General features: G+C 59.6%; 7 protein-coding genes across 13 annotated transcripts; 6 read left to right on the forward strand and 1 right to left on the reverse strand.

Moving 5' to 3' along the window:
• Positions 1-302: 302 nt before the first annotated feature.
• SCUBE3 (signal peptide, CUB domain and EGF like domain containing 3) lies at positions 303-35525 on the forward strand. The gene is made up of 23 exons (XM_075443006.1): positions 303-405; positions 9417-9539; positions 10535-10660; positions 13668-13802; positions 16979-17104; positions 18071-18187; positions 22083-22130; positions 25495-25611; positions 27066-27188; positions 29109-29225; positions 30374-30496; positions 31048-31182; positions 31509-31601; positions 31681-31797; positions 31877-32038; positions 32624-32827; positions 32928-33089; positions 33353-33520; positions 33614-33775; positions 34030-34227; positions 34679-34831; positions 35016-35095; positions 35280-35525. The coding sequence occupies exons 1-23, from the start codon at positions 303-305 to the stop codon at positions 35427-35429; spliced, it is 3042 nt and encodes a 1013-aa protein (XP_075299121.1). The 3' UTR covers positions 35430-35525.
• Positions 35526-39275: 3750 nt separating this feature from the next.
• Positions 39276-42720, reverse strand: RPL10A (ribosomal protein L10a). Its single transcript, XM_075443138.1, has 6 exons — positions 42581-42720; positions 42382-42456; positions 42225-42305; positions 41770-41918; positions 40747-40919; positions 39276-39482 (listed from the first exon to the last, which is right to left on the reverse strand). The coding sequence occupies exons 1-6, from the start codon at positions 42703-42705 to the stop codon at positions 39312-39314; spliced, it is 774 nt and encodes a 257-aa protein (XP_075299253.1). The 5' UTR covers positions 42706-42720; the 3' UTR covers positions 39276-39311.
• A 512-nt stretch (positions 42721-43232) lies between these two features.
• Positions 43233-53763, forward strand: ZNF76 (zinc finger protein 76). Of its 2 annotated transcripts, none has more exons than XM_075443074.1 (15): positions 43233-43334; positions 44506-44697; positions 46008-46088; positions 46814-46891; positions 47044-47246; positions 48015-48092; positions 48526-48642; positions 48878-48953; positions 49307-49432; positions 49777-49956; positions 50229-50462; positions 51302-51444; positions 52216-52362; positions 52472-52585; positions 52929-53763. In XM_075443074.1, exons 2-15 carry the CDS (start codon positions 44625-44627, stop codon positions 53031-53033), a joined length of 1755 nt encoding a protein of 584 aa, XP_075299189.1. In that variant the 5' UTR covers positions 43233-43334; positions 44506-44624; the 3' UTR covers positions 53034-53763. The 2 variants fall into 2 exon arrangements, with proteins under 2 accessions (XP_075299189.1, XP_075299191.1); XM_075443076.1 differs by lacking the exon at positions 43233-43334 and adding an exon at positions 44238-44306.
• Positions 53764-54656: 893 nt separating this feature from the next.
• Positions 54657-67613, forward strand: DEF6 (DEF6 guanine nucleotide exchange factor). The gene is made up of 11 exons (XM_075442868.1): positions 54657-54902; positions 59814-59954; positions 61630-61815; positions 63663-63890; positions 63973-64119; positions 64309-64417; positions 64499-64797; positions 65284-65450; positions 65638-65836; positions 66223-66313; positions 66539-67613. Exons 1-11 carry the CDS (start codon positions 54807-54809, stop codon positions 66748-66750), a joined length of 1875 nt encoding a protein of 624 aa, XP_075298983.1. The 5' UTR covers positions 54657-54806; the 3' UTR covers positions 66751-67613.
• A 3886-nt stretch (positions 67614-71499) lies between these two features.
• Positions 71500-94593, forward strand: PPARD (peroxisome proliferator activated receptor delta). Of its 5 annotated transcripts, none has more exons than XM_075442795.1 (8): positions 71500-71522; positions 76480-76568; positions 87961-88189; positions 88899-89050; positions 90390-90528; positions 91140-91342; positions 91897-92350; positions 92749-94593. In XM_075442795.1, exons 3-8 carry the CDS (start codon positions 88060-88062, stop codon positions 92994-92996), a joined length of 1326 nt encoding a protein of 441 aa, XP_075298910.1. In that variant the 5' UTR covers positions 71500-71522; positions 76480-76568; positions 87961-88059; the 3' UTR covers positions 92997-94593. The 5 variants fall into 5 exon arrangements, with proteins under 5 accessions (XP_075298910.1, XP_075298908.1, XP_075298909.1 ...); XM_075442793.1 differs by lacking the exon at positions 71500-71522 and adding an exon at positions 71579-71616; XM_075442794.1 differs by lacking the exon at positions 71500-71522 and adding an exon at positions 72512-72595.
• Positions 94594-96137: 1544 nt separating this feature from the next.
• On the forward strand, positions 96138-98708 carry LOC142364127 (putative E3 ubiquitin-protein ligase makorin-1). Its single transcript, XM_075442912.1, has 8 exons — positions 96138-96202; positions 96710-96829; positions 96926-97206; positions 97476-97567; positions 97682-97902; positions 98153-98263; positions 98339-98468; positions 98559-98708. The coding sequence occupies exons 1-8, from the start codon at positions 96138-96140 to the stop codon at positions 98706-98708; spliced, it is 1170 nt and encodes a 389-aa protein (XP_075299027.1).
• A 685-nt stretch (positions 98709-99393) lies between these two features.
• FANCE (FA complementation group E) lies at positions 99394-103894 on the forward strand. Of its 2 annotated transcripts, XM_075442967.1 has the most exons (12): positions 99394-99490; positions 99815-100191; positions 100598-101222; positions 101305-101349; positions 101665-101724; positions 101814-101957; positions 102035-102158; positions 102769-102844; positions 102974-103040; positions 103143-103268; positions 103366-103460; positions 103609-103894. In XM_075442967.1, exons 2-12 carry the CDS (start codon positions 99842-99844, stop codon positions 103610-103612), a joined length of 1716 nt encoding a protein of 571 aa, XP_075299082.1. In that variant the 5' UTR covers positions 99394-99490; positions 99815-99841; the 3' UTR covers positions 103613-103894. The 2 variants fall into 2 exon arrangements, with proteins under 2 accessions (XP_075299082.1, XP_075299083.1); XM_075442968.1 differs by lacking the exon at positions 103609-103894 and having other exon boundaries at positions 103366-103464.
• Positions 103895-110907: the final 7013 nt, after the last annotated feature.

A 110907-nucleotide genomic window follows, 5' to 3' on the forward strand; every position in this document is an offset into this window, starting at 1 on the left:
TTAAGGAAAAAAAAAAAAAAAGAAGGAGAAGGGATCAGAGCAGCCGCCAGAGAGAGGGCGATAGAGTCCACTTTCCTCCAACTGCCCTGGGTCTCCTTCCCTCACTCTCTCCTCTTTAGCAACACCAAGAGCCCCAAACTGAACCCAGAGCAGCTTTTTCCATCAGTTCAGTTCCCTTCCCTCCCTCTGTCTCACACACGGCAAGAAGAGAGCCCCTTCCTCCTCTTGATTTCCCTTCGCATGCTCAGCCTCTTGTTTCCTTTAAAGCACTGGAAATCCCCCCTTCTTGCCCCCACTCCTCCATGCAGACTGGGATTGCAATGGGAGCTTTGCAGATTGCTGGATTTTCCATCCTTTTCTTTCTCCTCTACTCTGGAAACACGCTGGCAAATAAAGCCAGTCAAGGTAAGAGAAAAATCTTCCCAGCTTGAAGGTTTGCTGTTTGATGTGTGGATTAGGCAGCTGGACCTCCTCTTCAGATCTGGGGTTTTATATGCAGGCTGGAGAAATTAGCAGCAATAACAACAAATAGTGGAGGGGATTTTAAATGTCGCTTGCAGATATTCTTGCCTGCTGCCTTTGATTGGGGTTGGGTTTTTTGTAAAGTCTTTAACGAGTTGCATTTCTTACACTTTATTTTTTTTGGTCCGGACTCTTTATCTCAAGGCAGGGGTTGCAGAGGCAGAAAATTAGGGGGTGCAAAGGTGTCTGCACCCATCTCAGGGAAAAAAATGCTGTTTGGAAGGGTTTAGGGGGCTTTTCTGATTTTGGGGTTCCAGTGTCTGTGAGATGGGGCTAAGTGGCACGGTGGTGCGGGCGAGGAGGGCTCGTTTTGGGCTGGGTGGGAGCGAAGGGACGGCGGAGCGGGTGTCTGTAGTGCATCTGTGTTTGTGTGTTTTACATCGGCGCGGGCTGAATCTCCGATGTTGTGCTATAGCGGTGTGGGCTGCAGAAAACTTCGGGTAGCTGAACACAGCAAAGCCTGCAAAACACGGGAGCGCTTTCCCTGTCTCTAGAAAAGAGAGGTATGTCCCATCGGTATCAACTGCAGGCTTTTCTGCTCCACCACTCCCATACTGAGCCAGAGTTTCTCCTTCACAAACGTACACATGTAGCTTTATGTATGGTCTATCTATACCTTAGGTTTTCTATAGCACCTCTATATTTAGCTCGGATTTTTCTCTATGTACACGCACAGGAGTGCGCGCGCACACACAAACACACACAGCCCTATGTGCATGGTCCTGTTGGCTGTCTCGGAGGGTTTTTTTTTCTCCTTAATTCACCACTATCTATACAATCTGATGGTTTTTCTTTTCTTTTTACATAGCACTTAACAGTATGTAAGATTTATCAAAACCAGATTTGGCTCTTGCTATTGTAGTAGCTGCATGTTTATGCGTACAGCGAGATTAAATAGAGTGTGAATGAAATATAGGAGTGCAGGATATAATTAAAGATCTCTTGTAGGCATTAGTAATAGGCATATTTCAGCCACGTGCGTGGTCACCCTGCGCCCTGTCACCGACAAAGTTAGAAGGAATTTCAAGGCTATTGTCTTATCTGGCTTAAAGAGTTCTTAAAACAATAGGCGACTTTTTGGGAGGGCAATCTGGGCAAGCATGGGGGAGATTTTCCAGGGCAAAGGTTTGGTGAGAAGTCGTCCAGCTTCACGTAAAGCTTTATGATTTAGGCTTAGAAAGGAATGCTTAGGTTTTTATCCCCCCTCAAATTATCTTGAGTGTATGCATTGCTTTCATTTCTTATCATAATATTTATTTATTAAGGCCTTTTGGTTTCCAGTTCCATTTAAGCCTGAGCCAGAATTGCATTAAAATAGCAAAGTAAAATTCCATCGTGCAGAGACTTGACAGATCCCTTCAGGGAAGGAGAGGGGTGGAGTGGGGGTGGAGAGAGGTGAGCTCAATCCTGTGCCGGGGTGGATTGCCCGCCGTACGCCCGGGACGGTGCTGGCTCCTCCTGGCCCCCGGCGAAGGCACCGAGAAGACCCAGGGGGTCCAGCTGCTCTGCAGCCGGGGGCTTTGCAGCGGAGAGTCAATCCCCAAAGCTGCTGCCGGGGGATTCTATGGGGCGGCGAGGGGGAGGTGGCCGTGGAGGGGTGGGGGTTGGTGCCCATGGGGATGCGAGGGCTCCGGGCAGGGCTGGACCTGGTCCTTTTTGGATGAGGCTGAACTCGTGGACCCGGCATTACTGACTGCAGATAATGCTTTTCCCAAGAACCCACTATCGCCTGGTTTCTCCATGCATAAGCGTCGTTGAGCTCTTCGAAGCCACCCCATGTGCCTGGGCCGTGTTTTAGTAGGATATTTCTGAAAAGCATCTAGTGTCCCCCCTGCATCTGTGGGGTGATGCCTGGAGGATGGGGTACACATCACACTCTGCCCTCACCAAAGCCTTTGCCCTTTCGGGGGACAGCCACCCTCTCCAGGTGACTGTCACAGGCTGGGGACGGCTCCTGACCCGTCTGATAGGTTTCTTTTGCCGTGATAACGTCACACTGTGCATAGGGCTTGCTGGCTCATTCCTTGTGCTGAATTACCCCAGAAAGTTTAGTCTGTAGGGAAGGAAGGATTTAGCAGAGCCATCCGCCGGGCCTGGAGGATGTCTGCCAGAGGACCCGGCTGTCTGCTGGCTTTAATGGGTCAGCTTAGGGCTAGGAAAGCTTTCAAGAGGAGAACTGATGATATACATCCAAATAACACTGGGGAGGCTCCCAGCACGCGCTCAGCTGGGCTGAAGTCTCCCTGCGGTCCCCAGGCCAAGCTGCCCGAATGGCCCAAGCTGCTGACGTACCCGTGGCTCCCCTGTTTTTTGGACAGGTAATGCCACCCCCCGTCCCCTCCCGTCGTCCGTCAGTCTGTCTCGCAGCCTGCCAGGCAGAAGAGCCTGTCCTGAGCTCCCACTCTCAACGGAGCAGTGCCCTCGCTGTCATCTGCCATCATCGGTCCCTCCCCGTGCCCAGGGGAGGATGAAGCCCAAGGGCTGGCAGATTGGCACCCTCCTCTCGTACCAGGGAGCGCCTGGACCCAGCCTTGCCGCACTGCCCTGGCAGCAGCCCCGTCACCCGAGACGCGTCGCAGGATTCACCACCTTATCCTGCAACCGAGTCGCACGTCCCCTCGGAGGGTGCTGGGGGAACGGGGCCGGGAGGGAGCTGCAGCCTCTCCCTCGGGGACCCCAGCACCCCAGCTTGCAGCCCCTGGCACTCCCGCAGCCCCCGCCACCCACCCACTGTGGGGTCCTGAGTGGGACCACGGCCCCAGCCAGCTCGATGGTCACCTGTGGGTAAACCCAGACCTTTTGGCCGGTGCCGTGCGGCCGCCCGGGGACGGAGCCACGATCCCGCGCGAGGGGCTGGGTTCGGTGTGGATGCACCTGCGGAGTCTGCGCCGCCAGAGATTATTTTTTTATAATTTTTTTCTAAGGAGTCTAAAATTTTCCAATTGCAGTGTGGAGATGCTGTTTGATTCTCCTCCCATCTCCGCCGAACCTCCTCCCCCTTGGCCTCCACTTTCCTCCCTCTCATGCATTCACAGTGTGCGACTGTTGTGCCTGTCCCCTCCACCCCTCTGAAATATGAAATGTAAAACTGTAAACATTTCAACATACAGCAGTTCAAAGGAGATCTTTGACTGAGGGCGTCTAACATGCCTGTACCGAGATTAAAAAGGGGAGGGGGGGTTAGGAAGGAGGGAAGAAGAGTTTTTTTGTAACTGCCAACAGGAGTATAAATATTCAGACACCTCGAGTCTTCCAGTGCGGAGATGTATTGCTGTCTCCAAACTGCTCAGGAGTTTTTATTTTTTTTTCTTTTATTTTTATATAGATTTTTCCTTTGCAGACGGTCGCACCGGAGTAATCCATTTAGGAAAAAAGTATGCATGAATAACCTTAACCTTCACTTTCAAAATTATAAGTCCCCCGAGAGGCTTTAGGAGAAGCCTGGGATGGCAAATAAAGTTTGCTCTGTCTCGCAGCGCTGGAGGAAGCCTGGCCAGCCGTGTTTCGGAGAGGCCGTCTTCCCCACTGGAGATCTTGCGATTGTTGCTCCCAAAGCCGAAAGCAAACAAACACATATTTTTAAGGCAAGGCTTGGTCAGCCTGATAAGCCAAAAGAACAACAGCAACAACAATTCCCGGGGGAGATGAACATGCTCTTGGCGTGGAGCATCAAACCCTCCTTGGAGAAAATGCGGCTGAATTGAGCCGAAGAGACCGGGGTCGGCATGAGGAGGTGGGATGGGGATGGCGGGAGCGTTTCCAGCCCAGAGGATGCTGGATCTGGTGGTGGAACTGGGATCCGTTGGGATGACCCAGGCTGGCGCAGGGGAGGGGGAGCTCAACCCAGCTCTGCCCTCATGGGATCGGGAAGCGTCAATGGGGGGGGGAAAAAACCCTGGGGTGAGGGGAATCAAAACCTGGGGTGAGGGGTGCAGAGCGGGGTCTGGGCATGGGGCGATGGGGTCACCAGGCTGGAACCCCCCCCAGGTCCTCGCTGTGACTTGCGATTGCTCGTCCTTTATCCGTGCTCCGTCATTCCGCAGGGCCAAGCGCTGTGCCTGTGTCTGCCGGGTCCTGCCTGCTTTCCGGAGAGCTGGGTGGGTGTGGGGGGCGTTGGGCTTCCGCAGAGGGGCTGGCGCAGGGTCTCCATTGCGCAGTGGGATGCAGACATCCCCTCCATCCTGACCCAAGCATGGGTACCCACACAGGGACTGCCGGCACGCATCCCCGGCACAGCACCCCCATTCCGGCATCAAGCCATCGCCGACCCCCCGAGTTAGGAGCTGGAGTTCAGATAACGCATCTTTGGCCAATTTGCAAAAAGCTGCCCCGCAGAGCATCCTCCTCCCCTCTCGCCAGCCCCCGGCCCCCATCCCCTCCCGGCGGGATGCCATCGGCAGCACCGGGGCTGCCATCGGCCATGCCCTGTGCCCATCCCACCGCGGCGCAGCACGAGTCGCCCTCACGAGTTCCCTGGGCGAACAAATGATTAATAAACTGCACCACAGTGTCTGAGGTGGTTATTAATACCCTGGTAAAAAGAGCTACTGAAGTTATAAAGCTTTAATTTGGCATTAAGGCCAAGTGGAAACTCCGTGCGTCTGCCAACAGCTACACACACATCCCTATACAGACAGGCTGTTAATATATATGCCTATATAAAAATAAAGAATAAAATTAATTTGAAAGAAAAAGCTGAAGCATTTGCAGAAGAGAGAAAAAGGATGGTGGTTTTGTTTGTTTAGGGGTTTCCTGGCAAGTTTTTGCTGCCCTATCTCGGCCCCGTTGTCTAATTTATTGGGACCTTCAGCCTATGGATAATCCCATCTTTTATTCTTTATTTTTTAAAAACAAAATAAGGAAGTGAGGAAAGAGCCTCAATCCAGGCTCTAAAAATATACGAGCTGTTGCTTTATCCCCCCACTCGCCGTCATGTATCGCGGGCAGTGTGACGCCGCAGGGCAGGGTGCAAGCGTGGGACCTGGGTGCCTGCGGGCTCTGCCACTGCCTCCCCCAATGGCCTCGGTCAAAGCCCTTCGCCTCCCCAGTGGGTGCGCGTACCGGTCCCGGGGGGTTGGCGGTCCCCCCGCTTTTGGCACGCTCGAAATGGCAGTGGCGTTGAAACTGTCTGCCTCCGCTGCCTTTGAAATGGAGAATAAAGCTGCAGCTGGAGCGGAACGGGGCCCAACAGCCAGCGCTGGAAAATCCCACCCACAACGGAATAAAAAACATCGCCCGAGGCGCGGGGCGAGCTCCGCAGCCTCCTGCCCTTCGCCGCAAACCCCCCGGCACGGTGTGACGGCGATGCCGAGGACGCTCTCGCCCTCTGATGAGCCCTAATTAGCCCCAAAGCGTGGTGGGATGGGGAGGTGGGGCTGGGTGGGGAGCGGGGACCGCCTGGTGTGGGCGAGACCGGGGGTCCCCGACGGGACTTGGCGTCTTCATCAAAATTAAATTCCCTGCCTGGTGCAAAATCCCCTGGTTCTGGGGATTTGGGGCACGATGTGCCCGTCTGTGCCGTCCGGTTTGGGCCCGTTTCAGGCAACTTTCGGTGAAAAAGAGCGTCTTTGATTATTGGTCCAAGAAGGGGAGTGAGAGGCTGTAGGGGTGGAGGTCTGCCGGGGGTCCTGGCTGGCAAACCCCCCGAAAAAACCCCACCTGGGTTTGGGACCTGGCCTTCAAAAGGTCCCCACGAGCAGGGGAATGAGCAGGGCACACCCCAGCGAGGAGTCTGCAAGAGCAGATAGGGATGGGAACAGCAATAGGATTCTTTTTTTAAAAAAATCTTCTCTTCGCTTGGCTTGGAAATGAAATCTCTCGCACCTTGGTGGTGGCGGGGAGCACCTGCAGCGTGGCCGCTGGAGGTTTCTTGGATGGAGGAAATTCTCCCGCAGGAAAAGCAGGCTGTCCCGACGGCAAACCTTCCCTTTCATGGGAAAACGCCGCTTGCGTTGACAAAAAATGCAAAAATTTAGTTTTTCAGAGGGCTGTTTTTAAATCTACTACATCATTTCTGAAGGATAATTCTTAGGAGCCAAAATTTTGGTATTCGAAATTAGGATCCTTGCCAATCTCGGGATGGCTCCTGGGATGCTGAGGAGGGTATTTATTCACTCTTCCCACACACACACTTTTTTTCCCCTTTTTTTTTCTAATCCTGTAACCTTTCAGAATGTCTCCAGCTTTGGAAAAATTACAGAGTGGCAAATTTATAATGTTTTCTTTTGTACTTTTGCTGCTGTGTAATCATTCCAAACTTAGAGAAGTTTTGAAATTACAGAATGGAAAAAAAGAGATAGAAAAAAAATAATACACATCTGCGAGCAGGAAAAGCACAGCATTGTATTCAGTGCTGTGGAGACGTTGTTCATTGTCTTGAGTTTGAGGGCACAGGAGGAAAAAGAAATACAAAATAAAACTAAAACAAAGGGGAGATTTTTGGAAAAAGGCTGGGAAAAGGTCAGTGATGTGATGACTGGTGGGTGCTTCGCGTTTTGGGTGTTTTTAGGGGAAGGAGATGGGGGTTGATGGATGGTCTGTACTGTTTGGGTGCTGGTTCCCAGCTGTACGTCAGGGTGGGTGCCCGGGGTGCTGGGACCTGGGAACTCTCACCTTGGGACAGTTGACTCGACGCATCGAGATGTGATTTATAGCTTGGGGGACAAGAGCCGAGGGAGGGCTCCGAACCACGCAGGGTTGGGACCAGGGTCTGCAAATTCAGTAGCTCTCTGGTTCAGCATCGGCTTCGTTGCGGTTGAGTCCCCACACCCATCGCTGCCCATGGAGCGGCAAGCGCTTGACGTCCGCCCCGCGTCCCCCTGCTCCGGTGCCACATCCCTCCCACCACCCACCCGCCAGCCCCAGCGAGGGATGCTGGAGCCAAAGGCGAAGTCGCTGCAGCCTGTGGTGGCAAACGGCGCTCGCTGGCCATGGAGACGCTTCCTCCTGTGCCAAAGGGCTCTTGAAGCTTGCAAATGTGGTTCGGAAGGAGTGAGCTCTGCAGTCCTGCGGCTTTTGCAGGTTTTTTTTCACCAGTGATTTTTTGTGCATGTTTTTAGGTTTGTAGGATGAGCCTTTTGCAGGTGGGTCAGGGATGCGGTGGGGTGGCAATGGGGTTTGTCCCCAGATGTGAAGTTTGTCTGGGGAGGAACCAAACCTGAGCTACTCTCAGCTCCCTGAAGGGACAACAGCCCTCCAGAGCCCCCGTGGGACCCCCAGTGCAGGGCGGGCTGCGAGCCTCTCCCCGGGGAAGCCGTTGGGTGCTGGGGTGGTCACAGTCCAGCGGCACCGTGGCCGATGCTGTGGGTGCCAGAGGCAGCGGTGCCGGCTGGGAGCGGGGTCCCGGTCCCCCGTGCAATCCCCACATCATCCCCGCGGCGGTGGGTCAGCCTCCAGCCGGTGATTAATGGCCCAAGGGAGGCCGTGGTGGCCGCGGGCCATGGCTAATGTCAAATAACAAATATGAATGCGGGCTGTAAATATTTATACAATGCGCAGGCACGTGCCGCCTCCCTGGTGCAAAGCTCTGCTCCCCCCGGGTGGGTGACTCACGTCTCCCGGCACAAAACTGCCGGGGTGGCCGGGAGAGGGCTCGGGCCGGTGCTCCCGCGGCCATGGCCCCCGTCCCGGCGGGGCTGCTGGAGCTGCTGCCTGCCCGCGGCTCGCAGGGATGTCTCATGTCCTTGAGGACGTCCTGGAGCAGTTCTGTGCTTGGGGCTACTGAAAAGCAGCTTTTTAAAGGCAGCTGAGAGCTTCATAGCCTGAAGGCTCCTCTTTGTGGGGTACAGGGAAGCTGGAGGGACCCTCAGATCCCCCGTCCCTGGTGGGACCCTCCCTGTCCCCATGGGAAGCGGCGGAGGCGAATTTCCCCGGGAGCAGAGCTGGTGCTCCCCACTTGCCCGTGGAGTCGGAGTGGGGAGCCCGGGGTGCTCTGGAGCCCTGCCCGTACCGAGGGAGCACAGGCGATGCTCAGCCCCCGTCCCCCCCCAGCTGCCTTACACCACTGCCAGGCATTGAGAGCCGGAGAGGGGCATGGGCCCGCTCCGGGGCACCCTGTCTCCCTTAATGCCTGCGGAGGGAAGGCAGAGAGCAGCCAGGTGAGCAGCCTCTTGCTTGTAATCCTCTGCCCCATGCGTTCGGGGCTCCTCTGTTTCCCAGATAACACTAAAACCTCCGCTCCCATGGCCTCCTGCCATGGCAAACCTTTGGGCATCACCGCTGGAGGCCATCACCGGCACGCGTTGTTCTGGCCGCGATGTCCCAGATACCGCAGTGCTGCATCCCAGAGAAGTGGGTTCAGGGGCAAAGGGGGATCAGTGGGATGTGAATTTTGGCTGTGTCCCCGAGGAAGCCTTGATGTTTTTCCCAGTTCTCCCTCCTGCTTCCCGCTCCCGGCTCCCAGGTTTATTTAATGCGGTCCCTGCTAATTCATGCACATTCCTCCGCGCCTAAGAATAGAAAGCGATGACGATTATTTGGGTGACTGGTCGGCTCAGGAAATGGCTAATTGGAGACAGAGACTTTCACCTCTGCCTGGGCTGGCTCCAGCCTGGGCTACGGGCGCCTGAGCGGTGTTTCCTATCATCAGACATGCCAAAGGGTCGGGAACTCGCAGGGTGGCTTGTACGAGTGCGGGGACACAGGCAGTGCTGGTTGGGAGCACGTGCCGCTCCAGCACCCACCCTGAGACCATCAACCACTGCGTCAGGGCTGGGTGCGGTGAAGCCACTAAGGAGCAGAGCAGCAGCATTGCTCCCTTGAGCCTTTGCCGTTCGTGGGCTGGTTGAGAAGCTGGAGGGCTGCTTGGTTTCCTCACCTCAGACGATGGCTCCAGTGGGGAGACGGGGAGAGCTCCCCCGGCTCCCCCCATCGCTCCCCCTGCCTCTCCCCTGCAGATGTCGACGAGTGCGTGGAGGGCACCGACAGCTGCCACATCGACGCCATCTGCCAGAACACCCCCAAGTCCTACAAGTGCATCTGCAAGTCCGGCTACACCGGCGATGGGAAGCACTGCAAAGGTAGGGACACACCACTGCCACCGCAGCCGCAGCCCTTCCGACCAGTGGCAGCCCCGGCAGGTCCGAAGCAGGCGCTGGCTCGTCAGCGATGTCCCCTGTCCTTGCTAAAAGGCTGCTTGTTTACCCCAGCCCGTTGCAAACCTTTTATTCCTCTTTTCTGCCCCAAACTCCTGGCCTGTTGACATTGCAATGCACAGGCATGGAGAGGAGTGTGACTGTCCCTGCCGGCAGCAGTGGCAGCCGTTGCACTCCCTCCCCTGCTCTGCCAAGAGCTGCATTTGCAAGGCTGGGACTGCCCGGGCCCAGGAGGGTCACCTGGGGCTTGTTTTGTACAAAGCTGGGCTTTTTTAACTGCGGGATTTCTGACCCAGAGGCTGCAGAACTGGGTTAGCAGCTAAAACATGAGAAGCTTAAAAAAAAGACATATAATTATAGATTATATAGATGTAGGTATAGAAGTAGATATAGATATAGACGTAGGTAGATATATAGGTATAGGTATAGGCAGCTGAGTGGGGCGTGGAAATAAAATGGGCTCCTTGGAGGAGCAGCAGCAGGAAAGCAAGAATAGAGCAGGGGAAAAATTCCCAGCTCTGCTGCGAGCGGGTCCAGGGCCGGGGTGGGCTGAGTACAAATAGCAGAGGCATTAAAGCGCGCTCCAGGCACAGCAGGGCTTTGCTGTGGAGATGGGCTGCTCTGCCCACCGCTGTCGGGAAGTCCCGTGTGATTCCCAGCACTGTAAGACAGCAGGTTAGCTGGAAGTCCAGGGTCTAGACTGGGGAGGCTGGGAGATGTTTTTGCAGAGTGTGGAGGGATGCTGTAGGTGATAATGGAGCTGGGGACCTGCTAGAATAAGCAGGGACATCAGAGACCCCAGGGCGCAATATCAGCCAGGTCGCAAACACACTGGAGGTGGGGCAGCAGCACCCGTGCAGCGAGTTGGCTGTCCTCAGCCAGCACAGCCCCGCAGCTCTCCTGCCCTCCTCTCTCCACAGACGTCGACGAGTGCGAGCGGGAAGACAACGCAGGCTGTGTCCACGAGTGTGTCAACATCCCTGGCAACTACCGCTGTACCTGCTACGACGGCTTCCGCCTGGCCCACGACGGCCACAACTGCTTAGGTGAGGGACGGACCCCTGGCACACACCGTGGTGGGATGCCGGCGTGTCGCAGCCGCTCGGCAGCTCAGCCACCTTGGGACCAGCCCACCAGCTTTTCTTGCCAGGCATCTCCTGAGCTCTGACCCCCCCAGACCCGTTGCAGAGCCAGGGGACCGTGGTGGCACTCCCAGGGCAGCAAGCCGGCTGCAGACATGTCCTGTGTCATGTTGGCTCACCGGGGACAGGTTTGCTCCCCATTGCATGGGAGTGCTGCCAGGGCAGGATGTCCCATGCTGGGAGGAAAACTTGCTCCATGGGTCCATCCGTGGACTGGGGGACACTGGGGTAAGGCAAGACTGGGTGGGCTGGGTTTGGGGATGCTGGGACTGAGTAGCAGCCTCCCCACAGCCGCGTGCTGGTGTGGCGAGCGGCCGCGCTGGCAGCTCTGCTCCGCTGCCGAAGGCAGGACCAGCCGGCGGGGCTCACCCGAGCCCTGCTGCTCGCTCTGCTCGTGCTTGAGGTCAGCCCTGCACCTGCCAAAATAGATGAGTTAATAGCAAATACGGTGGGGATGAGAACCAGCGAAGGGACTGGGTAAATAATCCCTGAGCCAAGACAAATGCGGCATCTGCCTACGGAGCGGCCGTGCATCCTCCCCAACACTTCCCACCGCCCCAAACTCCATCCGGCCGCGGCGAAGCCGAAGCTCCCAGCAGAGCCCCGAGGCTGGCCAGGCTGCCCGCGCCCCAGCACCCGCTTCCTCCCGCGGCACCCACGGGTGGGATCGCCAGGGCACGGGGCCGCCCGCCTTCCCCCCGCCTGGAGCTAATGCTATTTTCTAATTAGTGTCTGCAGAGGGGTCATTAATGAGCTCATCACTGGGAGGAGGAGGAGGGGGAAGGGATTATGGCCACATACGCTTTGCATTAACCACCATCACAGGGATCTTTGCAGCCTCCTCGGGGAGGGGGGAGATTTACACAGCTGGGAGGAGGCGCGGGCGGGCGGCTCTGCCTTCCTCTCCCGGGGGAGGATGAGCCCGAGGAGAAGAAAGGGAAGCCGGGCTCAGCGAGCTGCAGACGTCATGTGTTTACAGAGTCGGGTAGGAGGGGATGGAGGTGTCTGGGGAGCAGCCGGGTGAGGGGGGACCCCCAGCTCCCCCCTTGACGCTTTCCTCCGCTCATTCCAGCATCTTGGCTGCGTTGCTTTGCCATAGGGATGGTGCAGGTTTATTCCTTGGAGCCCAATTTACAGATGAGGACATCAAGACCCTCCGCACTCCGGCTGGGTTTGCTCAGCAGCCACTCTTGGGGGACAGCAGGGAAGAACCCCAGTGGGTTTTTCCAATCCTTCTTCCTCCCCATCCTGACTGTGTTTTGCCTAGGCTGCAATCATCCCCTCTTTGCCAAAAGAAGGAGAAGCAGAGCAAAGCAGAAGGTCATCCTCAGGCTTTGCAGGCGCCGAGCTGGAGGTGGGTCAGGGTGCATGCCCACCAGAGCTCACCGGCCCCCCATTGCCCACCCTGGGCGACCTTTTGAACCAGGACAGGAATTCGAGCCCCGGTCCTGACATGGGCCCTGCTGGCTTCTGCCCATCTCTGTTGCATTTAATAAAACAGGTATTAGAGTGGTGGAGTCTCGTTTCAGCCATCGGGTTTGAACGGCTGCCTCCTCATTTTTGTGCGGAGCTTGAAGGAGAAGTCGCAAGACATTAAGCCCTTGTTATAAGCAGGGGGATTTGAGGAGAGTTATTGGCATCTGCAGGACATAGCTGGGCTGGGAAGAGCCTCGGAGGACGCTGCAAGCCTCCTGCCATCACAGAAGCCGCCGCTTTTGTGCTTGGCTGCAGCCTGGCTGTCAGCCCTGGCCTGCCCTGGGTGGGAGATGATGTTTTCAGCACCTCCGTTCCAAGGGAGCAGGTTTGTGGGGTGCTCCTGGGCTCTGCTCCTGTGACAGTTTCCAGCTGGAGCTGCAGCCCTTGCTTTGATTTCTGAGCATCCCCCGGGGTTGCAGCATCCCCCCGGGTCTGCAAGGCACCCGCGCTGCTCAGGCATCCATCCCTTTGCCCAGAATCAAGGGGTTTTGGCCCGTGCCGTGCCACTCGGGGAGCAGGGCGGTGCTGGGGGGGCTGGGAGCCCCGCGGCGCGTGCCGTCACCGAGCCACTATTCCGGCGTTTCCGGCAGCCGATGTTGGCGGGGCTCAGCTTTCCCCTCAGCCGCCAGCTTTGCAACGCTCGAGTTCACAGGAGGTTTTCTTTGGCACGGGGCCCCTCGCCCCCCCGCCCGATGCCGACGCACAGCCCCGGGACCACGGCAGAGGTTTGCCTCTCTGCCCAGGCCCGGCGTCCCGGTTGCTCTGGCACCTCGGGGCACCGGCGAGTTCCGCTTGGACCACTGTCCCCAAAACCCTCTGGAGAGAGCAACGGGCTGTTGCTCTTCATTAAACGAGGATCTGCAGGGATGAAGCAGGAGTAGCGCAGGGTGAGGGCATCGCTTCTGCCAGGGGTGCACATCTCGAGCCCCTTCCAGGCTTGGATTGTTAAACCGAAACAGGCACAGGGCAGCAGAGCTGCTGGGGATCTGAGTCTCCTTACAAGTAATTATCCCCGCTCTGGGCTAAGGTTTCCCAGCTCCCTCTAATGAAGTGCAGGCATCCCCAGCCGGCGATGGGCTCAGAGGGGCTGGGAGCCGGGGGCGGCTGCAGCCAGCGTCATGGCTGAGCGTCCTGGGTGCTTTGAGGATGCCAGGACAAGGAAAATCCCTTCCTCTATCATTTGGCATTCCCATCTGGACAGTGAGACCTTTTTTGCCCATGGGCTGGGGAAGCTGTGTGGCCTCTGAGACCCACCCCTGGATGTGCTTTGCCTTCATCTGCTGCAGCCCTAGGGCATCTCCATTTTTTTGTAGCTGGGACATCAGAGGTGAAAAGCAGAAATTATTTGCTCCACAGCATATCTGTCGCACCCGGTTCCCCATCCCCTCGGCGTGCCGCGGTGCCATGCTCACCCCCTGCCACCTTCCCTTTGCAGACCTGGACGAGTGCTCGGAGGGCAACGGCGGCTGCCAGCAGACCTGCGTCAACATGATGGGCAGCTACGAGTGCTTCTGCCGGGAGGGCTTCTTCCTCAGCGACAACCAGCACACCTGCATCCAGCGCCCCGAAGGTTAGTGCGTGGCATCTCCCCACCCCGGGGCACCCTCCGTCCCCTGCATTTATCGGGCAGAGCTGTCCCCCGTCAACCCCGGCCGCCCCTGCACGGTGCCTGGCTTTGGGTGCTGGTGCTGGTTCATAACCCTACTCTGTGCTGCAATTTTAAAAGCAAATTTATTATAAGCACAATGGGAGAGGATGCTGTGGGGCTGATAAACATCTCTGTAACAAAACCCTCGCAGGCCCCTTCGTCAAGCACAGTAATACCAAACGGAGGATGTTAATCCTCCATCCAGAGCATTTCATTAAATAAAAGGTACCCGGAGATCCTCACGCCACCCTGTGAGACTCATCTTCTCCTGCCAGGTCCTGCGCAGCACTGAGTCCTTCGTCTCCATGTCAGCACTAAATTGCTGCCGTCTGGAGCGATCTCTTAGCCAAAATAGGAGGAAATGAGAGATTTTTTGCGTCTCTGCTGATTTTTATCTCCGCTTGCTTGGCAAAGCTGGCTGAGTGTTTTTGCTTTCCTCCTTCCCCCTTCCCAGCTGCGTTGGTCCCTCCAGCTCCCCAGGGAATCTCGCCAGCCTAGGACAGCTCAGCGGCTGTGGTGGCATCTCCCATGTCGCCGTCCCCTGTGTGTCTGGGAGGGACGCGCCGGCTGTTCCTTCTTCCTGGTGACGCAGTGGGTGGCCCCTACTGAGGACAGGGATGCAGGTGCTGGGTTTTGAGCTGATTTTTTGAGCTGAACGGCTGCAGATTGTTGTTGGCCTGAGGAGGTCTGCATTGCTGCTGCACCCCGAGATTGATCTTGTTGCTGCTGCATGGTCCCCGAGCTCAGGCTCAGGAGTGGCTGCTGAGGACGAGGGGTGGGAGGGCTGCAGCTGCTCCCGGGGCTGTGAGCCTGGAAAAAGCGGAGAGCTGCAGACAATTTGGGGTCCGACGTTAAAGCCTGTAAAGACTTTACTCCTGGCTCTCGGGCACTGCCAAGGCAGAAGCATTCAGTATTAGCGAGCTAAACCTCAACATTATGGCTGCTTCCTTCCTTTTGGAGTCCTTGCCAGCTCCTTGTCTCTCTTCTCCCCTGGAAGGAGGCTTTCTTCTTTCCTTCTGTTCTTTCTCCATTTCTCATTCTCCCTCTTGCTTTCCTCTCTCTGTCGTGATGCAGAGGGGATGAAATGCTGCTGGGTTGAGACACCCAGGGGATGGATCCCAGGACCCCCTTCCTGCGGCACAACCCTCTCCCTCGCACCAACTAGTCCCTCCCAGTAAGGAGACGCCAAGGGTTGGGGCTTGCTGGGTATCGGTGCCTTTAAACCCTGTTGCACTAAGCCAGACAATGACAGCAGAGCAACCAAAAGCAAAAGGGGTGAGCAGGGTCCTCATACGGTGCTGGGGCAGGAGCAAATGACGTTGTTGCAGGGAGAGGAAGGATCAAAGGGGGTGCATGGGTGCATCCCTTCCCAGGGTGTACGCACAGAGGGATGTGTCCTGGCATTGTGCAGTGGAGGAGGATGCCGTGTCCAAGTGGAATGCCCTGGGGAGTCTTAGAAAAACAGTGTGCGGCCGTCCTGGCCTGGAGTGCAGCCAGGCATGCGGATGCTGGAGCTTGCATCTCCACTGGGACATGCTGGGGGATCTCTTCAGATTGCCAGCGGTCGGGACCTGGCTTCTCTGGAAGGTGGCATCTCCAGTGGAGCAGGAGCAGGGTCAGCTTCGGAGGTCTCAGTGTCTGCGTGGCACCAGGGATGCAGCGGAGGGGCTGCCAGGTAGTAAAGAGCAGCAGGAAAAAAGAGGAGGAGAGAAAATCCGAGGAGAGGCTGAGAGCGCTTGGCTGTCCCCAGCATCACTGGGCCACTGTGTGCCCCGGGGGTCCCAGGGCAGGGCTGAGTGGAGCGCGGGGGCTCGCAGCAGCATCCCAGCCCTGGTGCAGGCTGGAGGGTGTCAGGGGGGATGGAGTGGGGCTCCCCACAGGTTTGGGGTTCCCAGCCCCAGCACGGAGGCCAGGGACGGGAAGGCTGCTGCCATTGGAGGCAGGAGACTCTAATTACAGAGGACTTTCCTGCCACTGCAATTACAGATGATGGCCCCGTCCTGGAGCAGAGCCAGGTGGGATCTGCCGGGCAGGTGATGGGGAGCAGCCTGGGACACCCGCACGCTCCAGCCTGTGGTTTTTAACCCTTCCTGTGCATGGCTGGTGCATCTCAGCACCCTTCTCGAGGTGCCCTGACTCCATAAGGGTCTTCCCTTGCCCTTCTGCCCCGGGCTCTTGGTAGCCCACAGGGTTGCAGCTCTGCCCGGTCACCCATCCTGATGCTGGCATTGCTCACCGTTTGGTGGGCTTGGCCCCGGGGCGGCTGGAAAGGAGCTGACCCTCTCCGTCTGCCAGAAAAAGGCCCTGAGCAGGCGGTTGCATCTCCCAGAGGGCCATCCCCAGCTTGCTGTGGGCTTTGTTAAATGTCTCATAGACTCCTGTCAATGCCCTCTTCAGCAGCCGCTGATCCTGGCTGTCTTCAGCTGGGTGTCCCCGTGGCCTGAGAGAGGCCAGGGCAGGAGGGGCTGTGGACGGGTCAGCGAGGGTGAAACAGCAGCTCTGGTAATGGTAACCAGCAGCTCCCCAAACCTGCATTCCCCAGGGGCTGCCAGTGCCTGAATCCTCCCTGAGCCGTCAATTCATCCCATAGCTTACGGAGATGGCCCTTAGGGCTCAGCCTGGCAGAGCTACTCCAGGACTGTCCCCATCACCGTCGGCTCTGCCCCCCCCAAAACCCTTACTTGCTCAGCTGAACAATGCCATGACTGCTTGCCTGGGGGTCTGTAATCACAAGCATGCTCACCCCGTCCTCCTCATCTTCCAAAAAGGAGCTGCCTCGCTCCTTCATGTCAGTGCTGGGCCGGGCTGGCGGGCAGTGCTTGCCCCAAGACGTGGGAGCGTGCTCTCACCCAAGGCAATGGGAGGGAATTAAAGGTTCAAAGCTCCGGGATGGCTTCATCCACCTTCCCAAGCCTGGAGGTGCTGCCCTTCAAGGCACTGCACGGGGTTATCTGGTCCCCTCTAAGCTCCTTGCCTGCAAGGCTTTCCCCTCGTTGCCCCCATCTCCCCATCCCATCCCACCCCAGGCATCCCTCTGCCAACACAGACTGGTGCTGGCAAGCTTTTGGAGCTTTTCTTTGCTTTCTTCTCTCTTTTAGAAGGAATGAACTGCATGAACAAGAACCACGGCTGTGCCCACATCTGCCGGGAGACCCCCAAGGGGGGCATCGCCTGCGAGTGCCGCCCCGGCTTCGAGCTCACCAAGAACCAGCGTGACTGCAAACGTAAGGAGCACTCCAGGGATGGGGACACAGCCTCGCAGGGACCCCTAACCTTCTCCCAGTAGTACAGACCCCTCCTGGCCCTGCTGCAAAGCACCGACCCCCCTGGTGCTAGTTGATTTATCGAGCCAGCAGCCCTCTGGCTTCATTTTTCCTCTGGCATGCCTGGCTCTGCCTCGGTTGCCCTTGCAGATGATGGCATTCCCTTCTGCCATATCCCCAGGAGACATCACGCCCTTGCACTGGGCAGGCTGAAGTGGCAGCTAAAAGGGGTCCCAGAGGTGCAGCATCCCCTGTCCCTGTCCCACCATTTCACTTTCCCAAGGGGAGATGAGCAGGGAGAGTGCGATCGGCATGGGAGGAGTGCAGGAATCCTCTCCCCAGGGAATGTGGTGCTCTCAGGCTGTCTGATCTCCCGCCAGCATCTCGCTGGCACTGCCAGGGTTATTAAATAGATATGTATGTGTTTATGCAATTATTTTTATTTTGTTTCTCATTTGCTGTCTGCAGCAAACGTGTAAAATCGCTGATGGAATGGAGTTTTAATCCTACAAGCCTATTTTCTCTCCAAGCTAAATGAGCAGTACGCCTTGCCCCCCGGGGAGGGCTGGCAGGGATTCCCAGGGGCACCTGAGTCATTCCAGAGCTCGGGAAAGTCCCATGCTTCCCCTGTAACACCAGATCCAGGGTCAGGGGCAAGCAGCCCAGTGGTCCCCTTTGCTCGGGCTCCACCGGTGGCATTGAGCAGAGATGCAAAGGGAAGACGCGAGAAACCGCGGAGCAGTTTGCATCTGCCAAGATCCCGCAGGGAAAGTCAAAGGGCTTTAGAAATTATCCGGGCGGGAGGGATCTCTCTGAGGGTACGGATGAGGTTTTTCCAAGCCTGCTTTATGCTCCCGCTTGGGGATGCCGGATGGGGAGGAGAGGGGCTGGGGCCCTGGGTGACGGCCGGTGCTCTGCCTCTCGCAGTGACCTGCAACTACGGGAACGGGGGCTGCCAGCACACCTGCGACGACACCGACCAGGGGCCCAAGTGCGGCTGCCACGTCAAGTTTTTGCTGCACTCCGACGGGGTGACGTGCATAGGTAGGTGTGAGCCATCGCCTGGCCGCGGGGACGTGGGTCGGGGCGCGGGAGGGCTCAGATTCCTCCCTGGGCAATTTACTCTTGGCCTGGTGAAGGGGTTTGTGGTTTTATTTCAAGCTATGGGGATGTGGCGTTTCCTTTTGCTGAGATTGGAGAAACTCGGTGCGTGTGTGAGGGGTGCTGTGGGTACCCGTGGGGCTCAGTGATGCATTGCTGCTCGACCATGGGGAGCGAAAGTGGCCACGGGTATGCGTGAGGACAGGTCGGTTGTGCCAGGGTGCGGGCAGGGGTCCCTGCCTGCCTCTGCGCTGCTGGAGGGAGAGGGGTGAGGGTGTCCCCATGCTGGAAATCGTTCTGGTCTCTGTCACCAGCAGCTTTCGGAGAGGGACACAGAGGGGACAGATTTGGCTGCAGCGATTTGTTCTGACTTGACACCACAGGGTCTCGGATCAGGAGCAATCGTTTTGCAGAAAAAAACCCAAAGCCCCAACAACCTGACAACTAAACCACCCCTAGAATTGTGCTTTTCCTGTGTGTGTTTTCAAATTGTAAAACATCAAACAGAGATACAAGTTTTACTGGTTTCATATGCTTGTGCTGTTTAACAGCTGATTTGATTTAAAAAAATGTTACGTTCGGGGAGTGATTAAGTCCACAAATTGCACTAGACATTTGAGTTCTTATTGCAAAATAAAAAAGAAAAAGGAATTGAAAGCAAGAGAGAGGTTTTGGCTCCCCGTGTCCCCGCTGTGCCCGAACAGAAAACCCTCTGCGCTTTCCCAAGACAGCTCCGTCCTTGGGGCGAGCGGCGGAGGAACCCCCTGAATCCCTGGCTGCTCCCAGCTGGTTCAAGGGATGCTCGGGGCTGAGCCCTGCTGCCTGGGCTCGGCTGCCTGCTACCTTAATGTCACCGCTGTCACCCAGCCTGCTTCCCGAATTAACTCCAGTCCCTCCTGACTGCTGGCAGGAGCTCGCAGCGCCTCGTCCCCGCCGTCCTCGTGTTTGCTGCTGCGGCCGCTGCACCCCATCCCACCCACGAAGCACGCTGCCGTGGGGTTATTGCCATGCCCGGGGTGGGGAGCGCTCCTCCAATGGGGACCTTGGGACCCTGGGGTGCGTCAGCTGGTGTGTTCCTCCTGGACGGAGGTCCCTGTGCGTGTGGTGTCTGTGTTGGTGTGAGGACTCGGGGGGGTTTGGCTCCGAAATGATCCTCCCGACCTGCTGGGCACATGGGGTGGGGGAGCAGTTCTTCGCAGCATCTCACGTTCCGGGGGATGCTCCAGAGGGGGCCGTTTGCCGGAGGGTCTCAGCGCTCGGACCCTGGGTACCGCAGGTGTGAGGGTGGGATCTGGGTGTTTCCAAAATTGCTCATCCTCATGGCCTTGGCCAAAAATCTCCCCCCTTAATCCCCACACCGTGCACCGTATCTGCCGGGGAGGCATCTCCCACCAGAGCCGGTGTATCCCTCGCCCACCTTCCTGGGGGAAATTAAACACCACAGTGGAGGATTTCAGGAGCAGCACCAGCCCCAAACCCACTGCCGTGCCTTTCGCATCCCTTTCGTGGGTCTGCAGCCCCCTCTCCGCAGAATGGAGCCTGCCCGGCTCCCGCATTCCCCGGGGGATTCCCGGCCCCCAGCCCCGCCACGGGAACACTGTGGGATTGTGCTCCGGCCGCTGGGAGCCGGCAGCTGCTCCACGGGGATGCCCGGCCAGCAGATTTACGGCCGAGGTACCTGCTCGGTTATTTATAACCACCCTTTCTTGTTTTACAGCCGGGGCTCAGCAAACAGCCCTCCCCCCTCCCCGGTGCTCCCTCCGCCGCCCCTTCCCCATTTCCTCTGAAATATTTCATCATTTCAAGGGGAATAAAGTTTCCAGCGAGGGGAAACGCAAACTCGCTCCCCGGGCCATGGGCTTTGAAATTGTACGCGGTGTGTTTGATGGGCTGCCGGGACAGGCCCCTGGTCCAGGTTCCCTTCAGATCACACCACGCGGCAGGAAGCACGCTCAGCCCCTTTGAATGACAGTTTCATTAGGCCACGGCCGGTGTTTTTCATTTTTCCGCTTTTTATTGCTGCTTTTAAAAATGCAGATAATGAATAACATGCCTCTGAGCGAAGCGGGGCCAGCCCTAATGGCTCCCAACATGTCTGGAAGCTCGAGGGGGAGGGGAAGCCGGGAGGGGAGGCCGATGACCTTATATATTTATATTTATGCTCAAAAAGCAACCTTTTTTTCACATATATAAAAAAAAGTGCATAAAATCACCCTCCAGCAGCCGAGGGTGTAGCAGCCGTGGGGAAATGCAAACCAGGCTGTCATTATTGATGCAGATTTTGACTTTCTGGGAAGATTTGCAAGCCAGGGCATCACTGCAGCTCCCTTCCACCGATATATGGGGTGCAGCGGGGCTGTTGCCGTTCCCCCACTTGCGGCGAGCACCAGTGGGGTGGGAGGCGGTGGATGGGGAGGAAATACGATTAGATGGAGAAGGAAACTAAACCCAGCTCAAGTTTTATGGCCGATTTCCTGACCCGCGCCCAGGCAGTTTGCAGCAACACCGCTGATGGTCCCCAGCTCTGTGGAGCTGGCAGTGGGGGCTGTGCCGGACCCCACTCCCAGGTGAATGCTGGGGACACCAGAGTGAAGGGGCCGAGGCGTAGGAGGGCTCTGGGAAGGGGAAAGCAGGACATGAGGGCGTGGGGTGGGTGGCCGTGGGCATGGCGTGGACATTCCTCCGCACACATCGACCTCCACAAGGAGGACGTGGTCCCTGCAGAGCCTCAGCACCCCGCGTCCCGGCTGCTGAACCCCTGCCCTCAGCCTGAGCCCCCCGGGACAGCGCAGCCACAGCTGGGGGCTGCGTTTCCCCTCTTTTTCCCTTCCACCATCCCTGCTCCGCACGGACCCGCCGTTGTTTCTCCTTAAGGGGGGATGCACTCGTCTCCGCTCAGTCCCACGGGTGATGGGCTCCACGTGCCCTGTGCTCACCCCGGGGCTCTCTGGCTTCGGTCCGGCACTGTCACAGGGCTCTGTCCCCACATGGGAGCAAAAAGAAGCGCTGGGGTGCCTTGTCCCCTCCCCAGAATGACCGGGATGAGGCAGGGAAATCTCCCAACCACCCATGGGTGGTGTCGGGCAGTTTCCTCTGCAGGGCAAAGCTCAAGCTGTTTTTTTGAGGCAATCCCCAAAAGTGATCCCTGGGTGTTTTAGCACTGATTCTGGGGGCTGCAGCTTTGTCCAGGCTGCTCTCAGCCCCTGCTTGGCCATTTGTACCCCCCCCAGGCTCCCGCACACTCCCTGGGGTGCTCAGCACCCTGGAGCTGCGCCGTGCCTCACTGGGGCTCCCTGCACCCGGGTGCACCGATGCATGGGTGAGGCTGAGCAGCACAAGTGCACCCAAAATTTGGGTTTACCATCAGCTTGGCCAGCTTCACCGCTAAATCTAAGAGGTGCAAGTGCTGCGGTTGCCTTCCCGAAGCCCATGGCCACTTATCACCACCCATATGGCTTCACTCGGGATTTGCAACCTGCCCCAGCATGCATTGGTCTTGCTCCGGCGAGGGCAAGGACACAATTCCCAGACTAACGGGCTGCACTAACGCTCCTCGTAACGCGCTGCTTCCCTCTCGCATGGGACTCCGGCCGGCATGATGCAGAGTGTGAAACTGGAGGGGCTTTGGAGAGGCTGCGGGACATGGGATGCTTCAGACAATAACAATGGACCCAAACCTCGAGTTTTGGCTTTTTTGGGAGTTGGGGGGAGAAAAAACCCAAAGGGACAATTTCCACCGGGCTGGAAAGGCAGAGGAGTCGAACCCATTGACGTGTGACACCAACCGAGCTCCTTGCTGGACATTGTTTCTAAATCACTTTTTTATAATGTTAAACAGGGGAGAGACACTTCCAGCAACACGTTATCCTTGAGACGTTTTCTAATGGTAAATATTTTTGTTCTCTCTATCTCTACGAAGGGGTCTAACCGTAGATGGTCTCTCATCTCGAGATCATAACTGGGCTCGGGGGGCTGAGCTGTCGCGCTAACCGCATGCCTCACTAACCCCGTCCCCTGCTGCTGCTTTTAAACCCCGCAGAGCAAGCCTGGCCTCGGGCTGCAAGCAGGCTTTGCTTTTGGGGGATGGAGAAAGAAACCCTCCCCTGGCTGCGCTTGCATGAGGCGGGGGCTCTCGCGTTGCTGTGGTCGATCCAGCCCGGTGCAGGGGGTGATAATCTGCTTTCCAGGGGCTGCGGCAATGGTTATGCCCCCTCCGCTGGCGCCAAGCAAGCCCGAGAGGAGCTTGGGCTGCCGGCGGCTGCGTGACAGGGAGGGGGATGCTTGTGCCCATCTCCGTGGCTGTGCGCTCCTGAAGTTACCCCTTCCCGGAGCCCACCTGCTCACGGAGCGTCCCCTCTGCGGGTGGGGGACATGCAGGGTGTCCCAGGGTTTGGCCCAGCAAAGCTGCTAACCGTGCTCAGGGGCACCCAGCCCAGAGCCGCAGCAAACTGCAGAGCTGCAACGACCCGTTATCGGGCTGGGCGCCTCGGCCGCTTCCCCAAGGATTTCTTTGCAACCCCCGCCGGGTCTCTAAGCCCTTCACAAAGGTAAGGCGATGCCTCTGCTCTGCCGACAGGGAAACCGAGGCGGTCTGAAGGCGCGGTGACTCGTCTGCGGTGGGGAATCTGGTTCATGGACGTGCTGGGTGCATGCAAACTCCTGGCAGATCCAGGAGGAGCTGTGGGTGTGCGGCTCACTGGTGGCAGGGAGCACCGGCCACGGCTCTGGGGGGGCTCTGCAGAGCCAGGGGTGGGAGCAGGGGGGACCCCCAGCTCCGCGCCGTCACCGTGCTCCAGCCAACCCGGCTGCAATCCCTCCGATTACCGTGCAATTATCTCCTTAGGCCCATGGTATCGCAATCCTGCTGCGGTTGCCGCTTCCCGGCAGGTGGAGGCGAAGCCGGAGCGTGTGCGGGCAGGGCGCTGCGGGGGCACGTGCAGGGATTCTGTCGGTCCCCGGTGATGGCCGGCACCGTGAAGGGTGCAAGGATTTCCATGCTGCAGCGGTCGGGAAGCGAGACCGGAGCTGGGATGGAGGAGGGTGGGAAGGAGTGTATGTGTGTGTGTGTGCAAGCTGCTTTGTCTTCTCCCTCCCCGAGCGATGGAGGCCCTCGCCAAAGCCCTGTGTGGTTGGGTGAGTCACGCCGGCTCTCGCCAGGCTGGGAGCAGCCCCCGGCTGCCGGCACCGCCGAACAATGCTGCTCTCCGGGGGCCCCGCTCCAGCGCCTGGCCCCGCGCCGGCCAACCTCCGCTGCCTCGCAGGTACCCCGGCAGCCCCTGCCAAGCTTTTTGCAAGCCGGGGACGTGGTCCCCTCGTTGCAGAGGGGTTTGCAGTGGTGCTCCGGCCGTGCTGGCTGGGCTCCCGCCCCACGCACGCCCCAGGCAGCGGCCGCATCGTGCGTGGGATGGCGAGCAGGGCTTGATTTACATCTCAGCCGCAGTTCCCAAAGGTGCAGAGGGGCTGGGAGGGGAGATGGGTGCTGCGTTCTTCGCCCCGCTGCTGCAGGGAGGGGACGGTCCCGGTGCGGCCGGGCTGCGTGCGGTGTGAGGACCTGGCTGGAGGAATAATATCTGCAGAAATCCCTCCCTTGCCGTTAGGTTTTGTAATTGTGCTGGCTATTAATTTCATAAAATGGTCCCTTTTGTTCTCTTATTATGGGACATCATAAAAATAGCAGCGGCAAGACGAGCACAGAGCGATCCCAGCTCCCTCGCCCTGCGGCAAATGGTTGGATGGTTCAGTCATTCCCACCCCATGCAGCACTCGCAAAGAGTGGGAGAACCTGGGATTTGCTCTTTCCAAGGAATTTCTTCAAGGCATTTTCATCTTGGGTTCCTTGAAGCCCAAATGCCTCATTTATCCAAGCAACCAGCCTTCTGAAAGGAATATTTTATTATCCTTTGTGAACAAGTTAATGCACTTCAAACCATTGTTCTGGTGGTTAGGACCGAAACTGAGGATTGATCTCACAGGGAAGCTGTCAAGCTGAAAATGTTTCATTTAAATTAGTGTCCCTTCTAGTCCTACCAGCAACAGCTGATTTTGATAATACTGAAATAATTAGCATTTTTTTTTAAATTGGATTTTTTTTCCACTGATGCTGCCTGCCTCTGTGTGTGTGTTCTAATTATACGAAGCGTCTCCCAAATTAGCCCGTGACACTGGACCAGCCGGCGTGCCGGAGCGGCGGGTGATGGTTAGGGACCGGCGGCACAGGGTGACGGGTGGCTTTGTGGCTCGGTGGCGGCGGTGGCAGCGAGGCGGCCGGGACCTTCCCCCCCGCCATCCCACAGGGACTGGGGCTGCGCACCTGCATCCCGGGGAGCCGCAGCCTGGGCACCCCCAGCGAGATCCGGCTCTGGCTGCGTTTCACACAGCAAGGGCTGTGACTTTGTCACCAGGTATTTCAATTCCTCCTCACTGGAGCTGCCAAAGCCGGGCTCCACCAGACCCTGCTTTTGGGGGACACGCAGCCCCAGTGCCAGCGCGGAGGCTGAGCGTGGCGGGATTAATCCCACAGAGCCGCTTTTCCCTCCGTCAGCTGAAAAGCCGACGTGTTTCAGGAACGAAGAGCCTCCGTTGAACCACCTCCACTTTTCCCAGCACCCTGACTGCCGGCTGTTTCGCAACAGGCAGCGGCTCTGCCTGCACGTCCCTGCCTGTGTCCCCGACCCTGTCCTCCCCGGGATGGCCGGGTGCCGCTCTGCTCCCTGCCTGCAATTAATAAAGCATCCTCTAACAAGGGGACAGGGCTGTCCCACTCCCCTCTCTGCCTTAAATGCAGATACCCAGTATACAAGAGCAGGTTGTTGGAAAGTGGGAGGGTTGCACAGGGGTTTGGACGGTGAACTGGGAAATCTGGGTGCTTTTTCCTGCCTTAGCACTGCCTGCAGCCTGGGGTGAATCACAGGCACCCTTATTTCACCTCCAAAATCCCTGGGGAGCAGCACCCGGCTGTGCGGCAAGGGCGATGGGAAAGGCAAGGAGTGCCAGGTCGTCTGCGGAGGCGAAAGATGCTGTGGGGTCGCCAAGCATTAATGCCTTACCCCTCTGGCCCTCGTGCTCCGTATCCGGGGTGTTTTATTAATCTGGGGGCTCCGTTACTGCGAAGGGCGATTTCCGTGGGCTCTACAGGGAGGTTTGCACCCGCTGCCTCTCCCAGCCTGCAGCGTGGGGACATCTGGGTGGCGTGACCCCCCCAGCCTTTTCGACACTGGTCCCTCACCTTGCTCTCTCCCCTCTCCGAACAGAAACGTGTGCTGTGAACAACGGGGGCTGCGACAGCAAGTGTCACGACGCGGCGACGGGCGTGCACTGCAGCTGCCCCATGGGCTTCATGCTCCAGCCCGACAGGAAGACATGCAAAGGTAGGTGGGCACGCGCGGGGCCAGGGTGTTCGCTGCTCACCTATGGGTGCCTCAGACCCCTCTGTGTCCTCGGTGCCCTTAGGAAAGGCTTGGTTTTAGCTCGGCTGGACGTTACCTGCAGCATTCCCTCGCCTGGTGTTTGCCTTGCTGGGGTGGGGATGGGGATCAGCCCCAGGCGCGGGAGCTCAGCCGCCTCGCTAAAGGCGCCGTGGTCAGCCCTGCTCCCCCGGGAAGCTCACAGGGAGGAGGAAAGGGGGGGCAGGTCAAGTCAGAGGTGATGGCGTGGCAGTTGTGGGGCCAGAGGGTCGCGTCCTGCCTCCCTCCACCCCCCTGCCTCAGTTTCCCTGTGATCTGGCTCACACACGCCGGGGGGTCACCACAGCCACCCCAAACCTGCCCCTTCCCCAGGCAAGGGGACGCCGCGACCCCAGGGCTGGCCGGCGCCTGCGTTCTGTCTTTCGGCAGCTCCGGGAACTTGACCCCGGTTGAAAGGAAAGCCCGATCCTGCTGCGAGCTGCCTGTCTACCTGCTGACTGCTTCCAGAAACCCCCTGCCCCTGTTCCTTTATCAGAACATCCCCCCCCACTGTCTCTAATTCTGCAGTTTCCAGGAACGTGCAATAACTCGGAGCGACGTCCCCTGTGTCTGGGGGTTTTATTACGGCTGCGGGCTGGTTTACAGCTCGCTCCCTCGCAGTCGTAAAAAGAAAGCCCCAGCTCCAGAGAGGCAGAGCTGCTGCCCCGGCGTTGGCGGCTGGGGGATGGAGGGTTGGGGAAGGCGGCTGCCTCTTCCTGGTCTCCTTCCCTTTTACAGGTCATTTCCTAGCAGTAAATTTTGTGATTATTAGAAAAAGGAGAAAAAAAAGAAGCAAAAAACCAAGTCCCAGCCTCTTTCCAGGTTGTTTGGGCTCTTTGCAGTTATTGTGCATCATCATTTTTAGCTCTCTTTATGGCAGGAAGGAGATGGCAAGCAGAGAGGTGAGGGCTGAAAAGTATTTCGCTGAGTGGCTGTTTCTGAAGGAGGGGTTTTCCCCTCCTGGCTTGCCCTTCCTTCCTGCTGCTCCTGGTCCCCAACAGTAGCCCCCAAGCCAAACCTGTGGCTCTGCAGACTCTGCTCTGGTGCTTTCCCCCAGCTGCGAGGCTCTTTCGTAGACCCCTGCTCCTGGCTGCGCTGCGGGGGGTGCTGAGACCCGCAGGAATTAAACGCTTTGCACAACGCCCAAGGGGAGCCAAGCCCAGGAGCCCTGACCTTCCCAGTGTCCACACTGTCATGTGTCATCTCCCCAGATGCACCCAGATAAAACCAGCAGCCACGTTCTCCCGGTGACCATCAGAGCCCAAAGGGTTTCCTCTGTTGGCCGGCTCATGGTGGGGATGGGGTCTGGAGGGGACGACCCTGCTCTCCTCTCCGAGCATCCCAGCCACGGTGTGATTCGTGTCCCCTGTCCCCACCAGACATCGACGAGTGCCGGCTCAACAATGGCGGCTGCGACCACATCTGCAGGAACACAGTGGGCAGCTTCGAGTGCAGCTGCAAGAAGGGCTACAAGCTGCTCATCAACGAGAGGAACTGCCAAGGTAAGGGGCAGCGGGACCCCGGCACCCTGCCCTACCCGGGGACATCCCCTCTCCCTGCCCTCCAGCGTTCCTCAGCCCTCCCACGGCTGCTGCTGGAGGAGTGCTGGCCTGGTTACTCGTTCCTCTTTGCTCTCCTCTGGACCGCGTACATCCTTCGGGGGATTAGTGTTGGATTTGGGTTCTGGTCTGGAGCTTAGTGCTTTGATCTGCAGAGCTGGGCTGCCGTCCCAGCTCCGCTCCCGAGCCGGGGATTTCTGGACTCTTCTTGCAGCAGAGTCCAAGCCAGCAATTAGGCAGATGCCAGGTGAAATCCTCCGGCCTTACTCAGGGCTCGGATGACGGTCACGACATTCCCCGCAGCCCCGTGGGCTGGGGCGCGGTGCTGGCTGGGTGCAGGGAGCGTCCCGGGCAGGGGGCACGCTGCGAGCCTGGGACCATTGGCTGTGCTCCGGAGCACCCATGCCAGGGGACTGGGGACCCCAGCAGCACCCCATGTGTCCTAGGAGGGCACCCTGCGCTCAGCACCCACCCTGGCACCTCTGGGCTTCTCCCAAGCTGTTCTGCTTTGTTGCACAACTGTTTTGCTGGCGATCCTGCAGCAGCACGGCCATAGCTCCCTGCTAAAGCACAGGCACTGACGCACCGACCGGCTCCTTCCTTCCCGCTGAAGAGGCCGTGGTTTTCCTGGGATGAGGGACGGGAAAAGCACCGGGACGTGTCCTGCCTTGCCTCTCCCCCTCTGCCAGCCGCCCCGCGGCATGGGCTGGACCGTGCTGCGCCGTTGCTGCAAGCCATCAAGGCAGAGCAAGGATTTCAGTGGCTTTTGCAAAGGGATTTCCCCCTTCTCCTGTCTGTCGGAGGGCAGGAGGTGGGGGGAAAACGCATCCTCGCTCCAGAGGGACCTGGCTGCTCCCCGCTGCTTTTTCTGCCTTTTTCTCCCTGTCCCGACTTCTTCCTGTGCATCCCACATAAACCCAGCAGGTTAAATGACCCGGCAGGTCGCTGGGCCGTCCAGTGGGGAGCAGGGGGCACTGCACCCCCAGCCCATGGCCTAGGCCGGCACGGGGAGGGGTGTGCATGAGCCCAAGCGTTGCTTCCCGAAAGTGTGCAGCTGGGGAAGGAGGTTGCTGGCACTCTCCGGGGCTGCAACCGCTTTCATCTCCATCCAGGTTCTGCGCTCTTGGGAGTTTGACGTGAGCGCAGCAATTAACTTAATGAAGCCAAGGAAATGATGCTCAGACCCGCCGAGCTGGGTTCACCCGCCCAGCCAGGGCCTCCCTGCCCTGGCGAGGTGCCCCGCGGGGACGAGCAGACACGGCTGGCACTGTCCCCAGGGCACAACCTGCCAAAGCAGCGTCCTTCCGCGGCACAGGGCAGAGCCCTGGCCGGGCAGCGGCTCTCGCAGCCGCCCCGTGCAAAGGGCAGGGTGCTGGCCCCATTTGGCCCATTTGAGGTGCAGAGGGGCTGCAGGAGCTGGGGGCAGGGGGGGATGCTGGGGTGGTGGGCTGCTGCTCCCATGTAGCAGCAGCTGGGGTGGACGAGGAGGAAGCTTGGAGGCAGGCAGGGTGGGAGCACAGGGTGCCGAAGCATCCTGGTGCTGGATCCCCAGAGCATCCTGGTGCTGGATCCCCAGAGCAATCCGGAGCTGGGTCCACAGAGAAATCCAGTGCTGGGTCCCAGAGCATCCCAGTGTTGGATCCCTGGACCATCCCTGTGCTGGATCCCTGGACCATCCCTGTGCTGAATCCCTGGACCATCCCTGTGCTGAATCCCTGGAGCATCCCAGTGCAGGATCCCACAGCATCCCAGTGCAGCCCCTGGCTTGCTGGAGCAGGTGGAGCACGAAGGGGACAGCCCTTGTCCCCAGGGCTGGCCCTCCACCGTGCCAGCCCTCACCTTTCCCGCTTGCCTTTCCTCCAGACATTGACGAGTGCTCCTTCGACCGGACCTGCGACCACCTCTGCATCAACACCCCCGGCAGCTTCCAGTGCCTCTGCAACAAGGGCTACACGCTCTACGGGCTCACCCACTGCGGAGGTAGGGCCGGCTGGGTGCTGGCGGGAGGAGCCCCTCGCCCCGACGGGTTCGGATCCCGAGGAGGCACACGGGGCACCCAGGGATGGGGCAGCCCCATGGCATGGCCGCTGCGGGACCCCTGGGGATACCACTCACGCGGGGAGGGGGTGGTGTCGGCTCACCACGTGCCCCGAGCTGGGGCCAGGTGGGGAGGGGGCTTGCATCCAGACGCTGCAACTTCAAACAGAGCGACAGGAGCAATTTGTGACTTGTCTGCAGCGGGAGAGAAATCCCCGGCGTTTTTGGCAGGGAGCTGGGACGGGGTGGGAAGGGGAACATCAAAAACGTTTGATTTAAGTTTCACAAGGCAGGTAGCTCCCCAGGGCGGGGGCGTGTGGCAGCCCGGGAAGCGGGGAGGCAGATGAAACGTGCTTTGGGGGGGTTGCCAGAGCGTGTCGCAGCAGCGGTGCCATCGGCCACGGGAGATGGTGGCACGAGGCTGAGTGCTTCGGCACTGCCTGGCCGGTGAGGGTGGGTGACCCTCCTCGTGCTCCCAAAATCCACAGCCAGACGTGAGCCAGCACGGCCGTGGGGATGCTCTCGGTGTGACCCTGCAGTGGAGGGGTCACTGGCTCCCACCGACGTTCCGAGAAGGGGGATCCAGGCAGGGAGGGATGTTTGGGGGGCAGCTCCATCCCTGGCAGCTCCATCCCACCTCTGCCCTTGCTTCATGCCAGACCTGGAGGATTTGCCCCCCGTTTCTGGCCGGGGCAGAGGGTCCCTGCCGCAGGGAGAGGGGCTGGGGCTGCTGAGCAGCTGCCTTTTGAATTCGGCTGCTAAGTGCTTCCATGTCGGCTCTGGCTGCTGCCCCCCACAGCTCCCCAGCCCGCCGCGGGGCCGAGCTCAGCCTGGGTGGGCTGCACCCCATCCCCACGCAGCCCGCAGGGACACTGGTGTCGGGATTTCCCTCAGCCCCATGGGGCTGGCGGGGCTGCAGGGGGGAGGCAGGGCTGCGGTCTGCGTCCCCAATCTCCAACCGGGCGTGGGTCGTGCAGTTTATCCGTCCGGAATCACAGCCTTGAGATGATGCAGCAACTCAGTGTCCGAGTCAGGGGGGGTCCAGCTCAGCCTCTGCCCCTCGCCCACCGCCTCCCCCTTCTTCCCCGCAGACATCGATGAATGCAGCATCAACCGGGGGGGCTGCAAATTCGGCTGCATCAACACAGCCGGCAGTTACCAGTGTACCTGTCCCGCCGGCTGCAAGCTGCACTGGAACAAAAAGGACTGTACAGGTACATGGGGGCCAGACACAGCATGGCTGGGGACACTCCAGTGCCCCACGGCCCCTCTGTCACTTGGGGCTGTGGGGAGCAAGGTCAGGGTGGGGGTGGGGGGGGTTTTGGGGCATCTCAGCACATAGATGCTCTGGGGTGAGCTGCTTGTGGCTGGGGCCCCATGTCCATCTCGTGTGGTCCGGGTGGGAAGTGCTGTAAGGTGTTGCCCTGCTCCCTCTGCCCTTTGCGTCTCGTTGCTTTTTTGACCATACTTGGAGCTGGCTTCAAGCTTTTACATGAGCAAATGTCCCTAAAGGAGCTGTCTTCACAGCCCTGGCCGTGCCCTGGCACCCGACTGTCCCCCCCCCCCAAATTGCAATCCCTTCAATCATGTCTCACATCTCCGAGGAGGGGCTGGGAGGGTTTGGGATGCTGGTCCAGGGTCCCCATGCTGCGCTCTGGCACCCTCTCCTCCCCGGTGAATCCCCCCATGACCTGGGAGGGTGCAGGGGTCCCTTGCAGGTCCCCGGGCTGTGCCAGCCACGGGCGTCCCCGCTTGTCATCACCAGCTGGCGCGTGTCCCTCAGAGCTGGTGAAATGCCTGCCAGGTTCGGTGCCGCCACGGGCCACCCTCACCTGCAACAAGACGGGCAAGAAGGACAGCTGTGCCCTCTCCTGCGCCTCCAAGGCCCGCTTTCTGCCAGGTATCAGTGCTGGTGCCACTGCCAGCACGGGCGGGGGGGGCCCCATTTCCCTGCATGGCCCAAACTGGCGGGATAGGAGCGGCTGCACGGCCGCAGTGCGAGCACCCAAGTAGTGGCGGGGGCGAGGGAGGGAGGTGGTTGCTTGGGGGGGCTCATCGGTGGGTGTAGATCTGTAGGATGGGTCCCTGGTGCAGGACCCCCACAGCGGGGTGCTGGGCATCATCCCCCCATGGTGCAGCCATGCCTCCCTGCATCACCCCGGCAGAGCATCACTGGGACGGGGCAGCTGCTCCGGCACCCCCAACTCCCGTTCCTCCACCCCACAGAGTCGGACAGCAGCTACACGGTGAGCTGTGGGACCCCCGTCCTGCGGCAGGGCGGGCAGCAGAGACCCACCAACAGCAGCCAGCAGTGCCTCGGTAAGGGGGCTCCCGGGGTGCCCGCCGCCGGCCGGGCTGCTCCGCGCCAGGGTGGCTGAGCACCCGCCCTTTCCTTTAGAGACTGCCACTGCGCCAATCAAGCAGAAGGCTTCCTTCAAGATCAAGGATGCCAAGTGCTACCTGCACCCGCGGGCCAAGGGCAAGCAGGACGAAGCCGGGAAGGCTGGGGCGCAAGGTGAGGCATGATGTGGGGGTGGCAGGGATGCCCATTCCCCCAGGAGGGACAGGGTGCTGACCTGTCCTCATGCGCGCAGGCGGTTCGGCGCCTTGCTCCGACTGCCAGGTCGCCTTCGTCAACCTCAAGTGCGACTCGTCCAAGAAAGGAAAGGGCCGCCGGGCTCGCAACTCCTCCAACAAGGAGGTGACGCGCATCACGCTGGAGTTCGAGGCGGAGATCAAGCCAGAGGAGATCACAGGTGGGCACAGCGCGCTGGCTTGGCCCATCTTGGGTGCAAGCAGAGGTGGTGGGACCAGGGGGATGATGGTGGGACCAGGGGGATGGCGGTAGGATCAGAGGGGGATGGTGGTAGGACCAAGGGAATGGTGGTGGGATCAGGGGGATGGTGGTGGGAGCAGGGATGTATGGTGATAGGACGAAGGGGATGGTGGTGGGAGCAGGGGGATGGTGGTGGGAGCAGGGGGATGGTGGTAGGACCAAGGGGATGGTGGTGGGATCAGGGGGATGGTGGTGGGAGCAGGATTGTATGGTGATAGGACCAAGGGGATGGTGGTGGGATCTGGGGGACGGTGGTAGGATCAGGGGGACAGTGGTGGGACCAGGGGGATGGTGGTGGGACCAAGGGGATGATGCCATCACTGTGCAGCAAGGAGAGCTGAACCAGTCCTTATCCCATACCAGGTTGGGATATGCTGGGCAGCGCTTGTAGCTGTGCATTTGGGAGATGATTTTAATCCCGCCGGGTTTCCCTCTCCATCCATCCCTTCTTGCTGCATCCCCGTTTCCCCCCAAAACCTCCCGCTGTTCCCCCCTGCACCCCCAGCCAGCTGCAACCTGCACTGCCTGCGACAGAGAGTGGAGAAAAAGCTGAAGTCGGCCATCAAAGCCCTGAAGAAATCCATCAACCAGGAGCGGTTCCTGCTCCGCTTCGCAGGGATGGAGTACGAGGTGGCGAGGAAGCTGAGCGTGGCCCCGGAGCGGCAGGAGAGTTGCGGACCGGGCCAGCAGCGCCTGGGCGGCAAGTGTGGTAAGGAGCATCGCGGGGTGCCTGGGGTGGGGACCAGCCGTGTCCCCCCTGGCAGTGACAGCCCCCCAGTCCCATCGCTGACGTCCCCCCTGGCTCTCAGTTAGCTGCTCACAGGGAACGTATTACCACGGCCAGACGGAACAGTGCGTGCCCTGCCCTCCCGGCACCTACCAGGAGAAGGAAGGGCAGCTCTCCTGCGACCTGTGTCCCCGCGGTGATGCTTTCGGGCCGGTGGGAGCCACCAACATCACCGGCTGCACGGGTAAGGGGGCCGGGAGCGAGACCCAGGATGTCCAGGGCTGCAGCCTCAACCATCAGCCCCCATCCAGAGGAGGTGAAAGCCCTGAGCATCCCCAGGACCCGCAGGAGATGCTATTTTGGGCATTTAGAGGGGCCCCCAAGGAAGGGCAGCGCTTGCTCGGGATTTATCGGTGCTGCCAAGGCTGGGGGGAGAGGAGCTGGGCATGGGGTGGGGGAGCCTGGGGCACGCCGGGTGCCAGGACTGAGCGACGCCTGTGCCCGCAGGTCAGTGTCCCCCAGGCCAGCACTCGGCCGATGGCTTCAAGCCCTGCCAGCCGTGTCCGCGCGGGTCCTACCAGTCGGAGGTGGGGCGGACGCTCTGCTTCCCCTGCGGCGGGGGGCTCAGCACCCGTCACGAGGGAGCCCTCTCCTTCCAGGACTGCGACACCAAGGGTAGGTTGGAGCCGGTCCCCGGGGAGGGGGGCACCCAGCGGGGCCGTGTCGGTGGCTGACGCAGCTCCCTTTGCTCTCTGACCCCCTCCCCAGTCCAGTGCTCCCCTGGGCATTACTACAACACCAGCGTCCATCGCTGCATCCGCTGCGCCGTGGGCACCTACCAACCCGATTTTCGGCAGAATTACTGCATCACCTGTCCTGGCAACACCACCACCGACTTCGACGGCTCCACCTCTGTGTCCCAGTGCAAAAGTAGGCGAGCTGGGGTGCGATGGAGGGGGGGGACAGGTATGGCGTGAACTGGGGTCCTTCCTTAAAATTATTTTTAAATCCCTTAAAATAGAGTTATGTGTCATTTTTGTGCTCTGTGCGTGCAGGAGGCAGGCGTGGAGGGATGCGTGGAGCAGTGCTAATAGAGAACATCCTTCCCCTCGCCCCGTAAACCTCTCCTATCCCAGTGCCCATGCCACTGGTTCCCAGTTTAACCGGCTCTCCATGCCTTGCAGATCGGCAGTGTGGGGGAGAGCTGGGTGAATACACGGGCTACATCGAGTCCCCCAACTACCCAGGGAATTACCCCGCCAACGTGGAGTGTACCTGGAACATCAACCCGCCGCCCAAGCGCAAGATCCTCATCGTGGTGCCGGAGATCTTCCTCCCCTCCGAGGACGAGTGTGGCGACGTCTTGGTCATGCGGAAAAACTGTAGGTAACCGTGGTGCTCACGGGAGGAGCCAGGGGAGGAAAAGGCTGGGGTTTGGCAGCGCTGCCTGGTGCGAAGGGAGAGAGCCGCGTCCCTGGGCGGCGGGAGGGGATTTGGGGGAACTGGGGGGGGGTCAGCATCGCCCTGCCTCCCCGGTGACTTGCTGGATCAAGGTGATGTGCATGGGCTAAGCGTGGGCTGGGTTGCACACCTGGGTCTCAGCACTTGTTCTGGGGGCAGAAAGCCCCATTTGGAGCTTCTCAGAGCAAGGAAGGAATAACAACGCCCCAGGTATGTAACGTGAGGGTCGGGGGGGGCTCAGCCTTGCCAGACACGGGCAGTCCCCATCCCTGGTGCCCCTCTTCGCCCTGAGCATTCGAGCACAGCAAAGCTGACGGTAGCTCCGCTGACGGGCACTCAGCATCACACGGGCCCCTCGCCGTCCCCCCGCAGCCTCCCCATCCTCCATCACCACCTACGAGACGTGCCAGACCTACGAGAGGCCCATCGCCTTCACCGCCCGCTCTCGGAAACTCTGGATCAACTTCAAAACCAGCGAAGCCAACAGCGCCCGGGGCTTCCAGATCCCCTACGTCACCTACGACGGTGAGCGCAGGGGGACACCGTCCCGGCACGCTGCTGCAGGGGGGGGCCCAGTGCCGTACCCGGGTCACCCCCAGTTCACACCTCCAGTGTATTTGGGGGGGAGTGGACTCAGAGATGGGGACCAGAGGTTTGGGGACAAGTGACAGCTCACGCCCTGACCGTGTTTCTCGGCCGGGTGTTGCAGAGGACTACGAGCAGCTGGTGGAGGACATCGTGCGGGACGGCAGGCTCTACGCCTCCGAAAACCACCAGGAGATCCTCAAGGTGAGCCTGTCCCCTCCGGGTCCTCGCTGCCCGGGGCTCCGGGGACGCTGCCGTGCGGGAGCATCCTTCTTTTCGGGTGGGCCCCCCGTGCCCCCGCTGTGTTCATGGCTTTGGTTCAGAGCCGCCACGAGAGGAGCACGGGGTGGGATGGTGACCCCCCCACCCCCCCGGTTTGGCTTGACAGGACAAGAAGCTCATCAAGGCTTTCTTCGACGTGCTGGCGCACCCCCAGAACTACTTCAAGTACACAGAGAAACACAAGGAGATGCTGCCCCGCTCCTTCATCAAACTCCTCCGCTCCAAAGTCTCCAGCTTCCTCCGGCCTTACAAATAGCCCCCCGCGCCCCCGCCAACCCCGGGCCGCCCCGCAGCCAAGGAAAACCTCTTCTCCCTTCCTTCTCCTTTCCGAATTTCTCCTTCCTCCGCTCGGCGCCGGCAGGACTGCCACTCTCGCCCCGCAGATGTCCCCTCACGATTTCTCCGCCACTCCCCACAGAGCCATGCCTCCGGCCGGGAGGGGATGCTCCGGTCTCATCCAGCCGCCGGCGAAGCCACCCCTTGCCTCCAAAGCAGCTTCTTCATCTTAGGAAACCGAGGAGCTGGTCCTGTTGCCGGCCTCTGTCCTCCCTTTGGTTTCCTTTATGCCAGGTCTGTCCCCGTTCCCCAGTGCCACCGGCAGCCCGAGACATCGCGGGGGCCATCGATCTTGCAGCCCACGGGGCTGGCACCGGCCGCAGCCCCGCCGAGCCCTTTTGCAGAGGATGGCAAGAAGGTAACGCCGTATTTCTCACAGCGCCTGGGTATCAGCATCGCTTTGCAGAGATCGGGGGAAAAAGAATTTTAAGCAAGCATACTTGATTCAAAAGAAAATTTAAAGGAGAGATCGGCAAAGCGAACAGCAACCGTGGTGGCTCCAGTGGCCGTCTCGCCGGAGAGCCGCGCTGGCGCTGGGAGGAAAGCGTAGCCAAGCCACGTTCCCGGAGAACAATGTCTGGCTGCACGGGAGAAAACAGGGAGCAAAGGAGAAAGACTTTCAGCTGGGTTCGGTTTTCCCCCACACACACCCCAGACACTTGTGCCAAGAAACCAGACTTTCTTACAAGCTCTGCCAAAGAGTAACTCGGAAAAGCAAGCTTTGTGAAGAGCAGAAGTAAATGTTTGTGCACTAGGATATCCTCCTTTCTACCTTTTTCATATGTATTAAGTGCAATCATTTGAGTCTTCTTTATATTATTTAGAGGGAAGTGGTTTTTTTCTACTAGAAACGACAATATTTATACCTGCCTGAGAAATGAGAATGTGCGTTTGCGACAAAAAAAAACCACCCCACCCACCCGAAGCAAACCCAGCACTGGGCTGCCGCTGACCGGCGGGATGCCGTTTTCAGGCCTTGCAACCTTTTCTGCCGCATTTGTCCCCGCTAAGAGCCCCCGTTGGAGGGGGCAGATGGTGCCTCTCCTGCTCAGCACGTGACGGGGTGAGTTTTTGCAGGGGGTTCGAGGCGGCTCGGCCCGGCCGCAGTGGCTGTGTGCTTGCGGGCTGATTCTCCAGGGTTTGTGGGTTGTTGAAGCCCCATGGCGAGGAGGACGCAAAACTCTGCCGTCACCTGCTTGTCGTGAACTGTTTTGCTTCCCTGCAGGGGCTCAGGGATGAGCCAAGGCCCGGGGCAGAGCCGAGGCAGGGGCCAGGGGGCACGCTGGCAGGAGGGGGGAGCTGCCCCTCCACTCAGCCCCAAAATCTCTCCCCCAGGTGTGGAGGTCTGCACCCTCCCCGGTTCTGGGGAAGCTTTGTGCTTCCACCAAGTCCCTTCTGGTGCTTTTGGCTCTGTCCCTCCACACGTGCTCGTCCTGCCGGGATGCTGCGGGAGCCCCTCACCAGGGCGTGGATCCCGGGGGGACCCCATCTTGTCACCCCCCTTCCACCACCGCCTGCCCTCTCCCAGCTTCGCAGACGGGTGCGGCTGGGGACAATGGCCGGGGGGACGTCACCCATGGGTTTGTCCCCCCTGCCATCTTCATTCTACCGGACAGGACCCCCGGGGACAGACAACTGCTGCCACCGGTCACCCCTCCTCCTCCTCCCCAACCCTTGCTCCCCTCTCTGCTGTCACCTTCCTACGCCTTCATCCCACCTTCATCCTCTCAAAGACCTGGAGCTGCCAGGACTAAACGTGGTTGGCTTGCCTACGGCTTTCCTGGTGGCAGGTCCCCTCCCATCCCCATCCCTGCTTGTCTCTCGGTGTCCCCTCGAGCACATCTGGGGTGAGCCCTGCTCTTCATGACCCCATTATTTATTTCTCTGTGCATCCCCCCCGGGTCCGTCCTTGTCAAAACCAGGAGGCAGCCGCTCGCTCGTGTTTTCCCTCCTCAATCTGTGCCACCCCAGCACCCCGGGAGCTTCTTCTGGGCTCCGTTAGGGGCTGCGGGCTGGGTGAGTGCTGGCAAAGGGGGCTGAGGTTTGTCCCTGAGATGCGCCGGTTGGAAAAGTCTGTCCTGATTCATCCCAGCTGTGCGTTCGCCCCTCCTGCCGCCCGGCTCCCAGCCTGTTTGGAAGCTCCGCATCTGCGGGCTGAGCTGTTTGTCGCTTGGTTGGTGTCTGAAGGCAGCTGCTTTGATGCATAAAAGCTGTTGCGGGGATTTGGAGGGGGTTTTTTTATCGCTCTGGGGCAGTTGCAGCAGAGCGGTGACCGTTGAAATGGTCTTTCATATTTAGAAGAATTAAAAAGAAAACAAAACCCGACAAAAGCAAAAATAAAAACAACCTGGGAAGGACCAACCCCGCTGCGGTGGCCCCGGTGCGCCGCAGCTGCTCGTGCTCACCGAGGAGTTGATTAATTCTTCGTGATTTAACGGCGGGGCTGCTGTCACTGGGACCCCGCTAGGATGGGGGCTGCCGGAGCCACCGCGGTCACCTCCGCACCCCTAAAGCCACGTGGAAGGGCAGCACCTCCTCCCGTCACGGCCAGAGACACCCAGTGACGTCTCCTCGCCCTCCTTTCACCAAAGATCTCAGATAACCCCCCCAAAAAAAAGTCCCCGGGGCCACCAGAACCCCCCCCCAGCGCAGCTCGGCCCCTCTCTTCACCCCCACCCACGACTCAGAAAAGGTTTGAAAGGCTGAAAACCGCATCGTCGGCCACCTCGGAGGTACTGAATGTTTCGACGCGGTGAACATAAGCGAGGGTTGTTGGGTTTTGGGGTTTTTTTTCACGTTGGAATATTTATATCTGCCTTTTGCCGTGGGCCACGACTTACCATCTCCAGCAAAAAACGATTCAAGTAATGACAAAGATGTAGTTCATGAAGTTATTTGCACTTAATTAAAAGAAAAAAAAACGTATCTGAACTTTGTACAAAGAAATGTTTGCATTTTGTATTGTCTTTTTTTAATTATTAAATGGAATTTCTTGGTGTTGTGTTGATCTTTCGGAAACTGGCTCTGATGCTTATTTTAAAGGTTTCGAACAGCAGGACCCAAAGCTGTTTTCATTGTTTTCTTCCCTCGGCTGCGAAAACGAGCTCTTTTCAGGGGCATAGGGGTTTTTTTTCCCCCCAGAAGCTTAAATCCTCCACATTTCCATAAGCTCGCCCGTCACCACACAATGTATTTATTTATATACATTAATTAGATGCAACACATCTCATTTTTAGCCCAGAACAAGGAATTGGAAGGGGACTAGTGCAGAGGGAAGCAGAGGGGGCAGAAAACTCTTTACCTCAGCCCCTTCGCAGAGCAGCAGCTCGGCACCTCCCAGCACCCCCCACCCCTCCAGATCCGGTGGGTAACTGGGACCAGCTGAAGATGCCCATCAGGCCCTGATGAGCTGCTGCTGGGTGGGATCCCGGCCATTGGTCAGTGCGAGGGGGCAGCAGAAGATAAACGCGAGTGCCCCCAGCCCCTTCCCCCAGAGCAGGGAGAGGGCAGCGCAAGGTAAGGGTTCCCTTGGTGGGTGAGTGGGGGGCTTGGGGCTACGGGGACAACTGCCCAGGGGCTCTGCAGGCCCGCAGCCGTGCTGACCACCGCAAGCTGCGGATGTGAGAGGAGCTGGTTCCCCCCCTGCCCCACTGTCCTCAGAAATTCCACTCAAATTCCTGCCCCCAGCACCCCAACGCAGCACACGAGGCCTTTCCCGCTGTCATCCCAAACCCTTCCCTCTGGAGGAACACAACCAAGACACAGCTGTGGGTCATCCTAGAAGTTTATTCTTGCTGCCCCCTCAGTACAGGCGCTGGGGCTTCCCCATGGTGCTCTTGATGTACAGAGCGCGCACATTCTGCCAGTTCTTCTTCAGCAGGGACACCAGGAAGTTGATGGCCAGGTGGATGTTGTAGACGAGCTCGTCCTCTGTCATCTTCACGTGACCAACAGCCACAGCCAGGCAGAGCACCTGGGGGACACCGACACCAGTGTCACTCACACAGGTAAAAGGTTTTGCAGGGAAATCAAAAGATTAGAGCTAAGTGACTGACGAAACCGCCCAGCCCTGATCTCAGCCCAGCAGGGTATGAAGTTATCTCCTGTTCTGGCAGCTGGACACGACTCCTCCAGCCTCTCCACGGGTGTTCCCACAGGGCTCACTCTGCCTGGCACCCGTGAATGTGTCTGGTGGCACCCGGGTGCCGCCTCTGAACGCCAGCACTGGCAGGTCTGGCGTCCTCGGAGCACAAAGGCGACTCGGAGATGGGGACAGCAGGAAGCGGTGCAACGAGCCGTGCTGCACCGGCACAGACCTCAGGTTTAACTCCGCTCCCATGGGCTGCTCGCGAGGCGGCCCTGGCACGCGCCCTGCAGTCCGCGCAGGCCATCAGCTCCCCACGAAGTGCCAGCTTCACTTTCCAATTTGGGCTCCAGCCATCAGCCCTTTCTTTGGGCACACAGGGCAGAGAGAGGCCAAGCCTCCGCCTGCCAGCCTCCCCGAGAAGCCTGTAAGCCAGTGCTCCCCGCGGGCTGAAGATGAGAGGATTTATGAGCGAGCCGACAGGCCCAGTGTCAGGACATCGTTAGCTCAGTCACTCCAAGTGCTTCAGCATTTGCTAACTATCAGATTGGCTGTGTCCTCCCAGTTGTTGTGCCCTCAGGCCCGGATCAGCTGGAGCCCAAGGATGCACCTCAGCCAGCAGAGCTGTTAATTCTGAGCAACACCCATGAGCCAGCCGCGCTCGGACTGCTGACACGAGATGAAAATGCCGGAGCGGGGTTATTTTGGTTTGGGGGAGGCAGCGTGCCTGGCATCTCCTGCCAGCAGGAGTGGATCTCGGCAGAGCCGCTCCGCAGTTCCCTTGCGGAGTCAAGCCCCGAGCTCGCCTCCGGCAAAGCACTGCTGCGTGCACAGACTGGGGGGGCGAGGGGGGGGATGCCTGCGCCCCACCCTGCAAGTGTCACCCACTTCCAGCGCGTTAATTACCACCGATGGTGCTCAGCACCGAGACATCCAAGCTCCTAATCATTCGCTCTCAGATCTTTCAACCACAGAGGAATTCCTCCTCCCTCCCAGCCAGCAGCTGAACACTTCGGGTCCTGTCTCCCAATGGAGGAGATGGTCACCGACACGCGAGGGACACCTACAGCCCAGCCGGGAGACAGCAGCCACTACCCGTCACCACCAGCCCTTGGGGACGCAGCTGCCTCGGAGGGGGAAAGCCCTGCTTTACCTTCTTCATCTGAAATTTGATGGTCGATTTGACCTCATCAACCTTGGCCACCAGGTTCTCGTTGTGAGTGAGGAGAGAAGGGAATTTGCCGGCTTTGTTCAGGCCTGGACCCAGGATCCGAGGGATCTGCTTGATCAAGGACTCGGAAGCCAGGAAGGCATCGTACTTCTTAGCTGTGAGGAGAACCCGCAGGTAAGGACGGACCCTTCACTGAGCTTGAAACCAACGGCGCGGCTGAGACCACGCTGCTCCATCTCCCCCCGACACGCGCGTTTCCACATCCTCGGAGCCTGCTGAGCCGACCCGAAGCTGGTTTTCCTGATTTCACACTAGGAATTGCTCCTGTCACGCCAGCCAAGCCCACCAGCGCCCAGCGGCACATCCTGCAGCACCCTCGCAAACGCGTACGGCTCATTTCCCTGAGGAAACCTCTGCCAGGAGCCTGTGCACATGTGGGTGGACAGACAGACATATCGTGCACTTCAGAGGCTCAGCGAACAGCCGTGGTATCCTATGTCATTTCCTAATCGCGTATGGTTCCATGGCTAATTGGGGATTGAGCGGGAAGTTCTCCCAGTCTGTGCAGGGGATGGATCAGAACAGCTTTGGCTTCGCAGGGAGGGAAGGATTCTCTCTTACCAAGTGCAGATAAGCAAATTTCCTTGTTCATCTCGGTACTGCAGGACTAAAGCCAACTTCTGCTTCCAGCTTTACTCAGCTTTTGCTGCACTCCAGCCCCCCACCCAGGAGACTGAGGACCACCAGTGCAACCCCCAGCAAGACAGGAATGTCCTCCTGCACCCCTTCCCTCCCCCCAGGCGCAGGGTGATCGACCCTGCTCCCACAGGGCTGACCTGCCAGACCTCCTACACCAGTAATGGGCTCTCTGCTCTCCTGGTTGTTTCTGGAGAGGTTTCTGCACTTCAGGCTGACTCTGGTCAGCTTTCTGTTCCCTGCAGTAAACCACAACACAGAAACCCGAGAACAAACCACCCAGCCCTCCCGAGCCGCGGCACCGCTCACCCAGCTTCTTCACCAGTTTCTTGTTCTTGTTGAGCTTCTTCAGAGCCTCTATGTCCATGTGCGGGATGTCCACCGCCTTGGCCTCATCGCAGTGCTGCTGGTCCCCCAGCAGACACACCGAGAACTTGGGCCGCGGGGTTGACTTCAGCCTGGGGACAGAAGATCCGGATTACTATGGATTATTACGACCAGAACGCCACCATGGGAGCCATCATGGAGATACCTTATCGCAGAGCCTGGGCATCTTCCTCCACCGCCGCCAACCTACCTCCTCGGGCAGGCCGGTGGGGAGAGCGCAGCGGCCCCCCCGCACCTCCCCTCTATGTTTTAAGACCCAGGGTAAGGGTCCGTCCAGCCGCCCGCGCGTCGCCGGGCCACTCTGGACTACCCGAGCGGTTCAGCCCCCGCCATGACGGGCGGCAAAGCGCTGGGTCGGGAGCGAGGAGATGGCCAACCTGACGGTGCCGGAGAAGCGCTTGTCCTTCTGCGGGTCGTAGTTCTTCAGGCTGATCTGCAGCTCCACCGTCTCCACGAACCTGAGGGGAAAGGGAAGGCGGCGTGGGGGGAGGCCCCAGCCGCGGGCCTGGCCCTGTCCCGCTGCCCGGCTCTTACTTGCGCTTCTTGATCCTGCTGCCCTGCAGCACCTCCTTCACCGCCTCGTACAGCGTGTCGCGGGAGACCTTGCTGCTGCGGGGGGGAACAAGGACGCGGGCTCAGGGGCGGGGGCTGCCGCGGGGAGAGGGGGTGCGGGTCCCCCGGGCAGCCCCCGGGGCGGATGGCGGCTGATGGCGGCGGTGGGGCCTGCACTTACCTCATGGCGGCGGCGGGCCGGCTCCGAGAGGGAAAGCCGCGGCCTGCGGGCCGTATATAGGGGTAGAATCTCGCGAGACTAGCGCCATGCTGGGAGCGGCGGGGTGTGGCGTTGTGTGTCACCATCTTGGGAGTGGCACGGCCTGGTCGCCATCTTGGGTGTGTCGGTGCGCGGCCGCCATGCCAGGAGCAGCGGCGTGTGGCTCCGGCGCTGTACCGGCTCCCCTCGGCGGGCAGTTCCCTGCCTGCATCTCCTTCCCTGTTAAACGCCCGCCGGCGGTCTCTTTGCCTCCTGGCTCAGAGAACCAAGCCGGGAGCTCCTCCCTGGCTCCGCAGCGCGCTGACGAGGGGACGGAGCCCCGGCCTCCCCTCAGCAGCCGCTGCGTGAGGAGCTCCCCCGCAACGCCTGGGCGCCATAAATCCGCGTTATTCACTTTATTTGCGCGGAGGCCCGCGCTGCCCACCGCCATGCAGGGGCCTGCGCCAGGCCCAGCGCAGCCTCCCGGCCTCAATGTCGGCACTGCGCATGCGCGTTGGCCGCCCAGCGGCTCGCCCGTCCTAAACGGGTCCCCACCAGGCCGGTTCTGGGGGCGGGGCCATGGTGCCCCGGAACCTGGATGACGGGCTGGGGGCGGGTGAGGCGCGGCGGTGAGCGGTGTCGCTATGCGGGTTGCGGGGCAGGGCGGGGCGAGCAGGGCCCGGGCCCCGGTGCATGGCGGTCAGGCGGCGGACTCGGCCCCGGCGGGTTTCCTCAGGTCGGTGCCAGTGGTGGTGGGGGAGGCCTGAGGGGACGGGGGGAGATGGCGGCCCAGGGGCAGCCGGGCCCCGGCGAGCTGCTGCCGCCGTCCCCCTGGCCAGCACCAGCCGGGCCGCGTCTCCCCGCCACCCGCGGGGCACCTGGGCCTGCCCTGCCGCTCCCCTCAGGGCTCGCCATGGCGCCGGGCCCTGCCATGTCCCCAGCCCGCCCTGACGCGGGAGGCACGGCTCCTGTCACCCCCCCGGGGGACTTCGCACCGCAGCCTGCACCCGGTTTTCCTCATGCAACGCCTGCCCCCTCCCTTCCAGGGGTTGGCGGCCCCTCCAGCAGCGCTGGCATGGGTTTGCGTGGCAGCCATGGCAGCTCGGAGGGGCCACGGTTCCCCAGCGACCCTGCTGGGAAGGAGCCTTCGCTGGGGAACGAGCTGCAGTGCCTGCGGGGAGGTGTCAGCCCTGAGGGCAGGCAGAGCCTGCTGCTGCTGGAGAGGAGCTGTCTGGAGTAGGGAGCACTGGGGGTCGAGGGCTCGCAGCGCAGCGCTGAGCCTGGGTGCTGCCGTGACAGACAGGGCGGTCAGACTCCTTCGTGGAAATCAAAACGGTAAAATACTAGACTATCTCAGAGATTACTCACCAAGAATGCACTGCAGCTGCTGTTAAAGATAATCTATCAGCAGATTGCCTCTTTTGCAAAATGTTCTGGTGGGGCGTTTTAACATCATTTGCTTATCACCTCATATTCTGTTCCTCAGAAAGCTGGGAATTAGACAGGAAAGGGAGGGGAGAATGAGGATGCTTCCAGGGCCAAAGCTCATCATCCTGCCTCTGTCTCTTCCAGCACAGGATACCCTCAGCCTGTAGGTTCAGACCTTATAGTACTCGAAGCCTTTCCTGCAGATCAGCTGGAGGATGGGAAAGGCTTGAATGTGGCATTTATGCTGTCTCTAAAGAGAGTCTGGCAGTTCACGGGCTTGGTACGCTTTGTCTCCTGTTTGTCTGTGGAATAGGTTGTTAGCCCTGCCTGCCATGGGTATGGGAAGGGGTGCATCTGTTGTCTGGTGTGATCCTTTATAATCTCCAGAATAGTTTGCCATTCAAGCCTTTCTTGGTATGCAAAAGTGAGCGTGCGTATTTTGGGAGAAAATAAAATTTGAATTTTTCTTTTTATTTAAGGCTTGCAACAAAGAAGACGACTCGCTGCTCCACAAACCTCTTGCTCTGGGTCACGGTGCTCTCTGCGAGCACGCCGAGTCAAGTGAAATTCATGTCTGAGGACCAGTTATCGGGGCAGGATGGAGAGCTTGGGCTTGCAAGCAGTGACCCTTAGTGACGGGACGACAGCCTACGTTCAGCAGGCTGTCAAAGGTAACAGTTCCTTTGGGCTGTGAGGTCTAAAAGTCTCTTGACTGACCCTGTGAAATTAAAGTCACGCTTATCAAAAGTGCCCTCATGGCACGCGAACATCTTGTATGGTTGCTCTGTACAGGAAGCTGGCGCCTGTCTGTTAGATGTGTACAAAAGAGTGATGCAGCAGAAATAAAACATGCCTCTGGTTTGGAAATAAATCCCTGGAGATGGGAGAGCTGTTGCTGTAGGAAAGTTCTGTTCAGACTAGAGTGAGCCCTGTTCTCCCCAGGGTAACTGGGGAAACGGAGTTCACGCTATGCCTGCAGGACTCTATTCAACCAGAACTTCCCCTGAAGCTAAACAGGATGTTTTCCTTCACCAAGACGCATAGAATTTGGTTCACAGTCAGGCTTTCCTCACTTAAAGGGCTGCTGAGCTTGGCGGTGGTTAACTGAAGCGATACCAGTGCCAAATTCAACACCTGCCCTTATTTTGGTGTTTGTGAGATGCTGCTGCTTTCACCGCCCACTGTTCCTGAGAAGAGGAACGCGCTGTTTCCCAGCCTGCGGAGCAGGACTGTTGAGTTGCAAGGCTTCGTGCCCTGGGGATTGCTCTCACTTTCTTCTCTGTGTGAACTTACTGCAAGTTTATTACGTGCGTGGAGTTGGACTATCTTGAAAACCACTGGGTTTTGTGGTGCCCACAAACTGTGCACCAGGCGAAAGCAACCTGGATTCCTCATGTTACAGTAGGGTAGAGCAATGTCCTCTCTGCACCAAAATAATTTGGTAACTAAAACATTATTGCAGGGTTACTCAGAGTGATGTTACTTTAAAAGTCCAGTCTTCACAACCCATCAAGGGCACCGACACTTTAGGTCCCATAATTTTTTTCCAAGAGCTGATCCTCCATCAAAGTAGAAGAAAATAAATCTTCAGGCTCCTGCTGATGCCATTAAAAGCTCCCAGTGATTTTTTTTCTCCAGTACAAGTGTAATTGCTTTCTGCTTTAGATCCAAAATGCTTAGTGTGCATCATTCCTTCTGCTTCTTGGCTCACAGGGCTGTGAAGGGCAGCTTGTAAACAAGTGGTGACTGAGGTTCTTTGTCTTGTATCCTCCTGTCTAGGAAAGGGAGGCTCCAGCGTTTCTGGGACTTTAAATGCCTCTATGGCTATTCAGGGGGAAAGCTGGATAAATAACAGCTTATAAGCAACAGTTTTGCTGTGGGACTAGTTTCCTTGAGAAGATGTGGCAAAGGGGACAGCTCGTGGGACCAGAGAGCCTGGACTCTGCCGGTGGTGCTGATGGCATTTTTTTAACTGTTTCAGGTGAAAAGCTGATTGAAGGGCAGGTCATTGAACTTGAAGATGGGACCACAGCTTACATCCATCAGGTGACAGTTCAGAAAGGTGAGGACCATAAATTCACGTTGTAGATGTAACTGCAATTGTCTGTGTTCCAACAATCAGGCTCCTTTATTGCCTCGAGCTTTAAGACATTCATTTTTTTTTCTTGACTGTGGTTTCGAGGCTGAATGAGCAAGGACACAGAACATGTGATTTCCTGCAAAGTTTTTAGCAATCTGACAAGAAGGCAAATTTGCTGGTGATGTAAGCAAATGTTGAAGTGTTGTTTCACCTGTGGGCTCTCACACAGTTGTCAGCCTGACAGATCACAAGTCTACAAGCAACGCCAGTAAGCTGCGGGCTGTCTTTGTGCCAGCTACAGAGCCCAAACAAAGTTTGTTTCGTGTGGGAGCAGCTGGACAGGAATTTCCTCTGAACTATGAGATAATATATTACTTCTGGAGTAGGTGTTTGGGGGAGGAGGGAGGACATCGTTGGAAGAAATGTCATCTTGGTCATTGGCCCATCTGCCAATGTCACCTTTGAAATGAGGTGGCGTTAATTAATCTGAGAGGTAATGGGAATTCATTTCATGTGACAGAAACCAGAGTGGCAAGAGGAGTCCTCCCCAGCCACAATAAGGTGTGAACAGGCAGGTAGAAAGAACTCTGTTGCTCTGGGCAGTCCTCCCTTCGCCCTCCCAAGTTCCTTGTATGCCACCTCCCTTTTCTGTTCTTAAAAGGTTGCGTGAAACCTACTGTGTGTGGATTTTTCTTCTGTTCTTTCAGAATCTGTGGCTTTTGAAGACGGTCAGCCAGTAGTGTTGGAAGATGGCAGTATGGCCTACGTACACAACACAGCTAAAGGTAAAGTGTGTTCCCTGTTTTTCCCTTGGCAGCTGGAGCAGGAGCTGCTAAAGCGTCATAGATTTTGAGGGCTGTAGGTAGCCCAGGGAGATGAAGAGCTCCTCGCACTCAGCACCTCTCTTACATTTGATTTTATTGGTTTCCTCTTGCAGGAAGTTATGACCCCGGCACCTTTGAGGCCATCCAGCTGGAAGATGGCTCCACTGCCTACATACATCGTCCTGTCATCGTGCCGCCTGGCAGCACCATCCTGGAAGTGCAGGCAGAAACTGGGCTAGAGGCGTTGGCTGGAGAGGAGGAAGATGATGCCCTTGATGTCGAGACTGTTCATGCGTTAGAGCAGTACACGAGCAAGGTGAGGACACAACGCTGCTTTCATGGTCTGCCAGCAGCACTGCGGGGCTGGTCTAGTAGTCCGCCTTTGGCCTGGGCTTTAAGCGTCCTCCCTTCATTAGTACTTCTGTATATTTGTTTTTCACTCCTGTGAGTGCCATCACTGACAGGTGGCTGCCAGTTAAGGACCTAGAATGGAGCAGTCTCTCCCCTCTAGCTAGCTCGGCAGAGTACTGGGCCTACCACCCTGCCCTGCTGCAGGCACAGACTTGGGAAGAGCAGAGAGCTGCTGTGATACAGCTTGGATTTTTTTCTTGCTTTAAATGTCCCTCCTTGTAGGTGTTTTCTTTCTGTTTGCCTGGGTTTATCATAATGCCACCTGGGTACGATGTTCTCCTCCACAGATGATTCAGGCCACAGATCAAGACTAGCCTTTTACGTGTCAGGAGTGGCTAAGTTGTGACCACTGTTCCCCTTGGTGGCAAAGGCCTCAAAAACCGTAGTAGTTTCAGACACCAACGTGTCGTTGCTGCAGCGTTCCATCTGAATGTCTTGGGTGCTGCCGTTTTCTCCCGTCTTGCTGGTGGTGTGTGAGGAGAGGCTGCCAGGACTGTGCTGGTACAGTGCTCAGCGTTCACATTCGCTGATGGAGACCTTTCTGCTGTGGTGGGACCAGCCTCACCTCGCTCTCTGGTGGCACTGCAGACGTGAAAGCCTTCCTGCTTGGGTTGCTCACCTGCTCCACACTGCACAGGGAGGCAGGAACATGCACATGCTTCTTTACTTGCAGGTGTCTGACGAGGAAGAGGAGGGAGTGACAGACACCTGCCATACGAGGAGCGAGGACTCCAGCGACATCCCTTCCCAGGTGTGAATTTTTCAGTGATGCATTTCTGAGACTAGGCCAAACTCCTCTCGATGCAGAGCGCTTTGCCACCTAGTAATTAAAAAAGCTTTGTGGCTTCCCTGCAAGGTTAGCAGATACATTGGCTGCAAGTTTTACAGATGAGTGAAGTGAAGCACAGAGAGGCGAGTTGTGTCTGAGAACACCCAGTGAGTCTAGAAGTGGGAATGGGAAATCCTGGTCCCTAGACTCTTGCCCTGTCACCTGGGTTGCACCGTGTGATTTTATACACAAAATGATTCTAGGATGTGTGTAGAAGCTGTGTTTGTAGGAACGTGTTTTTGTGAGGATAACTGGAGGAGCGAATATGTGTAGCAAGGAGGGAAATTATTTGTGTGGGCTTTGCGAAGCCTGCTGTAGCAGCTCGCTGAATTGTTTTCCATGCGCCTCTCGGCAGGATTTGCAGGAGGAGGAAGTGCACAGCAACGAGAAGGGGCAGCAGGTCAGCAGCAGAGCTTTCCGTTGTGGGTACGAAGGCTGTGGCCGCCTCTATACCACCGCCCACCATCTAAAGGTAAAGATGCATGCAGACCAGAGGCATCGCCGTGTTATGGTGCCAGATCAGCACGCTGCTACACAAAAGGCTGAGCTGCATGCTTGGCTCCCCGAGAGATCCAGAGGTGTTACCTGGCCAAGGTGAAATCCACCAGAGGACTTCCACATTCCCTCCACCAGCTATATGTCTCCATGCTGTTTTTCTTCCTCCTTGTTTTGGACCTCATTTTAGGGACCTGTTCTTTCTATTCCAGGTACACGAACGCGCTCACACAGGTGACCGGCCATACACGTGCGACTTCCCAAGCTGTGGGAAAGCATTTGCTACAGGTAACAGTTTCTCGTTTGAGCAAATTTTGTTTTCTTTCCAGCCCAAACCACTCTTGAGTAGCAGCCATGGCTCTTTTCCAGCAGAGCAGAACGAGCATAGCTTTTAAAGCCTGCTGAAGGTATCGCAGCATGGGAGACTGCCGGGAGTCGATTGATTGTGGACAGATTAAAGGAGTTGCAGGAAGACGCTGCGCTGTCCACGGCGGCGTGAGGCTGTTTGCATATTTCTTCCCCTTCAGCTTTGCAGACACAGGACTGACATTCAAAAATGTGTGAACTGAGAGCTGGTACACAGGTTGCCATATTATTTCCTTCTTGTTGTAGAACTTAATTGTAGTTTCTTTCCTGGACAGGGTACGGGCTGAAGAGCCATGTGAGAACGCATACCGGTGAGAAGCCATACAAGTGTCCAGAAGACATGTGCAGCAAAGCCTTCAAAACCTCGGGGGACCTGCAGAAACACATCCGGACGCACACAGGTGAGCAGTGCAGGAGAGGGACTGGGCTCCCCGTCGAAAGGGTCTCCGAGGTAAAGTACTGCTTCAGCCTTTGTCTGGGATCTGCCTTTTCGTATCTGGGGTGAAGCAAGGCAGAACTGAAGTTGTCTTCAGACAGAAGTAGGTGGGCAGTGGAAGTAGTACGAGGGATTCTTGACTCGGTTACGAACAGAAGAGCAAAAGGGGTGGGGATGCCAATGTTGCTAGAGGAAATCTGCCAGCAGCTGGGTCCGATCTGAGGTCTCGTTGTAATACTGTGGAGGAGGGAAGGGGTGCAGGTGCCTGCGTTGCAGCCGGCCTCTCACCATGTTACTCTGTCTGTGCAGGTGAGCGTCCCTTCAAGTGCCCCTTCGTGGGCTGTGGCCGCTCTTTTACCACATCCAACATCCGCAAGGTTCACATCCGAACGCACACCGGCGAGAGGCCGTACATGTGTCCGGAGCCCAGCTGCGGAAGGGGCTTCACCAGTGCCACCAATTACAAGAACCACATGAGAATCCACACAGGTAAGAGGGTGAAAGGCAGACGGCTCCTTCCTGGTAAGTCGGCCACACTGATGGCGGGGAGATGTGTGGGGCTGAGGTGGTCATTTCCAGGCCAGGCATTGCAGGGGTAGATCTGGGGGTAGCCAGGGAGTTAAAGGAAAGAGGAATTGCTTTATTGGCTTGATTATTGTTCCAGTGGTTTGTCTCCAGCCATTCCCTCTTGATGGGGAATCCCTTCCCAGAGCATGAGGAGGACGAGTGGCTTAAGCTCTGCTCTGTGGCCTCTGCCCTAGGAGAGAAGCCGTACCTATGCACTGTGCCGGGCTGTGGCAAGCGCTTCACAGAGTACTCCAGCCTCTACAAGCACCATGTGGTCCACACGCACTGCAAGCCCTACACCTGCAGTAGCTGTGGGAAGACCTACCGCCAGACCTCCACGCTGGCCATGCACAAGCGCAGCAGCCACGGCGAGCTGGAGGCCACGGAGGAGAGCGAACAGGCCCTCTACGAACAGCAGCAGCTGGAGGGTGAGCAGCCACTCTGCCGTGCCCTGCGGCAGACTTGGGTCGGGCTGTGCGGCAAAGGGGAGAGAGATGACAGGGAGGGCCTGCAGCTGCTCTGCTCTCAGAGCTGGGTCTGTGCTGTGGCCTCCTGCCTCCCCCATTCGAACCCAGGTCTGTCACAGATGAGAGAAAAGGGCTCCCCATGGTCACAGAATCCCAGCATGGCAGGGGTTGGAAGGGACCTCTGTGGGTCACCCAGTCCAACCCCCCTGCTGAGGCAAGGTCACCCAGAGCAGGCTGCACAGCACCGTGGCCAGGCGGGGCTGGAATATCTCCAGTGAAGGAGACTCCACAGCCTCCCTGGGCAGCCTGGGCCAGGGCTCCGTCACCCTCAGAGGGAAGAAGTTCTTCCTCATCTTCAGCTGGAGCTTCCTCTGCTTCAGTTTGTGCCCGTTGCCCCTTGTCCTGTCGCTGGGCATCACTGAAAAGAGTCTGGCCCCGTCCTCCTGACACCCACCCTGGAGATATTTATCAGCATTTCTGAGGTCCCGTCTCAGCCTTCTCTTCTCCAGGCTGAACAAGCCCAGCTCCCTCAGCCTCTCCTCATAGGAGAGATGCTCCAGTCCCCTCATCATCCTCCTAGCCCTCTGCTGGACTGTCACGGGTTGGGAACCGACTCCTGCCCGTTGTGTAGTGCGGGGAGTGGTAAAGACCCCTCTTCCCATGCGACACTGGGCTGTTGTCATCATGATCCGGTGCTCTTCCGTGCTGGCCCTCCAGGCAGGTCCCCCCGGGCGGGTGTGTGTTTCAGCTCTGATGAGCACTGCTCTCACCCCTTGTGCTCCTCCCCTCCCCTGACTCAGCTGCTGCTGCCGACAGAGGCTCCCCCCTGAAGAGCCAGCATATCGCTTTCCTGTCAGAGATGGAGGAAGATGAAGAGGAAGAGGAAGATGATGATGGTATGCCTATGCAGGTCTCGCTTATCTCTCAGGATGGGACGGAGCAGGTACGGACACAGACAGCCTCCAGCACGTGGAGGCCAGCTGTTAACTGAGTGAGATTCTGCTTCTACTCAGCCTTGGTGCTCTCTGTAAGGCTTTTTTCAGCCTAAAACAGACCCTGGGGCTCCGCGGGCTCTGCCTGTCACGAGGGCTCCCTCCTTTCAGCCTTGCCTTGCTGCAGCAGCCTTGATGTGGGGTGTGAAGAGCAGGCCTCTGGTCCCCAATGCGCCTTCTTGCTGGCTGGGGTCTTGCGGCCTGGCAGCCCTTGCCTCCCAGACAGCTGTCGAGAGGCAGCTCCCCATCTCTGCTGACACAGGCTGGATTTGGAGACTGTTTTTTCATCGTTTGTATGGAGCAGTGCTTTTCTTGTACTTCCCTCTACCAGCTGCCCGTGTGCTGACTGGGAAAAACTCCCTTCTGTGGCACGGGGCAGAGGAAGCAGCTGCGCGAGCAGCGCTGGTTTCCTCTTAGCCCGAGATGCTCCCTGCTGCAGCGATGCGCTGTCGCTTCGGAGCTGGGAGAGAAGGTGCTAAATGGGAAGGGCAGGTGTGGCAGAGGGGGTAGGGCTGGAGGCTCGAGGTCTGCGAGTTCTCCATCGATTCTGTCCATGACCCTGGGCAAAGTCCGTGGAGTTCTCCGTGCCCAAGGCCTTGCGTGCAGAGGAGGGGGAGAAGGTTTCATCCTTGCTGAGACCTTTGTGTTACTAAACTCGGGAGTTGCGTAAGGCTTCGTGAGAAGCCACCCGGGCTGAGGGCATCCGCTCTTATCCCGCGCAGGTCCCTTTGTCACAGGAAGACCTGCAGGCCCTGGGCAGTGCCATCGGCATGGTGACCGAGAGCGGTGCCCTGGCTGTGCCCGAGGAGGAGCTGGTGGGTGGTGACACCGTGACTGCGGCCAACACCGACGGCACCGAGACGCAGCCGGTATGGACAAAACCGGGGCCTTCCCTTTTCCCTGCGGAGAAACAGCCTGCTGGAAGGGAACTGCATTTTCTTTTAAAACGTGGTTGGTTTTTGTCTTAACTTTCACTAGGTGACCGTAGTTCCTTCTGGGGCAGTCACGTCCGAGGAATCAGCCCTCGCGTCCCTCCGTCAGCAGCAGGTGGCATTGCTGGCTACCGCCAACGGTGCCCACATGGCAGTGCAGGTACCGCAGCTCCTGCCGTGCTCCCCTGCCTTCCCCCGCCCACCCACCCACGGCCTTCAGCACTCACCCTCTTGCCCAGGGTGCTTGCTCCCTAATTCCCGGATGCCCTGTGCGTGGAGGAGAGCAGGGACGTGCTCCCTGCATTGCAGGACGCCCCTTTGTAAACAGCCTTTCCCCATCGTAGCCATGTCTCTCTGCACTTTGCCCTGCTGCATTCTCCCCGTGTCACCCGCTGCCCGTCCCTTGTAGCGCTGTCCTGCCGGGGGCTGCCCCCAGCGAGCCCGCACCCCCAGAGCCCCCCTTTCTGGAGACCAGCGTTAGCTCTCTCTCTTTCCCCCACTAGTTAGAAGAGCAGCAGAGCCTGGAGGAAGCAATCAGCGTGGCCGCAGCCGCAATCCAGCCTGAACCAGTAACGCTGGACGCAGCCGTATCCCAGAATGGGTGCTGAGACCCTGCGGAGGGTCTTCAGCCCGTGTCTGTGTCCGTGGCGCAGCGGGAGCTGCTGGCTCGGGGCCGGCTGCCGTGCAGGAGAGCTGCGGTACCCCGGCGAGGGGAGGTGTCGGGGGCCCACGGCTGGGTGAGAGCTGATGCCGGCAGCGTTGGGCTGCCGGAGTGACCCTGTTCGAGGGGCTCTTCGTGGAGGGATGCCGGAGGTACGGGGCGGCTGCCTTCTCCTGGAGGCTCTGCTGGTTCCCGGGCTCAGGGCAGCAATGTCCCTGCTCCTTGGCTTGGGCGCTGACTCCCGCTGCCCAGAGAAGATGGCAGATCGTGTCTTCGTTCCTTCCTGGCTAAGATTTCCAAGACCTGCCAGTCTTCTGCCGCAGAGGTGGAGCCACAGAGACTTCAGCAGTCTCTGGGAGTCCTAAATCTTTCCAGAGAGGCATTTCCTGCCCTCTCCCTCGAGGAACAGACCGACAGCTCCCCTCTCCTGGCTGCTCCCCAGGTGAGGGGCGAGTGGGCAGCAGAAGCCCCGTCACAGCTGTCCGGGGCGCGGTGTCCGGAGTGGTGACGGGTTCCTGGCACCGGAGTGAGCGCCCCGACTTGGCCCCGGCAGCGATTCCCCATCTCTTCATCACGTTCCGCTCACGAGCAAAATTCCTTGGCAGAGCAGGGCGCTCCCTCCACCGAAGCCAACCAGTGCTTGTTGGGGGCTGAGCTAGACTTGGATGTAAATACTGAGTTGAAATAAAAAAACAAATTAATAATTTTCTTTTTGTTAAAAAAAAAAGCACCCTGTTCTCTTTTGGTCCCTGGGGCCAGTGGCTGGCAGAGTGGGGGATGGATGTTACTACTGTTCTGCAGATGTGAGGAGCGAGTAGTCCAGGAAATTTGTTGAATTGACCGAAAGTGTCCCGCCAAAGCCGTGATGGTCCAAAAACGGCGCTGAGGAGGGGTGTGAGCGGGGTGCGTTGTAGCCTCTGAACTCTCAGCGCGTGTCTCCCAGGGGCTAGGAGCTGTCTCCTGAACCTCAGATCAGGCCTTACCTCTCCCCAGGGCTCCTGCAAGCGTAGATTGAGGGAATTCTGCCACTTAATACAAAAAAATGCGTCTGCAGATGCCTCCTGCACCCCTCGGAGCTGGGGAGGGAGACCTGGGCTGGCTGCCTCGGCCGCGTGCCCCTGCCCGGCTCTCTGCGGGCAAAGCCAGCGCCGAGGGCACCGTGGGATCGCTGAAGACCGCCGAGTCCAGCTGCAAACCGAACGCCGGCGCGGGCTCGCAGCCATCGGGCGCGTTGTTCTTTGGATCCACCCGAGGAGTTTGTGGGGAAGAGGTTTCTGTGGGTGAGGAATGGGCATAACCCGGGTGGGCTGCGGTGGGCTGGATCGCCGCTCGCCTGCCTTGGTGCGACCGATCCCGAGCCGAGCGGGGCTGGAACCTCTCCAAAGGCTGCGTGGGGAAGCTCCTCATCCGGATCCCAGCGGAGGAAGCTGCTGTGCGGGGCCGGGAGGGGATTTCTCTTGGCGGAACGCCGAGAACGCTCCCGATCCCGACGCCGAGCTGGCAAAGGGTTACGGATCCCCGTCCCGGTTGTGCTCCCCTGGGCGTGGGAGCTGTCGGCGGGGGAGCAGAGCCCGTGGGCTCCGTGGACTCGTTGGGCAGCCCCGGGGCGCGCCCAAGCAGATGGCGCTGCCGCCGCGCGCGTCCCCGCGGCCGCCGAAGCCGTCGGCTTCCTGGAAGCGGATCCTGGGCCCCGACAGAGCTGCCGCCGCCGCCCGTGGCCATGGACCTGCGAACCGAGCTGCTCAAGTCCATCTGGTACGCCTTCACCGCCCTGGACGTGGAGAAGAGCGGCAAGGTCTCCAAATCCCAGCTGAAGGTGAGGCCCTGGGGGGCTTCGGGCGGCCCCGGCGCGGGGCTGGGCTGCGAGGGGGACGGGGGTGCTTCGCGTCCCCCCCCGGGCTTCCGCGGAGGGGTTGTTAAATGTGAAGATTAACGAGACCTCGCTGTCGCCTCCACGCTGGGTTTGGCAACGTTCTCTGGCTCTGCCTCGTCTCCCTTTAAAAAGAAAAAAGGCGGGGGGAGTTAACGCTCAAATGTATTTTCTAGAGGGAGAAATCTATTTTTTAGTTGTTTTCAGTTTTTAAGCTTTTTACGCCCACCAAGCGGCCCAAACTCAGTTTATGTTTTCTTACTTGCTGGAGCACTCGCGTTTCTGCTTCCTCCTCAGCCGGCGGGTCGGCAGGTAGAGGCAAACCATCTTTAAACTAAAACTCCTCGGTGGTCCAGCCAGAAATAACACAGCGCTTTTAAAGAGAAAAGAATCTCTGATTTCCCCTCTCCCCCACCCCCTTCGCAGCCTTGCAGAGGGCTCCTGCGCTCAGCCCTGCGTCAGAGCCGTCCTGACTTTAAAAACCTTTTTGTCTGCCTCCGGGACGGAGTCTGGGCGAACGCGCCAGGTTGCACCTTGGCTTTGACAATAATTATCGATTTTATTTTTGTTTTCCCCCCCCTTTACAAATGCTGGGACTCCCTTTTTGTTGCCGTGTAAATGTCCTGCTGTGGTGCTTGGGCTTGGAAACGCTGGTTGGAGTGGGGGCCGCGACGGAGAGGAAAGACCTGAGCTGGAAACATGCAAAACACGGGGAGGTGTTGCGTCAGGACGCGGCAGCTTCTGCTGGTCCGCGAGAGGGGTTGTGAAACGCTGCAAAGAAACCTCTTTTCCTCTCTTCCCTCTGCTTTATAGTGCTTCCCCCGGGACAGGGTGCAGGGAAAGCGCTGGGCTTGGCCGGGGCGGCACGTTGTGCCTGAAAATTAGGAGGGTTTTTTTGTAGGGGTCTGAAGGAGCAGCAGTGGGAGTCGGGCTCCTCCTGCCCAGCCGCTGCTTTTGCAGCTGAGAGCCTTTGGCTGCTCCCCAGAAACTTGTTGCTTGTTGTGCCCTGCCAGCCAGACTCGCCTACTTAAAACTGTAGAAATACCTGAAGGAATTAAGGAAAAATCCCAAAGTAGGGAATTAAGGAAAAATCCCAAAGTAGGCCAGAGCCCAATTCCCCTGGCTAATCCCCGGGAAGGTGCCATGCTCCCCTCACAGCATCCCCGTGCCCAGCTCTGGGTCCTGAGCCCAGCCCCAGCATGCTGCCAGCCCCGAAAGCGCCGGCGCGAACACGTGCAGCACTTGTCTCGCAAGATCTTCATCCCCGGCGACAATGCCGAGGCCGCAGAGACCCCAGTTTTAACGGCGCTTTCCTAGAGAGTTGGGGCAGGGGGGCTGGGGGGGCTGCAAACCCTCGCGCAGGGGCTGTGGGGATGCCGGGGACGGGGAGGGTGTCACTCCGCAGGGTGACATTTCAGAAGGGAAGGGAGATTTGCCCCTCTCTGTTTTTCCACCCGCGCTCAGCACCAGGATGGGACGGCAGCGGGTCAGGCTGAGCCATTGCGCCGCAAAGCCCAACTCTGGATAACTCCGCGCCCGCGCCGAGGCCGGGGAGAGCTCCTTCCGTCGCCCATTGCTGCTGGCTCAGGCATGGCCCGGCCTACGCAAGCCGACAGCGGCGTTTCTGCTTGCGGGTTCAGTGCAGAAGCAGCGCGGGGTCTCACGGGTTTGAGCAACAACGTGCTCAGGCCGCGGTGGCCGTGGGCTCTCCCAGCTCCTGCCGGGCTCCGCTCCCTCTCCCCGGCGTGTTGCTGCAAGAAGGGTCTTGAGCGAGGGCGTCTGCACCTACAGAAGCCAAACCAGCGCCGGGAGCTGGGGTGGGGTTTTGCCGGTGGATGAGCAGCACGCGGGGCGCTGAACTCCTCCGACCTCTCCCCAGCCAGCCGCCTCGGTGAGCTGAGCGGCGTTTCGGAGCGCGACGGCGAAGCTGGGGGAAGCCGTTGGGTTCGGTAGCCGAGTTCTTGGCGCGGACGCTCCCAGGCGAGCGCGTACATCCGTCGGTGCGAGGGTAGGTGTGTCTCTGCGCAGGAAGGAAAGCCGGGCTTGCGGTTGAGCGCTACACGTCGAGAGATGTCGGGTAGTTCTCTTCCCAGCGTGGGCACGCGCCAGCTCTGCTCTTGGATGAGCTTTCACCCTCCCCGTGCCATCGCATCCTCCCCGCTCCGCGGATGCTGGCTGGGATGCGGGGTGCGGGTCCCGCAGGCAGGGCAGAGCTGAGCCCTTCGGGGCGGCCGTGCCCGGCTGGGGCAGCCACCGAGCGCTGTCCTGGCACGTCTCGGCACCTCCGCTCGCTCCTGTCCCCGCTGCGGAGGGAGAGGAGCGCTTTGCTGAGCGGAGCTGGGTCCCCTGAGGCTGCCTGCTAAGGCAAAGCCCTTGGGGAGCGGAGTGGAGGAGGCGGGGGGACAGGCGAGAGGTTTAAATGCTTGTCCGGGGGCACAGGGATCCCCCTCCACTTCATGGGGTTGCAGGCTCGGGGTGCAAATGGGTCGCTGGGTGTAACTGGTGCCCTGCGGGGCTGGGTTAGCACAGCCGGTTTGTGGAACCGCCGTGGGCAGGAGGGAGGTGCCTCCCTGAAAGCTCCTCCGCTTGTCACATCCTCTTAGCACAGGCCAGTGGCTCCCAGTTAGGCCAGTAACAGGCCTGAGAGCAGCTCAGCCATCCGAGCAGGGCGGAAAGCCTTCCCCGAGGTCGGGCGCTGATGGTGCCAGGACTGGGCTTGAGCCCAGAGGTCCTGGCTGACAGGGTGGTAAGGCAGCCATCCCTGCTCGGGTCCTCCTTGCTGCAGAAAACGGGCAGCTCAAGGGACCCTTGCCGCTGGCAAAGGCTCCCGGCACAGGGGGTCCCCTGGGACAGGGATTCTTGCACCCCCCGCTCCGGGGAGCCTTTGATTTTCCCAGCAGGGCCAGTCTGCTTGCGCATGGGGAAACTGAGGCAGCAGCAATGCTCCCTGCGTGGTTCCAGAAGCCTCATTCCCCCCACTGGGGCCAGAGGGGTTTGTGAGTAACACGGGGAGCCAGGCTCCAGCCCGAAAGGTCACCCCCAGCCCTGGCATCGCCCCCGCCATCTCCCACGGGGGAGAAGAAGAGGGGCTGCCATTCTCCAGCGGCGTTAAATATTCCACCCCCGGCTCCGGCTGGCGTCAGCAGCGGCTGCGGAGGGGTGGGAGCGGGGCTGATGGGGCAGGAGAGCAGGGAGCGTGTGGAGAACACATCGGGGCCAGCGCTCGGAGGGATTTGGGGTGTTCGGGCAGACCCCTGCCCGCCCCGGCCATCTCCCGCGCGCTGTGGGGCAAAGGCTGCGTCACCAAACCGCTCTCGGAGCATCCCTTCCCTTCTCTCCCCTGCTTTTTCCCCTTCCTATCCCTCATTTCAGAGCTGGTGGGGTTTCCCAGCTCTGCTCTCTCGTGGCGTTGGGGCAGCCCCGGCCCCACGCACGCTGCCGTCAGCCTGGCCGGGGCTTTCCTCCCCACCCTGCCCCAGTTTCATTTTTTAGGTGACCTCGCCGGGGAGCGGAGGGGCTCTGGTTTGCAGCGTGCCAGGGTGGCTGGAGGAGCTCAGGGTGCCAGCTGTGACCGGGGGTCATGTGAAACCCCCCAAGGGCTTTTTGGGGTGCTGCGAGAGGAGGTGCGAGGGATGGGGACGAGGCCCCACGTCGCGAACGGGGAATCGGATGCGATTCCCAAACTTTCAGTCCATCCTGATGGATTTGTTGGCCATCCCGGAGGGTGCCCAGGGCGTTTCCATCCCTGCGCGGACCCCGGGGCTGCAGCGAACCCCGCCAGGCGCAGCCGTAGCAGCAGCGCTCAGGGCTGCAGCCCCGCTCGGTGCTTGGGCGCGGGGCGGGGTCCTGCTGATCGCATCCGTCCGGAGGGTGAAAACCAGAAAGAAAATCTGGTTGAGCAAGAACCGTCTCCAGCTGCAGCAGCCGGTGTGCCCTCCAGCAGCTCCTCTCCTGCCAGGAGGAAATTCCCAGCCCTGCACGGAGAGGAGCCGGGATGCCGCACGCCGTCTCCTCCAGCTCCTCTCCTGAAACCTGGGCAAGCTGCAGACCCTCCAAGCTGTCGCTGCAAACCCCGCTACAATGGGACAGCATTGGTTTGGGACTCTCGTTTAACCATCTCCTGCTTGCTGGGAGGTAAAGACAAGGAGACAACCGCCTGCCCGTCGTCACGAGCCGGAGATGCCGGGGCTGCTCACGGGCAGCTTTGCTCCGGGCTCCGGCTGCCGGCCCGGCAGCAGCGTGGGATTTCCAGCACGTGGGAAATCTGGGAGCTTCAAAACACGCTTTGTTTGGGGGAATTTGAACACGGGCTGGCCGGTGACGCTGGCAAACCGCTTCTGGAGATGGTGTGTCTGCAGATCGCCTTTGTCTGCTGCCATTCCAGGCAAAGCCTTTATTTAGTGTCTTCTAAATCTTTTCTTATTTTCATCTCTGCGCCGTTCTGCGCCCCACTGGCAGCAAGCAGCCGCTGCCAGGCTGGGCAGTCGTCAGTGCCACTGCCGCGACGTCGCTCAGGGCAGCTGCCAAGCAGCATGGCTGGGGGTGGCTTATCGTCTCCTCTAGATCAAAGCATGTCCTGTTTGCTCCGCAATGTTTGAAACAGTATTTTTTTTTTTAAAAAAAAAAAAAGTCCCCCACATGCCAAGAAAGAAAAGAAACGAATATGGAAAAATCCTCAATTTTTGCCCGTTTCTAAATGATCCTCTGAGGTTTATATTTGGGAATGCTGCCCTGTCCCTCCACCACACCCCAGCCGCACCGTGCTGCCGGAGATCGATGCTGGGCCAGGCAGGGTCCCGGTGGGGATGGGCTGGGGCAGGGCTGAGGGTCCCTCACCATCTCCTCGTGCCCGGCCAGGTGCTGTCTCACAACCTGTACACGGTGCTGTGCATCCCTCACGATCCCGTGGCGCTGGAAGAGCATTTCCGCGATGACGACGACGGGCCGGTGTCCAGCCAGGGCTACATGCCCTACCTCAACAAGTACATCCTGGACAAGGTGAGCCCCTCGGCTGGCCCCCCGCCCTGCTGCCGCCCGCGTGGGGACACCGCGGTCCCCGGTCTGCGCCCGTGGCTCCGCTCCCCTCCGCTCTTGGAGATCCCCTGGGTGGAAAAATGATACGGAGAGGTGGGGAGCGTTCGGGTGAATGCCACAACGAGTGAGACGTGGTTAGTACCCAGCGTCTCCTCGGCAAGGCTGAGGTCAGCCCTTTCCATCCAGGCTCCGGATGGAGCTGTATCTCTGCCTGCATTTCCTCAAGGGCTCAGAGAGAGAAATCAGCCCCTTTTTCCTCTCGGCCCCGTTCAAATTTGAGGTGTGACCTCACCTGGCAGTGAGGAGAGGGAGGAGGACAAGGGGACGGGGCAGGAGCAGGGGTTGGGGTGGGCAGGGGCTTTCTCCCTTTTCTCCGTGCGGCTCAAAGGCACCTTTGTTTGGCGCGGCGAGACTTTGCAGCTGGGTGCTCGTTTCCTCCGGGCACGCAAGGAGAGGAAAAATGACAGACAACTTTCTTCCACCGTGTGCTCGAAGGAAAGGGGGGCCCAGAGCTGGGTGCAGTAACCCTGCCCTGCCCTGCCACTTCCCCGGCGCTGAGCCGTGCCTCTCCCCGGCTCGCGGGGCTCCATGCCAGGCTCCGTGCTGGGGTCAGTGCTGGTCCTTGCTTTGCCCTGAGCTGGTCAGGAGCTGCCCAGCCCGGTCCAGGGATGCTGATCTCAGCTGCAGGGATCTGGTCCGCAGCGAGCTAGGGCAGAGCCTTCCCCAGGTCCCTCTGCCTAGGGTCAGCCCGGCCCAATCTCCCTGTCACGGAGTGGCCAGAATCGTCCCAGTTTCACATGTGGTCCCTTTGGAGATGACCTTTAAACCCCCTTCTTCTGCTTTCGCCACAGCTATTAAAATCCCAGAGACGGCCTGCGAAGGGGAAGCGGGTTTTCCTGGTAAGAGGGGCTTTCAGCTTTCCACCACCCAAAGGTCCTTCTCCAGGCTGCGGTTTGCCCTTGTGCCGGCGGCACACAGCTCACGCAGCCGGGACGGAGTGGCCAGATGCGGCCGGGCTCCTTGGGTCCCCATCACGGTTCACCGTGCCAAAATTGCCACGTGAAGCAGGACCCGCTGCCAGGCAGGCGGTTGCAGAAGCTCGTGGACAGGCAGCGAGGCCGAGGGTGATGGAGGCATCATTCCCGCCTGCGCTGCTGCCTGCCACTTCCCTTGACTGAGACCCAGTTCCTTGTTATGGTCAAACGGGATAACGAGAGCAACCCAAAGCTTTGGAGGCACTGGGGAGGTGGGCTTGGGAGAGCACCAGGTGATGCTGCGTGTGCTTCACTGCGGGGTTCCTGGTGGTGCTCCAAAGCCCAGCAGAACGTGGCGGAGCTGCCATGGCCAAGCCGCCGTGGCCGTGCTGCGGTGCCCAGGTGCTGCAGTGGTCCCATGGCATCTTCTCTACCGGCCGGGACGCCTTGCTTCCCTGCATGAGGGACCTGTGCTGGGGACACGTGCTCTGGCATCGTGGGTCAGTGCCCACTCACACCCTGGTTGTGAGTCCCATGGATCAACCACCCCATGCTTCTCACTGGCAGGGACAGGAGATCTCAGGCATGAGGGTTTCTTCCTCCCCCCAGAAACCCCCTCCGTAGCCCTGCAGCCCCACACTCACCCCCCTGACTCCTGTCCGCAGGTGGAGGAAGGTGCTTTTGTCAAGGAAAACTTCGATGAGCTCTGCTGGACCCTGACCGCAAAGAAGAATTACAAGCCCGACCGGAACGGGAATAGCGTTATATCCCACCAAGACGCCTTCAGGCTCTGGTGTCTCTTCAACTTTCTGTCTGAAGACAAATACCCTCTCGTCATGGTGCCAGATGAGGTAGGACCTGCCTTTCCCCCCGGTCTCCATCCTCCCAGGGCTCCGTGCGCTGGCAGAGCCCCATTTGGGGATGACACATCCCGCTATCGCTTCCTGGCACATCCCACCACATCCTGCAAAACGGGGTGCGAGCGAGAGCCGGCCAGGGGTGCGAGGAGGGGGCTGTCTGCCCTGGCACCCCCTGCCATGCCCACGGCCACCCCCGCTGCCCAGGGAGAGGGGGGACTGGGAGCATCTGGGAGGACCCCTCCGAAATGCTGAAGCCTCTCAAGTACAGACGTCTCGGAGGATGAGGTGTGGGCTGGTCCACAGTACCCTTCCGTGGTCCAAGTCTATGCCAGCGAGCGCTTTTGTCTGCTGTGGGATGAACGTGCCGGTTCTCAGAGCCCCAGCCGAGGAGCATCCGCAGCTCGGCTGCTCCTGGGGCTGCTCCCTCTCCAGAAGCCCTTCCACGTCACCCAAGGGCTGAGCTGAGCGCGGTGTCGGAGGACGACTCCTGATTTTCACGGGGGAGAGAAGATGACAAGAAACCCTTAAAGCCTGGTGCAGCGGGAGGTTACTCCCCATGAAGTCGCCGTCAGTGTGGACGGGGCTGTGCCCCTCGCACCACTCGCAGCCTGTGCCACCGCGAAGGCAGCGGCAGAGCAGACCCAGCGTGTCCCTCTCCGTGCCCGCTGCCACCAGACGCTCACCCCCTGCCCAGCAGCTGGAGAGTTAAGAGCGAGGGTGCCCCGGCTGCCTCGCAAAGCTTCTGGAAATAATCTCTAAATCTCCACATTCCACTTGGCATCTGGAGGGGGAGGTTTGCCCTTCTCGAGGGTCGGATCAAACCCCCACGAGAAGGTGGGCAGATCTGGGGAGGTCGGACAAGCTCGGAAGCCAAGAGCGGGCTCGGCAGGAGGAGCTCAGCTGGGCGAGCAGCCGCCGTCCGCTTCTGCACCACCAACCTCCTGAGATCAGCAGAAAAGCCAAAAAAAAAAAAAGAAAGGGGGGGGGCAAAAAAAAGCCAAGAAGCGCGGTGCTGCGCAGATGTAGGAGGGCGACCGCACTTCCTGCGCCCCGGGAGAGGTGTTTCCTGTTCCCCAGACCATGACAAACCGAATCCTCTGTCTGCTTACAGCGCTGAGCTTGAAGAAAAGAAAAGGGGAAATAAAAAATAAACCACATCATTAAATTCTTGCCCTTCTCCTAGTTGGACAATGTAAAAAAAACGCAGCTGGGTGCGGGGACTCTGCTGCGTTTCACCTTTCTGCGTGGCTCTCTGCAGTCACCCACCCTCCTTGGTCCCTGGGTCACGGGTAGAGGAGACCTGGCAGCAGGTCTGGATCTCCAATAAGTCCTCCCGACATCACGTCAACCATTTTAGCTCTTTTTTCAAAGCAATTTCTTTCCAGTTTCAAAACGACGCCCATCTTCTCCATAGGGACCTCTTCCCCTGCTCCTCCCTGGTGTTCTTACGCCGTCAGCTGGAACCCAGAGCGGTGCTGAGGTCGGGGCCGTGGTCTGAGGCCCCTGCCTTGCGGGCTGCGTGTGGGGGCAGCCCCATCGGTCTGCTCGCCCTCAGGCACTTGACTTCTGCTGAGCTTTCTCACTCCGCAGACAAACAAGCCAAAAAACATCTCATACTTGCAGTTAAAAGGGAAAACATCCCAGTAGTGGTCAAGCTCTAACCCAAAGCCAACTTCCTGAGCCCGCCTGCATCAGCCGTCACGAGGGGTGGTACCTCTGGGATAAGGGTCCTGCATCTCCAGGCTGGAAAGAGACGTGGTCTTGGGCTCTCCATGGTGGGTCGGTGGGGTGGGGATGGCTCTCGCCTCTCCCCGTCTCTGAGCTCCCTGTCCCCACAGGTGGAGTACCTGCTGAAGAAGATCTGCACGGCCATGAACGTGGAGCTGAACTCCTGCGAGCTGGATGACTACCTCTCCCAGGAGGCGCAGGGGCAGGCGGGGCTGACGGTCTGGCAGTTCTTGGACATGGTGAACTCGGGGCGGTTCCTGCGAGGCATCGAGCAGGAGGCCGTCAGCATGGCCGTGGAGGAGGTGTATCAGGAGATCATCGAGGATGTGCTCAAACAGGCAAGGAGCCCACACATCCCAGGGCACAAACCCCATCCTGCCTCCCCACCCCGTTTTTGATCCCCGTGTCTCTCGGGCGCAGGGCTACCTCTGGAAGAAGGGCCAGCTGAGGAGGAACTGGTCGGAGCGGTGGTTCACGCTGAAGCCCAGCGTCCTGTCCTACTACATGAGTGAGGAACGTAAGGAGAAGAAGGGGAGCATTGCATTGGACAAGCACTGCTGCGTGGAGGTACGGCCCGGGGCATGCTCAGCTCGGGGACAGGAGATGCAGGAGACCCCCTTCAGACCCCGGGAAGGGGAACCCAAGAATACTCAGTTTCACATCCGTGAGCGTGGGAGAGCCCGTCCCGCGACCGAAGAAAGCGGGGATGAGGCGGGGTACGGGGGGGTGATGCCATCCTGTGTCCTCTCCCTGCAGGTGCTGCCCGACCGGGATGGGAAGAGGTGCATGTTCTGCGTGAAGACCCCCTCCCGCACCTACGAGATGAGTGCCTCCGACACCCGGCAGCGCCAGGAGTGGACCCTCGGTCCGTGCCCACCCTGCGCCTCGTCCCCAACTTCCCCATGCCCCCCGCCATGTCCCCACTGATGTCCCCTTCCCTCCCCAGCCATCCAGACGGCCATCCGGCTGCAGGCTGAGGGCAAGAAGTCCCTGCACAAAGACCTGAAGCAGAAGCGACGGGAGCAGCGGGAGCAACGGGAGCAGCGCAAGGCGGCCAAGGAGGAGGAGACGCAGCGGCTCAAGCAGCTCCAGGAGGAGAAGGAGAAGAAGCTGCAGGAGCTGGAGCTGCTCAAGGAGGCCCAGCGGCAGGCAGAGATACTCTTGCAGGAGGAGGAGCAGCGGCGGAGGCAGCAGCACGAGGAGATGCAGAGGACCCTGAAGATCCAGCTGCAGGAGGCCGAGCAGGTGGGAGCGTCCTCATGGCGTGTCCTGCCACGGGGCTGCGTCGCTCGCGGAGCGGGGTGCTTCCTTCCCTCTCCCTTGCCTGCGGCAGCCCAGGGGGTTTGGAGGAGCTTTTAGGAGCACGTCCTGCTCTTGCAACCGTGCTGCTGCCACGCGTCACCTCTGGGCTCCGGCGGCTGTGTGACCCGGGGATGAGGGACGGAGCCGCGTGGGAGATGAGGACAACCTGCCCTGGGGTGGGTGAAGCTGGGGGCAGGTGAGCGGCGAGTGCTAGTGTCGGGACGGCCGGGGAGCCCGTTTCTGGCCGTGCAGCCGCGGTGTGTCTCCTGAGCAGGGCAACAGCCTTGCTTTGGGGCCCTCTCCATGGGCTCTCCTGGTGTGGGGGACGCCTGGCCCCATCCACCCAGGGATGCAGCATAAGGGGGTCCTGGGGACGGCGGTGGTGGCTTGGCCAACCGCCCGCGCTGACGGCTCCTCTCCCCGCCGCAGGCTCGCGCCTCCATGCAGGCAGAGATGGAGCTGAAGGAGGCGGAGGCAGAGCGCCAGCGCAAGCGCATCCTGGAGCTGGAGGACATGCAGGAGCGTCTCCAGGAGGCCCTGCAGCAGGAGGTGAAAGCACGGCAGGATGAGGAGTCTGTGAGATACGCGCAGGCCAGGTAGGACCACGGCATCCCTGCTCCTCCTCAGCCAGCCCCACTCCCAGTGCAGTGTCTGGGCGCGGGGACACGCTCCCCCCGGGGTACTGGGCTGTGCTGGGGGCTTCCCAGTATGCCAGCAGGGATGGGGGAAGCCGGTGGATGAAGTGGCAGGCGGATGTCCTCACCTCTTGCTCTTTGTTGACAGGCTACTGGCTGAGGAGGAGGAGAAGCTGAAGCAGCTGATGAAGCTGAAGGAGGAGCAAGAGGAATATATCATCAAAACTCAGCGGGAGAAGCAAGTCCTCAAGCAGGAGATGGAGAACAAGAACAAGTGCCTGGAAGAGGCACAGAAGCAGCTGGAAGAAGTGAGAGTGAACAGGCAGCGGGTGGACCAGGACGTCATGGTGAGCATCCCATCGGTGCCACATCCCTCCACGCCGCGAACCCCGGGGGACTTCCCAGCCCTCCCTGAGTCACCCCCACACTGGGGAGGACCCAGCAGCGCTGGGGACCAAGCTGGCATTGCCTCGAGGGTTTCTGAGCTCTGCCACGCGCAGGCACAGGATGGTTCAGTGGCTGAGATGGGACAAGCGTGTCCTGCCCTGGGGTGACAGCGCTGGTGTCCACAGTGGGAGTGTGGGGGAGGGGAGGATTGGAGCAGAAGACCCAGAGGAGGGTGAGCTGGGTCTCCATCCCAGAGGGAGCCTCCAGTCCAGGCCTACTCAGGGAAGGGAAACTCCTGCCCGTAGTCCCGGGTCGGGGCTCACCCCGCTCCTCCATCCCCTCCCAGGCGGCCCAGCGGAAGCTGCGACAGGCCAGCACCAACGTCAAGCACTGGAACGTCCAGATGAACCGACTGATGCACCCCATCGCGCCGGGAGGTAGGAGACCGGCCATCACGCCCTCCCCTGCCGCGCTGGGGCACGAGCCCAGCCTCCCACCCATCCTCCCCTCTTTGGGGTCATCTGGGGGCTGGAAGGATCCCCATCTTCCAGAGAAGATACCCCAACACCTCGGGCAAGGAGAAGACCCCGCACCCCTTTTCTTTAGCTGAAAGGTCAGCTTGGACCCCAGGTAAGCGATCCTCTTTTTCTGTCCATCCCCAGACAAGCGTACGAATGTGAGCGGAGGAGGCTTCGCTGGCTACCAACCCCTCCTCTCCCGGAGAGATTCCTCCCTCAAACTCAAGCAGAAAGTGCAGGATAAAAGCAGTGACAGCACAAGGGACGACAGCAAGGAAAACGTGAGCAACGGCGGGAACAGCGGCGCGACGCTGTCTCCGGACGCGGACACCATGGCCATGGAGCCCACCAACTAGCCCGGCAGGATGGCAGAGCCCAGCGGGGAGCTGCGGACACAGTCAGGACATCCGTCTCTGGATGGAGACAAGTGGGGACCAGCACAGAGCCTGTAGTTGACTCCATGTAAGGCAGAGATGCTCCCATGTTCTTCAGGGAAAGCCGGCAGCCACGACGTGCCAGGAGGCTCAGACAGCCCAGCGCTGGGGAGAAGGCAGCGGGGCCATCTCCTCCGGGCTGCCCAGGTGTGGGGACCTGATCTCGACTCCCCAGATTCTTGTTTCCACCCTGCCTAAAGAAAAAAACGCCACTGGTAGGTCTGGACCGCGTGGCCTGGGGCTGCAGTTCCCCTGTGGTTTCTACCAGCAACCCTTCTGCACCACCCGCTGCGCCTCTGGGTGCGTGGCTGGCAATGGCGGCTGCCGGGGAAGCCCTGGCAGACTGAGCGGTGCCTGCTCGCCGCCCTGCAGAAGGGCCGGGGTGTCCGTAACGAACACGTGCGTTCCCTGAAGGTGGTTGTTAGTCACCGGAGTCACGTAGGTGTTAGCAGAAACCAACAAGCAATAAAGCTTTTGGAGCCGCTGGCCCGCAGACCTCCCGCCCCGCACATCCGCGGCCCTACAGGCTCCAGATCTCCCTCCTCGGCAGTGCGGGGTTTTGATTCCCACTGTAGAAAAGAGGCCATTAAAAAAAAAACCACACACCAGCCGTGGAAAGAGGCCCCACTGGTGGACTTTGGGTTGGTCTGTGGAGGGCCAAGAGGGACACGGGTGCTGGTGGACTGGCCACCGACGATGGACTCCCCTCTGGGGGACAGGGCTGGCACAGGGGTATCCTCTGGGAGGGCCAGCACCGCCCTATGATTAATTAAGTGCTTGTGTAGGAAGGTAACGGCGCTCTGGGCTTCGTTTGGGTCTTTGCCCTTGGACTCCCTGGTTCAGGATCTGGTCCAAGGCCTGCAGAAGGCAGTAGCAAAGACTCCCGGAGGCCATCCGACCCCTGAGCCGGTGGACATGGTGGCTCTCTTTGGTAACATCAGCCTGGCCTGGCTCCTTCAGTTAGTTTGCTCCAAAAAAACTGAGAACAAAAGCCAAATCTGCTGCCAAACCTCCCCGCACAAAAAAAAACCCCAACTCACGCCAACACCGGGGTTAGTTTTCCCAAGCACCTCTGTTTAAATACAGTCCTGGTCACCAGTGACTTTGGGGTCTTTATTGTACGGGGCACGGAGCCCCCCACCACATAAGGCTCCCCTCTGGAAACAGGCACTGGTAGCGAGCCCTGCATCAAATCCCAGCTTACAGTTGCTCATGCTGATTAACTGCAGTTCGTTAGGGAGATTACAATCTGTTTCCTACTCGTGCGGCTTAGAGCATTTGCTCACACAGCTCTTCCACCCCCCCCCCCCCGGTTCTGTTCCTTTTTTACAATTATTTTTCGCTGTGCCTGACTGCGAGAGGCCCTTTCTGCGGGTGCCGGCGGAGCAGCATTGCTGCCCCAGGACAAAGCGGCTCTGTGTGCCCGCGAGCGTGACCAGGTGGCCCCATGCCCCGGTCCCACGCAGCCTCACCGACACCCTGGTGGCTGCAGGCCTCGCGGCGACGGCCCCGGTGGCCCTGGAGCTGCAGGTCACAGCAGGTCAAATCCGTCACCTCGCCTCGTCCATCCCACCGCGCTGGGACACAGCGGGGGGGGCCCCTACAGCCCCACGCAGGTTTGGGGTCCCTGCCTGGCCCTGTGCCGTCCTGGCCGGTCCGTTTGGATACAGGATCCCTCTGCTCTGCACAGGTTTTCTGGCGGAGCGAGACCTTCCCAGCGTACTGCACGGAAGGCTGGGACCAAGGCACGGAGGGGCCGTGGTACGAATCACCGCAGCCTCCCGGGGTGACCCTCGCTGCTCCGTGTGATCCGCAGGCAGAGCAAGAACGGGGAGCGTGCCAACGGCCAGTCTCTACTGGGAAGGAAATGGGCTGGGTGGAAATGCGCTGATGGGAGAATGGGAGATGGTGAGGGGCCTGGAGCATCTCTCCTACGAGGAGAGGCTGAGGGAGCTGGGCTTGTTCAGCCTGGAGAAGAGAAGGCTGAGAGGGGACCTTAGAAATGCCGATAAATATCTGCAGGGTGGGTGTCAGGAGGATGGGGCCAGGCTCTTTCCAGTGGTGCCCAGCGACAGGACAAGGGGCAACGGGCACAAACTGAAGCAGAGGAAGCTCCAGCTGAAGATGAGGAAGAACTTCTTCCCTCTGAGGGTGACGGAGCCCTGGCCCAGGCTGCCCAGGGAGGCTGTGGAGTCTCCTTCTCTGGAGATATTCAAGACCTGCCTGGACGTGGTGCTGTGCAGCCTGCTCTGGGTGACCCTGCTTGGGCAGGGGGTTGGGCTGGGTGACCCACAGAGGTCCTTTCCAACCCCCACCATTCTGTAATTCTGTGAGAAGGCGTCCTCCCTCGTCAGCTTCGTTAGCTCAATCTCTTCCCTGATCAGGCGTTAGGACAGGGACGTGCCCCGCCACACCTAGGCAGGGAGGAGAAGGGCCACCTCCACGCGTGTCTGTGCCACAGCCTTGTCGCAAGGGCTCTCAGCCTGTCCACAGCGCCCCGGAGCCACATCCCTGACGGGGATTCACCAACTCCGGGGCTGCATTGTCCTTCCTTAAAGCATCTCAGCAGAGCGCGGCCGTTGCTTCCCAGAGCCAAAAACCCACGCAGCAAAAAGCTACACACTGGCTGCTGCAGGCGAGGACAGGCGCGGAGGGAACAGCCGGAACCGGTGTCAGCACCTGCCTTTGATCAGCTGCCAAGTCTGGATGCGCCCGGATCTCCCTCATTCTCCTGGAGCGGCTGACCAAGGGCTGGAGCGTGAGCCAGCAGTGGATGCGCATCGTCGGCGTGCACCCCAGCACCGGGGTGAAGTCACATAATCACAGAATCCCAGCATGGCAGGGGTTGGAAGGGTCACCCAGCCCAACCCCCTGCCCAAGCAGGGTCACCCAGAGCAGGCTGCACAGCACCGCGGCCAGGCGGGGCTGGAATATCTCCAGAGAAGGAGACTCCACAGCCTCCCTGGGCAGCCTGGGCCAGGGCTCCGTCACCCTCAGAGGGAAGAAGTTCTTCCTCATCTTCAGCTGGAGCTTCCTCTGCTTCAGTTTGTGCCCGTTGCCCCTTGTCCTGTCGCTGGGCACCACTGAAAAGAGTCTGGCCCCGTCCTCCTGACCCCCACCCTGCAGATATTTATGGGCATTTCTAAGGTCCCCTCTCAGCCTTCTCTTCTCCAGGCTGAACAAGCCCAGCTCCCTCAGCCTCTCCTCGTAGGAGAGATGCTCCAGTCCCCTCACCATCCTCGTAGTCCTGCAGCAGGGTCCCAGGGAGAGCGGCTCTCCACAGCTCCCACCATCCCGTTCCCGCACCGGCGGGGGTCTGCGCGCCCACGGGGTGTCCTGCGGGAAACCTCCCCGTGCGGTAATGTCCTGTGCGTTTGCAGAGTCAGACACAAACCTCGCTGCTCTCAACACGAATTTTTCGCAGCCCCAAGCCCACAGCTCTGCCCAAACCCTGCTGTCACAGTGCGCTGGCCTGGGGCTCCATGTTTTTGGAAAGGACAGGCCACATCCTAATTGTAGCTATGTCTGCATTAATGAGGGGCATCGTCTGAGCTTTGCGCTGCTCCTTGAGTAACCGCAGTGGGAACAGGGCCTCTGCTTCTTAAACATGACATCACTTCTCAGATCTGCCACCGCTGTGGTTTACCAAGGGTGCGAGGTGTAAAATTAGCTCCATCCTGGACGTCAAGTAGCGGCATTGACAGCAGAGAGCTTGCAACGCCCCGGCGGGCAGCCGATCTGGCCTTGGGGGTGGAAAGCTGTGCGGGGCTCAGACTGGGAAGGGGAGGAGAGCCCCAGCGCTCCCGCAGGCGCCCTGAGCCGGGTGTCACGATGATCCCGAGCCGGGTGTCGTGACAGTCCAACAGAATCCAATACAACACCTGGCCCGGCAGAGCTGGTGGCAGCGGCTCTTCGGACCTCAGGTCCTGGCTTCGCTGCTGGGACAGAATCACAGAATGGTGGTGGTTGGAAGGGACCTCTGTGGGTCATCTAGTCCAACCCTAATCCCTCTCCCCTCCCCGTCCCAGCACAGCGGAGGCTGGGCCTTGCTGGTTACTGCCGGGCCTCCTGCACAGCCAGGGCCTCTGGGCACCCGTCCCCCAGCAGCCACAGCCACGACCCGGCCCGGGGGTGCAGCGGGCAGCTCCCGGGGGGCTGCCGGCCCCGCACCTCCGCAGGCGGGGTACAAACTGCCCCCAGCCCGCGCTGCACGGCGATGCCGGCCTGAGGGGAAGCCTTGGGCCCGGCGGCGGGGCCCGGCCGATCAGTGGCGGCGGGGCAGCCCGCAGGCGCCGGAACAGGGCGGCCGTGACGCCGAGGGGCACAGGGACGGCTCCAGCTCCCCTGAGCGCCGCAACCCCGTCCCTGAGGAGCCTGCGGGGTCGGGGGGGTTACATCGCCGCCCGCCGCCATTTTGCGCCTCCCTACCCAGCATGCCCCGCGCGCGGCGCCTACATTTCCCATCAGGCCCCGCGCCCGCCGGGGATGGAGGGGGAGAGCGCGGTGCGCTCCCGCCAGGGGGCGCCGCGGGGCGCGGTGCGGGGGGCGGTGCGGGGGGCGGTGCGGGGGGCGGTGCGGGGGGCGGTGCGGAGCGGGGAGCGGAGCAGGACGGGACGGGACGGGGCGGGCTTGGGCCGTTGCCGTGGTGATGCGGGAACGACTTCCCGGCGGCGGCGATTGGCTGCGGGTGCTGGGTATGCGGTGGCGTCAGGGCGGGCGCGGTGACGTGCGGGGTGGGGGGGCGTCGGCGGGGGGAGCGGCGGGCCGGGAGCGGGGCCGCGGCGGGAGGTGAGCGGGGCCAGGCCCGGACATGCGGGGACGCGCGGTGCGGTGTGGGGAGGTCGGGGGGGGCACAGGGGGTGTGTGGGGTGCAGCGCGGGGGGGGGATAGGGAGTAGGGGGAGACGCGGGGCTTGGGGGGGTCGGGCACAGGGTTATGGGGCAATGGGGACAGGGGCGGAGGGGTACAGGGACACGGGGTGTGGGGGGTACAGGGACACGGGGCGGGGGGGGACACGGGGTGTGGGGGGAACAGGGGCACGGGGTGAGGGGGGACGAGGACACGGGGCGTGGGGGGGTACAGGGATGTGGGGGGACACAGGGTGTGGGGGGGACAGGGGCACAGGGTTGTGGGGGTAAAGGGACATGGGCTGGGGGGGGGACAGGGATGTGGGGGGGATGTGGAGTGCACAGAGGGGCAGGCTGTGCCTCGGGGGGGGGGATAGCGGGGGGGGGATGAGGCTGGGACAGGGGGCTCCGTGGGTGTCGGGGTGGGGGGGGCGTGGGGGCTTTGCGAGGCCATGGGGCAGAAGGGGCAGGGAGCCCTGGTGCAGCGGGGCTGAGCCTCAGAGGGCAGAGAGGGATTTTGGGGGACAGGGATGTGGCAGTGGCGTTGGGGACTGGGGGGACACGGAGGGTCTGGGGGGCACAGCCTGCCCCTACTCTCCCCCAGGGGTGGAGTGGCGGGGGGGGATCTGGCCGGTGGGTTTAGGGTACCGGGATGGGGGGCACTGCCGGGGGCTGGGGAGGGGAGAAGGAGAGGGTGAGCCCCATCAGGTGAGGGGCTCCCGGGGAGGAAGGCTCCGAGCGTCCCCTTGGTGTCCCTCGCGTCTCCGCGTCCCGCTCCTGCTGTCCCTGAGACCCCAGATGAACGGTGTTTGCTTTTTCCGCCGTGCTTTCCTTTCCCCCCGCTGCGAAGCGGGCGCTGCCGCCTTGACCGAGCTGTGCCCCCGGAGAGACGTCGCCAGCCCCGCTGCCGAGGCTCGTAGGTGTGGGTTCACCACAACTCTTAATTAGCTTTAAAAGCGCTCGTTAAAAAGCCGAGGTGAAAGGTGAAGGAGCAGGCAGAAGTAGGTGACAGGGCCTCGAAGCGAGGGACAGGATTTTCTTTCACCTCCTGCTTTTCCCCGCTTCGTCCTGCGCTGCTGACCGGTTGCATTGGTTCCCTCCTCGTTGGCTGGCACCGAGCGCCGTTGTCACAACCAACGCGGGTCCGGTTGTTACCCGGAATGTTGTTACCGTTCCTCCCCAGGGGAGTGTTGACCTCCCCTTTTTCGGGTGGTCAGGAGGCCTTGCTGTACTTCCAGAAGTCTTGTGTGCGCCGACTCCTCCCCGGTGATGTGAACAGCCCTGTTGCTGTGTGATGGCAGAGCCTCCCGCCTGTTTACAGCAGCCAGGGTGTTAAGGTTCAGCACCTATTTACGAGGTAGGTGTGTTCGGGTGAGGAACGGCTGAGGGAGCTGGGCTTGTTCAGCCTGGAGAAGAGCAGGCTAAGAGGGGACCTTAGAAATGCCTCTAAATATCTGCAGGGTGGGGGTCAGGAGGACGGGGCCAGGCTCTGCATCTAAGAGCAGTGTGGCCAGCAGGTCGAGGGAGGTTCTCCTTCCCCTCTACTCTGCCCCAGTGAGGCCCCATCTGGAGTACTCTGTCCAGTTCTGGGCTCCCCAGTTCAGGAAAGATGAGGAGGTACTGGAGAGAGTCCAGCGGAGGGCTATGAGGATGGTGAGGGGACTGGAGCATCTCTCCTAGGAGGAAAGGTTGAGGGAGCTGGGCTTGTTCAGCCTGGAGAAGAGAAGGCTGAGAGGGGACCTCAGAAATGGCTCTAAATATCTGCAGGGTGGGTGTCAGGAGGACGGGGCCAGACTCTTTCCGGTGGTACCCAGTGACAGGACGAGGGGCAACAGGCACAAACTGAAGCAGAAGAAGCTCCAGCTGAAGATGAGGAAGAACTTCTTCCCTCTGAGGGTGACGGAGCCCTGGCCCAGGCTGCCCAGGGAGGCTGTGGAGTCTCCTTCTCTGGAGATATTCCAGCCCCGCCTGGACGCGGTGCTGTGCAGCCTGCTCTGGGTGACCCTGCTTGGGCAGGGGGTTGGGCTGGGTGACCCACAGAGGGCCCTGCCAACCCCTGCCATGCTGGGATTCTGTGAAAATCAAGGCGCAGAAAGGAAAAGCAGCTGAAGGTGCAGCTTGTCAGGGGAGCGGGAGCGAGCCCACCCCCGCCGTGACGATCCCGTCTCTGCTTTTCCCGAAGCATCTTGTCAGTCAGCGACTGTGTTGCATCTGCGTGGCTCCAGACAGCGTCCCGGTGTGACGTATCTCAGCCTTGGCCACCTTCCCCATGGACAGCTGTGCTGGGAGGCCTCTCGGAGGCGGGGGGCGATCGGGCTGGCGGGAAGGGATCGGGCCGTTGAGCCCCCCCCACGTGTTGGGAAGCCCCCGGTGAGCGGGCTGTGGGCAGGCAGAGGGGCAAGCCGGCTTTGGACGTGCCGTCGGCTCCGGGCAGCGGCCGTCGTGGTGATGCAGAGGGTTCTGGGCGTGGGAAGAGGATGCAGCGGTGGCCACGCCATAAATCGGGGTCCCCCGGCTGGCAGCAGTGTTGATCTCTTACACTGGTGACCTGCTGGTGGACACAGCCCGTGTCCCGTTTCTGCTCCTCTTGGCCTTCCTCCCGCCGTCCGCCTTTGTGCAGACTCCCTCGCTGCCTTTGGCGGAGAATCCCTTTCCCCTTCTGGTACGAACGTGCTCCGGGCTGTGCTGGGGTGGGAGTTTGCTCCGTGATTTACCGAGTGTCAGCCAGGGATGCAAGAGGGAGCTTTCCGGAGGGACGTGCTGGCAGGGTTCCCCCGCGCCCTGCCTGGTGTGCGCCGGTGATGGGGCATGCCCTGGCACTTAGCTGGGAGCAGGACGAGGAGAGCCCGTAATTGAGCTTTAATTCTTGGACATCTGGCAGCAGCCAAGTGCTCTGATCGGCAAGGGCAGCGAGCTCGGGGTGCGAGTTGTGCTCTCCCGGCGCGTGATTCACGCCCTCCTCGACAGCGGTGTCGTTACGCGGCGGTACTGATCCGGGGACGGGGTTTATTGCGGGTGGAGATGAAGGAAGCGCGCTCCTGGTGTGCCAGGGGGGTTGTAATGAAGGGTGGGTGTCAGGAGGACGGGGCCAAGCTCTTTTCAGTGGTGTCCAGTGACCGGACAAGGGGCAACGGGCACAAACTGAAGCAGAGGAAGCTCCAGCTGAAGATGAGGAAGAACTTCTTCCCTCTGAGGGTGACGGAGCCCTGGCCCAGGCTGCCCAGGGAGGCTGTGGAGTCTCCTTCTCTGGAGATATTCCAGCCCCGCCTGGCCGCGGTGCTGTGCAGCCTGTTCTGGGTGACCCTGCTTGGGCAGGGGGTTGGGCTGGGTGACCCACAGAGGGCCCTGCCAACCCCTGCCATGCTGGGATTCTGTAATGGTTTTATTGTTCTTCCTCATCGGAAAGGTTAAAGAAAAGCTTTGTCTGGGGTTTTTAGAAAAACTATCTTCCGTTTTGGGAGGGAGGGGATGAGAAACCTGCTGTAGCTTGAATGTCCTGCTGTGAAAGTGAAGTTACCGTGCACGGTTTTATGGCCCTCACCACGGCAGGAGGCTGGGCGCTGGAGCGGGCTCCTTCCCGTGCCGGCTGACCTTCACGCTTCTCTTGGTTCTCGTCTCAGCCCCCCTCCCTGTCAGCCGAGGGCAGTCGCTTTCCTCACGGGGGGCTGTGAGTTTGATGCCGCTGACTTCGAGGACGAGTGATCCCGATGCGAGTGATGCTCCGGTGCAAGGGACTGGGGTTCTTTTCTCCCACCTCACGCTTGTGCCCTCCCCTGGATGCCCCCGGGCTGCTCGGCGGCGGCGGAAGCACCCTCCGCGCTCACACCGGTGTGCCAGGACCCTCGGCTTTTGGAGCAGGGGCTTTGCTTTCTCCATTCATCCTCTTCTGAGCAGCAGCAGCTCCCAGTGCCGTGTCGGACCCGGCAGTGCAGGAGGGCGCTGGGGGGGATTCGCTCTCTGCCCTGAACTTGCCGGCGCTCGGCTGGCGACGCCGGGTTCATCGCCACGCTCGGCTGCCGCGCGAGTCGTCCCGTGCTGGAGGCAGCGATCGCAGCGGGGCTGTTCCACTGGGGTGGGAGGAGCGGCTGAGCCTGGGTAGTGTCAGGGAGGGTGCACGGGTTCAAGTAGCATCATGTTCGCAGCATCTTTGTTTAATAGGTTAGTCCAGTTAGTCTGCATAACTGCGTCTAAAAATAGAACATATTTTCGCTAAGTCCTCTAGTTCAAAGCCTCATAAGCCATTTTTTTTTTCTAGCGTTGGTCTCTTAATTTTCTCCTGAGCCTGAAATTAGTACCAGGCTGTTTGCAAAGTTATCGGGAAAACCGAGAGGAGTGAATGAGCTCTGGCAAATCCTTAAGTTTCAGCCACCCGAGAGGGAAGTTCATGAAAGTTGCAGCAACTTTCTGGCAGGCTCCGAAAGGTGGATTGAGCAAGCTGAGTAAACAGAGCCACCCTGCAGCCGCCGTAGACCTGTTTCTGGCATCAGCTTCATGCATTGTCCCAAGAGCTCGCGGTCATCGGCCTCTGGCTGCGGGTGGCTTCGGGGGAAGGTGACATCCCGACGCGGGGTCGGGGTCAGCTCCGTTGGGACACCCAGGGCGTTGCTCCGGGGCGGACGGCTGCGGTCGCAGGCGGTGGCTGCCCCTTCGAGCCCCCCCCCCCCAGCTGCCGGTCTCAGCACGCGGCAGAGGGAGTGTGTGTTTAAATTTCAGAGCTGTCGCTGGATCCGGCCCAGTTCTCCCAGCGACATAAATATCTGGCCTTCGGCGCAGCGGTGGAAACTCGCGTTGTGTTCTCTTGCAGATTGCTCGGGGTTTCGGCTCTCCATGCTGACATGGTAACCGAACGGCGGCTTTCCACGCCAGGCAGACCGGGACAGCCGCTCCGGAGAGGTAACCCTTCCCTCGCGCACGCGGGCCGTCCACCCAAGCGCTTAGCCTACGCAGGATTTTAAAAACTTGGGATAGGGAAGAGCCTTAGGAAGCGCGGCTTGCTTCAGCAAGTTTCACTTTCGTCCACGAGCTTAAACTTTCTGAAATTTCTTTTTAAATTTGAGCTCTGTGCCTTGTTTTTGTGCGGTTTCTGAGTATGATCTGTATGGATTACGCTTAGGAGTATGTTGTGAGTAGCGTGGTCTAATCCTGTTCTTCTAAGCCAACTGTTGCCTTGGAAGTATAGCAACATAACATTTTATTATTTCACTGATTTTTTTACAACTGGAATTGTCTCTTTGAGATTGGGGCGTATGAGATCGGGGACTGTACTTGGGTAAACAATCACCTAACGACCCGGCCACGCGATCTGGCAGCCGTACCGATGCCGTCTGCCGCTGTCAAACTGCCCGACTCGGCCAAAGCTGAGCGGGTTCCAGCCGGGCTGGGACAGGGGGTTTGAGGAGGGGGTCAGCGTGGGCTGGGGGGCCGTCAGCCTGCCCGCAGACCTCCAAAGCGATGTCCGAAAGCCTTCCCTGCGGCCGCCCTGCTCCCAGACGCTGCGTGTAGCTTCTGCCCATGCTGCGGCTGGCTGCGTGCAGGGGGTGGATCTGTTTTCGCCGCAGCACGCGTCGAAGGTGTTCAGCTGGGCAGAGACGTGGCTTTCTGTGTCAGGCTTGTGCGGCTGTTGTGCTGTCTCTGTGCTGGCATGCGAGACGTGGACTTGCGAGGATCTTCGCAGCTTGCAGAGGGGGTTTTGTAACGAGCCGCATGGGGCTTTGCTGCTCAGCAGAGCATTGTCGTACAGAATTGCTTGCTGATGTTCGTTGTTCTCTCTAGCGTGTTGCCTGTTGACAAATACATCTTTTTGTACAGTACATCTTGTTGCCTTTCGGGGCATATTTCATCTGTGGCTTTTGAATTATGAACTGGGAATCTGCAAACGATCTTAGAGACTGAGGAATTAGCACGACGAGAGACTCTGGGGCTCCTTTGTGCAGCGGGACCCGACATGCGAATGATTTTTTAATGGAGTGAGATGGTGTTACAGTGCTTATGCCTGAAAAGATTATTTGCTGCCAGAAGCCAGCCTGGCTTGCCCTGACTATGAAATTTTGGAGATGTTGGTTTATTGTGTGATTTGTTTTGGCTCCTTTGCTGATAGCTGGGGATTTGTCGGGCTGCGTCGCTGCTTCCTCGTCAGGCGCTGCAGGGCAATTTCTGCTTTCCTAGAAGTGTCACTATTGGAGAGACGCTGTTTGTGACTGCTGCAAGAAGTTTGGAGACTCTGGGAAAGTCTAGACAAGCAGAAGTGATTTCCATAGCGAGTACAAATAAGGTTTTTCCATGTAATTATTTTTTTAAAATTTTGTTATGTTATACTCTGAAATGCGCTTGCATTGGCGGAATGCCTAGGAAATTACTTTCCCAAAGCAGGGTTTAGAGCAGAACAGTTAATGTCAATGTGAAGCCTTTTGGTCAAGGAGATTGTGAAATGCATCTTCCCCAAGATGAATGTTTTGGGATGACATTCACTGGAGCCCTGCTTGGTTGCAAGAAGGGTTCAGAGCAGAAATGACCTCAGTTGTATCTTAGTTTCAGGATGACTGCTTGAAGTGCTCTAATAGTCACTGCTATGATCACTGCTGAGTCCACAGTGTCTGGAAAATGTCTGTGTCCTCCAAGGCTTAGCCAGGAGCTTGTGAACATCTGAGATCGTTTGGGTCAGGTCTTTCAAACTGGCATTGCAAAGGGCTCCGATGTACACGTGTGTGTGTGCCAGGGTGGTTCACTGGGGATCCCCATGGACAGATTCTTCTCGAAAGCAAAGGCTTTGTGGAGGCTGTGGTTTGCAGGGGAGTCCTGACCGGGAAGGAAAACCTTTCTCGAACTTTTCTCGTGGTGCTGGGTCAAGCCAGCACTCATCTCTGAGGCTTGTGGATAGCAACAGCCAGATAATGTCCGTGCTAACCAGAATAGTTGCCCTCATGCTGCATTTTCTGGTTTGGCCTGGTTGGGAACTGGAAGTTGGAATAGCAAAAACCAGAACGTGCACGTTCAGCCCTGTGATAGAGATGTGGGATGGAGACAGGGAACAGTGCTGGTGGATTAAAAGGGCAGACGAGCTTTCCTGTCTGAGCTGATAGGGAAGCGTGTCTTTGGTCTGTGAAGACAGACTTTACTGCGAACCATACTGCTGCCTCATGAATGCCTCATTAGGAAAGGCTTTGGCAGGCCGAGGAGAGGATGGGTGAAACGGCTTCAAAATAAGCAGTGTTTTGTGCAGCCGTCTCGGTGACCGCAACCTAAGCTCAAATCCTTATCCTGCCTGACTCTTTACAAACACTTTTTTAATGCAACTCTTGATTTCGTCTGAATGCAAACCTGGAATATTTCTGAAAATGCCCAAATCTGGTTATTCCTTTTAAGTTCATTATATGGATTCTGCTAGAGCTGTTGGACCTTGAAAGCTGTTAACCCCGCAAGGGCTGATGGTCAGAGACCCACACCTCTGCAAAAAATCCGTGGGTTCTCGTGTCCGTGGGGTATGTGTTATGCTGTGGGACTTAGGGACACGGGGATCTCTGGAAAAGGGTTATTGGTGAGCGTGAGCTTGGGGCTGGAGCTGGTGGAGCCCGCTGAGCTCCGAGGAGCTGGCTGTCTTGGGAAGTGGTAGTCGTTGGCTTGCTGTGTGCCTCTGCTGCTCTCTCCGTACCCCCAAGACGGTGCCAGGGACGTGAGGATGTTACACAAGGTGCTAATGCTTTGCTCAAGCATTTTGTTTTCTAGGGGCCAAGGCAGAATCCAAATGATCAGAGCACACTGTGGTCTTCTAATTGGCGGAGGAGTCTTGGCAGGGTCACGCTGACACGATCACTGCTGGTATCACTGCTGAAAACAAGGGAAACCTCTGCTCCTCCAGTGAGCTCCTGCTGTGAGAATGTGGCCAAAAATAGTAAGGAAACATCATTCCCCTCCAGTTCCCTAAGAGGGTGTTGAACTACTTTGTGTAACAGAGTTGTTCCAACGTTCTCTGGAGTTTTCCATCCGGAGAGGGAGGCAGTCCTGCTCAGATGCCCTCGTTTTTCCTGCTCTGTGGTTGAATCGGAGGTGCAGCGAACACGGTGATGCGTGCTGACCGTTCCCAGGCCCTGCTGAATCATCTGTGCTTGTGCCTGGGCGGAATCGCTCGCTGTCAGCTGCGGCCTGGGATCGGAGCGGCGTGGCTGGGGCCCAGGATATTTTGCTATGGTCCACAAAACCGGCAGCGCGTTTCTGGGGGCCCAAGTGTAAGCAGAACAAAACTTACAGGCTGGTGGATTGGTTTTTTCACACCCCCCCGGGTCAGCACATGGGATCTAAAATCTGTCGCCGCAAAGAGAAGGCTTGCTACTGGTTTTGTGGGCGTTTTCCCGGAGCTGGGAGCACTGGAAGCCCACGGATAAACCTTACTGGCCTGCTGGGTGTTTGGCTCCAGGCGTCAGGCTGCACGCACGTGCGTGTGCTGCGCAGCGATGCTCTGGCCTGCTGCTGCTGTGCCACCCCTGCCTGCTTCCCTGGGTTGCCCCGTCCAAAGCACGGGTGACGCTTGCTGGTGTCCCAGTGAAACCGAGCCTTGGAGGAAAGCTAAGACGGAGTCCTGGTGTGGGTAGTGCTGCCAAATGTGGGGCTTGCTCGCTGCCAGCGGTGCTCCCGTTCGTGACAGCTTGTTCCACTTGCCGCTTTCCCGGTTTTCCGTGTAAACGCTGCCCTGAGGCTGTAACATCCCATGCCCACCGTTTGCCTTGGGAAGTGTTGTTGCTGTTCCCAGGAGCTCCTCCCTCATCAGCCCCTTTCTATAATTACTGATGTTCCTGAAACCAGATCCTTCCACGTGTCCTGCTCAGCTTCGGGAGGACAAGGGGTCCGTAAGCAAGCCGGGTGACCTGGAGTAACGCGCAAGAGGACTTCAGGAGTGTTGGCAAGCCTCAGCTTACAACGGTTTGGTGGGTTCTCTGAGCCACCATCCTCCTCGCCTTCGGGATGGCAAAGGAAAGGGCAATATATCCCAGGTGGCTTCTCTGGCACTTCCAGGGAAGAAACAGGGATGTGGAAGCTGGCGCTTGTGGAGCAGCGGCGGAGGCTGCTGGAGGAACGCAAATAGGAGATGCCGAGCTGGGCGGCGGGTCCGTACCAGGGGACAGGAGCAAGGCCGTGGGTTCAGAGTCCCCTGTGGACACTCGGCCACCTCTGCAGCCCTGTGCAAGCTGCTGTGTCCCTCTCTCCCAGCAGCTGCGTGCTCGGGTTGCAGCCATGTTCCCCTGCTGCGGTGCCCCGGGGTGCGGTGGGGAAGATGCTCTCTCCTTACCAGATTTAATGATCTTCTCGAATAGAGACGCTGCTGTGCCGTTTCCAGCTCTGAGAAGCCCCGGTGGTGTCACCTTTCTGGTACCTGCTGGTTTCCTGGCTGCGGTCCTCGTTCCAGCGGGTCAGACCCACGTGCCCCTCCTGCCCTTGAGTGCCCTGGCCTGTCCCGAGTTGACGGCAAACCGCAAATATCGGTCAGCAGCTGCCGGGGTGAGATGTACCAGTTCATTTCACTGAAAGTAATGCTGGAAACGCTTCGTATAGGAATGTACAATGGGAGAAGATGGTCAGTGTGGTCTGCTGACCCGGGGCCGGCGAGGCCAGGCTTGCGAGCGTGACTGCGAACAGGTGTCAAAATCCGTAATACGGGAATAAACAATGACGCTTGGCACTGATGTATTCCTGCGCGCCTCCGAAACATGCCGTCTCTGTGAGCTAATGCAGCGAGGACAGCGTCAGGAAGGAAACGCTGTAAAAGTCCTGGGTTTGGTTTTTTGGGTTGGTTGGTTGTTTTTTTTTGTGATGATGGAGGAAATGGAGCTTATGGGGGTTGACAGGATTTGCTGAAGGTCGTGAAGCAGGACTTCGGATAAGAGCTAACGACTGCCCAGCTTTTCACTGCCTGCCCTGCTTTACCCCTTCTGAAAACGGCAGCCTGGAGCCCGGCTGAGGAGAGGCTGAAGAGGGCAGGGAGTCGCTCCGCCGGAACGGTGTGTAGGGATGAGTCCCCTCGAAGCAGTAACCCTCTCCCAGTATCTGCCATCTCAAGATTCCGGAGCACATCCGATGCGTGCTTGGAGCCACTGGAGCCAGGGCTGTCTGCAGCTCCCGGAGGACGAATGGAAAGGGAAGAGCAGCCCAGCAGACCCTCCTTTTGCATGTGGTTGTGAGTTCGTTGCCCAAAGTCTGATTTGCTTCTGGTTCTGCGGTGCCTCTTGCTTGATGAAGAAACCCAGCACAGGCGAGAAAGTGGGAAGTTCTTTTGGACCAAAATGCCACGACCTGATTTTGGTGACAATGTCAATTGTGGTACGAAAAGAGAAGAATCCGGCGAGTTTTGTAACCTTTCTAAGGTCTTTTCCCCCCCCCTCCCCGCCTTGGTGTCCAGGAAGTGGGTGAGTTAAAACACGCGGTAGATGTGTGATTCATTTTGGCGAGCCTGGCTGCTGGAGGCAAGCGAGGGAATCTCCTGCCCCCTCTGTCACATGCTCCTGAGTAATTAGCAGCCACGAGGTGACAGCGGCTCTGGCAGCACCCTGCTGCTTCCTCGGCTGGGCTCGTACTGGGTGGAACGCAGACAGCCCGCGCAGCGCTGGAGAGGAGATCACAGGGCTGGGCTGGGGCACAGCACAGTGTCTGAGCAGATGCGTGCTGGCTCGGAGTGTCCGCGCTGGCCAGGGCTGCAAGGATGGTGAGGGGACTGGAGCATCTCTCCTACGAAGAGAGGTTGAGGGAACTGGGCTTGTTCAGCCTGAAGAAGAGAAGGCTGCGAGGGGACCTTATAAATGCCTACAAATATCTGAAGGGTGGGTGTCAGGAGGATGGGGCCAAGCTCTTTTCAGTGGTGCCCAGTGACAGGACAAGGGGCAATGGGCACAAACTGAGGCACAAGAAGTTCCGTCTGAACATGAGGAAGAACTTCTTCCCTCTGAGGGTGACGGAGCACTGGAACAGGCTGCCCAGGGAGGTTGTGGAGTCTCCTTCTCTGGAGATATTCAAGACCCACCTGGACAAGATCCTGTGCAGCCTACTGTAGGTGACCCTGCTTCGGCAGGGGGGTTGGACTAGATGACCCACAGAGGTCCCTTCCAACCCCTACTATTCTGTGATTCTGTGATTCTGTGAAGGGCTCGCTCTTTCTAGCTCTAGTAGTTTATTTCTGCATGTAGCCTGCCTTGAGGCCAAGACTTTGAGTAAGGGAGGAAGCACTTGGGCAGTAAGTGCTGCTGAGACCTCATTAGCTAATGAGGGGGTGTGTTGATCTTTCAGGAACAAAAACAAACATGTTTTCAGTGTTTGTCTCTCCTGTTTTGTGCACTTGGTTACCTTTCCTGTGTTGCAGCATCTGTTTAGCCCTTATTTGGCTTTTATTAGTAGTAGCTGGAGGAGGAGGAACAGAAACTGGTACTTGATCAGCAGATATCAGAAGCAGTGACACGACCCAAGGGACATCTGCAAATGATGGCCAACAAGCAGCAATCACATTTTTTTTATGGATTCAGGTCAGATTTTGTTTGTGGATTCAACACGTGCTGCCCGTCACAAAGCACTGCTGCACAGAGGGCCAAGTTCTCATCTTGCCCCTTCCAGAAGGGTTCACTCCTATGAGCTGTGAACTTGGCTAATATTTGTGTCCAAAGGAATAAAAACGCAAGCCAGAAGTGCTGCTGCAGTAAATTGGTTGCGTTTCGCAATTCCCAGTGACCTCTTTTGCGGTAACTTGAACCACTGCTTTGAGTGGATCAGCTCTGGGATTTGGGGCTTGGGAGGTTTGGACCCTTTGTTTGGCACTTTGCTTTGCCTGGAAACTCCCGTCTTCCAGGGAGGGATCTCGTGTGGTGACACTGCAGGCTGCAGTGGGAACTTGGTCAGTCCCATCTGTGTAAATATATCAGAAACAAATGTATGTTCTCCTGGAGGGAAATGGGGGTGAGCGTCCTCTCTCCACCCCTGTGAGCACACCACAATTACCTCCTCTTTGAGCTCACCACCAGTGAAACTACACCTGGTTTCAAGATGAGGTCCTTCTAATTACGAGCACTTCCTTGCTCTTGTTTTGTGGCTGTCTGGCTGCCAGCACCCGGGTGTCTGTGTCAAAACGCACGTCCCCTTCTCGTGACGCTCCGTTCGGCTTGCGGGACTCTAGTGAAAAACTGAGCTTCTCCGTCGCCTCGCTCCAGCACCCCTTCTGCGCTCAGACCGTGGGGACCAGGCGCTTCCTCGCCGGGTCATCAGCTTTGGCTTTGCTGAACTTGGCTCCAAGGTCGACGTGGTCATCAGCGGTGAGGAACTCTCAGGTCAAAAGGGTACAAGCTGCAGGTCGATGAACTGGAGGCTTGGATCTTGGTGAGCTCTAGAGAAGTACTGCCTTCTTGCTGGGGGTCTACGCTGAAGATTTGTCTCCTTTTCATTTTTATTCCTGATTTTTTTTTTTTCCACCTCTCGTTGTGCCACGTCTCTCCCCGCCATTCCCACCGTATGGTTTAGCTTGGCGTAGACGCCAGCTCCTGCTTCTAGTAAAGACAAACCTGTTACCCGTGCTGTTCGCAGCGTGGGAGCGGGGCAGGCAGCAGGCATCTGCCCGAGCCCGCAGCCAGCAAACAAACCCCCCCTCCGCCGGCTGCAGGCTCCCGGGAGAAGGCTGCTGCCTCAGCCGGGGTTGCCGAATCTCCTTGGAACGGAGACCAAGGCAAGGGCAGCGCAAGTCACGAGACACGTGCCCTCATGCTCATTCCCACCCTGTGGGAAGAGGAAGGGAAACAGCTTTGTCGGATTCTCTGGAGAAGCTTAGGAAGGAATTCATGGTCCCCATCCTTGTTTCCATCCTCTCTTTCCATCGCTGCCCCGTGACAGCTGCCAGACAGAAAAAGGGGGTGGCTATGCCAGGCAGGAGTCTCTGCCCTTCTCCCCGTGGCTCGAAGCCGGTGCCCTGCGCTCCAGCACGTGGCTGTGCAGCCAAGGGGAGGAGATGGAGTTATCCCTCCTCTCTGCCCGCTCGGCAGCTGGACGTGGAGACACCGAGCAGATGGGGAGGTCCTGGGGTTGAGAAAGCTCCGTTGGCCATGCTCTGCCACCCGCGCAGCCGTCCCACGGAGATGCAGGGCTGTGACACCCTGCCCGTGGCCGTGCTGGCAGGGCAGGTCCCTTCTGGCACACAGAGCGACGGAGCTTGGGCGAACCCCTGGGGAGCTCCGGCTTCTCTGGAACCGCGGGGCTCGCAGGGGAGCGGAGGGTGTACGTGAAACCTCGGCAAATCCCCGCGGTCTCTGCGTCCGGTTGGGTTTGGCTGCCGTGCTGCTGCCCCTGGCCCAGAGGGGAGGGCTGGGGGTCCGCGTCGCTCCGGACCCCTGCCGAGCGGGCTCGCTCCACGCCGGGGTGCGCAGGCACGGCCCGTACCCTGTCTTTCATCTGCCCGAGGCAGGGGGTGCAGCCTCCTGTGTGGAATCAATCCCTTTTTCGCCCTCCTCTGTCTCTGCTGTTTGGAAAACATGGGAAGGGCCAAGGGAAAGGCAGGTGTGCAAACAGCTCGCGCAGCTTTCCTCTGCCCAGGCCCCTGTGCTCTTGGCCTGCAAGGAGATATTAAAACAAGACGTTCAGAGCCTTCTGGTAGAAGCTTTCTCCTCTCTGGCTCCCCAGCCACTCTCGAAGGGGGGGATCTGAATGCTGATCCTTGCTGTAATGCCCGCGAGCACGTGGGGAGCCTTAGCTGGAGCCCGGCGTTGCTGCCTGCGCACATCTCGCCCTCTGCTTTCCCCCTCCTCCGGGCTGCGTGCCTGTCTCTAGCCAGACCGACTCCAAGCACAGTTTTGGGGTTGCTTTGGTGGGTCTTGGGGAGCAAGCTGCGGGTCACAAACTTGCTGCCACCCCAGGAGTACCCAGCCATGAGCAGACCCAGCGGATGGAGGACAGGGTGCCAGGGATGCGGCAGAAGGAGTGTGCCCACCTTACTCCAACCACAACGTGCCAGGAGGTGTCTGGGGCGAAGCAGAGGGCTGCATCTGCACTGGGTTTAAGGCAAGTGGCCTGTCCTGGATGCCAGAGACACCAGAGAGCTAATAAGAAACTCATTAAGCTGCTGCTGGATGTATTTCCCACTGTAGACTAGTTTCTCCTGCCACAAGCTTCCCCCACTAACTGCTGTTCCAGGCAAAAGCGTTTTCCTGGTGTTTGGACATTCATTTATATATAGCCTTCAAATGATCGTGCTCGTTACCCTCCATCTCCAATGAATAGGTTTTCCTGCCTGTGCGCCGTGTCCCACCGTGCGGGACGTGTGAGGGGAGGCCAAGGATAACACGGCCCCTCAATGGTCCCTCAGTGCTGGTGCGGAGGCGCGGGGAGGGAGCGCTCGCCCTGGTCTGCGCACCCCTCTGCCTGCGCCCGCTCTGAAGGCGAGCGGGGCGGTCGTGCTTGCTCTGCGCCTCTAACGCACCCCTCCTTGAAACAGAACTGTCCTGCAGTCTGAATCCCCGGCGTGGAGGGGAAAAGCAAAGCCCCTCGCCCACGGGAGACCCCGACTCCGGTGCAGCACCGGCTCCGGGTGGTGACATGAGGAAGAACTTCTTCCCTCTGAGGGTGACGGAGCCCTGGCCCGGGCTGCCCAGGGAGGCTGTGGGGTCTCCTTCTCTGGAGATATTCCAGCCCCGCCTGGCCGCGGTGCTGTGCAGCCTGCTCTGGGTGACCCTGCTTGGGCAGGGGGTTGGACTGGGTGACCCACAGAGGTCCCTGCCAACCCCTGCCATGTTGGGATTCTGTGATTCTGTGACTTGGGTCCTGGCCTTGCACCGTGCTGGTGTTCAGCCTCCCGCTTATGGGTTGTCTCCTCTCCCTCGGCCGCTTGCTTGATCTCTCAGGGAGCTCTGACCTTGCTGGGCGCTGACCGCTCTCCAGCAAAGCCAAGGAGCTGGCTGCGGCTCGGGTTCGACGTGCTGGCCGTGAGGGTCTGCTGCAGGAGGGAGAATGAGCCCGGGGAGCCCTGGGTCGCTGCTGCCCTGCCCCAGCGAGCCCCGTGCTGTGGCGTGGGCTCGGGCAGGGGCTGCAGACTGTCCTGGTGCTTGGGTCCCCTGCGAGGAGCTTGCTCGCTTCACTCCAGTGCGGGCGTCGAGGTGCTGCACCAGTTCAACTTGTGCCTGCAAACTGAGGCTTTCCTAGTGGAGGCTGGACTTCAGGGGCTTTCCTGAGGGATATTTCTCCACTTTAGCTCCTTTAAGGAAGTGGATGCAACTCTACATACACTGGGCTTGAGATATTAATTACTCAAGGAAGAGCCAGTTTAGGAATCAAGATCTGGAGGCAGATGAGCGCTGGGATGTTGCAGCGTGAGCTGGACACTCGGGAGAGATCTGGCATGGTTGGGAAGGAGGTGGGAACAGCTCGGCCATGGTCACGGTACCGACGATGCGTCGCTTGCACGGCGTGAGTTTTTCACGGGCTGTTCGGGACGGACTAAGGCAAACAAGGAGCGGAAGCGCGCGGTGGGCGGACGGGGCTGTTCCTCCCACAGGAAACCCGGGATTTAGACCCTGGCTGGATTGTGCGGCCGCCGCAGCCGCGCTGCTGGACCCCGCGGCTGAGCACGGCCCGGCAGCTGCGCGGAGCAGCAGCAACACGTTCAACCCAGCGGCTCTTGGCAGAGGAGCCGGGGCCGGTTACAACACGGCGAGTGGAAATAAACACCAACGCCGTAGCTGGCAGCGCTGTCGTGGGAAGGAGCGTGAGCGCGGGGGCCGGCAGGAAGCCATCGGTCTTGCAGATGGCTCGCACGGGCCGGGGGCTTTCAGCCACCGCCTGCTGCTGCACCGAGCCCGGCTCCCCCAGCATCTCCCACCCGTGGGCATGGAGCCGCTGCGCCCCGAGCTCTGCCTTGTGTGACTGGGGATGGAGGGTGACGCCGGCGCTGCCTGAAGCTTCCTGGTAGTGTTGGCTCTGTCACACCCCGGGTTGGCTGCCACCGGGATGTCCCAGGGTGTTAGCAGCTCTGGGGACGTTGTTTGGGGCAGTGTTTCTGTTATGGGAGTTGCAGGCTGGGGAGCCCAGGTCCCTGGGTGGCATCTCAGCTGGTTTGTGGTCTGGGCTCTCTCTGCTGGGCTTTAAATACGATTCCGGTGAGGTTTTGCTTCCTTGAGTCCTATTGAGCGCGAAGCGACCTTTAAAAATCCTTGGGTTCTGCTTGTTGCCCTGGATAAGGGAGAAAGCAGGGCAGGGCTAGCGTGGTTACGCGCCGCCCTGCTGCTGAGACGCTCTGCGTTCGGAGCTGACGCCGCGCGTTTCTCCCTCTGTCCCGCAGGCTAGCAGGAACAGCCTGGTAAGGTCCATCTCGGACAGACGCGGATGATGCCAGAGCTATGACAGGGACCGCAGTCTTGGCACTGAGGGGTGATCAATTATGGAACAACTACAGGAGGAAGTACCTGAGGTCAAGGAAGAGGAGGAGGAAGAGGCAGTGATGGTGGCAAGCGGAGCCTCGGACCCAAGTGGAGGACCAGACAGCTCGCTGCCTTCGAGCAGCTACACAGGTGAGTGGAGCCGCGCGAGGTCATCTGGCCCTGGAGCGTCCGCGTCCTCCGGGCAGTGCGCTGAGCCGCAGGGGAGAAGACCTGCGCGTGAAGCGAGCTTGACTTGTTTTCATCTCCTGCCGTTGTGAAATAATGTATCAAGAGCCAAGTTTTGGAGAGGTTGATTTCTTCCTCTGCAGTCATCACACAGCCGTTGGCCACGGGTTGGGAGGTGGAAATTAGAAGGACAGGCAGGTAACGTTGTGCCCCGGAGCGAGGAGACTCCCAGGGTGCCTGAGGATGCTCCCCTGGCCACTTCTTGAAGTCCTCAGCGCAAACTGATCGTAGGAGCTGGGGGAGGAGGATGGGTGCTGCTGAGGGGGCCCCTGCAGAGCCCCGGGCGTTCCAGCTGGGCAGCCCTGTGCCAGCCGCCTGCCAGCTGGGGATTATAAAATTTGCTGGTTGGCTTTCATTGCCTAGACATGAATGCCAGAGGGAGGAAATCAGCACTGGTGTGGAGTCTCTCAGCTGCTGGGCGCACCCTCGGCTCTGTGCATGGTGTCTGCCTGCAGCCAGTGCCTGATCTCGGAGGCTGTGCCCAGATGCAATGCCAGTGGCAGACTGGGACAGTGCTGGAAATCCCTCGTCAGCCCCATGGCTGGAGAATTTCGGTGTGACGCTGGGCTGGCGGCTGCTGCACGAAAGGATGTATCGCTCTGTGTGTTCACAGACCTTTCGCAGAGCTCCTCTCCCTCCCTGTCGGACCAACTGCAGATGGGCTGCGAGGAGGCGGCCTTGGGAGCGCTGAACGTGGAGTGCAGGGTCTGTGGAGACAAAGCCTCGGGGTTTCACTACGGCGTGCACGCCTGCGAGGGCTGCAAGGTACGTACGGCCTGGCGAGGGCTGGGTGCAGCAGTGCCAAGCAGAGATTACAGAATCACAGAATTACAGAATGGCAGGGGTTGGAAGGGACCTCTGTGGGTCACCCAGCCCAACCCCCTGCCCAAGCAGGGTCACCCAGAGCAGGCTGCACAGCACCACATCCAGGCGGGTCTTGAATATCTCCAGAGAAGGAGACTCCACAGCCTCCCTGGGCAGCCTGGGCCAGGGCTCTGTCACCCTCAGAGGGAAGAAGTTCTTCCTCATCTTCAGCTGGAGCTTCCTCTGCTTCAGTTTGTGCCCGTTGCCCCTTGTCCTGTCGCTGGGCACCACTGAAAAGAGTCTGGCCCCATCCTCCTGACCCCCACCCTGCAGATATTTAGAGGCATTTCTAAGGTCCCCTCTCAGCCTTCTCTTCTCCAGGCTGAACAAGCCCAGCTCCCTCAGCCTCTCCTCGTAGGAGAGATGCTCCAGTCCCCTCACCATCCTTGTAGCCCTCCGCTGGACTCTCTCCAGTAGCTCCTCATCTTTCTTGAACTGGGGAGCCCAGAACTGGACACAGCACTGCAGATGGGGCCTCACTGGGGCAGAGAAGAGGGGAAGGAGAACCTCCCTCGACCTGCTGGCCACACTCCTCCTAATGCATCCCAGGATCCCATGAGCTTTCTTGGCAGCCAGGGCACACTGCTGGCTCAGGGACCGTGCCATCTCTTCACACAAGCAGATTTGCAGCAAAACAGGGATGCGGGGTTGAGTGATTGTAAAAAAATCAACCTGCAACCTGTCCAGACAGTGTGGAAAGTACAGGCAGGTCTGCAAATGCTGACCTGGGGGAGGCAGCTGGGGTGCGCATGGCCCAAATTGTGCCCCGTCGTGCTTTGCTTCATAAGGCAAATCCATCTGTTCCTCTGGGGACCCTGCCTTTGCTTTTAAAGGTGCTTTCTGTGCTGCAGAGCTGTGTGTTTATCCCCCCGGGATCACTGGCCGTGGCGTGGATGTGCCTCCGAGGTTCTTTCCGCCGCAGCAGATGCCGGCAGGGCTGCGTTAGCGGCCCAGGTCCTGCCAGACATCCCTGCTCGTTCCTCCACCCCTCCCAGCCGTATCACGCAGGCGCTGCCCTCCACGCTTCCCCCTCTGCAGCCCCCTTCGCCCGCCGCACGACCTCTCCTTGAGAGAGACTCTGCTTGTGTCAGAGAGACCCAGGGCTGCTGCTCCCCACGCGGCTGGACCTCCGTGGGGCTCCTGGGGATGATAAACCAGCCTGGTCCCAAACCACAGGGGCTAACGCTGCTGTTCCCTCGTTCCCCGGCTCCGTGTCCCACTCTGTGCCGCCTGCCTGCAGGGTTTCTTCCGCCGGACAATCCGCATGAAGCTGGAGTACGAGAAGTGCGAGAGGAGCTGCAAGATTCAGAAGAAGAACCGGAACAAGTGCCAGTACTGCCGCTTCCAGAAATGCCTCTCGCTGGGCATGTCGCATAACGGTGAGCGTGACCGCTGCCCGCAGGCCTGGCCGGCTGGGTGCCACGGGACCCTCTGCCCTGCTAGGAAGGGTTCGCACCGGGAGGCTGTGTGTAGCTCGCTTTATCCCGTGGCTGTCTTCTTGCTTGGGGATCATCTTTCAGATGCAGTGCTTTGAGCCTGTGGCTCTTCATCCCCTGCTTCTGCAGGAGAAGGGGCTGTTCACCCCCGTGCAGGCTGGCTGTTGGCACATAGCTGTCTCTTACGGGTTGGCCCAGGGGCAACTGGACGCCCAGATTGCTCTTCTGTGCTGGGATTTTTAAACTTCAGGTGTAACCATCTTGTTCCTGGCCAGGCAAAGGTGGTTGTGGGAAGCAGGGTTTGTGCGAGAGCCCAGAGGAGTGGGGCCAGGAGCTTAGCGTGAGGCTGTGTTGGCAAGGGCAGCAGGGATGGCTGGTTCGTGAAGGTGTCGATGCTGGAGGAGCTGCAGCCCTGGGGAAGCATCGTGTTGCGTAGCTGCAGGTGTTGACCAGCAGAACTCGGTCTGCGGTGGCAGAGCAGACTGCTCCCTCCCTGGGCGCGTCTCCTGGGGTCGTCCCCCGTGTCCTGACCTGCTGGTTTTGTCCCCCGACAGCAATCCGCTTCGGCCGCATGCCGGAGGCAGAGAAGAGGAAGCTGGTGGCAGGGCTGACGGCCAGCGAGATCAGCTGCCAGAACCCACAGGTGGCCGACCTGAAAGCTTTCTCCAAGCACATCTACAACGCCTACCTGAAAAACTTCAACATGACCAAAAAGAAGGCGAGAGGTATCTTGACCGGGAAGGCCAGCAGCACCCCAGTAAGTTCCCTCCCCGGGGCAGGCGGGGTTGGCCATGAAACACCACGGGAGGCTGCTCTCTGCGCGTCTCCCTCCTGCTGCAGCTCTTCCACGTGCAGCAGTTCCCCGCTGCAGCCCGGTGGGCTCTGCACGTCCTGCCTGGGAAAACTCCCACAGAATCACAGAGAATCACAGAATGGCAGGGGTTGGCAGGGCCCTCTGTGGGTCACCCAGCCCAACCCCCTGCCCAAGCAGGGTCACCCAGAGCAGGCTGCACAGCACCGCGTCCAGGCGGGGCTGGAATATCTCCAGAGAAGGAGACTCCACAGCCTCCCTGGGCAGCCTGGGCCAGGGCTCCGTCACCCTCAGAGGGAAGAAGTTCTTCCTCCTGTTCAGACAGAAAACTCCCATTGCTCCGCAGACTGGTGCTGTTATGGGTGGGTGCAGATTGCCTGGGCACTGTCAGCACCAGCAGGGAGAGAACCGCAAAGGGACAGGCAGATGTGAGCGTCCTTGGCAGAGCTGGTGTCTCGAGTCCCCGCAGCAGGTTCCTAACCGCTTGCTTCTTTTTCAAGCAGCCTTTTGTGATCCATGACATGGACACCTTGTGGCAGGCAGAAAAGGGGCTGGTGTGGAAACAGCTAGTGAATGGCATTCCCCCCTACAAGGAGATCGGGGTGCACGTCTTCTACCGCTGCCAGTGCACCACGGTGGAGACGGTGCGGGAGCTCACAGAGTTCGCCAAGAGCATCCCCAGCTTCGTAGGCCTCTACTTGAACGACCAAGTGACTCTGCTCAAGTACGGGGTGCACGAGGCCATCTTCGCCATGCTGGCTTCCATCATGAACAAGGATGGGCTGCTGGTGGCCAACGGGAACGGCTTTGTGACCCGCGAGTTCCTGCGTAGCCTGCGCAAGCCCTTCAATGAGATCATGGAGCCCAAATTCGAATTTGCTGTGAAGTTCAACGCGCTGGAGCTGGATGACAGTGACCTGTCTCTGTTTGTGGCTGCCATTATCCTGTGCGGAGGTGAGCGGGCGCTCTGGGCCACACGAGTGTTGGGAAGAGTCCTGCTGTCCTTGGGGTTGGGTCTGGGCTGGGGGAACTGAGCTGCAGCTGGCCCTGTGAGCAGCCAGGGCTGTCTTAGGGGGACGAGAGAAGAACTGAACAGTTCCAAAACCAAAGCTTCTCCGTGGCGATGATGCCTAGCAAGCTTGGACCAAGAGCAAGGAGCGTAGAAGTGGCACCTCCTTCTCGTGTGCTGCTGTGGGATACATCATCCAAGGGCACATTTCTCCCCTTGTCTAGTTGTTGAGGTTGGAGTCACGGTGGGTGGGTTACAGTCCCCGTCTCCCTTTCCCCAGGAGGAACATGTGCTTTGGAGGGCTACACCATAACACTGCAGCTACCCTGCTTCCTCTCCACAGACCGTCCTGGCCTGATGAACGTGAAGCAGGTGGAGGAGATCCAAGACAACATCCTGCGAGCGCTGGAGTTCCACCTGCAGTCCAACCACCCGGATGCCCAGTACCTCTTCCCCAAGCTGCTGCAGAAGATGGCCGACCTGCGGCAGCTGGTGACGGAGCATGCCCAGCTGGTGCAGAAGATCAAGAAGACGGAGGCAGAGACATCTCTGCACCCGCTTCTGCAGGAGATCTACAAGGACATGTACTAAGGACCTGTTATTTATGAGAATGAAGCCATGGATTCCCAGCAAGACTCTTTGTACAGAAACAAAGAAAACCTTTCCCCGTGTCTTCCATTTCTTCTACTGGAAACTCTTTTCTACGTGACCCTGGCGTACGGTACATAGGGCAAGATGCCGTGAGATTTTGCAGCCACCCCCTGCTAGGCCAGGGCTTCCGTTAACACACACTAACGAATTTACAAAGGCAAATCGTCAGCTACTGTTTCCGTTACTGCGGCCCAGCTCTTCAGCTGCTTCCCGGGGCCTCTGGAGCAGCCGGCCGGTGGGGTTCCTGCGGCAGCTTGGGGACGGTGGGGGATGCCCCGGGCGTTAGGAGACCCGAGCACGATGCGGATGTCCAGCAGGGCCAGCAACAGCACTTACAGCGTGTCTTTATTTTCTTATTGCACTCCGAAGACGTAGTCCTGAGCCGTGAAGTCTAGGACAGTGTAGTGAAAGGAAGTTTCTCTCTTTCCCAAAGAAAAGCCAGAGTATTTGAAGACGGGTAGGGCTGTCCTAGCTCAGCGGCAGCCCCCCCTCGCCATGCAGCATATTCCTGTCTCCCAGAGGCATCGCGTGCTCTCGCCTTCCCCCCAGTGCCGTGTGGGAGCCCGTGCTCCTGGTCCCCCCGTTCCCGGGGGAGCCTGTCCCTCGGCACCCTGGCGTCAGACAGGGAGGGATGGGGAGGTGCGAGGGCAAGGGTTTGACTCCCAAACACTCACCTGCAGAGCAGAGGCCAGGGTCTGTTTGCTTGCCCAGGCTGTTCAGCGTGGACCTGGGTTCCTGGGAGCTGTGCAGGGCTGGGGACAAGCCTGGGACCGGTCGGGGTTCGGGCAGCAGCGCGTGGGGCTCGTCCTGCTGCTCCCTCCCCAAGCCCCGGCGGGCGCTGGGGGTCTCGCAGGGCAGCGCGGGCCGCAGAGGCTCCCCGGGAATACGGCTCCTGTGGGCACCGGGGCAAGCAAAGCCTTCAGCAGCGCCAGCAAGGGGAAGGCAGAGCCACGGCCGGCCCTCATGATGCTGGAAGGGCATTGACCTGTTAACCGCCCTGCCTCAGTTTCCCCTCCGTGAAAGGGAGCTGGATTGTCACCTGCTCTCTGCTCAGAGGCGGGGCACGGGGGTTAATTAGTTCACTGGTTGCAAAGAGCTTTGCAGCCGTAAAGCACACTATAAATGCCAAGTATTTATAAAAGGGGAGGGAGAGGGTGGGATGCTCACAGCGAGCAGAGCTGCCTGGCGAGCGCGGCCGGGTTGGGGAAGCTGCCCTGCGCTCCTCCGCCGCTGTCCCGAGTGCGGGACGAGCTCCAGGCCTCGGGGTCTGCCCAAACCCGGAGCCGCTCTCGGACTCCACCTCGCAACTTCTTGCAGCTGTAGTGAAATGCTTCGGTGCTGCCTGTGCCCGGGACGGGACCCCTGCGTGGGGGCTCTGGGAGCGAGGACGGGCCGGGAAGGGCTCGGTCCCCTCTCGGGATGACGGAGTCTGACCAGAGAAGCAGCACTTACCCACCAGCAGCTCGCGGTCCCGTGTGTCCCACGCAGCCTTATTAAAACACTGATATTCCCACGGAGGGGCTGTGGGAGCAAATTAGTCGGTTGTGTTTGATTATCCTCCTCTTCAGGGTAGCAGATTTCCCTGGTGCAATAATTGCTTTAAAGCCCGAAGGGGAAGAGCGCTGGGCTTCCCTTCCGTGTCACAGCGCTGGCCCCGCTGCCGCCCACTGGCTCCTGGCCGTGCCTCAGTTTCCCTGCCCTCTGCCCGCTCAGCCCCTTCCCCTCCCTACCTCGCAGGGCTGTTACGAATTTCGTTTCTAAAGCACTTTGAAGCCCTCTCGGGGAAGGCACCGGAGACGCGTGCGTGCTGCACAGAGCCTGGGGGATTTGTCCTTCCCAAATCCCCCGCCGTGGCCGGCACGCAGGACGCGCGTGCTCGTCACCTGGGGAACCTTTTGCTCTTCCCTCTTCGACAGCGTAACAACCCTCAAACTGAAATGTATATTTTTGCTAGAAGTACAAACCTCCAAGTGTTTTTAATAATATAAATAGTGTCCACAAACTGACTTTAAATAAATCCGAACTAAATATTTAAGAACCTTTTCGCATCCAGCCTTTCTTTGTGGGATTTCTCTCGGCCCCTGGGCGGGGGGGCTGCCCTTGGGAGGGTTTCCAGCAGAGGCAGTGGGATTTGCTGGATTTGCTGTGATCTCCAGGGCTTTGCCGTCATTCCCAGCTCTCGTAGCTGCTGCGGTTTTCCTGCCTGCGTTTCCCATCAAACCTAAAAGCAACCAGAGCCGGTGGGGAGCAGGGTCCCGGCCCCAGAGCCGAGTCCCCCCTGCCCCAAACCTTTGCCGTGGGTCTTGCTGTGGGGTGAAGCTGGCCAAGGAGCCATGGGCACCCCGACATGGGCCAGGGTGGGCTCAGGGCACCGGGCTCTGCGCTTGGCCGGCTCTCACAGAATCCCACAATCCCAGCATGGCAGGGGTTGGCAGGGACCTCTGTGGGTCACCCAGCCCAACCCCCTGCCCAAGCAGGGTCACCCAGAGCAGGCTGCACAGCACCGCGGCCAGGCGGGGCTGGAATATCTCCAGAGAAGGAGACTCCACAGCCTCCCTGGGCAGCCTGGGCCAGGGCTCCGTCACCCTCAGAGGGAAGAAGTTCTTCCTCATCTTCAGCTGGAGCTTCCTCTGCTTCAGTTTGTGCCCATTGCCCCTTGTCCTGTCGCTGGGCACCACTGGAAAGAGTCTGGCCCCGTCCTCCTGACACCCACCCTGCAGATATTTAGAGCCATTTCTAAGGTCCCCTCTCAGCCTTCTCTTCTCCAGGCTGAACAAGCCCAGCTCCCTCAGCCTCTCCTCCTAGGAAAGATGCTCCAGTCCCCTCACCATCCTCGTTTGTGGGGTGCAGCTGCAGACCCCCAGGCTCCCCTGTGCCCCCCCCCGGGTGCCATTGCCCCCACCTCCCCCAGAGGCAGAGGGAGCCCCGGGGGTCTCTCTCGGGGGGGGGGAGCGGCAGGGCAGGGGTTAAGCGGCCGGGCAGGTGAGGGTTACCTGGGTGGGACCTGCTGCGTCCACCGCCCCACCCAAGGCCATAAATAGCCCCGGGGGTGGCCCGGCCCTTTCGGCTGCCGGGGAGGAAATGGAGCCGGGCTCGCTGGTGGCTTCTGGGGCGTTAAGGGGGGGCTGTCTGAGACCCCTGTGCAGGTAGGGCTTGGGGCGGGGGGGGAAAGCAGCTTTTGCGGGAGATGGGCTGCGAGCCCCCTCGCTGTGGGGGCAGAGAGGGGGTTGGGACGCCCTTGACCCCCTCCCCGCCTGTTTCCCCTGGAGGGGGAGGGGCTGGAGGGGACAGAGCCCGTCCGTCCGGCTGCCCCCAGAGCTGGGGGGACCCCGGCCGGGCACCCGCTCCCTGCCAGCCCCGAGCCGACGGCTCCTGCCCCTTTCCACAGCTCCACGGGCAGCCGGGGGCTGCCCCAGCCCTGCGTACCCCCGGCTCGTCTCCGTGGCCCCCCCAGCCCCGGGGAGAGCCCCCAGCCCCGTGCCGGAGCTTTGCCGGGAGATTCGGCTGGATGGGGCAGGGCGAGCCCTGGCTGCCCGCTGCGCTTTGCCCTTGGTGGGGGCTCCAAAAACACGGCCCCATCCTGGCAAAGCTGGTACCCAGGGGGGGTTTCGGGGGGGGCCTGACCCCGGCCATGTGGCTTCTCCGGCCGGCAGGAATTTTGCCCGTGGATTCTGCCGGTGGGGCCAGAGCTGCCGCTTCTCGCACGACAGAAAGTCAGCCCAGGTCTGCAGGTACTTCCAGAGAGGGTTTTGCAGCTACGGAGAGCAATGCAGGTAAGGGGGGGCCTGAAGCCACGAGGAAGGGCTGGGAGTCAGGAGGTGCCATGCTGGGCTGATGGGACCCTCTGTCTGTCTGTCCCCGGGCTCCAGCTACCAGCACACCCGAGAGGAACCGGTGCCAGCGGGCACCCGCTGTGGTCCCGTGCCCACCGTGCCCCCCGGCAGCGTGCCTGCGGCGGTGGCCCGGGGCTGGGGGGGAGCCCGGTGTGGGTCGGCCCACCCTGTCTCCAGTGTGACGCACGTGGCCTCCAAGTTCCCAAGCGAGGAGGTTGAGGAGGGAGAGAAAGACAAGAACATCCCAGCACCTGACAACATCCCCCGTGGGGCCATCGGTGGAGAGTTTGTCCCTGCACGAGCTCGGGGTGCCTCAGGTAGGTGCTGGGGTGCCCGGGGACCAGCGGGGCTGAGGATACTGGGATGGTCAAGGTGGAGCATCCTGTGTGTGTGTCTGCCCTCGACCCAAATCCTCCTCGCTCCATCTCTGGGCAGGGCCCAGCTGGGGCTGTGGAAAGCTCCCCTAGGAGCTTTTCTAAGGTGGGGACCTCAGCTGCTAAGCCCGTGCCCTCTGCGCAGCCACCCTGCCTCTTTGATGGTAGGGTGGGATGTGCTTTTCCCCCTCTAAGAGCTCTGCTGCCTGCAGGCTCCCAACCGCGAGGGCTGGGACTGGATCCGAGCTCCTCTGACCCCAGAGAGGCGGTGGTGGAGACAGCGACGGGGACTGACCCTGCAGAGGTGGGTTTGGGGGTCTCCTGCAGCCGGGCAGCGCCCGTCACCCTGCGTTGGTCCCCTGGGCCGGGGCGGTGGTGGAGCAAGGGGAGTTGCGATGCCGTGATGCTCTGCTTGCAGGTCCCCGCAGAGCTGGGTGCTGCGGCCGCCCTGGTCCCCACCGCAGCCCTGAGGACCCGCAGCGAGGCCGTGGTGTGCGGCATCTGCATGGACCGGGTGTACGAGAAGCCGCTGCCGGAGGAGCGGCTCTTCGGGATCCTCCCAAACTGCAGCCACGCGTACTGCGTGGGCTGCATCCGCAAGTGGCGTCGCAGCCGGGACTTCCAGAGCACGGTCATCAAGTGAGTGGGGATGGGGACGTGGCAGGGTGGTCACCATCACCCAGTCTGCACCCTGAAATCCTGCCTTGGGTCTGGCGATGTGGCTTTGGGGTTGGAGAGACTTTCCTTTGGGAACAGACAGTTGGGAGCTGCGATGGGGACAGGGATGCTGGATGGAGCCGTGGCGGTGGGACCACCCAGCATGGGTGCTGAGCCTGTGCTCTCTGCTCTCCTTTCGGGGCACCCACCTGCACCCATTGCCTTCACCCAGGGCCTGCCCGGAGTGTCGGGTCACCTCCGGTTACTACATCCCCCACAAATACTGGGTCTCGGACGCGGGTGAGAAGGAGAAGCTCATCGAAACCTTCAAGGCGCGGATGGGGTGAGTGCATGGGGGGGCTGCGGGCTCTGCGCTGCGCCAGGAGCTGCACTCGCAACTGTGCGTTGAATCCCGTAGGAAAATCAGGTGCAACTTCTTTGTCCGGAACCGCGGCTTCTGCCCCTTCAAGTCAGACTGCATCTACCTGCACGAGCTGCCCGCCGGCCGGCCGCCGCGACGCCGAAGGCAGCGGCCGAGGATGCCTGTTGTGAGTGGGGTGACACGTCCCGGGGGGGCTTGGGGCACCGTGTGGATGGGCAACGCGGGGCCGGGGCTCATCCTCTCCCCTGTGCTGCAGGAGTTCAGCCCTTCTCCCTCGGAGAGCTCTGACGAGGAGGATGAGGAGTACCGCATGCTTGAATGGGCTCTCACCCTGATGGAGACGGACTTTCGGTACTGGAGTTACGGCCACGAGATGCTCTTCACGGACTCCAGCGACTCCGACTGAGCCATGGGGTGCCCCGCTGGGCCTGGGTGCTGTTGGTGGCGAGGAAATGTCTGCTGGGATGGGGAAGCGTTTCCTTTTGACGTGTTTGGCTGCTCGCAGCGTGGGTTTGGGGTGGCTCTGGGCATGGAGGCTGTTGCCGGGGCGTTTATCTGCAGGGTGGGGTGGGATGTGGAAGTAGTCCGGCTGCTATCTAGCAGCCACCCCCGTGTCGACAGCTGAACCCCCAGCAGGTCTCGCACCCCCTGTCCCCCCCAGGAAACTGGGGGGTGGAGGAGCTGCGGGGGTCCCGGGGCAGTGGGGTGCAGCCCCCCATCTCTTGCCCTCCCCTCCTCGATAGCGCAGCGCTCTGCCCCCACGGGAGACCTCACGGGAGCTGGGGCAGGGTGCTGGGGGGCGGTGGGGGGGGTTTTAACGTGAAGGGGCCGGCGGGGGGGGAGCGGGGCAGCAGTGGGGCACTGTTTTAAACTGCTTTTAGCCGAATAAAATGTGCTGCGTAAGGTAATGCCGCCTGGGGGTCTCCTTCCTGGGGGGGGCGGGGATACAACCCCATGGGGGCTGGGGTTGGGGGGGGGGCGCTGGTAGGGTTTGGCTTTAAGGACTCATTTGCATAACGTATAAACATTGCGCGCGCCGCTGATTTGCATACTCGGCGCGCTTTTTCCAGCGGGGCGGGTCCGGAAGCGGCGCGCGCTGCCGGTACTGGGGGGGAGGCGGGACGGACACCGGGCACCCTGCCCTCCCGCTTCTCCCCCCGGGGGCCGGGAGCTGATAACGGGGGCACGGTAGTAACCGGGGCAGCGCAGGGCCGGGGGGCTGCGGGTCCCCGGGGGGGGGGGGGGGCGGTGTTCAGGCGGGGCTCTTCCCGGAGGAGGGGGCCGGGGACCACCCCCAGCAGCGCCCGGGGGTTCCCCCTCGCCCCCCGGGAGGGTTGTGGAGAGGGGGAGCCCGGCCGCGACCCTCGGTAACGCGGCTGCATCCCGGGTGATGAGGGCAGCCCCCGAAACTGCAGCTGGGGGGGGGGACGGACCCCGGGGCACGGCTGTGCGGGTCCTCCCCGCACCCCCCCGAGTGTGACCCATGCCAGGCTCACCTCCATTTCCTTGCAGGTGGCTGCGAACCCCCCCCGAGCAGCGATGGACCCCCCCCAGGCAGCCATGGACCCCCATCGAGCAGTAATGCATCCCCCCAAAGCAGCCATGGACCAGCCCCAGGCAGCCATGAACCCCCCCAAAGCAGCAGTGGACCCCCCCAAAGCAGCAGTGGACCCCCCCTGCCTGCCCTGGCTGCAGCACTTCGACCAGCCGTGCCGCCTCCTGCTCCACGCGCTCGCCTCTGGCCCCTCCGGCACGCTGGCCGCCCTCCGCATGCTGCAGCGGGTGCAGCCCTGCGGGGCCCCGGGGCCGGCGTTTCCCTGGCCGAGCTTCGCCGCAGCCCTGTGCGCCGAGGAGCCCACGCTGGAGGGGCCGGCGGGGGCCGTGGCCGGGTGAGTCGGCCGCGTTTCCAGAATCCCGTGTTTTGCGGGAGGTTCGGCACGTCCAGTGCCCTGTTGTACCGTGCATCTTCCTCCTGTACCCCGGTGCCATGGTCTGAGCGTGAAGTCGGGGTTGTAGTGGGGATCCGCCAGTCTCCCAGCTCGTCTGTAGAAGCTGTGAAGGCGTTGCTGCCTCCTCTCGCTTCCTACCCCACCCCAGTGCCATGGTCTGTGTGTGAAGTCAGGTCCTGGCTGGGATCCACCGGTCTCCCAGCTCATCTACAGAAGCTGGCGAAGGCGTCGCTGCCGCCGCTCGCTTCCCAATCCCGTTGGACCCCTCTCTGCGGGGCAGGCTGGCGGTGAGGGCTCGGGGCTTTGCTCTGATGCGTCACCTCTCCTTTTGCTCCCCTTTTTCCAGCAAGCCACGGCTGCTGCTGCTCCCCGTCGTCTGCCAGAGGAACCTCCTCTCCCTGCTCCTCGCGGTGCGAGCTGTGGTGCCGGGAGGATGCCTCGGCCGGCTGCTCCGGGCCCTGGAGCGGGATTCCCACCTGGATCCCTGGGTGCGGGCGCTGGGGGATCTGCTCCAGCAGGGACTGGGGGGAGAGGAGCGCTCCCCGCCTCCCGCTGCCCTGTCGTCTGCGTGCCAGCAGCAGCTTGGGAGCCTGTGCCGGAAAATTGCCCCGAACAAACCAGAGGGGCGAAGAAAACTGAACTGGAGCTTCGGCAAGCAGCCTGGTGCCGCCGGGGACGCGGCTGATGCCACGCTGCAAGGTGGGAAGCGCAAGAAGGAGTCGGAGGAGAGCGTGGAGTTGGACGAGGAGCGAGAGGGGAAGAGGTTGCTGCTGGAGGAGGCGGCGTTTGCCCCTGCGGGAACCCAGGAGGGGGGGAATGCGGCGGAGGTGGAAAAGGAGGTGCCTTTGGGGGACAAATCTGTGCAGAGTCCGGATGGGGCAGCTCTGGAAAGCTCCCAGCGGGACGTGGCTGGGGACCCAAGGAAGATTTCCCAGGCGGAGCTGCCGGCGGAGGTCCAGTCCTTTCTCCAGGTACCGGGCAGGGATTGCTTTCCCCTTCCAGCCAGTAAGCTTTTCCAGTCTGATTTCTGTTCCTTCACCTCATTTTCCGCAGGTGCATGGACCGAGGCTGAAAATGCTGCTCCTGCAGGAGTCCGACGTAAGTGGTTGCTTCTGCCTAGTCCTGGAGCTGATGGGCTGAGTGGGCTCACGCCAGGGCCTCCAGAAGGGGTGGGAGAGACGATGGGCGACTCGGGGATTGCTAGAGGAGGATGAAAATCCCCGCTGTCACCTCCTCTGGTCTCGGGTACCAATACCTGCCGCCGCCTGGCAGGGATCTGCTGCAGGCTGGGCAGCTTGCGGGCTCCGTGCTGCCCGAAGCGGGGGGGGTGGGAGGGAAGAGAAAAGCCCCGGCGCCGTATTTTGTGGGGTGGTTTATCCTGGTGTGTTCCTCAAGGACTGCGTTTCCCCCCAGCACTCGGAGCCGAGCATCCCGCCCGAGCTGCGTGTCCTGAACAACTGCTCTCCCAGCCAGGTCAGCCTCGGCATCCTTGCTGCAGCCCCCCGGTGCCACCCGGGGCCTGCTGCTGTCCCTAACGTCCCTGTCCCCTCCGGTGTCCCTAGCTCGGGGGGCTGTGCTCCTTCCTCCAGCTCTCCACATGCCCGGAGCAGCTCCTGGTGCGTTTCTGCTGCTGGCTGCTGGCTCTCAGCCCCGACCTCAGCTACACCGGCGCGGCCGTCCTGGCAGAGCAGCTCTTCCTCGGGCGAGTAAGTGTGGGAGCAGAGTTTTCCTGCACCCCCTTTCCCTCTCTGCCGTCCCCATCTCTTGCCTCTTGTGTCCATAGGTCCTGTCCCTCACCCAGCCACCCTCCCGCCATCTCATGGCTGCCCTCGCTTCGTTTTGCTCCAAGTATTCCCAGCCCTTCTGTCGAGTCCTGGTGGCTGCGGTCCTGCGGGAGCCGGGTGAAGGTGCGGCGGGCACGGCTGCTGCTGGGAGCAGCGGAGAGAGCTGGAGAAGGGGCTGTGGGCTGCATCCAGCGGGGAGGGAAGGTCCCAGCTGCAGAGTGCTGTCTGCTGGGACGCGTTTATTATCCAGAACGTGTGTTAGGAACCATGGAGGGATGGTGCTGGTTTTATCTGGGCAGGTGAACGCTTGGGAGTTGGGATGGGAGATGGGTTTACAGGTGCCTGAGATGGAGAGGGAGGGGGGGACAGGCTGTTTTCCAGCATCAGCCCTGCCGAAGGACAGCTGCCATGGACTAGAGAGGTCCTGACATCTCCTAATGCTGGGGCCAAAACTGTCCCAGGGTGGCTCTGCTGGCTCGTGAGGAGGGTCCTGCGTGGATCCCTGCCACGGCAGCAGCACCTTTTCCTAGGGACCGGTGTGAGTTAAGCCCTTGCGGCAGACGGGCGATGGCAGCTGGATTATCCTGAACAGTGGGCAGGAGGCACAGCGTGGTTTTTGGGTGTCCTGAGTGGGATGTACCCCTGTGTGAAGGGGTGCCAGGAAGGCTCAGGCACATCCCCGTGGATTTGGCAGCCTCTGGAGGTTCTTCTCCCTTCTCCTTTGCCCTCACAGGTGCTGAGCAGACCAAGCTGGTGTGCGAGCTCGTGGAGGAGTGCCTGGAGCCAGACTGCATGCAGCTGGTGCTGAGGTAAGAGATGACACGGGGCCAACAGCTCTGCCCTCGTGGCTGCCCCAGTGAGTCCGGCGGGCTCCGGCTGCTCAGGAGCACCGGCGAGGCCGTGTGAGCATCGCCTCTCCCCTTCACCGTCCTTTACAGCCAAGTCCTGGAGGTGCCTCTGTCGGAGAAGCTCCTGCCGGTGGTGCAGGCTGTGCTGGGGCGGCAGGTAAGGGGACCCCCCCTTGTCCCCCCCCCTGGCTTTCCTTGCCAGCTCTGGCACTGCCGGACCACAGAGCAGCTCTCCTCCCTGCTCGTGGCTCTCTTCCAGGAGGTGCTGCCCCCCGAGCTCTTCGATCTCCTGGTCCTGACGCTGTGCCGGCACGCCCCAGCCTTTGCCGCGTCGCTGAGTTACGCCAAGCTGCTGACGGCCGTGCTCACCATGTACCAAAGCCAGGTAAGAGCAGGCCTGGGTCCTGCGGACGAGCCCGAGAGCTGGCAGCCGGGCTGCGGCTGGCCCAGGGCCCCGAGCATCTTGCTCGTCTCCATCTCAGGTCACCCCAGCCCACCGGAGCCGGCTGGCTGCCGCTCTGGAGCGGAGCAACGCGGCTCTGAAGAAATCGCTGCAGGCTGTGCTGGAAGGAGCCAGGTGAGATGGATGCTGTGCCCGCCGGGCTGGGCTGGGGTGTCTCCCGTGGGGGACGACGGCCGCCTCTGCCCTCCTGGTCTGCCAGAAGCCATGGCAGCAAGCCCTGGGCAGGTTTCCCTCTTCTTGATTTCTCTCTTCTTTCTCCCAGGTGAGCGCCGAAGGGAACGGCGAGGCGATGGCTTCCTTGGGCGGCAGATGTGTGCTGCCCAGTCCCTCGCTGGGGTTCAGTGCCAGCGTGATGGAGACCCAGCAAGCGTGGGCTGCGACATGCAGAGCGCCCACGCCTCTGCCCTCCGCCTTGCAGTGACGGCTTGGGCTCAGCCGAACTGGTTTGAGGTGGGCTATCGCTGGGTGACACCACCCCAGCCCCACGCACGCCCCGAAACTTGAAGATGAGGGTTTTCTTGGTTAAAAAATGAACGTGTTTTCAGTCATCTGTGTCTGGTCTGTCTCTGGGCTGCCTCGGAGCCCGCTGCCATGCTCAAGGTGGCACCTCCCACCCTGCCATGCTGAAGATGATGTCTCCAAGATGGCAGCCAAGGAGGAGCTGTGGAGGGGCCGGGCTGCGGGAGGTCTCAGGGTGGTGGCCCTGTTTGGTATCTCCCTCTCCATCCCCTCTCCCAAGCTCTGTTGGTGCAGGCACCGCGAAGTGAGCGGTTGCCCTACGTGGGCACTGGGCCCATGGAGGGGTGGCCGGGCTGAGCATTGCCTCCAGGGCGGTAGTTGCGTAAAGGTGACCCTTTTGGAGATGGCTTGTGCCCAAAACGTGGCTTCTCTTAATCAGGAAAACAAAAAAATCCATTATTTTGCATTATTGATGGAGTCACGTTGGCACAAAAGTGCTTGAAGAATGCCTGAAGGTGGGATGCAGCGATCCTGGGCCCCAGCCGGCTGCCGTTTCCCCTCGGAGAGGGGACATTGCCTGCTTGCCCTGTACGCTCCCTTATAAAAAGAGTTTTTCATCTGGCAGGTCCCCACGTTACCCGGCCGGGCACGAGCAGCTGAAGAAGCAGCAGAAGCCTTTCTCTGCTTTCAGGTCCCCTTTGGCTTGATGGGTGATGGCTCCTGCCCCGCCCCAACATCTCTGATAACTTGTACATCCACAGGGCTTGACTGGCCATCCATGTGTCTCATCGGGCTGGTTTGAAGGTGGCCCTACTTGTTTTAATCCGCTTAGATCCGCTTTCTGTTAAAAAATGCAGTGTTTCCTGTGTGTGCCCCAGTTTTGTTTCTCACTGCCGAGACGTACGATGCTTTTCCAGCGTCAGCCCTCAGTGAAGCAGGTTGCTCTTCCTGGCTCCAGGTCTGCGCAAAGCTGGCAAACCTCCCTCTACCCATCTGCTCCAAACCCTCCAGATTTCAAGTGTTTTTGTAGCATTCTGATGGCCCAGGGCAAGCAATACACGATGGTGGAGTTCACAGGTCCTTAGTGCTTAATGCCCTGAAGATATCACCTGAAGCAAGGCGTAAACTGATTTGAGGCTGTTTGAAGGTGGTAGTTCTGGACTAGGATTAATTTGCCATGGTGATTTTATCTCCACTCCACAGGAGCCAATGCACTAGTGGGAGGTTTATGTGCAGGTCAGGCTCTCTCTCCGCCAGCTGAGCTGATTTCTGCGTGATGCAGCGGTGATCTGCTGGGTTCTTTATCTGGTCTGCTGGGATTTCCAAATCTCAGGATGCAGGAGAGTGGGGTTTGGATGAAGAACTGGTAAACTTGAATTTTCTTCTTTAAATCTGCCTTTTTTTTCTTTTTTTCCCCTGTTTGGCCAGGGCCTACAAGGGACCCTGCTGCATGTGTCACGTTTCTGGTTTTCAGTGTGGCAATGGTGACACTTCACAGTGCAAGGTATTTAGTGATGCACTAATAAAAAGTGTTTCTATAGTGTGACTGTTTCCAAATTTCTATTCTGTATCCTTGAAAAACACCCACTGGAAATCTCATCTGGGCACCTGCTCGTCAGAGGACTGGAAAGATAAGGATGGGAGAGAGTGGATGGACTCTGAGGGAGGTAGCACTAGAGTTTTAATGGAGGTTTTGAAGCATTGCGTACTTCAGGAACTATTTAAAAATTCATAAACATTTAAATCTACAAGGGGAGAAGAGGGATTAAAACATGGGTGTGACGTGTTACTGCTTTGAGCTTGCTCGTTAATGTTTAGACCCAGCCAGAGGAATGAAACTCTGAAGCATTAAGTGATGCTCTCAACGCTGAGAGCACGGATTGCTTTATAGCAAGAATCTCTTAAGCTATTTTAGATGACGGTGGACTGATGAGGCTTCAAAGGCCATGTTAGCTGGAGGAAAGAAACATCCAGGGAGCCAGATTGTTGATGTATGTGCATACCAGCGAGTTAGTGGCGGAGTATATTGAAGCTATTGTAGGGCTGCCCAAAATATGACATAAATAGAAATTGTGCCCTGATCACCAAGGTCTGAGCCTGCTCTTCTGGCTTTATTAGGTAGCAGGCTGTGGTCTTTGCAGTTTCCCTGCAAACTTCTACCAAGTGACCTCGGTGTCCTTGTCCCCAGTGCTCTGGTTTTTGGTCACATGAAGATGACCGGGGACAAACTCCTCTCCAAAGTTCACCTCGTTGTCAGCTTGCTGGTGTCCTTGCTGAAGAAGAACTGGGAGAACGCATGTGCTGTGGATATCTAGAGCACCGTGGGGAAGCCCCGGCGCCTCTATGGACTGGGCAGCAATAAATGGTTTGAAATCTCCTGGCTGCGGCGTGCCCCTCCTCCCTGATGGGTGTTTGGTTTTGTAACTGCTTACTGGTTTCTTTAGGCAACGGTCTCATTTTGACAGGCTGTTCTTGGCTGCTACGTGCCGTATGCAGCTTGCACTTCCAGCTCAGCTGGAGATACTGGGAGCTGCGTTTTGGGCCAGCCTACGTGGTTTTTGCAAGAAGCAGTGGTGAAGCAGGGCTCGGCTTTGCAAACTGCAAGGGGGGGTTCCCGTTCTGCTGGGAAGCATTACGCTGGCTTCTGGAAAGAGACTGCTTAGCCCTGGCTTTGCTCTTGGCTGCAGCTTGTCGTGTACTGTGGATTCCCCTGGGGTGTGAGTGCAAGATAACAGTCGTGTTGGGAGGATTGAAATGAACCCTGGAGCCACTAGACATGCTGGTGGAAGGCTGCTTGTTCATGTGGTGGTTGGCAGCACCTGGACAGAAGGCTTTAGTTTTCACTCCTCTTGACCCTCTCGAGAGCTTTAAAATCCAGGCTGAACAGTGCAAAGAGGTGGACGTGCCATAAAACATCGGTCAGGTTTTATAGTTCCGCAGAAGTTTATCCAGGAACAGAGGGAGAACCAGGGCTGGGTTTGTCCTTGTCCTGATTTATGAGCAGTGTAGGTGAAGTGGAAGGTCTGAAGTTTTGTTCTGGACGTTTCCTAGGCTGTGTGTAGAAGGCAGCATATAATTTTCAGCCAATTTACTTGGGATATTTGACAGTAGTTCCTTATCTGCTTCCTCTTCTGTTTGTAGTGATTTATGTCCTTTGTGGTACAGAGGGGAACTCCCCTTTTGGCCAAATTTTAAAAAAGGAAATTAGTATTATGCAATTGCACGGGTTATGTGTCCACTCTGCTGCCTGCTCATCCTCCCACAGTGATTTCTGAACCTGTTTCATGATGAGATGCTCTCTCCCCTCCCCAAGTGGCGACTTGGTGCCAGGATCAGACAGCCCAGAACCTCCTTCGGACAGGAAGAGGCATGGGAATGCTGCACCCATGGGCGCTGAACACCCAATGTCAGAGCTGCGCAGGAACCAGACCGCCTTGGGGCACGAAACCCCTCGTTGGAAAGGGCTGAAACTCAGCTGCTTTCCTGAAAGTGGTCGGTATCCATCCCCTGAGGGGCTGCCCCTTTCCAGAGGGACCTGCACCCATGCCCAGGTAGCTGCCGTGTCCCCTCCTGCAGCAACGCTGCGAGCTGATAAAATCACCCGGCTTCACCCTGGAGGTAACTGGGTCTCACTAACAACCTGTTAATCGCACACACCTCATCCCCAACACGCTGATGCAGTTTGCATTGAAATCTGGTGGCTGTGACACCCAGCAGTGAGACTGAAGCCTCAGCAGTCGTCTTTTTTTTCAACCTGGAATTCGAAACTGAACCAAAAGCAGCAAAAACCCCTCTTTCTCATCTGCTATTTTTGTCAACAGCCTTTTAATCACAATGAGCGAATCGTGTTCTCCCTTGGGCAGTCTGGTGGCTGCCAGGTCCATGTCAGCTGGGAGCTGGGGCCACGCAGAGATGGAGTTGCTGGAGGGCTGGGGTGCTGCTTCACGCTTGGGCCCCCTGCGCAGACCCATTAAATCACGTCTGCCGCATCAGCAGCCGGTGTCGGTCTGAGCAGCTTTCCTCTGAGAAGCGGCTAATCCAGACGACCGCGGTCTCTGCGAGCTGAGCTGCGAGTTCTGCTCGGCGCCAGGAGGAGCCCCGGGAAGACGCCGTCGCAGAAGGGCTGCCGCAGGTGGGACCTCGCGGGAAGGAGACGCAGGGGGCAAAGCCAGAGCCCGCAGCAGCTTGCTGCCACTCGCCTCTCTGGGCTGGAGATGTCCCAGCAGGGTCTTGTTCGTCCCCGCTGAACAGGTCTGTGCATGGGGAGCTGGGCTGCTTTTGCTTCTTTGAGGCCCTCCGATACCTAGATTGCAATCACGATGCTCCCAGGTTAAAAATAAGAGTCCAGAAAAATCCCTAGGTGCTTTTAGGAAGTGCTTTAGGAGGCTCTTGGGATGGGATGGTTTGCACAGAGGGGCAGTGCCTCTCACTGAACTCTTCAGCACGCGTGTGTGGGAGGGAGCGGAGCAGTTTTTGAGCAGAAAAGCGTTTTTCTGGTGTGGGGAACCAACCCGATGGTGTCCTTAGGTCTATGTCCCCCACAGAGCAGCTCGCTGCAGCCGTGGACCTGCCAGGACACCAGAGCAGAGGCTACAGAGCTTGATCTGCTGCCTGCCCGGTGCTGGGCTGCTGCTCTCGGGGAGGGAGCAGGCTTTCTGTGGGGATGGGGACGGTGGGACCAGGCAGTGTTGATGGCAAAGCACTGGTGTGTGCAGAGGTGTCTGTCCTCCATCCCTCTGGTTTTGTACTCTCTGTCTGCTCAGCATCGTGCTTTGAAGTTGCTTTTATTTCCACACCCTGCTACAGGAGGCTTGGCTGGGGGCTGTGTTGAGGAGAGACCTTGTGCTTGGCTGGAGAAATCAGTCAGCAATAAAATACACAGTTTAGACCCGTGTGCCCGAGCAGATCCTGCAGGCCCTCGAGGAGGGGAACAACGCCGGGGCAGTGGGGCGCTGGGCTCCATCCCCAGAGGCTCAGCCCAAAGGAAGGGTCTTCCCCTCTGCTCGAGTCTCCCCTTGCTGAAACAGGGGGGCACCCGGAGGCAAATCAGCCCAGCGACAGGACTGGCAGCGCTAATGCAAACCTGACTTCACACCTGGAGAATCCATCTGCCTTTCGAGGTACCAGCCGGACAGCAGAGCTCGCTGAGCGGCTGGGAAAGCCCTGGGGGTAAGGGGCAGGGGGGAAGCTCTGCTGCTCAGGGGTGTCACTGCCGCACAGCTCCTGGGCTCGGCTGCCTGCGGACGGGCGAGCGTGGGTGTACCCACCCGCGGGACGGAGCCAGCTCTGCCGTCGCAAGCCCCGAGCATCCTCTGGCAGCTTGGGCCAGGCAACCTGCTCAGGCTGGGAAGCGTGTCTCGGCAAATCCTCCGCTGAAAAGAAGCACAAGTGGTCAGCCCTGTGCCTGGAAACTCTTGGAAGTGGACAGAAAAATTCGAGGACTGGAGAAGAGAGGAAATCTCAGGGGCGATATTTTTAAGGAAAGGCAGGACACGCAAGACTATAGGGGAGAGGGTGACGGTGCCAGTCTGCCTTTCAGCAAGTCCAGTATCTTCCTGGTGCTGGTGGTATGAATTTAGGATGTGTTAATTGTCATTAATTGGTGCTAATCATGCATACTACAGCTTGTGTTGCTAGGTGTGTGTGTCACAGGGAAGACAGCCTGGGAATTTGGGGCTATTCTTCCCCGAAGATAACTCAGGATTTCTCAGCAGCTCTGCTTTTGGGTCAGGTCTGAGCAGGAGGTGTTTGCCCCAGGAGGGGAAAACCCATCCCTGAAACTTCAAGGATGTTTGAAATCCTGACCTGCTGGGGACCGTTTTTATGGCCATTTCCAAAGCCTCATCCCACTCCTGCTTCAAAGCTGCAAATGGGCGCTCTCAGCACTCCCTGGACCCGAGGCCGCGTCCTGCACCTTCGACAGATGAGCATGGGGCTGGGAGGTGCCGTTTGCTGGCTGACCTCTCGGGACTTAGGAGATTTGCAGACCCCTTGTTCCTCGTGGCACATCAGGGTCCCCGGGCATGGGGGGGGGCTAAGAGCGGCTGCCTGCCTGCAGCCTGGTCCTCTGCAGCGCTGAGCATCGAGTCTGACTCCGTGTAAGCTCATTAGGGGCAGAAAGCGGCTTTAGAGGATGGGATGGATTTCAGCAAAGGGGTCGGGCAGGGGAAGGGGCAGTGGGGGTGATGGCTGGGGGGAAAGTGGAGCTGCCGAGAGGGGCAGGAGGTGTGGGGGTCCCGGGCAGAGTGGCTTCCCTGCATCATCAAAGGTGATGTCGTAGGGACTCCTCATCAGCCATCTTGGTTTATCCTGCCTTCATGGGGGCACCCCCCACCTCGGTGGGTCCTGACTGCCACCACCCCACCCTGACCCTCCTGCCAGGGAGACGCTGAGGCTCAGGTCTGCTCCGCTCTGCAGCAGCTGGGCACGCAGGGAGCAGTCGTGGTCTCTCCCAGCTCAGCACGACAGCTCTCACCTCTAAGGAGCGGGTACAGGACTCACCCCGCACCGAGAGCAACCGTCTCCTCGCCACCTGCAAACCCCTCAGCCCGCCCCGGCCCCACGCAGGGAGCTCCCAGCCGCTCTTGTGCATCTCCTTTAAAGGCCTTCTCGCATCGAGCTCTTCCCTGGCAGCTCCTTCTGCTCCAGATGCGGTCGCTCTCCCCTCCCGGGAGACTCGGCCGCCGGCAGCTTGCACCGTGCGGGGTCCCAGCACCCCCGAACCCAGCGTCTGCGGGCTGTGCCACCGTCCCCTGACCCCCTCCCAGGTCTGCCGGGGACCCGACAGCGCCGAGGGCTGGGTCCGAGCTGGGTGGCCCCAGCATCTGCCTTCGGCTGCTTGAGACAAGTTCAGGCAGGTAACGACCCGGGGAGCGTTTGGTACAGTCGCCGAGCCAAGGGAAAGCGCTCAGTCTGGCTTCCCAGGGGGTTATTTGTGCCACGCTGGGCGAACCACGCTGCGTGCCTCCGTATTTCCATCTGTAAAAGAAAGCTAAGGACGGAGCGTAGGGCTGGCTGAGCTGTAGTAAATTAGCAGGCTCTGCCGTGGCTGTCACAGAGCGAGTGCTTTGCGGCAGGGACCAGCCCTCGGGAAAACTCCGAT

Source organism: Opisthocomus hoazin, chromosome 25 (assembly GCF_030867145.1).
Source record: "Opisthocomus hoazin isolate bOpiHoa1 chromosome 25, bOpiHoa1.hap1, whole genome shotgun sequence".
Taxonomy (NCBI): domain Eukaryota; kingdom Metazoa; phylum Chordata; class Aves; order Opisthocomiformes; family Opisthocomidae; genus Opisthocomus; species Opisthocomus hoazin.

What these genes read in the sequence shown, in the direction of transcription:
- PPARD (XM_075442795.1), top strand. Translation starts at nt 88,060, where the DNA reads ATGGAACAACTACAGGAGGAAGTACCTGAGGTCAAGGAAGAGGAGGAG. An exon ending in GCCTTCGAGCAGCTACACAG is followed by an intron (nt 88,190 to 88,898) that starts GTGAGTGGAGCC and finishes GTGTGTTCACAG; the next exon opens with ACCTTTCGCAGAGCTCCTCT. An exon ending in ACGCCTGCGAGGGCTGCAAG is followed by an intron (nt 89,051 to 90,389) that starts GTACGTACGGCC and finishes GCCTGCCTGCAG; the next exon opens with GGTTTCTTCCGCCGGACAAT.
- DEF6 (XM_075442868.1), top strand. Translation starts at nt 54,807, where the DNA reads ATGGACCTGCGAACCGAGCTGCTCAAGTCCATCTGGTACGCCTTCACC. An exon ending in ACAAGCACTGCTGCGTGGAG is followed by an intron (nt 64,120 to 64,308) that starts GTACGGCCCGGG and finishes CTCTCCCTGCAG; the next exon opens with GTGCTGCCCGACCGGGATGG. An exon ending in GCGCCAGGAGTGGACCCTCG is followed by an intron (nt 64,418 to 64,498) that starts GTCCGTGCCCAC and finishes TTCCCTCCCCAG; the next exon opens with CCATCCAGACGGCCATCCGG.
- FANCE (XM_075442967.1), top strand. Translation starts at nt 99,842, where the DNA reads ATGGACCCCCCCCAGGCAGCCATGGACCCCCATCGAGCAGTAATGCAT. An exon ending in AGGTCCAGTCCTTTCTCCAG is followed by an intron (nt 101,223 to 101,304) that starts GTACCGGGCAGG and finishes CATTTTCCGCAG; the next exon opens with GTGCATGGACCGAGGCTGAA. An exon ending in TCACCATGTACCAAAGCCAG is followed by an intron (nt 103,269 to 103,365) that starts GTAAGAGCAGGC and finishes TCTCCATCTCAG; the next exon opens with GTCACCCCAGCCCACCGGAG.
- SCUBE3 (XM_075443006.1), top strand. Translation starts at nt 303, where the DNA reads ATGCAGACTGGGATTGCAATGGGAGCTTTGCAGATTGCTGGATTTTCC. An exon ending in GAACCAGCGTGACTGCAAAC is followed by an intron (nt 17,105 to 18,070) that starts GTAAGGAGCACT and finishes TGCCTCTCGCAG; the next exon opens with TGACCTGCAACTACGGGAAC. An exon ending in CCTTGAGACGTTTTCTAATG is followed by an intron (nt 22,131 to 25,494) that starts GTAAATATTTTT and finishes CTCTCCGAACAG; the next exon opens with AAACGTGTGCTGTGAACAAC.
- LOC142364127 (XM_075442912.1), top strand. Translation starts at nt 96,138, where the DNA reads ATGGAGCCGGGCTCGCTGGTGGCTTCTGGGGCGTTAAGGGGGGGCTGT. An exon ending in CGGGGACTGACCCTGCAGAG is followed by an intron (nt 97,568 to 97,681) that starts GTGGGTTTGGGG and finishes CTCTGCTTGCAG; the next exon opens with GTCCCCGCAGAGCTGGGTGC. An exon ending in TTCCAGAGCACGGTCATCAA is followed by an intron (nt 97,903 to 98,152) that starts GTGAGTGGGGAT and finishes GCCTTCACCCAG; the next exon opens with GGCCTGCCCGGAGTGTCGGG.
- RPL10A (XM_075443138.1), bottom strand. Translation starts at nt 42,705, where the DNA reads ATGGTGACACACAACGCCACACCCCGCCGCTCCCAGCATGGCGCTAGT. An exon ending in GAAACTGGTGAAGAAGCTGG is followed by an intron (nt 40,920 to 41,769) that starts GTGAGCGGTGCC and finishes TTCTCCTCACAG; the next exon opens with CTAAGAAGTACGATGCCTTC. An exon ending in TCAAATTTCAGATGAAGAAG is followed by an intron (nt 39,483 to 40,746) that starts GTAAAGCAGGGC and finishes GGTGTCCCCCAG; the next exon opens with GTGCTCTGCCTGGCTGTGGC.
- ZNF76 (XM_075443074.1), top strand. Translation starts at nt 44,625, where the DNA reads ATGGAGAGCTTGGGCTTGCAAGCAGTGACCCTTAGTGACGGGACGACA. An exon ending in CGTACACAACACAGCTAAAG is followed by an intron (nt 46,892 to 47,043) that starts GTAAAGTGTGTT and finishes TTCCTCTTGCAG; the next exon opens with GAAGTTATGACCCCGGCACC. An exon ending in ACGGCACCGAGACGCAGCCG is followed by an intron (nt 52,363 to 52,471) that starts GTATGGACAAAA and finishes AACTTTCACTAG; the next exon opens with GTGACCGTAGTTCCTTCTGG.